The sequence below is a fragment of the Anolis sagrei genome, chromosome 4 (genome assembly GCF_037176765.1).
Source record: "Anolis sagrei isolate rAnoSag1 chromosome 4, rAnoSag1.mat, whole genome shotgun sequence".
Lineage (NCBI taxonomy): Eukaryota > Metazoa > Chordata > Lepidosauria > Squamata > Dactyloidae > Anolis > Anolis sagrei.
Window position 1 is genome coordinate 232,072,272 of NC_090024.1, and position 144,179 is coordinate 232,216,450.

General features: G+C 40.0%; 1 protein-coding gene across 2 annotated transcripts; it reads right to left on the bottom strand.

The window, feature by feature from the left end:
- Positions 1–5,597: 5,597 nt before the first annotated feature.
- On the bottom strand, positions 5,598–98,125 carry TAF4 (TATA-box binding protein associated factor 4). Of its 2 annotated transcripts, none has more exons than XM_060772001.2 (16): positions 97,716–98,125; positions 91,035–92,099; positions 41,588–41,754; positions 38,541–38,660; positions 36,507–36,626; positions 35,727–35,849; positions 34,888–34,977; positions 32,535–32,777; positions 31,279–31,426; positions 29,497–29,611; positions 27,685–27,854; positions 26,311–26,441; positions 23,064–23,189; positions 21,105–21,161; positions 20,860–20,979; positions 5,598–7,391 (listed from the first exon to the last, which is right to left on the bottom strand). In XM_060772001.2, the coding sequence occupies exons 1-16, from the start codon at positions 98,113–98,115 to the stop codon at positions 7,224–7,226; spliced, it is 3,363 nt and encodes a 1,120-aa protein (XP_060627984.2). In that variant the 5' UTR covers positions 98,116–98,125; the 3' UTR covers positions 5,598–7,223. The 2 variants fall into 2 exon arrangements, with proteins under 2 accessions (XP_060627984.2, XP_060627983.2); XM_060772000.2 differs by having other exon boundaries at positions 41,570–41,754.
- Between the last annotated feature and the right edge of the window lie 46,054 nt (positions 98,126–144,179).

Consider the following 144,179-nt stretch of genomic DNA (forward strand, 5'->3'; position numbering starts at 1 on the left):
TAACAAATGGGGAACCGAAAAAGAAAATTCATTCCCCAATTTGGATGATGAGTATTTCTGATATATGGGCTCAGAGCACCATCTGCTGTTCCAAAAATAAAATACTAGCAGCAGACCAAATCTCTTCTTGTGTGATAAAGAGGATGTTACACTCTGGGACCTTATTACACTAACCTAATATAGAACCATGCATGTATAAGTACACACTAGAATTAATGCAGTTTGACACCACTTTAATTGTCATGGCTCAATAGTATGGAATCCCAGGAACTGTTGTTTGATGAGGCACTCTAACAGAGAAGGCTAAAGGTCCTGGTAAAATTAAAACTCCCATGATTCCTTGACAATTAAAGTGGTGTCAAATGGCATGATTTTTACAATGTAGATGCATCCTTAGATCCCATTTTGACTGCCATTTCAACACCCCATGGAATCCTGCGGTTTGTAGTTTGCTTAGGCACTAGAGCTGTCTCTGGGTCTCTCCAATGAACAAGGACTGCTTCTTGTGAGCTACTAAGGCAGTGGTTCTCAACCTTCCCAATTCCGTGACCCCTTCATACAGTTCCTAATGCCGTGACCCCTTCATACAGTGACCCCAACTATAAAATTATTTTCATGGCTACTTCATAACTGTAATTTTGCTACTGTTATGAATCGTAATGCAAATATCTGGTATGCATGATGTATTTTTATTCACTGGACAAAATTTGGCACAAAACTTGTTACACCCAAATTTGAATACTGCTGGGGTTGGCGGGGGGGGGGGGGGAGTTGATTTTGTCATTTGGGAGTTTTAGTTGCTGGGATTTATAGTTCACCTAAAATCAAGGAGCATTCTGAACTCCACCAATGATGGAATTGAACCAAACTTGGCACACAGAACTCTCGTGACCAACAGAAAATACTGGAAATGTTTGGTTGGCACTGACCCTGAGTTTGGAGTTGTAGTTGCTGGGATTTATAGTTCACCTACAATCAAAGAGCATTCTGAACCCCACCAATGATAGAATTGGGCCAAACTTCCCACACAGAACCCCAATGACCACCAGAAAATACTGTTTACTGAATGTCTTTGGTGACCCCTCTGACCCCTCGGGGTCTCGACTTTGAGTATTGGATGCTGACTCTGGGAGATGATGATTTGAATCCTCACATTCATGACATTCAAATACATGACCTTCGGTCAGTCACACTCAGTCTCAGAGGAAGGCCATGACAAATTCTCTCTGAACAAAAAGCGTCACCACAGTTAAAATCATCTTGAAGCAACATAATAACGATCGCAACAACAAGGCTTTCTAGCAGAGCATTCTGAATATCTGCGATCTTGTGTGGTTTCCTGACTGTATGGCTGTGTTCCAGCAGCATTTTTGTCAGAAATATTTAAAACTAACTAGGTATTTTAAATTACAAAAATATGAGTCAAGCACTAAAAGGGTTAAAATGGGTGCAATGATTTAGCATAAGTTGCAGTTCAATATAAGCCTATAGCGTGTGCCTATAGCTTGGTCAGCCCCATTGTCAGAAGGCCTGGTGTGAGAAGCTTCGGTATGAGAAGTCCCAGGTCGAAGGCCTTGTGTGTGAAGCTCCAGCGTGAAGGCTGCTGTGTGTGAAACTACTGTGTGTGAAGCTCCTGTGCAAGTTCGGTGTGAGAGGATGCTCTGTGAGAGCAAAGCTGGAAGCTGTTTATCTGCAGGAGAAAGAAGCCCAGCCAGCAAAGAAACAAAGGAAGTATAAAGAACTTTGTGTTGTAGAAACCTTGTTTTTGTAAATAGTGCAATCGTATTATTTTGCTACATAGAAAAGCCTCCAAAGGAAGAGACAGAATCATAGAGATGGAAGAGACCTCATGGGCCATCTAGTCCAACCCCCTGCCAAGAAGGGGTTGTGTTTCTGTCCTATGATTGTTTTTTGGCTACTGGTGCTGGGTCAAGCTGTTGCTAATAAGTTACTCTGCTGTGCATTTGTTGGGGGGGGGGGTGGTCTTGCTTATAAGTCCACCCGCCCAACAATTTTTTCTGATGTTTCACCCGTATCTGTGGCTGACATCTTCAGAGGATCTGATGGTAGTAAAGCAATTGGATTATATATACCATAGTCTGTTGAATAAGTGTAAGGGTGCATTTGGCAAGTACATGTTGAGTGATCCACCCATTAGCACGTGAGTTGTACCTTCAACAGACTATGGTTCTTTTCTCCCACCCTAGACTTCCACAGGTATATATACTCCACTTGCTTTACTACCATCAATCTTCTGAAGTAGTCAGCCACAGATGCAGGCAAAACATCAGAAGAAACATGGCTAGAAGGCTAGAACATCGCCATACAGTCTGGAAACCTAACAACATCCCAGTGATTCTGGCTGTGAAAAACTTCGACGACACATTCTGAATATCCCTTCCTAAACTGCAAATCCTAAGGATTCCATAGAATGTTGTCATAGCAGTTACAGTATAATCATATTAATACAGGTTGAATATCCCTTCTCTAAAATACTTGCCGGGTGGAGGAGGAGTATTTGGCAGATCTATATGAGATCTTTTAGGATTCTGGAATATTTGCTTAAACATGAGATACCTTGGACATGGGACAGAAGTCTAAACACAAAATTGAAGTATGTTTTACATATACTTGACACACATAACATGAAGGTAATTGTATAGCCAATAATTTTGTGCATGAAACAAATATTATGTACATTAAATAATCTAGAAAGCAACAGTGTCACTATCTCAGCCACTGATGTGGACAATTTTGGAGTAATCGTCAGATTTTGGAATCCCGGATAGGGGATATTCAACCTCTAGAGTGAAAGAGAACTTGTTATAGCATTACGTTATGCAGATGCTAGATGATAGCTGTAGCTGCATTCATTTAATTGGGGGGGGGGGGGGATCATTTTTTAATATTTAACATGATAAACAGAAATAAAAATGATGTTTGCTTTCACTTACCTTCCTATTGTCTGCAAGTTCAGAAGTGATTGTTTGAGGCTCATCCTTTTATTAGACGATCTTGGCAAGTAAGTGAAGATGAAATCCTCATTCACACTAAATGTTTTATAATACTGTCATGCTACCTTAACTGTCATGTCCACATCTTACGCTACCCTGGCATTGTAATGCAAGAAGGACCTAGAGTTCTCTGGTAGGGGCTTCTAAATATCCCTCCCAGGGTTACATGGGATGTTGTGATGGCAATTAAAGTGGAGCAATAGTGCTATAATTGTGTAGTTATATGATAGTGCTATAACATTACGTAACAAAATTTGAAAACTTTCCTGTTCCTGGTTTAAAATTGCATTTCCTTTGTGTGGTACTGACTTTGAAAATACTTGTTAAAATCCAGAAACTTAAGTTTTTGTGGCTGCCACAAACTAGGTTGAATTGGTTGAGACTCTATGAGATACTCATTGAAAAATGTGTTGCAAGATATCCCACAAAAACAAAGCATTTGGAGTTTAATAAAAGTTTTCCATGTTTTTATGATAGAACCAATTAGGAAATGACATTTATAACCCAGGAACAAAAATCGTGTTACATAGTGTAATTGTTGGATCTCATCAGATGAAGTCATCAGTTTGCATCAGGTTACGGAGACATAGCCAGATACTTCTCCAAACACCAATCCACTCTCAACCAACCGCTGAATGGCTGGGGAGAAGGGTACTGAAGCAGTTAAATTGAAGGGATTGAGAGGCATGGTATAGTTCCAACATTTATGCTATATTATATTGTGGGTGGTGTTGCATCATGCAAAATATAAAATATAATTAAACTATCAATAAATATTTTTAAAATAATAGCACATATAAATGATGTAACACAATAAAAGCCTTGTCCTTGAGCAGTTAGCCCTCAAAGGATTCCTGAAACTGTATACACAATTATAGCACATGCTTATTAAAGGATAGCAAGGAGAGCACCAGTATAATATCTCTAAGAAGGGATCTCCAAGGCCTTCTCCTGTGTGCCCACCTAACTTACCTGTGAGAGGGTTGCAGATGATCTCAAAACACCAGTAGGATCAGAAATACAGTTTTTCAGATACTTAGAGCTTAAAGCAGTGGTTCTCATTGTGGGTCCCCAAATGTTTTGGCCTTCAACTCTCAGAAATCCTAACAGCTGGTAAACTGGCTGGGATTTCTGGGAGTTGTAGGCCAAAACACCTGGGGACCCACAGGTTGAGAACCACTGGCTTAGGACACTGTAGTTCATCACCAGCACTTTAAATTTGTGTCTGGGAACAGACTGGGAACCAGCTGAATTGATGCAACAAGGGAGCTGTATGCATTACAGGATCTTGGCTCGCATTTTAGCCTAAAGGCTTTATTGACAGCTGCTTTAAAAATGTGTTTCAGATTAGTTTGTAGGGAGAAATGTAAAAAGTTAGGCATCCACGAATATTGTCATGAAGAAGGTGTCATAGTAAATATTACCAGCCCTGGGTTGCTGTGAGTTTACCAGACTATATGGCCATGTTCCAGAAGCATTCTCTCCTGATGTTTCACCCACATCCTCAGAGGTTGAGAGATCTGAGTTGTTGTAGGTTTTTTGGGCTGTATGGCTATGTCCTAGAAGCAAAATATGGCCATACAGCCTGAAAAACTTACAACAACCCAGTGATTCCGGCCATGAAAGCCTTCGACAATATGTTGTGAGATCTGTTGAAAACTAGGCAAGTGGGGTTTATATAGCTGTGGAATGTCCAGGGTAGGAGAAAGAAATTTTGTCCTTTTGACATACTGATCAAGGTTGCTAATTGCAATATTCACTTGCCTCAAACAGACAAGAGTTCTTTCTCCCATATACCTCCAAAAAGTATTATATTTTTGGAGGTATTTTGGGGAACACACACCACATATTCAGTTGCCATCTGGCTGTTGGTTCCCAAGGAAGTCATTTCTGGATATGCAGTGCAGGCATTCAGCAGCAACTCGGTAAAATAGTAGCCCTCTTCTAGGCAGCTTCAGCCTCCTCTTGTTTCGCCGTCATTGCGTATGCCTAGTTTCCCACTTTCCAACAGACCTCACAACCTCTGAGGATGCCTGCCATAGATGTGAGTGAAATGTCAGGAGAGAATGCTTCTGGAACACTGCCATACAGCCCAGAAAATTCACAGCAACCCCAGTGATTTCAGCCATGAAAGCCTTCGACATTCTCAACCCTTCTTGTCAAGAAATGGATGGAAGCCTGCAATATACAGTTAATCAGAAAATTATTGAAATTTGGGTTGTATCATTGATATCTCAAAATTGTAATTGCCAAATTCTCATCACCAGTCTCACCACAAACAAACACACAGTTTTGTGCAGTACAGATGGCTGTTTTCCAACCATTTCCCCCCTCCCTCACATGTCCTTACTCTTTCTGAGATAAAGTAAGAAAAAGTTGCCCCTTAGGATCACATCTACTTATCTCCCAGCCTGCAAAAGCTAGATATCCTCTCAAGTTAACCTCCTCATGTTGTTGTTTCAACAGAATGAAGACAGCCTTCCATAGATGTTTGTTTTGGTTGCAGTGCAAGAGGAATTTGGAGAGTTAAATCAATCCCGAGATGGATAGATTATTTTTATAGGCCAAAAATACATACACAGATACAGATAAATTTGTTTTTAATAAAGGAGTTAATTTTCTTTCAATCCTATATAAAACAATAGCAATTAAAAACTTCATTTTTGAAAGTAAAATATTTACATATGAACAAGGAACTGTGCAAAATTTACATGAAAAAAAAATGGAAAACAGGGTTTCTTTTTTTTTTTCTTCCCTAAAAGACAAAATAAAAAGGTGTAACAGTTTGTTGGGTGTTGATAAAAATACTGATCAGCATTCAGTTTACACACAAAAAGAGTTAAGGTGCAATCCACCAGAAACGCTTCTTGCCCAAGGCTCCCTTGAAATCAATGCCAAGTCCAAGTACAGCTCCCTTCATCGCAATAGGATTTGCACAGGAAACGTTCAGGGTGGTTCATGCCCTTAAAGTCTAACATGAGAGAGTTCACACAAAGAAAGCCGACATATTTACAGTCATAAAAGTACTATCAATAGACAATTTAATACAATAACCTCTGAAAATATAAAGAACCAATTAGTATATTTGTAATAAAAAAATAGGTACAAAGAGGGGAATTTTGCTCTGGACGTCTTTAAAGTAAAGCCCATAGCTTGCATACAGTCTTTTAGCAAAATAATTATAGTTTACATAGCCATTTTTTTAATGTTATGTGCCAAAAATTATGTACAATTACTGACAAAATACACCAACCATTTTTTTCAACACTTGATTTCACACTGAGAAACTGTCTTTTTTGATGATTCCTCTTAACTTTGATTTTTAATTAATCTAAGCTTTCACTTTCGCTAAAAACACAGTGCAAGTAAAATATAATTATGCTGAAAAGATTTCTTTTTTTCTTTTTTCTTTTTTTCCGTTTTAAACTTTACAGCTTTACAAACTATAGCAAATAAAATGTATTTCTTTTTTTCCTTTTTCGTATTTTTTTTTACAGATGCTGATAAAACATTCAGAAGTGACCCTCCTTTGCGGGTCCCTTCAGAGTTGGGCGGGGTGCCTCTAATAAGCGGTAATAACAAGATTAAAAGAATTGAGGTTACGCTTAAAATTAAGTGTAATCTAGAATTTGAACAATTTGGGGCAGGAAAAGATAAATATTTCTTTAAAAAATCAGTTTGCTTTGCTAACCGACTCCTTTTAAAAGCTAAAATAAAATGAGGTCATCTGCTGTAGACATAGACTTATATTGATTTAGTTAAGGAAAACTGAACTAAAATGCACAATTCATGTTGAAATTGCTACAGGATCTGACACAGAGTAGCTGGTTATTTGCTAAACGGTTCCATCCAGTCTCTATAATATGGCTTGTTTGGCAAGAAGGCCACTCAATCAAAGAGATGAGTAAAACTTTAAATTGTCCTCCTATTGTCTCCTCAGGCCTTTGCAAGTCTCCTTACTGTCAAAGAAAGGGATCGCTGCTCTGACACCAAAAGAGTTTATAACAAATGGGAATAGAAAACATTCCCATTTAAAGAGGTGGTCGTCTCAGAGTGGTGTGGTGGTGGTTGCTCTTGATGGGGTGCGTGTTTCTGAAAACAATATTCCCATATGCTCGTTACAAAAAGGCGCAATCTGCAAATATATATTAAAAAAAAGTGTCCCCGGGTGTCTTCTTCCGCCAAAAAATACCTTGATCTTCTCCACTTTTACTTAAGGAATGCTTTGTATAGCAATAATGAATGGCTTGTCTCTCGCTCATTTTCTAAACAAAATATGAGGTCCCTGAGGTTCACCCGCGTTATCCTTTGCCGTGTAAACTGCCTCGTCGTTCCGACACCGGAGCTGCCTGGGACTGCTATGCTTGCACTGGATCCCTGTGGACAGAAACAGAAGAAGTTACACCTTCAGATACCCAGAGAGTCTCCTTCACAATGATAACATAGACTGTGTGTAATATGGAAGCTGGGACTATCTTCCAGCTAGCTGAATAAGGAACACAATACTTAACTTTCATGGGTTTTTTTTTCCAGCTATGCCCCCCGCCACCAGGAAGACACAGTTCCATCATGTCTCCTGGGTCATCAGCTGGGAGCCTCTCCCCACAGCACCAACTGCCCCTCTGGGACCAGAGTGAGCCAGGAAGACACAGTTCCACCATGTCTCCTGGGTCATCAACTGGGAGCCTCTCCCCACAACACCAACTGCCCCTCTGGGACCAGAGTGAAGAAAGTGAGCCAGGAAGACACAGTTCCACCATGTCTCCTGGGTCATCAGCTGGGAGCCTCTCCCCACAGCACCAACTGCCCCTCTGGGGCCAGAGTGAAGAAAGTGAGCCAGGAAGACACAGCTCCACCATGTCTCCTGGGTCATCAGTTGGGAGCCTTTCCCCCCAGTAGCAACTGTCACTCTGGAGCCAGAGTGAAGAAAGTGAACCAGGAAGACACAGTTCCACCATGTCTCCTGGGTCATCAGCTGGGAGCTTCTCTCCACAGCACCAACTGCCCCTCTGGGGCCAGAGTGAGCCAGGAAGACAGTTCCACCATGCCTCCTAGGGCATCAGCTGGGAGCCCCTCCCCACAACACAAAGTGCCCCTCTGGGGCCAGGGTGAAGATGTGGTCTCTGGACTTGATCCCACATGTAAGCTGCCCTGAATCCCTTCAGAGAAATAGTAGTACCTAAGCTCTTTTTAAAGTAGGTTTTTTTTTTTACTGTTTCAATGTATAACTTTCCATTGAGCTTCTTTTTAAAAATGATTTTATTAAGAAATTAGTCTAGATTTTTAGGACTGTTTCATTTTAACAAATACATCAATCCTTATATTCTATCATTTTTTTATTTTAGAAGACACTGCACCAAAATGTCACATGCATCTGTGGTAGGTCCAAATATCAACTATAAATGGGTGTCATGTTTCCATGATGTTTCCCTTGTGCTACTCCTCTCCTTGCGATTCAGTGATGACAGCTTCCTGCACCTGGTTCAAAAAAACAACCACTATCATGGCAGAGATAGCGCCATTGTATTTATTTACTAGCCCTAGAAAAGCTTCGGCTCCTCCCACTTAAAATCATTGAGAAGACAGTAATATCACACGTACTAATAAACTGCTTAGATTCAAAAACATCATAGGGATGCACAACGAAACAAAAATAAAATATATAACATATATGCTATGCCAAATACGATATAATGTTTTCTGATCCATGCAATAGATATTAGGTTAAACTATATAGGGGAAGCTGGATTAAACAGGTAAATATTTAATTTAAAATGGTTGTCGTATGATGAATTTCAAAGAGAGGGGCATTCCATTGTTCAGAATGACTGCAGAATAGACCTCAGCACATCATTAACAAGGGAGTGCTTATAGACCAATGGATTTATATGTGTGTTTGCATATATATACATGTGGTTTTGCACACGCGTTGTAATATAATTTTTTTGCTTTTAAAGTCTCTTCTGCTGTGTTTTTCAGTGTTTTTATGAGTGATGGTCACTCGTTGGCCTGATAGGTGTATTGTGTCCAAATTTGGTGTCAATTCCTCCAGTGGTTTTTTGAGTTATGATAATCCTACAAACAAACCAGCCCAGGTTGGAGTGGGTTTCCAACCAATTGTGTAGCCTGTTGTCGACCTTTGCAACCCGAAAGACAGTTGCATCTGTCAAGTAGGAAAATAAGGTACCACCTTAAAGTGTGGGGAGACTAATTTATGAGCCCATAAAAAAAGACTCCAGCAAAAGCATGCGGGGAATGCGGAAGTACTTCATCAGTGTCGCAGATGGACGATGAAAGCGACAGCTCCCCCGGCGGCCAGAAAAAGTTAAATAGCCTCTGTCTATGTCTGTATATGTTGTATGTCAAAACTGGCATTGAATGTTTGCCATATATGTGTACACTGTAATCCGCCCTGAGTCCCCTGCGGGGTGAGAAGGGCGGAATATAAAAGCTGTAAATAAATAAATAAATAAATAAACAAACAAACAGACATTACATTTTTATTTATATAGATGTTTTGTACTGCCAGGAGTCTACCTCTCCCAAATGCTTATTTGAGGTGTTCTTCGTCAATTGCAGTTTCTGGAGCTGCCATTTAAGGACAGTCCAACACTCAGCACTTTGGAATATTCTAGCTTTGAAGTTGCCAGTATCTGAACCACCACAGTTAAACGATCCCAGTCCCAAAAGGGATGCAATTGGCAATCAATCTAATCTGATAAAAGGCACACCAAACTATTGAAGATTGTGGGACTTCAAGAAACAAAAATGGATCCAGACGCACCCTAGGCTGGCTTGATTATTTATTAATATAAATTTGCAATCCTGCACCTTCCATTTCAAAGGGAACCTTGAAAGCAGCTTACAAAAGAATGAGTAACTTAAAGTAAGGAAACACGTAGTACAACCATATGTTTATCTTCTCAAAATTAAACTTCACTGAGTTCAAAGGGACTACTCCCTGGGGAGCGTGTACAGAACTGCAACACAGATTCAATCTATATATATAAATCTGTTAGGTTGGTTCAACCGGACAGCAAAACTCCACAACCCCCCAACGAAACTGTACCAAAATTGCCATGCCCATAACACAACCCACAAGGTACAAACATATCTACTCAAAATGAAAAACAACACAACAACACACTCACAAAACGGCAAAACAACAAAACTCAAAAAACCCCAACGAAACTTAACCAAAATTGCCATGCCCATAACACAACCCACAAGGTACAAACATATCTACTCAAAATGAAAAACAACACAACAACACACTCACAAAACGGCAAAACAACAAAACTCAAAAAAACCAACAAAACTTAACCAAAATTCCCATGCCCATAACACAACCCATAAGGTACAAACATATCTACTCAAAATGAAAAACAACACAACAACACACTCACAAAACGGCAAAACAACTGAGCATGCGCATTGGTGCCCAGCCGCAAGTTCCCTGGCGCGCGCACACAGTTCCCTCTGCGGAAGCCATGCCCACTCCAAGCACCGCCGCGCCGCTTCCCGCACACACACACCCCCTGCCGCACACACACACACAACCCCACGCTCCATCACTCCCCCCGCCGCACACACACACGCAACCCCACGCTCCATCACTCCCCCCACCGCCACACACACACGCGCAACCCCACTCCCCCCGCTGCCGCATGCGCACACGCAACCCCATGCTCCATCACTCCCCCCGCTGCCGCACACACACACACAACCTCACACTCCATCACTCGCCTGCCCCAATCTTACCTCCTTTTACTTCACGCCACCTCCAAACCCCACCCCGCCCCTTCCCGCCCTGTCAAAATCCAGGAAAGACAGGAAGGAAGGAAAGAAGGAAGAAAGAGAAAGGGAGATAAAGAAAAGGGGGAAGGAAGGAAAGTTAGAGAAAGAAGGAAGAAGAAAAGGAAAGAAAATGAAAGATGGAAGGAAAGAAAAGAGAGACAGCAGAAGAGAAAGAAAAGGGGGGAAGGAAGGAAAGCGGTAGAGAAGGAAGAAATGAGAGACAGAGGGAGGGAAAGAAAAAGGGGGAAGGAAGGAAGGAGAGAAGGAAAGAAAAAAGGGAATGAAGGAAGGAAAGAGGGAGTGAAGGAAGGGGGAAGATGTAGAGAAAGAGGGAGGGAAGGAAAGAAGGAAAGAGAGAAGGAAGAAAAGAGACCAGAAGAGAAAGAAAAAGGGGGAAGGAAGGAAGGAGAGAAGGAAAGAAAAAAGGGAATGAAGGAAGGAAAGAGGGAGTGAAGGAAGGGGGAAGATGTAGAGAAAGAGGGAGGGAAGGAAAGAAGGAAAAAGAGAAGGAAGAAAAGAGACCAGAAGAAAAAGAAAAAGGGGGAAGGAAGGAAAGAGATAGAGAAGGAAGAGGAGAAGGAAAGATGGGAGGGAAGGAAGGAAGGAGGGAAAGAAGGAGAGAAAGAGGGAAGGTTGGCCACAGCAACGCGTGGCGGGTAAAGGTTGTTATTTCTATGATTATTATGATGCTATTATTCCTATGAGACCCTTTTTGGGGGAATGTGAGAGGTGTCAGGTCCCAGAGGCAATGCATTGCATTATTGTTATTGTTATGATGGTGGTGAAATAAAAGGAAATAAAAAGTGAAAGAAGGAAGCAAACAGGGAGGGAAGAAAGGCAAAGGAAGGAAGGGGGAGGGAATGAAGGAAAGAGAGAAGGATGAAACCAAGTAGTGAAAGAAGGAAAGAAAGAAAGAGGTAGAGAAGGAAGAAAGGAGAGAAAGGGGGAGGAAAAGGGGAATAAGTAGGTACCTCTCTTTCATAATAGTCCAGATATCTACCTCAACTTTGATAAGTTTTACTATAGGCCACAGCAACGCGTGGCAGGGCACAGCTAGTAAAATATATTTAAATGAAGACTGCAGGTATCATGGGAAAGCTAATACAATTTAACAAAAAGCTGAGAAGGTGTTTTATGACTCGGAAGGAAAAAAGCCTACTGAAACAAAAAGGACTCCATGGGGTGCTGATTGATGCTGACTGCTTCATAAGGGTGCAAAGGGACCTCATAGCACCTTTGAGACTGAAAGAAAGAAGTTCTTAACATAAGCTTTCATAGACTTAAGTCAGATGCACCTGATGAAGCAAGCTTGAGTCTATAAAAACGAATGCTACACAACTTCTTTCTCTCAGTTAGTCTCAAAGGTGTTACGAGATCCCTTTGCATACTGATCCAGACTAACATCGATATGTCTTTGAATTCTGCTTCAAAAGAAGTTATAATGGTACACTTATGGGATCAGTACTATTTAAACAAGCTCCTTTCATCCCCAGGTATCAGCAGAACAGTAGTCTTCACATAGGTCTTCCATGGTGAACTGACCCATCTTGGTGCCCTTCACATGATGCCCAATTTGGAGAATTTGGAACTTATTTAATCTGGAGCGCACGTTTAACATGCACAGAGGATTTATGTTTGCAGCACTTTAAGATAAATGGTAATACATATCAATCGCCATGTCTATAGCAAAATGTAGCATTTTTGTATGGTTTCTGCAACTGCTGTATCATTTTATTATTCTTGGTAGTGAGAATAATTTATAATGTTTTCACAACAGTGGCTCTTCTATGAATGCACCTAAAGGGTTTCTAGAAAGACTGGAGCTATTTTAACCCATTGCAAAATGCTTACCTTCTTACCAAAAAGGATTTCTTAATTTGAGATTTAACAATAGAAAACCACAATCATAGAATCAAAGAATCAAAGAGTTGGAAGAGACCTCATGGGCCATCCAGTCCAACCCCATTCTGCCAAGAAGCAGGAATATTGCATTCAAATCACCCCTGACAGATGGCCATCCAGCCTCTGTTTAAAAGCTTCTAAAGAAGGAGTCTCCATCACACTCCGGGGCAGAGAGTTCCACTGCTGAACGGCTCTCACAGTCAAGAAGTTCTTCCTCATGTTCAGATGGAATCTCCTCTCTTGTAGTTTGAAGCATCCTAGTCTCCAGGGAAGCAGAAAACAAGCTTGCTCCCTCCTCCCTGTGGCTTCCTCTCACATACTTATACATGACTATCATATCTCCTCTCAGCCTTCTCTTCTTCAGGCTAAACATGCCCAGCTCCTTAAGCCGCTCCTCATAGGGCTTGTTCTCCAGACCCTTGATCATTTTAGTCGCCCTCCTCTGGACACATTCCAGCTTGTCAATATCTCTTTTGAATTGTGGTGCCCAGAATTGGACACAATATTCCAGGTGTGGTCTAACCAAAGCATGACTTCCCTGGACCTAGACACTATGCTCCTATTGATGCAGGCCAAAATCCCATTGGCTTTTTTTGCTGCCACATCACATTGTTGGCTCATGTTTAACTTGTTGTCTACGAGGACTCCAAGATCTTTTTCACATGTACTGCTCTCAAGCCAGGCATTGTCCCCCATTCTGTATCTTTGCATTTCGTTTTTCCTGCCAAAGTGGAGTATCTTGCATTTGTCACTGTTGAACTTCATTTTGTTAGTTTTGGCCCATCTCTCTAATCTGTCAAGATCGTTTTGAATCCTGCTCCTGTCCTCTGGAGTATTGGCTATCCCTCCCAATTTGGTGTCGTCTGCAAACTTGATGATCCTGCCTTCTAACCCTTCATCTAAGTCATTAAGTCAATTATTAAGTCAATTATTAAGTCAATATTAAGTCACATGGATCTTGAGATGTTGTTGAACTTGAATTCCCAGAAGCCCCACCAAGAATACCCAGACAGGGATTCTGGATATTCTGATCCATTAACATCTGAAAACTTAACTCAGTGATCCTTATTTGGGAACCATTCGGCTAAGAGAATGTAGTAACAATAAAAACCCAAGACTGGAAAATCTAAGAATAGCAGAGGAGAGCTAACTGGCTGCTGAGGGCATGGATTTTAAGGGAGGTGGGTGGGTTACTACACTTTTTCTTTTTCATCCCTGTTGTTGTTTTAGATTGTTTTCAATTTAGTTGTTTTAATACGATGGTCCATTTAATTGTTTTTTCTAAATATTACAACCTAATTTGTTTTTAATCCCACTGTGAGGTCCCTTGGATTCCCATAATGAAACAACAGCAAGATTAAAATAAAATAAGTGTCTTAATGAGTTAAGTCTTGGAAACTAAGAAACAAATTAAAAGACAACATTTGATTATCACTGGGTATTGATAAACCGAATGCTGCCAGTATTCCATTCCCACTGAGTCAACATTCACAGACTCCATGTCTTGAAAATATTCAAAAAACAAACCTTGATTTTCCCATTGTATTTAAGTGTCACAATTTTACTATATCACTATATATAATGTGACTTTAGCATTACATACAGTATATACAGCGACTCTTGAAACCAATCCCAGGAGATATGAAGGGTCCAGTATATATTAAAGTAACAACAATATTAAATTTGCTCCATAAGATTCCTGCTCATCTGAGGCTGGTATCTTTCTTTCCAAACTTTCTTTCCAAAAGAGTGGACTCTGCCAATTTTGCTTTATCTAGGCAGGTTGCATTGTCTCCCCTCTTTCAGTCTCTTGTACTGACAGTGTTGAGTGTCAGTGATACTCTGCTGGCTCACAACTGTCATTTTGTCTCTACCCCCTATTGCTTTTAAAGTATACAGTGATCAGATTTAATCTTCACTTCTCTTTGAGATGCAACAAGGTCTGAAAAGTAGCCTTTTTACTCTGTGAGACTTCGGATTCCACCTACTCCATTGTGTGCATTCACTGAAATGGGACGGTTTCAGATTACGCTATTATAGTGTGATGGTTCCACTTTAACAGGTATATCAGAGAGAAATTCTGGGATTTGTACAGTAGTTGGATTTATAAAGTTTCCTGGTTGAAAATTCTAAATACTCCTCTTAAAATTGCAAATCTCAGGATTCCTCAAGATGTGGCCATGACAGTTAAAAGCAAAATATAACACTATAGTTGTGCACTATGAAAGACCCGCTGACAAAAAGGATTCAGAACAATTACATGGTATAAAGCTAAATGTTTCCCCTTGACATTAAGTCTAGTCGTGTCCGACTCTGGGGGGTGGTGCTCAACTCCATTTCTAAGCCAAAGAGCCGGCGTTGTCCGTAGACACCTCCAAAGTCATGTGGCCAGCATGACTGCATGGCGCACCGTTACCTTCCTGCCGGAATGGTACCTATTAATCTACTCACATTTGCATGTTTTTGAAATGCTAAGTTGGCAGAAGTTGGGGCTAACAGCAGGAGCTCACCCTGCTCCCAGATACGAATTGCTGATGTTTTGGTCAGCAAGTACAGCACCTCAGCGGTTTAACCCACTGCTTCACTGGGGCTCCATATATATGGTATAGGACTTCCTATTTATTTAAATATGTATATCCTTACCTTTTCCTCAAATCAAGGGAAATTGCTCACAATATAAAATAAGTATGTGAGCAGAAACGTCACTATCACCGTCATGTTTAAAAATTAATGAACTACCATATAAAATGTTTAATGCATAGTTTTAAAACATTACAAAAAGAGTGAGTGCACGCACATGTACACCATCAAAGATCATTCTGGACAACTACATAGTTGCCAAATATTCATTCAAATAAAAAGGTCTTCAACTTTTGTCAGAAAAAGAACAGGGAGAGGCCTAACATTATATCATTTGCAAAAGCAAAAGGTTCCACACTAATCTCAAAACTCTTAAATTGGAATAGTTTTTCAAGCTAGGTATGGATCAGGACAACTACTCAAACATATGCAAAACATGCACAAACTTTCCTAGTTTGAGAGTTTTGCATTTTTTTGAAAATTAATGCTGTACGAGTGAGAGGTAATGCCACATGGACTGGCCAATTAAAAATAAAGAATAGCTAGTGGAAGCAGGATTTGTTTGTAGGTATTACGGTTTATCTGGCTAAAGTCAGCTATTAAAAGATCAATACGACAATGGCACCGCCACTGTAACAGATCCTACACCCAAGTAAAGTTGAGGTGGAAAGTTTTTTATTTTTTAATTAAACAACTGAAGTAACAAATGAACTTTGCTATGTTGATGATGAGTCAATTTAAAAATTACGTTGTTAAAAAAATAACAAAAAATATCACAATAATGGGAAATTATTGTGTCAATGCTGACAATGGCCTTTATTCTTTTGATGAAGCAATAATAAACTGCAACCAGCAGGTGGCACAAACAGACTGAATATAATACATCTCTGCTTTGAAAAAGCTCTTGACAAATCACTTTCTCTTGAAAGACTACTAATTGGTGTGCAAACTACAGCTACTTATTTAGACAAGTGAATATCACTCCATTGGTAGTATTTGTTCTAGCAAGGGTCACCCCTTCAAAAGGACAAAAAGGAAGTTTCAGGAAATAGCAGGGCAATCAGACTGACATCTAAAACATTGGGTTGTTGTAGGATTTTCTGGGCTATATGGCCATGTTCTGGAGGCAATTTTTCTCCTGACGTTTCGCCTGCATCTATGGCAAGCATCCTCAGAGGTAGTGCCTCACTACCTCTGAAGATGCTTGCCATAGATGCAGGCGAAACGTCAGGAGAAAAATTGCCTCCAGAACATGGCCATATAGCCCGGAAAAACCTACAACAACCCAGTGATTCCAGCCATGAAAGCCTTCGACAATACATCTAAAACATTATTTGGGAAGGAATCCCACTGGAGCATTGCAGCACACCCAAATACCTGGGAGTTACCCTGTACTGTGCTCTGACTTATAAGAAGCACTGATTGTCTATCAAGCAAAAAGTGGGTGCTAGAAATAATATCATATGAAAGCTGACTGGCACAACCTGGGGATCACAACCAGACACAGAGAAGACATCTGCCCTTGCGCTTTGCTACTCTGCTGCTGAATACGCATGCCCAGCATAGAACACATCTCACCAAACTAAAACAATGGATGTGGCTCTTAATGAGACATGCCACATTATCACGGGATGTCCACACACCACCCAATATCTGCCGGGAAGCAGCAGCCAACAATGAAATGACCAAGCCATGGACATCTTAAATCAAGAAATAGCTTTCTAAGATATGCAGAGATACTCGCAGGAACACATCACCAAGCAAGAGTCCAAAAGCGACAGGCTAAAACCCAGAACCTCAATCCATTGTTGTTTCCAAAGATTCCTCCCTGGGCACACAGATGACAGGGGTCCTCAAACTAATGGTACCATCCTGTACGGAAATGTCACTGAAACAAATGGTAAGTGGGAACGATAACCATTTGGTCAGCTGATTTTTGGAGCTTGACTGAAGGCCCTGGTGCTTTTCCATCAATGGGCCAAAAATATTAGTTGGGGGGTTTTTTTGGACCTTGGACAAAAAAGCTCATTTGGAAAGGTGCCCATTTTCAGGAGAGGTGCTCGAAAATGAAAACAGGGCCTTGCAAATGAAACAAACCGGAACAGATAGTGATTCTGTACAAATGCACAAAACTACATATACATACACAACTGAACACAAGGATGTGTACAAGGTACATGCTGAGCCAAATGGGTGGTGCTAGGCTGATAGATTGTTCAGATGTTAAGGGATTCAAAGCATTTTGAAAAATACTGAAATACACACAGAGAAAATGGAAGACTGGACAGGACTTGGAGCATCCCTCTCCAAGGGCTACCTACTCCATGTGAGCTGAAACACAAGGAAAAGCATTATGTTTAGTTGCCATTTATAATGTGGAAAGTGGGGAGAATATTGAGAGAGAAAGTGCTATAAGGAATTCTCAATCACTCATGTGGTCAACCGCAGCCTAGCATACAATCATCTATATAAATAAAAATGTAATGTTCGTTTGTGGGATTAACATAACTTAAAAACCATTGAACGAATTGATACCAAATTTGGACACAATACACCTATCAGGCCAACGTGTGACCATCACTCATAAAAACACTGAAAAACACAGCGGAAGGGACTTCAAAAACCAAAAAAGAAAAGACGCTACAGCGCATTTGTAAAACCACATATATACACATATACACATACATGCACACACAAAACACATCTACACAGATTGGGCCACAGCAACGCGTGGCAGAGGACAGCTAGTTTCCTAATAAAATACTGCAAAGTACATGGTGTTGCCATACATAGGCAGGTGACTTGAAAGTGCACGCATACGCTGTCTAGTCAGGAAGTCTTCTTATAATATAGTGAAGACCTTTCCTGGAAATGTTTGAGAAATCAAATTTGCCCAAGAATAACTACAAATTTATTTTCCAAGAGTAAAAGCCTGGTGCTTGGAGCTTCCTCTGATATATAACATTATGAAGTCGCACAAAGGGAATAAGTTCATTACCCCCCCCCCCCCCCCCGTCTTTTACTGTCAACATTCGCTGAGTAGCTAAACACATACTAAACCATTTAGCTCAAAGGTGACTTTTACATATTCTTAGAACCTCACGTTCCTCAGACATTAGCACACCAGTCTAAACAAACCTTTTTGGTAATAGGCTTTAACTGCAAAAATAAAATAGGCATGTACACACATGCACAAACACAGACAAGGAAAGCTCAGTTTAGAAATGTCAACTGGAACAGCAGTCGCACAGCTGTCGAGTCAATTAGATCCAAAGCAGCTGGCTCTTAATTAAGCAAACAAAAGCTTCAATTCAGGAAGCCTGCAGTTGATTTGGCTATCCAGTAACTGATTAAGCTAAGGTAACTAAATTAATCAGAGTTTGCTGGAGTACAAACAAGACTTTCTGAAGAAAATGAAGCAGATTCCATATATTAAAGGCAATTTTAAGCTGAAATGTGCCCAGAAGGGTACGTATGCATCCACAGAAACACACAACACATACACGTATGCTTCAATCCTGAAAGTTCACAAAGTGTTTTAAGTCAGGCTTGATTAAATATGTGGCAACATTCTTTTAAAAGGAAAGCTGCTTCAGTCATTAAGCAAGGAACAAGAGCTATGTGGGCTCACTTAATGGACCATGAACCACAGCTGGAAAATAACACTGATGATGTAGCCTTGTAGTAAGATGTTAAGAGCAGGGAGAATGACTGTTAAGGGAAGAAAGCTTTTCTAACACAGATGCTACTCAGTGGCAACATGGAGGGGCACAAACTTCCAAGATCATCCTGAAGCCCCTGTTTTTAGGACACATACATTGAATCACTGATCCTCTGCAGATTTCCTGGGAAAGGAAGTTGCTATTTCCCCTCCAACATGGAAGAGTACGCATTGCATTAAAAATCCAAAAAGAAAGGGAAAAAACTTATTACACACTATTTCTCTCTTCCTTAGAGAAAAGGCCTAACAGTTCAAAACCACATTATTTCATGTAGCAAACACACTTAATAGGGAGGATGCCTCAATGAAAACAGTAAGACTTACATATCACAGTGCTATACACACAAACTCTTTTTTTATCTCTGATCAAGTTTATGGTCAATAATATGTTATTGGATTTGACACTATTTGTTACTTTTGAAACAAACACTTGGGGTGCCAGTGTTTCTAAAAATATAACCATTAACTTTTAGAAGTAAATAAAAAAGTCTTAAGCCCCATCTCAATCTAATTTCGTAATCTTCATGAAGGCAAAGCCCACAGATTTCATATGAACCGTCTTTATATGTACACTTGATCCTAGCCCAAAGGCTGAGAAGCAAATAATTTGCAAGTAATTATTTTTTTTACCTGAAATAGCATTAAACCTACTTTGCATACATAAATTCAAACAATCAATATTGGATTTGTCAGACATATTAAAAATTAACTTTGTATTTTTAATTACAAAAATGTAAGTAAAGCACTGAAAGAGTTAAATAAATGAAATGACTTAGCAAAAGCTGTAGTTCAATATAAGCAGTTATGCCTGTAGCTTAGTAGGCCTCAGTGTTAGTTCGCCTCAGTGTGTGAGAGGCCTCAGTCTCAGAGAGCTCTACGTGTGAGGAAGGCCGCAGTGGGAGAAAGGCCTCAGTGTTAGTGGGCCTGGTGTGAGAAGCTTCAATGAGAGGAAGCCTCAGGTTGAAGGCTTCATGTGTGAAGATCCAATGTGAAGGCTGCTACAATGTGCGTAAACTACTGTGTGAAGCTCTTGTATACGTTGGTGTGAGAAGCTCTGTGAGATCGAAGCTAGAAGCTGTTTATCTGTTTATCTGCATGAGAAAGAAGTGCAGTGTTGAAGCAAAGAAGGAGATATATATTTGTGTTATGGAAATCTTGTTATTGTAAATAGTGCAACCACATTATTTTACTATTTTATGGAAGAGATAACATTGGTCTGTGTGTTTTCATTCTATCACTTTTGGCTACTGGTGCTGGGTCACGCCGCTGCTAATAAGTTACTCTGCTATACATTCATGAAGAGGGTCTTTTTTTAATAAGCCCACTCACCCAACAGGATTTACCAGTAATAATACATCTACCTAGCTTTTTTCATACTTCTGTTATGAATATTTGCATGTGCTACTGACGAGCATTTGCTGAGGCATTTTTAGATAAGACTGTCACTTTGGAAGTTTTACGCCGGCAACTAAGTAGCATTCAGCACATCTTACTAATAACCACTGATGCATAGACAATAACATTTATTTGTTGAATTTCTGCCTTTTACTAAGACCTCCAACTCATAATAATTTTATTTTTGAGTGTTCCTGAACTGCTATTCTTGTGGAGAAAGAACGAACAAAGAGCCATTTCTTCAGAATCTGAATATGTAGAAGCGGATGAACTCTGAGGGCCAAATATAGCAGTGGGTTCCAATACATTCAAAACTTCTTAACAAGTGAAACCTATTTGAAGCAAATGTGAAGTGGACCTCCAATTTTGATTCAGGGTGGGAAGAGTATGTCAGAGTGATGAGAAGTCTGGATTACAATGGTGCATATTCACACAAACAAAGAAATGTACCTCTGTCCCTGATCCAGCGCCAGGGGAATCCACTTTCCTCTTCTTTCTGGGCCCTATTGCAGCCAGTGCAGTTAAGTTGGCATCCCTCTGTCTCATTTGTGCTAATTCCTGCTGCTGCATCTGTGTTTTGCAAAAACAGAAAATGACAGTTCCCCTTTGAGTTTTACAATTTTCAGAATTCAGTTCAAATTATAATATTGTTCTGTAATGATAAATATAAGCTGAAAACAAGTGCTTTTAAGTACCTCCTTGGCCTTCTGTTTCAACCTTAGCTGCTCTGGATCTTCTTGTCTAGATCGAGACTGTGTTGGTAAAAATACATGAAGAAGTGGGGAGAAAATAAAGAAGATATGAGAGAACAATAAAGCAGAACTTTAAAAAATATGTTTTGCAATTTCTTATTTTAATAGTATTCAAAGCAATACAATACATTCTCTTATTATTATAAATTTATTATTATAAATACCTTAAGCAACCATGAGCTTCAAGAACAGACTGAGCAATTATATCAGCTGTATGTAAGGCAATCTGAAGTTGAAATACCCATGTATTTCTTATTACTAAGTCAGAGAAAGCAGCTTTTTGGACAGTTAAGTGTGGAGAAGATGCATTACATTACATGAGGATAAACTTCCTGAGAGTAAGAATTGTTTGAGAGTGGAATATGCTGCCTTGGTAAGGTCTCCTTCTCTGGAGGTTTTTAGACAGAGGTTGGATGGCCATTTGTTGAGAGTGCTCTGATTGGGATTTCCTCCATGGCAGGGGATTGGGCTGTTTGGCCCTTAAGGCCTTTTGCAACTTTCTGGTTCCATCTTTTTCATGGCAGAAGCGACTTGAGAAACTGCAAGTCACTTCTAGTATGAGAAAATTGGCCATCTGCAAGGACGTTACCCAGGGAATGCTTGATGCTTTACCATCCTGTGGGAGGCTTCTCTCATGTCCCTGCATGAGAAGTTAGAGCTCAACAGACAGGAGTTTACCCTGTTCCCTGGATTCAAACCGCCAACCTGTCAATTGACCAGTCACCACCGAGGGCTCCTGGTTCCATTATTCTACCCAAGTCAGTTCTCACTTATAACAATTCCAGAACAGAATTTTCTTGGCAAAATTTATTTGGAAGCCATTGCCTTCCTCTTCACCTGAAAGAGTGTGACTTGCCCATGGTCATGCTGTGGGCTAAGCAGGGATTGCAACCATGATCTTTTGGAGCCTATGTATTTAGTGGGTGATATGTTTTAATGAACTAGTGCCTGCCTTGTGAGGAAAGGCGGGTAACGAATACATTAATTGTTGTTGTTGTTGTTTTTATTATTATTTTACTGACACAAAACATAGTATGTCACAGCGAACGGGATATATATGCTGGATTTCATTATTGTTATTATTATTTCTTCCATTATTGTATATGTGCTTCATTCTATATCACATACTATCTCCAAACCTACTAGCTACATAAATACTTGTACACAGAAAGGTGAGAACACCATGATAATCCCAAAGAGAGTGCTATTGGAAGCATTTACAGTTCCATAATTTACAATTAAAGGTCTCAAGTCTGTCTATAAACAGATACTAGATAAATAGGAGGTTAAACAAAGAAAACAAAGATTGAAAAAGGACTAATTGGTTAGCAATTACAGGCTCCACTTTCATGTGGATGTTATGTTAAAAAATAGCAAAAGAATCCAAACAGAAAAAATTTCAATAGAAATTGATAGAGACTGAACTATGGAAATAGAATAAAAAATACCTTAAACTTAACTTTGCCTGAGAATAAAAAGATTCAGGAAGCATGAAGGTCATTATACAAAGTTACATTTATGGAGTAGTATCGGAAGAGCTCTCTTAGATATGGAAAACTTTTTCCATATGTGCCAGGTTTTTCCACCCCAACTTCCTATGCTGTTGAAACGCATCCCCAAAGGTTTTAGGAGTGGCTTCCAAGTTATAAAGAACAGTGTTTCACAATTGGGAGTGGGGACACTGAAGCTCCGTGTTTTTGGTACACCTACTCTTGCTGTTTAATGTCGCTGAATTGTGGCTAGCATCAAAAAGCTGCAAGATCACACTGCACTGGTGTCTAAGGTTAGGGTCAGAGCCTCCTGCCTCATTCCACAACCTCCAGAACAAAAGAACCATTATTCTTTCAACGTCAAATAGAGCACTTTGTTAATATATTAGGGCCAAAACCCCAAAGCACTTGCCTTTGCTGCACGCATTAAAATTTCCCTTTCTTGTTCATCTTTCCGCTGTTTTTCTATTTGATCAAGTTGTTCAAAGAACTTCAGCTGCGCCCGAACATCACTTGCTTGGTCGTATCTTTCATCATCCTAAAAAAATGTGATAAAATGCTTTCATTAGAAACCAGAAAGGAGAGGAATGAGAAACTTGCTCATTTGTACAATATGGCCTTAAAAAGAGAAAAATACGCTCAAAATGTTCACTTAGTCATCTTCAAACAGTAAATTAATCTTTTAACCCACATAGCCAACTAAATATTTTTATATATTCCACATCCTCTTCTATGATCCCATCAGAGTACATTTAAGAAATATTTTCTACCAGCTCCTTTTTTTACCCTAAAACATTTTTGAAGGCCATTATCTTTCACACATGGGATTCTGGCAAGTCATCTTAAGTCTATCCAACATTTATCTTTTTCCAGTATCTTACACCTAAACCTGGCACAAGTAGACAGGAATGCTGGTTTAGACTTTGTTCATCAAGTCCTCTCTTTTGTGCCTGACAGAGGCCAGAAATATATACTTAAGAATGTATATGACAGAAGCTATTAAAATAACAGTCTCCTAATTCCCGTCATTTCCAGGCTGGAACACTTTCAAGTTTTGGGATTCTCTAAATCTTGCCTAGACCACTCCAGTTTGTGGTTGTTCATATTCCAATCTAATTTCAGCGAGTCTTTTTCTCTGCTGAGGCTGCTGGCCAACAGTAAGTCCAATGAGAATGAATTAGACTCATAGAGCTGAACAGACAACAAAGAAACCCCTCTGCCATGCAGGAGTCCACAGGTAAGGCACTCTTGGGAGTTCCGCAGTCCAGTCTGAATGTATTTGGGAAGGGATTATTCTACTGTAGTCTGAGATGTTCCCTGAAATGTGAAGGGACCATGTTGAGACACGTTCACTCTGATGAGTATGACTTTTGCCCACAAAACATAATCCCATATCTGAGCAAAGGAGTATATTATACGGTGAGGTATCATGGGAAGCTGTAGGACTCTTCCATAGGCATCCAATAACCCATGGATGGAAAACTGTGTTTGAATGTGATTACATGCTTGGCTGAATATAGTGGGTGTTTAATGTCCGCTAGAGTTTGGTTCCAGGAACTCAAATCTGTGAATGCTCAGATCCCATTATATACAGTGGTGTAATGAAATGCTGTCCCTTATATAAAACAGCAAAATCAAGGTTTGTGTTTTGTATTTTTTAAAAATTCGAGTTGTGCATTGCTGAATTCCATGGATGAGGAATCTATTGATATAAAGAGTTGACTCTATAATGTATGTCTGCAGTAATGACTACAAAGCACTTATAGTATTGACTCTATGAGTCGTATTTCATGAGGAGCTCCTGGTGCCACAGTGGGTTAAACTGCTGAACTTGTTGACTGAAAGGTTGGTGGTTCGAATCCAAGAAGTGGAATGAGCTTCTGCCAACCTAGCAGTTTGAAAACATGCAAATGTAAGTAGATCAATAGGTACCGTTCATTGGTAAGGTAATAGAACCCATGCTGTCATGGCGGTCACATGACCTTGAAGGTGACTACGGAACACCTGCTCTTAGGCTTAGAAATGGAGATGAGCACCACCCCCCAGAGTCAGACATGACTAGACTTAATATCAAGGAGAAACCTTTACCTTTAATGACATTTCAAAAATTGTGCCATATGATCCCCCTGCAACTATAGTCCTCTGTGTGGATTTGAAGTTCGCTCAGTGAACTCACCTGCCAAATTCATCCATCAATGGGAATTTTATCATGAACCCATCATGGCTTTTGGTTGGTCAGTTAAGAGGGGATCTACATAGCAGATCATTGGTTTGACCCCGACATAACTGCAAACCATAGTTTCTCATTATGAGAATAAATGGGGCTGGATCTCCACTCCTCATTTTTCTACTTTTGCTCACATACAAAAGCAGAATATCAGAAACATGCAGTTTTGGCTGATGCATGAGAATACAATTTACTCTCATACGATGGTGTGAAATTATATTCTCCCTTAAAATATGTAGTAGAGGAAAATTCACACTGTAATCAGCCTATCCAATTCTTTTCTTCAATTCACATTTTCTTGATGCTCTGAATAAATATATCTGGCTTATTAGCATACCTGCCTGCAGGTGGTTTTATTCTGAAATGTGAAAAGCTGACAAAAAATGGGCCCCACAGAGACTAAACCTAGTCAGTATCTATTTGAATCTATTCTTATTATTTGCAAATGCATGACTTTTTTCTTAGATGTAATAAAGACATACTGCCTTCAGAAGACACTGAGAATTTAATTTGGTAGATTTCAAAAACCAATACAGGCAGCCCTGGGTTTTGCTCACTGAACTGCTCTGCACATTTCACATTTGAGAAGAAGTTGTGGGGTAATTACTAAGTAAAAATGCTCTTGGTCCCCAAGCTATTTTTTATAATAATTACTGTTTATTTTGTTTTTAGTTTCTATTGGGAATTATTTGTCATCCTGCCTCCATTGTTACAGCAAGGATTGTGCCTGCAAAGCACATATAATTACACAAGCCAACAAGTATTTTTCATCAGATATAATTTTAGGTCATTCCTATAGAGTTTTTTTTTTTTGCACTGAATTCAGATCTGTGTTTATTTTTTCTTTATTACATGTAGTTTTTGTGATGTGTCTAAGTAAGTAATTAATGAATTTACATACAGACAGCAATAGAATCTAATTGATATCAGTGCATAAATGCATTAATTATTCGATTAGCCTCATCGCAAAAACTACACATGATAGAGAAAAAATAAAAGTTCTGAATTCAGTGTGAAAAACTCCCTAAGTATGACCTAAAACCATATCTGATGAAAAACACTTGTTGGCTTGTGTTACACAAATATGATGTGAAATGTGCAGACTTTCCTGTAGTCCGTAATGTACCATTCACCATATTTTTAAAAGGTGACGTGATGGGGAAAAAATAAAGACATATTTAAAATCAGCATAAAAATTGATTTAAATGATGCTACTCTCATTTCTGATGATTACAAAAAGTTTGATTTTGTTGGCTTGCGTTATTTTAGACCAAGACACCTTTGCTCATCACAAGGTTCCCTTAATAGGAAGGTTGCAAAAAATTTTAACCGCTGCCCAAGAGGAAAATATCTGGGACTGCATTACACGCTTTAACTGAAGCACAAATGAAAACACACTACTGAACAATCTCACAGAAGACAAGACCGTTACCTTGTAAGAAAGATTCTTTTGCTGAGCCGTTTCTGATACCTTCTCAACTAGCGTTTGTAACCTTTGCTGCGTTGCATGCGATACATAACTAACTACATCAGGATGGATTTCCGTTATTCCGTGTTTTTTACCTATGTTTTCCAAGAGAAACAAATGGGTTTTTAAAACAAATACAAGCAACCTCTGCTAATTTAGCACTAAAGGAATCTATGTAATTACAAATAAAAACTATATCTGTTTTACTTAAGGGTGGTCAGTCATCAAAGCAATGAGCTCACTTGCAGAAGCTGGCCCTAGAAATACATTACAGCATTTGCAATTTCCAGGTCACTGCTTAGGCAATGTACATTTTACTTAAATACAGCTGAGCAGTTTCCAATATGCCATGGACCAACACATCCAATATTCAAGAGTCTGTACACCTAATGATGGATGTGGGCTACTTGGCAGTCATGCTATTTTAGCTCTTTTATATTGCTCTTTTTTCTGTGTGAAATGTTTTATCTTCAAATCTTTATAGCTTAGACAAAGATCATAACCAGTCATTCAAGACAGCAATAAAAGGATAAGACATACCATTCAGAATTTAAAAGAATATAACTTAATAAAGTTACCCATTGCTATGGCCAGTAGTGTTCACAATAAAAAAACTAGAGGAAAAAATGACTAAAATATTATTTTATTTATAATTGACAGTCTCTTGTCACATGACATCATTTGTCCTCAACAGTCAATCATACAAAACATTATAAATTGAAAAGGTATAAATCAAAAATGCTTTATGATCCCCATTGCCTCCCCCCCCCCCCCCAATAACCAAATGGGTTGTTATGATGAATCCCATAAATATGGCCTTGCTGAAGGATCAGGGGCTAGGCCAACAAGTACAAATCCATTCCAATCATTGCATGACAACTTGACCAAGTTTTGAAAGTGCAGTATTTGTCATTTGCTTATTAAAATCAATTGCTTTTGTCAGAGACGGACACCAAGGTAGACCACTGTAGTTATTTGTCACAGAAGCCAGATCAGCATTGGCATAACTGAAGCAGCCTCCCATGGTTTTACAGCTGTTCCACCCACTAAATTTTTAGGTGTTCTAGAATTTTTCAACTGTATATTTAAAAGTCAATTCTGTCAATGAGATAAAAGCATGTTAGGAAATACTACTATGTTGTACAAGTACACATATAACAGAGAGCAAAGACTGTCTGCTGCTACACATCAGGCAGAGAATCGCTGAGAACCCTAGATTTGCTAGAACATAATGTCTAGAGGACCCACAAAAGTAAACAATTTATATTGAGCTTAAATAACCTTCTGCAAGTACAGCGACTGCACTTATGTCAAAGGAAGATTAAAGCAATAACTCACCTATTTCTAATATCCTTCTTTGCAAAGGTGCTGGAAGAAGGAACGTTTCGTCTTTACACGACCGTGTTAATGTACCGACCAATTCAGAATTGGTGGCCAATATACGCGCACTCTCTTCTGATAGGTTAACGCCTGCCATCGATGCAACGTCATTAATATCATCGTCATCCCTTGAAAATAATAAAACATTAAAATCAATTTTATTGTGATTTGGACTAAAGAGAGGACAAAATTCACAAAACAGATATACAAAATCAAACTAAAACAGTTGCCTCTTTCTATTCAAACCGCTTTCAATGCACTGTTGATTGGATCATAGGATAATAAGCAAAAGGGTTAATAAAGTGAAAAAGCAAAAACCAAAAAGTTTAACAGTAAAGTAAGTGTAGTGAAAACCTGTTTAAATTCAAGATAATTGAACTTAATAGCAAAACATTAAGCCAAGCAGAAAAGCAGAGTCAAGCCAACTAAGTAACCAAGTGCTGTTGTTTCCAGTATGGAACTACACAAAAAATGGCTCAAGAGGTCTGCAGATCTTTCAGCGAAAGCTTACTGGATTTGAAATGAACAATTCGAGAGAAATTAATGAAGAGGTCAATCCAAAAGAGCATAAGGAGAGCAGCATTTGGTCCAGTCAGGAATCCTTTCAGTCAGCTATTCCAAGAAGAAGTGGGAGCAAGGAGGATTGTATTTTGCCTCCTGATTGGTGGGATTCAAGTTGGGTTTTGGGAAAGCTTTGGGAAATGTGTACCCCTCTCCTCCCCCCAAACAATGGACAGCAATACACATAATTTTACACCTCAAATTAGGACTGATAGGAATTGCAGCCCAATAAGAAAAACATGAGGAAGAGAAATACTCTCCATCCATGTTTAGAACATAGTATGCAGTGCTATAATCCAGGTTAGATAAGTGGACTAGAGTCTGGAACAATTACTATTTTAGACTACAACTCCTTGTGGTTAGGCTAGCAGCAGGGTTCTGGGAATTGTAATCCAAAATAGTATTTATTTCCATTTCTTCTCCAGATATGACTGTAAATGGGTGAAAAAATAAACATTTAGCAATTTTAACTGAAGTAAACTAAGTATATCATTTAAGGTTTTTAATTTTTAAAATCTTATTATTAATTAATACTTTTAGAATATTAAAAAATAATTGAATGAAAAGTGTATCTGGCTTACTGCCCTAGTTCATCATTTCTACTGTTTCTCTGTTCAGAAAATCATTCAGAAATGTTCAGGAACTAACATTATGGAGACCATGCCACCAAATATAATTAAGTTCAGAAGTCACTCTTGAGAGACAGACAGGTTCAAATGAGAGTTTTCAAAATATGGGAACCAGTAGGGGGAGCTCTGACCCAATAAAACTAAAATACAACAACAAACAGGCTTGCTTCCACACCTGTAATATATAACTAGTGGTATTGCACCTCCCAGACCACATGGAGGGATAATGAGTATGCTGCACTCCCTAGTTCCTGGGATGAATCCTGTAAGGAAATTATGCAAATCTATTTTGCTGTGAGAGTTGGGGGAGTGTTCTGCTGTTCTGAACAAATGAGGGGGGCACAATGTGACTATGGGGACGACAGGAATTGGTACTCATTCTCACTACTTTAGAAGCCCTAGCAGGCTAAGTAGTGGTAAAGAATAATTGGCATTAATTAGCATTCCCGTGTTGCTGAAATATAAAACCGGGGTGGGGGGGTGGGGGAGAGATCAACCATATCATATTGCAGAGACAGGTGTCATCTCTAGTATGTTCTGCCACCATGAGACAAACACACATGCACATAGGATTACTTACCTAAAAGAACCTCCCCCAGGTTCTTTGAGTTTATTTTTTTGAGCAGCAGCTGCTTGACTTGAAAGTGTAGAAAGAGCTTTGGTTCCAGGTAATACTGTCTGTTTTACCACAGGTACTGTTTTTAAAAAAGAAATAGAAAAGAAAAGGAATCAAGACAGATGCTCCACAAGCAACATTAGTCCACAACAAACTATAGGATAAACAAGGCAAAACAAAGGCAGTTAAAATAAATTTTCTGTCCAGGCTTAATTTACATGAAGCATAATTTAGAACAGAATTTAAAGGACAAGAATAGAGAATTTACACTGTTCTGCTTAAGGAATCATAGAGTTGGAAGAGACCTCATGGGTCATCCAGTCCAACCCCTTGCCAAGAAGCAGGAAAACTGCATTCAAAGCACCTCCGACAGGAGCTTCCATCACAATCCGAGGCAGGGAGTTCCACTGCTGAACAGCTCTCACAGTTAGGAAGTTCTTCCTCATGTTCAGGTGGAATCTCCTTTCCTGTAGTTTGAAGCCACTGTTCCACATCCCAAACTCCAGGGCAGTAGAAAACAAGCCTGCTCCCCCCGCACATATTTATACATGGCCCTCTTCATGTCTCCTCTCAGCCTTCTCTTCTGCAGGCTAAATATGCTCAGCTCTTTAAGCTGCTCCTCATAGGGCTTGTTCTCCAGACCCTTGATCATTTAGTTGCCCTCCTCTGGACACATTCCAGATTAGAGTCAAGATCTCCCTTCAATTGTGGTGCCCAGAATTGGACACAGTATTCCAGGTGGTCTGATCAAGGCAGAATAGAGGGGTAGCATGACTTCCCTGGATCTAGACATTATACTCCTATTTCTGCAGGACAAAATCCCATTGGCTTTTTTAGCTACCATATGACATTATTGGCTCATGTTTAACTTGTCCACAAGGACTCCAAGATCTTTTTCACACATATTACATGGAACAATTACTAGTGATCCGCTCCCTAGAAAAGCTTGCTCCAAAAGTTTCTGGTAAATACTGACTGCAGGTGTAGAGAATTATCTTTAATAATTCTCTATTAATAATACAGCTCAAAACATCACTTTTCCAACTGCTCATTTTGTTAGTTAGTTAGTTAGTTAGTTAGCTAATTAGTTAGAGTGTTAGCTGCCTTGAGTCCCCATGGGGATAAAGGTGGGGTATAAATAAAGATAACAACAACAACAATCCAGGAATACACCAACAAGTTGTTTTTTTCAAACATCTTCCAACTGCAGTTTTATAATAGGACAACAGATGGAGCTTTAGTATTTCTAAAAATCCATCATGCCATCCAGAGCTTGGATGTAATGCATTAAAAGTAACTGTACCGATTATCTTTGTTTTCATCAACAATAGCCTACACAGTTACTTTTAAAGGACTATACCAACAATGTCAGTAATGTAATTTCTAATCAACAAGCTGTTACGTGAAGATGTACTTAACTAGTTTTTAATTTTTTAAATGAATTTAAAAATATAATTTGACATTTCAAAGTAATGTCTTAGAGACACATTACATTATTTTTCACCAGACAATAATGGGTAAGAAAAACAAATTACTGACTTTAAAGCAGGCCTCTTCAATCTGCAGCCCTCTGGGTGTTTTGGACTTCAACTCCCAGAATGCCTGACCATTAGGCGGCAAGCTGGCTAGGACTTCTGGGAGTTAGAGGCAAAAACACCTGATAGGTTTCAGTTTGAAAAGGCCTGCTTTAAAGAAAAGCAACTTAGTGCATTAGCTCGGGTCATAACGTGATGACTTTCCTCTTACCTGTCTGAAGTGGATTCAGCTGAATTTGTTGAGGAGCAGTGAGCATAATACGGTTGTGTGGCGGCCTCAAGGCAACCATGGGAGTCTGTGTCAACGTCACCTGTGGAGGCCGAATCAATGTGCCTGGTTTTTGAGACTGCTGGATAACCTGTGAATATTTAGAGAGACAACTTTCAGGTTGGTAAACAAGGATAGGACAAAAGTTTTTTAAAAACACGTTTTGCTTCTGGAAGACATTAAACATGAAACAAGTGAACCATCGTTGGAGGCAACATATTTCTAATTAACAGGCAACAAAGAGTATGAAAACAAGGTGGGCCTACAAATTGTAAATGGAGTGTCCCTGTTCTTAGGAGACCAGTAAAGCCAGTGATGGTGGCAAGAATTTCTACTGAAAGAGTAACGCTGCTGTTTCAAGGCCTGACCATCCAACCCAGGTTCAATATATGAATTGAAACAGATTCACTTTTCAAATAACCAAAACAGGAATGTGACAGGTATTCACAGTAATCAAAACTGAATCAGATGTCAATTTTAAGACCCTTTAGCATCAAATTAAAGAGAACAGTAGTATTACAAATTTACATAAAGGTGGATATAGGGCACCTACAGACACCTTTCAATTAATTGAGTTCAGAATTGTTTTTAAGTGCAGGCCAAGGTCTTTATGCACTGCATCCAGTGTGCTGATCACCACTGGGACCACCTTTACTGGCTTGTGTCAGAGTCTTCACAATTCTATCTTTAAATCCTATTATTATTATTATTATTATTATTATTATTATTATTTTACTGACACAAAGACACAGTATGACACAGCAAACAAGATATATATGCTGGATTTCATATCACAAAATCACAAGTCGAACACCTCCCAAGCATTTAGGACTATGTGATGCATTTTCGAATGATGTGCACAGATCCAAATAAGGTGGCCTTTTGCAGTTGACAGATTGGGATTTTGTCAATGTGTATTGTTTTCAAATGCTGGCTGAGATCTTATTATTATTATTATTATTATTATTATTAATAATAATAATATTCTCAATAGATGACTCTCACATATTTATAAGGTCTAAAACGGATGTGTGGCTTACATACTATTGTAACATCTTATTTAGTTCACAACACCCATGAATCACTAGCAAGATTTTACATGCACTAACAAACACTGCTGGCTAGTTCTGAGAAGGAAAAGGATCCATTTTCTGGGAGACCATTTTCTGGTAGAATAAATTCATTTTTGGTTTACACACCACCTGCGTGGGCTGCCCTTGCTTGCCAACCCCAACTTGCGTCGGTTGCGTTAGACTGATGACCGGCTGTTGCAAGGTACTCGTTACGGTGGCGGTGGTCTTCCCGGCTGTCCGCTGAACCGAGCCGCTCAACATCACAGCCGTGAGAGCAGTCGTGGGCTGCGTCGTGGGCTGCTGATGCTGGCTTTGCTGAATAAACGCTGCTGAGTCTGGAGTCAGCTGTCTCAAGGCAGGCAAGCTCCGCTATAAGAACAGGAGAGAAACTAGTGTTATACTTCACTTCAGCAAATGCTAACATTCAAAACATTTGCTCAAACTACATATGCATCAAGTTTCAGTCATCTCAATAAGACTAGGCACATCCAAAAGGCACAGCTCTACACCCATGTGAATGGGAGCGCTGTGTAATAGGGGACATACGCAGTGTCAAGAATCCTTATGTCATCTCAAATCTATTTTTAAAAAATCCTATCGCAAGGAACAGGAAATCCCAGGATGTGTCTGCCACACTTTCTTCCACTGTTGAATAATTCACAAGTGACAGTGTTTCGCTCTCTAATCTGATGACAAATTTAACAGAAGTGAACCAATATCTCTGATTGTACTAACGTTGCTTTTTAACTTATTCAGTTAGCAATTCACAACAACAGAATGAGTGTAGGGTCACTGCTCAACAATGTTACATCTAAGCCAGGTGGACACTGAACCTGCATTTTCTTACAGTCTGATACACAGGAATACGTAAGTCAATGACATATTCCTGCATGATCTAGAATTCCTCCACAACGAGAAGTGGACCAGAGTAACACAATCAGCCTTCCCACCCAAACAAAATGATTTCTGCACTCATCACCCAATGATGAGAACCAAAAGAAACCCTTCATCACACACATGTGCATCCCAACAGCATGTCTATAATCAACATCACTAAGAGTAGAAAATCAAGTATAGTATATAAAGTTATATCAAGAGTTTTTCAAATATATCAAGGTATTATGGATACTATTTCAAGATCTATTTATTCACCCAAAAGTTTTACATTGACTGGATAGTCCTTTCCTATATGTACCTATAAAGTCTGATATAGTATCAGATTAGATTATTATATTTAATAAAAGGTCAGAATGAGCCCCCAGTGGTGCAGTGTGTTAAACCACTGAGTTGCTGAACTTGCCGACCAAAAGGTCGGCAGTTCGAATCCGGGGAGAGGGTGAGCTCCTGCTGTTAGCCCCAGCTTCTGCCAACCTAGCAGTTCAAAAACATACAAATGTGAATAAATAGGCACTGCTTTGGCAGGAAGATAACGGCAATCCATGCAGTCATGCTGGCCACATGACCTTGGAGTTGTCTACGAACAACACCGGCTCTTCAACTTAGAAATGGAGATGAGCACCATCCCCCAGAGTTGGATATAACTAGACTTAATGTCAGGGGAAAACTTTTACCTTTAAGAGGTCAGGATACTGGAACAGAAGACATTATCTGCTATGGCCTGACAAAAATGTTATCCCCATTGAGAAATAGTTCGCTTTCACAGAACCCATGTTTAAATTCTCTCCTTTTTAGAAGAATGCACATATAAAGGGGCATTGTGGCAATTCCCTGCTTTGTTGCATATCTCTCATTTACAGAATGCAACTACTATTCTTTTGTTCATCTGTCTAAACTATATTACATTATACTGCTAAAGTTTCAAAGTTACATAACTCTTAACATTTCCCAACTACGAAGAGTACTTGCGAATCTACTCCAAACTAAAGAAAAGCCTATGCCTGAAGGGAGAAAGTCTATACTCTGTAATCCTTGACTGCACAGATCTGACAGGAATGCTCAAGACACTGACTTCTGACAAAAAGTGCCTTATGAGTGTAAGCTTTGGCGTTTCATTGTGGATCCCACAGGACAGTCCAGAAAGACTGCAAAGTTTAACACATTAGCAACTAGAATCAAACAAAATCAGAAATGAATACATTTTGTGCCATAGTCCAATACAACAGAACCTTATCATAATTAAGTCCTAGGATTGGTTCCTAGAAAACCATCTGGAAGCCAGTCTTAGCCATCAAGCTTCTATTTGCTTCTGTGTTATATGATATAACACTTAGCATACATTACCATCATTCATAACACAGGTTCTACAATTTTAGTTGGTGAAAAAACATTTCCAAGCAGAAATTGTTAAAACTAACTCCAAGACTAAATACTCTACATACAAATCTTTACAAGAGTTACTATTGTTGTTTACGACCACAATCTGGCATTTAATGTATCTTTCTTGTAACGTCATTATTAAGAAGGACTAGTCCTACCACTCTGAGATATGACACAAGGAAGAAAGAACTGCTATTAATACCTTCAAGAAAGGCACAAGGTAAGGTTGAGGTGAAGAATTAAGTTCCCGGTATAACCTGCTGGTGAAATCTTCTGCTTCTATTTTTCCATCCTATAGGACAAATTTCACACTTAGACACAGATAATGAACACTGGCAATAAGATCTCAGATGTTAAAACCAAGAGTGGAGTACATGCAGCCCTCCACGCATTGCTGGACTGAAATTCCTAATTTAGTCAGCATAGATGACAGATAGTGAGAACTGTATCCACACAACATAGATCACCTCTTCCTTGCTGGAAAACATAAGTAGATCATTTAATGTGGAATTTTACTAAGTATATTAGAAGGCTAGTATTTAAGATATTATTTTAAAAAATTCAATAAATTAAAAATTAAACACTCGTATCTATCTGTTCTGCTCATAAGGTCCAGTTTCATAAACTATACTCCTTAGTAATCCCAGAACTGGTAAAGCATTTGTCTGTATCAAGAAGGTTGAGCTTTTTCCCTTTTTAGAAGTTTGGATTTCAAATTTGTTGACAAATGGTCCTCTAAAAAATAACAATTAAATATCAAAACACAAGCATCGCCCAATTAGCAAACAGGCACTCATAGAAAATAGGATTCAATTGCTAACTAACTTCAATGCAAGCTAGATACTGTTTCCTTGAGTTTGGATGTAAGTTGGATCCGTGGTTTGATCTAGAACAAAATTGAAGTTTTATTCAACTTTGCAAAGTTTAATTGAACTTCACATGCAAAGGAAGATTCAAGGAAAGGGATCACTACTGGTCATTCCAAATCACCTAAGCCATGATTTAAGTCACCACATGTACCAATCCAGTGTATTATCTTACCAGTAGGTTCTGAACTAGTTCTTTCACATTAGCTGCAGTCTCTGTAGACTGCTTTCCAGAAGAGGCCAGTTTTATTAACGTAGAGAGGAAATTCTTGCATTTCTTCACATTTTCCATGGTTTCCTGTTGGAGGGAAAGATGGAGAATCGAAGTAAAAAAAGAGAAAAGCGTAAATATACCTCCTGGGCGTTCTAGAGCCCAGGTCAAGTCTATCTTTTACCAACAATGAGAATCCAAAGTATTTTCACCCACTGCGTATAAACAGCAACCACCCCCTACCACAAATTATGGCTTTCAAAAACCTCAATATTCACTCTTTTAAAAACTGAAACCATTTCTGGTCCTTATTACTACAAAGAAAAATCCAAGATGAGCAACTTGAATAAACTTTCAGTTAGTTGTAGAGGGAGTAGCATTTCAGTGCTCTACAAAATTATTTACTCTCTCTTGCCAAGGCTAAGAGCAGAATGAACTATTAATACATGCACATGCATTTTTACAAATTTATCATTTATTCATATAGAAATTAAAATTGTTTGGATGAAGGCTTTTTTATTTTGGGATATCACTTGTGCATTGTAGTAATTTTCATCTTCATTTTGTGTTTTGTATCAACTCACTTAGTCAGTTCCTCGCTCATAAAGTTTATCATGGACCTTTTACTGTGTCAATGCAGTGATTAATACGCCGCAAATGTAACACAGAAAATAATGCATTTTTGTTTAGGAAACTAATAAGAGCTGGCTTTTGGCTTGCAGCAAACAGTTATTGGGATCTTACTGTGGCCACAGTTGAGGTTGCTGTGGCTCCTTGCACCGTCCTCTGAGGAGTTCCAGTCTGCACCGCAGTTGCTGTTCCTAATGTTGTCGTTTGTGCTGGACTACCCAAAACAATCTGAGGCTGCAAGGTAACACAGACATTAGCCAATTATACAAAGAGGTCATAAACAAAAAACAATTATACAAAGAGGTCACAGTGTCTACCACAACAGTCTTAAAACCTGCTTTCAGATAACAAACCCTGCTTAGCTATCCATCTGATTCAGTTTAAGAAGCGGCCGCCAGGTGGCACAAAGTGCTACCCGTTCAAATTGTCAACTCTGGAAGTTGATTAAAGGCATGTGTATTGCCTAAAAGGCAGAAGAGCACTGTGCAACTTGCTGTAGGGACAGTCACATGCACCTGTTTCATCTCTGCTTCTTAAGAATCACTCAAAATTCTTTCAAGGGGTGCTGTGTACACCAACAGAATAGGCAAGGGATATTAATTTAAGCCACAAACATTTCCTTACGTTGATTTGTCCTCAACTGCAATTAAACTATGTCTGCACACCTTCCACCTGTACACACCTTCCATTAGTGATTCAGAATAATTCTTGTGAATGTCTCATCACAACTGCTTTAGCCTTTTAGTTGTAAGTGGACCTAGGGCCCTTCCAGACAGGCCCCATATCCCAGGATCTGATTCCAGTTTTTCTGTTTATCCTAGATTATCTGCCAGTGTGGACTCACACAATCCAAAGAAAACCTGGGATCAGATCCTGGGTTATAGGGCCTGTCTGGAAGGACCCCTAGTGAGCAGGAATTTTCTGTGGTGTTCATACTCTTTAGTGTTTTCACCTTCACAAACGGTTCCTAAATGCATTATTTATTTCAGGACATTTTCATTGAGACTTCCCTTTTCACATGTAATGATTGGATGCTAACTCTTATATTACTGATGTAACATGAACTTCTCAGCCCTGATTAAACAGATCCACTGAATCAAAAGGAAGTTGGTATGTCACTACTGATGTCAGTTCCTTGATTCACAGGTTTATTCTAGATCCATAATAGTGAACCTATGACATGCGTGTCAGCACTGACACACATGGCTATTTTTGATTACACGCGGCCACATGCGGCCGCATACAGAGAAGTACACCTTATAAGAGCCAATCTAATTCCATCCTTAAATTTGTAAAAGGCTCTACAAATTTAACATCTGCACGTTTGAGCATTGTTCATTCCATAACTCAGCATGGAATATACATTTTTCTTATTTAAACTATAAATATTGCAAAATTGTGTTTATTTTTTCTCAAAGTTGACACCCCACCCAAGTTATGCTCAGGTTTTTGGCAAATATTGACACACCAAGCTCAAAAGGTTGCCCATCACTGTTCTAGATGGAACTAATAATCAAAATTAGGCCAGATGAGAGAAGGGCTACATTAAATATTATTCGGTGTTATATTCTGGTGATTTTCAAATTCCTGGCCTATAGGAAGTAATTTTTACACAGATTTGTCTGTCATACACCATGTTGATATACACAAAGCACAAGCACACCAGGTACAGTCTGGGATAGTAGTGGTTGGTGGACCAGTACCATCAGAGTGTTTCCAGGAAACTATGGTAATTCAATAATAATATAGTACATTAGTTTAAAAAAATCAGTTAGCCATATCTAATAGAAAGCCAGAGTGGCATAGAGGTTTGAGTGCTGGACTAGAAAACTAAGGTTCAAATTCCTGTTTGGCCATGGAAACCTACTGGGTGATACTGGGCAAGTCACACTTTCTCACAGGATGGCAAAGAGAAACCTCTTCTCAACAAATTCTGCCAAAACTACCTTGTGACAAGTTTGTCTTTGAATTGGCATGAGACTTGAAGGCACAGAAGAACAACGTATCTGATAATCTGAGAAGCCATGTACTAGGATGCAGTTTCAGTTTGAATCAGATTAAGTGGAAGGCATAACTCTGCTTCTTGAAGCACAGCTAATGGTTCACTTCAGGAGTAGAAGATATAAGGGCCTGCTTTGACCAATGTACCTGAACTACAGGCGGCCTCTGTAACGTTGTTGTGGGCTGTACAGTTGTCTGTGCCTGAGACACTTGCTTGATTATAGTGGTCGGGGCCACCTGCCGTGCGATTATAGGCGTTCCAGGAGCCTGCAAAAAGAATCCCAGGTACATTCAAAAAGGAGCAGCTACATATACATAAATCAATCCATTTGGAACACAACAGTCCAAGAAAGTCATTATATGTGAAGTAGGCAAAAACACCGTATCGTGAAACTCAGTTTAAATTTAATCTTGTGTGCTGTCTTCAGGTCTTCCCACGATGTGACCTGCACATTTAAATGGTTCACACTGCTTGACAGGTACATCTCACAGCATCAAATCTAGTCCTTATTATTCATGTATGTAAACCCATAAAATTATGCAAAACATTAAATATAAAAAAACCTGCAGATTAAAAATGTAAAGATTTTAAACAGAAATTGCAATAGTCAGGTGACCCCCGCTGTAGCTTTGAGGGCTGTAGATTAAAAAGCATTACTTCATCAAATAATACTATGATGTTTTAACTGAATAAAATCATTATAAACTATCATAACTGTTCACAGAATAATGCACATGTTCCTATCTTGGTGCCTTTATCTAAAACTATGAAATAAAAAAAACTACTTTTTATTGGAAATGTTCTGTCTTAACTCTAATATTTGAGATGAATTACTTTCAAATTCAATTTTAAAACCTCATAGTTACACCTATCAATTTAAGTCTGATTTTATATGAATGAGCTGCAAGGCATTTATAGTCCGAATCCCAAACAAAATTTCTCTCTAGATTTTCTGAAGAGGAACCATCATAATCCCCAGATTTATTTTTTGTCAGAAGCACACCTGGATATGTTACCATCCTGTGGGAGGCTTCTCTCATGTCCTCGCATGGGAAGCTAGAGCTGACAGAAGAGAGCTTACCCCGTCTTGCGGATTCCCCAGATAACATGGGGAAGTTTGGAGAAAGGTGCACTAAACACATTTCGATAGTTACATTGTACTAATAAATTGGTGGAAGGGGATCATTTATGATACTGGCTTGTACTATATGGGATGCTCTTGTATTAGAAATCTGACAGGCTCCAACTATTCTGAGTTTTCAAGACATGTTATAAAAATAAATCCTTCAACTTGACATCAATTTCTTCAATCTCATAAATAATATATGGTATAATAATTTTATGCTTTGTTGATATCTATCATTTCAAAATTCTTGGACCCAAACATTTTACAAAAATTGTAAATAAATACATAAAATATCCTGGAAATTTCCTAAGGATAGAAAAGTGGACTTTTAACAAATAGAAACAAGAAGAGACATACAGCTCCAAGAAGGAGTTAATGGGAAGGGCAGGGACCCTGAAACTGCATAATTACAATTTGTCTCCCAATATTTGGCATGGCACTCAGTGCAAAATTAGATTTTCCATGGAAACATGAGCTATCAACAAGGAGTTTCCAACTGTTTTTTTAAAATAATTTATTTGTAGTAAAAAACTACCATGGGAGGATATAATCAGAGGGACAACCAGACAGGCTCATTTATTTGTTTACGGAACTTATGACCTGCTCTTTCGTGGCTATTTGACATTCCCAAAAGATCTGAAAACAATACAAACACCAAAACTATAAAACATCTGAACAATAAACCAACAAGAGAACAGTGAAATGTTATGATCAATCTCCAACCAATTTCAAAAAAGGAGCAGCTTAAGGGAGAGGTAAACCCTGAAAAAGCGAGCAACATTAAACAGGTTTGGAAACAAGAATGATCTGGTCACAAAAGCGCCTCCTCCCCATATCATTTTTGTACTCATCCTAAACTGCTTTTCAAACCTACTTGTTGAAGGACTATTACTTCCTACACCCAAAGAAAAGCACCAGAGACACTGCTTGAGAGAAGGTCATCTACCAGCTCCTCCCTCCCTCAATTCTTCATTCACTGCTAAATACAAATAACAAATAAATGACACTGGTAAAATTTTGCATGTGTCACCCACATAATGGTCCAGTCTGGGCCAAAGTCAGTGTCCTGAAATTTCCTGTTCAGCTTATCCCCTTCTAAAATCACAATTGCTCATTAGAATCATATTAATTTCAGAGTTTTTACTTATAACTATCACATTTCTATCACAAACACTGGGGCTGAAACAGTGATGTCGGATCACTAAAGCATGGATCCAAATAAGTGTTGGCAGTGACCATTCTAATTTAAGAAGAAGAAAAAGCAGTATTTCTCATACCTATAGGTTTTAAATGTGAATTTGTGTTGGGATTATTTGCCATATACATATAGCTGTCTTAAGTGTATCCAACCCATAGCTCTCAATAGGAATTGTAGAAATTAGTGACTGAGATTACTCCCATCACAACTATCAACCTCTCCGCTTAGACCAGATTGGGAAACCTTCTTTTGCCTAAAGAACCACCATAGGCTGGTGGTTTCTCATCCCAAGCATAGACTCCAAAAATATGTCCCTTTTCCCAGTCTCCCTCTTTCATACTATGTCCTTTCTTTTCAATTCCTAACAGTATGGAAAACTAACAGTATTTCTTTTCAATTCCTAACAGTATGGAAAACTGAATGCTGTACCAAATTATGCAGATGTTATACAGGCAAATTAAGAAAATATTTGCAAACTTGAACATTTGAACCATTTATTTCAGCCAGGGATTTGATATTGTGTGTTTAGTTCCCTCTATCAATTTTTTAGAAATTGAGGTTTTATATGTACATCAAAGAGCTCTGATTTAGAGCCAGGCAATGAGACCCTTTGATAAGAAAGAAAAGTTTATCTCAATACACAAGGAAGATCTGGTAAAGTATAGCACAAGAATCTTGAAGGAACAGAGGGCAGCATCTTGATAACTCTGCTAACATATTATCAGAATAGGAAAATATTAGGTAGACACTCAGAATACAATGCAAGGCACATCATGATAGCTTGAGCCTCTGGATGAGGCTAACCCAGATACCCTCAAATATAAGAAAATTTAAGGTTGTCTTCTACTTACATTTCTCAGTGAACTGACCTGCACAGTCGAGAGCTGTACTGGAGAAGCACTGGTAGGTGTGGCAGGGCGAGGAGTCATGGTCGTTTGAGACTGGGACTGTGCATGTGCTTGGGCCTGCATCTGTGCCAAAGCATGTTGAGGGATCATCAATAACTGGCCATTCTCGCTACGCACCAGGACCATGCCTAAAATGGAAGAAAGAAAGCACCCATAAGAAATGAGATAGGAAACAGAAAGTTGTTCCAGGTATTGAAGTAATGAAGATGCAACTTTTTGCATAAAAAGCTGTAACAGACTCCTATAGCACCCTTGAAACTATGGTAACTCCAGCATAAACATTTGGGGGCTCTACAATGGACTAGAAACTTGTTTAGATATTTCTTTTTTTTTTCTCAACTAGACTCAATAATGTTGCATGGTTCCTTTTCTGTCTTTTATGCTGTCTTTGAATGCCACAATGCTGATAAAGTAACTGAATAATATTTCAACTGGGACCACACTGGGAGAGAGCATGGTTTGAAAGCAGAAAGGTCCAAATTCAAATCCCAGCACTACTACCGTAGTAGCGCCTGAGGCTTTGAACAGCTACTGTCAGCTGAAGTAGTGGTAAGTGGACTGGTTCATCATAAAACAGTTTCATATAAAATAGAGGGTTTGTTTAAAACAAGGGGGAAGAGTATTTCTAGTCCCTATAGTTGTTGTTGTTGTTGTTGTTACTATTATTACATTTGTGCCCTGCTTTATCTCTTTCAAAGAAGACTCAAAGTGGCGAAACCTAATTGTCCTCCCCCCCCCCCCCCCCGTCTCTACATTTTGAGAAGCAAGTAGTATTTAGATTATTAAATATAAAGCTGCCACATCTTGAAGACTCTGAATAGGTAAAAGAGGAATTCAAGCATATAAAACTCATTAACATTGAGTAAAGTGCAGTCAACATCAAGCATACAAAACTATATCAAAATCCACCCCAAAGACCACCTTAAACAATTTTGTTGGACAAATCTTGCAATAGCAAGAGAGATTTCTTCAGCAAGACAATTACCAACTTGTCAAGATGTCATTTTGTCGACTTGCTATTCCACACACCACTCTCATAAACCACTGGAAGCCCCTAAAAGCCTTTCTCATGAATGTCCCTCTCTCACTTTAAGTTAGATTATGGGAGAAGGACCTTCTCAACAAGCTTTGCCTATCCGCTTACACTGGAGGGCTTACACGAATGTCACTCAAAGCAGAAGAAGAGAGCAAAAATGACTACTGATATTGCAAATCAAAGTAAAGAACCAAAGCTGGGAAGTTTGTAAACTACTCACATTAAAAGGATCCACTTAGTTTGTTCTTCTCCACACTTTCCGAGGCACAGAAAGAAATCTGAAGGACCATGAATATTCCCTTAGCAGCCGTGTCATGCACAAACGTATTATGTGCTGCCAAAATCCTTTTTATAAAAGTTTAAGATCACAACCATATGACCAATTAGGACCAATAAATAGCTCAAATATCTCACAGGGAGTTTTGGGGGATTTCAGTTCAGATCTCCACTATCCAGTTTTAAGTCACCACATTGCCTGCTTTTGCAGAATTGCTTATCTTGAAAAATCACCCAGCTTTCTACATTAATTACTCCTGAATAAAATAAATTATTGGGGGGGGGGGGGGGGGTTACACACTCCATTGTGTGTACAGTTCACTCAAGCACACCTAAAAGCCACCAATCAATTAAATGCCTGTTTCATTAGAAATGGGAACACAAATTACCTAACTTCCAAATTAATTTTCCATAACAGATTTAGTCGCAAAAGTGGTTATAAAATTGTAACTGGCCTCCAATGCATCTGTAATAGACAGCGCAGAACAGAATTACATCCCCAAAGAAAAATAAAATGACGGCAAATAAGGCAGCTATTCCCTGTTCAGTCACACATATCTACTCTCTTAACCTGATATAATAGCTATGGCGGAATAGGACTAAAAAGAAATAACCAAACGTGCAAGTACTGGCCTCAAGTCTTATGAGCAAAACTAAAATACAGGAAACGTAGCACACTTAGTCAAGTATTATTCACCCACATACACTGTCAAGTACTGATTTGATTGTTCTTCCCCTGTTCACACTATCTCCACTAACCCATTCCTCACACACATACACATTCCCTGTCCTGAACTTAATGTCCTAAAGGAACCAGATCCATCTGAACTTCTGATAGGGTTAGTTCATGGATGGGAGACAACAAATGCCAGGTGCTATAAGCTGTATTTCAGAGGTCAAAACCACCTCTGAGTACTCTTTGCATAAGTAACAGGTGACACACAAACATTGTCCCTGTTTCAGGCTCTAAATCCTCGAAATAGGGGTTTGCATTTTAGAAACATTACTGCTTCTTCGTTTACCTATGACTTAGGTTGAGTGCTCCACAGAGACAAAGCTCCACAGTATCCTTGTGTGTATTTATACCTTCTGTCATTCACCACAAACCCTCTGAGCAGAGGACATAAAATAACCCCCTGATATTTCTGAGTCTCAAGTCATGCTTCCGTAGTCTGCAGCTAACAGTGATGCAATCCCCTCCCACTCGCTGTAAAAAGATCTACGGAGAAGCTCCAAAAACAATAACAAGGCTACATGTAAAGCATATCAAGTCACAATTTGCACATGTTTTTCAGGGATGTTATTATAATAAGAGTAGGGGTTGAGATTTTTAAATTTCATTTTTAGTGAAACACTTCTATCTTCTTATGAAGAAGAAGGTCAAGGAAATGAGGGAAAGGTCACACTAATTAGTTTACAAAACATATTTCCAAGTATTATATGACCCCTCCCCAGAACTAAAGCATCTTGTTCTAGGAGAACATCCTCATTAAAAGTGAAATTGCTATATTATTTATCATTCCTTTCTTCCATCCCTATATACATAAGTACACCCATTCTTTAAAAAACTGTATAATCATTTAATTTTTTTCTGGAATCATCTTTCGGCACACAATCCTGGACTGTTTCCATGAAATCAGCACACTGAGCCTGTTTTTTGTCATGATTGCTCTTATTGTTTTTGCAACAAATATGTAGCCCTTACTGATGTGTAAAGCCAGGTAAAAAACAGAAATTAGAAGGACAAATACACTGAATAATGGAGTTATTTCTCTTTCTAACAATCAAAGGAATTTGTTTCAAAAGTCTTTATAGTTAACTGTGATTTCCCATGATTCGCTAATTTCTCCCCATAACAAAGTACGCTTAAAATAAATAATTTGTATGAGATGCATCATCCAGGTTTTTGTTACACAAGATCCCTATTCTGTCCAAAACTGAACAGGCAAGAGGAAAACAAAAGTGCAGCACATCTTCTGGATTCTGATGGTTTATAGTATATGTTATGCACCATTTAAGTCTCAAGTTATCTCCATTCTCGGTTGGAATGGAAAGGTGACTTTACTCCCATATTCTGAAAGTAATTTAACCAATTGCTTGCCATCTATTCTTCAGAATTGGGACCCAAAATGGCTAACAATTTAAAAACAGATACAAGCTAGATATTAAAATAGATTTGAAATAATTCAATCATTAAAACAATTAAAATAGATTTATACAATAAATAAGAAGCTGTTTATAACAATTCTACTAAAATAAGACATCCTTTTCTGTTTTAAAAGCCTGTCTGAATGAAAAAGTTTTAGACTGCTGATGGAAGGACATGCAGAAAGCCATTCTGGCTTCTGTGAGAAAGGAGGTCCAGAGCCCAGGGGAAGCCACTGAAATGTCCCCATCAACAGTGATGGCATTGGAACTGAGAGAAGGACTCTTCCTAATGATCTAGAGCCCTAACAGGCTCATACCGGGGCGGGGGGGGGGGGGGGGGTGTTAGTCTGGGCCAGAGCCATATAGGACTGTATAGGTCATAACGAATACTTTGAACTGTTCCTAGAAACAAACTGGAAGCCAGTGAATTTGTTGCATCAAGGGAGTTGCGTGATCCCTGCAGCTAAAAATCTGGCTGTAGTTCTTTGCACCAGCTTAAGTTTCTGGATATTCTTCAAAGGCAGCCCCAAAGTAAATCACACTATAGTAATTCAAATGGGGTGTAACTAATGTATGCCTAGAATACAACACCTGTGTCCGTGTATCTGTTTAAATTAGGCTGATCATACAATCCAAATAGGTAGCAGAATAAATCATCTCAGTTAAGTCAATATCTGCAGCCACAGACATATGTTTATCAAGTTATTCAGCAGAAAAGCCATCAGCTTGTTCAGTGTCACATACTCTAGAAACATTAATTTTATTTGTTACTTGAGGCTATTCATAAACTCTCCCACTTCATCTGAATATTAACTGAGATGAAGTGAGAAAGTCTATGAACAGACTCAAGTGGATTTTATTAAATTAGGAATCACATGGGGAATGTCATAAGCAGGAAAATTCCACCTGGCATTTCCCACCCACCTACCCACCATGATGACAGGCAATGAATATAATCACACGATTGCCTTCCTAAAACATAATATTCAAGTTAAGTTATTAACAAAAGGTGCTTTAACTTTTATTAAATAAGCATAATATCCAAACACTACTATTTGAAGCTTCTAGTACTGCAATTTTGATTTTAAAAATGAGCATAGAGGGTCATATTGTTTTCCCTTCTAGCTTGAACATTTAGAACATGACAACACTGTAAACTTAAGAGTTATCTCTGTAACCATGAAGGCCCAACACTTAGAAAAAAACAAGAATTCCAGTTAGAAGAGGTTTTTAACAAGGTTATATTTCATACTGAAATAATATGAGGACTTTTTAAAAATATGAGGACTGAAGTATGGGTAATTCAGCATTTTTCTTCAGATTTAGAAGATTTAAAGACAATGAGTAAGAGCTGAGCTAACTAGTTAACAGCATGGTTTTCAAGGTCCATTTCAACACTATCTGAAGAAAAGTCATTTGAAATGTGGTGCTATAGGAGAGTTTTAAGTATAAAATGGTCTGCTAAAAAGACAAGTAAATGGGTATCTTGAGAGCAAATCAGACCTGAACTTTCCCTAGAAGCCAAGGTGACTAAATAGAGGCTACTACATTTGGAACATATGATGGGATGACATGACTCAATGGAAATGACTATGAGTAAAATAGAAGACAGAAAGTAAAGAAAAGACTGCACTTCAAGTGAATTGAGTCAATTAAGGAAACTACAGGTCTCAGTTTGCTAGACCTGAGCAGGGTTTTTGGAGGCCTTCCACTCATAAGATCATCAAAAGTCAAAACCAATTTGATGACAAATGGAGAGGAGGCAGATACATTTAAAGACAGTTGAGAAATATGTATAAAAATGCATTGTTAAGATAGGTAATGTTTTGAACCTTTACAAACAGTAAACCCAGCCTTTTTTCTAATTGTGTATCCAGTAATCATCTTCCTTGATTCTATCATTTGCTGATAGACCTGTGCATTGCATGTTTTTACCCTATTTCCCCTTCCACTCCCTCACCCCTATTGTGCTTCATTCAGTATTTATATTTATATTTTAAATGTACTAAACATACCAAGTTTGTATGAAACTGTAACTTTTATTTCCTGTGCTGGTGTATGACCAAAATAAATGATTTGATTGATTGATGGGAATATATGTCTATGACTACAGCTTTCTTTTAAGGCAATACCAATAACTGGTTTGCTTTTGCTTTTTCACTAAACACGATGTGAACATGCACAGAATACAGCTTTAGTCACAAGGATCATGAATTGGTCATAGGTATATACTTGAAACTTCAATGGTAAAGTGGTAATTCTGTGTGAAGCAAGATTAGAGAAGGAAATAAGGATAAGAGGACAAAACAGAGAAAAGGTTGGGGGAGCTGGGTATGTCCAACTTAATAAAGATAGGACTATGGGGTGGCATGGTCAAACTCTTTTAATATTTCAGTGGCTGCAACAAAAAGGAAAGTGCAAGCCTGTTCTCTGTTTCCTCAAAGAGTACAACTAGATCTAATGGTTTTAATTTACAGGAGGGCCATTTTCAATGGAACTTCAAAGGGAACTTCTTGACAGTGAGAGCAGTTTGGCAATGGAACCACTTGCCTAGAGAGATGATGAAGAACTCATTCTCTAGCTGTTTTCAAAAAGAGGCTGGAAAGCCACCTGATAGGAAGACCTTAACTGGAGATGCTGCACTGAGCAGGGAATAGGACTTGATGGGCTCCTTCTACTCTATGGTTCACACTGAAATAGCCAGGACTCAGAAGAGCTGAACTTCAACTGGATTACATGCTCGATTAATGCAAGAAATTAAGTGTTTCTATAAAAACCTAAGTGCCTCTCACTCGAGAAGTTGGTATTTTTATGCCAACATGTAAATACCATAGTCAAACAAAAACATTCTGCCCATTTCCCTGTCACATCCCTGCATTCATTAAGCCTAGAAAGAAACAGTGAATCAGCATAGATCTTCAACACACTTCAGGCTGAAAACAAACACCTGCTGCTCTTGAAAACATATATCAAGTGCCACTTTCAAAAATTGGCCACCAATGTTGGGGCTTCAAAGAGAAATTAGGCATATTTCAGAAAGGAAACTGACACAGCTAGGAGAAAATAGGTAGAAAGAACAGTAATACAGAGAAGATAAAAGAGGGCTGAATCTTTACAGTTGTGTATCTATGCTGAAAGGAAGTGCTTTTAACTTTTTTGTATCACTTATTCTATTCAAAATTCCCCTCAGAACTGATGTCTTTCAGAGTTTGGGGCATATCCCTGTGTGAATGCTAAATTAACTTAATATATTGCCTGTGTCAAGCAAAGCTCACCATCAACCTACACAAACAGATTTGTGTCCTAAAATATATCCCTTCCAACTCTTCAGTAATTATTGAACAAATAAACTTGTCCTCCTTTACTATCCTGTGTCATTCTGAAGCCTAAACTGAATCAGGTCAATTTGGACTAATTTTGTCAAATTAGAGCCAATTCAGCCAAATGCAGTTTTAGAGCAGCTGGAACCATCAGAATATCCAAGCATTAAAGAATAGCAGAACAAATCTAGTGAGTCACTAATCAAAGCACAGAACAAACATATAAGAAAAATATCAAGGTAGTATGATCCAGAAGGAAAGGAGGGGAGATCAGCTTATAAATATGATCTAAGCTCAGTATCTATTTCAATTTGTTTCCAGGACCACCCCCATGGACACCAAAATCCAGAGATGCTCAAGTTCCATTATATACAATGCAATAGGAAAGTTGTATTTTTTAGACAAAATAGCAAACAATTTTAATGTGATGGACAAAGCCTGAAGATCTATCAAGTGGCAGGAAGCTACATTAGCACATGCCTACAGATCAGCACAGTGTGAGACAAAATCAAAGTTTGATTTTTGGAGGGTTTTTTTCCAAATATTTTTAATATTTAATAAATGTTTAGTTTTTATATCTATTTTATATACCAATATACTCAGGAGTCATAGAAACATTTCTCAGGCTGAAAAGGGTCACAAATTGAAAAGTTTAGGAAGCCCTGTTTTAGAGGGCGAATGCGGCCTCCTGGGCTTCCAGAGTTGTCCACCCCTGCTGTAAAAAGACCAGCAGTCAGTGGTTTGGGGACCAGCTCCAGTTCACAGACCACCACTTGAGCAGAATAAATAATAATGGTGATGCTAATAATAATAATAATTGACTTAGAAGACACTGAACAGATTGCGATTGAGATGCAGAGTCAATCTTAAGAAATGGGGCCTCAAAGTGGAGTCCACGACATGCGAGTGTGGGGAAGAGAAAACCAAAGACCAACTTACTGCAATGCAGTCTGAGCCCCACCATATGAACAATGGAAGACCTTCTTACAGCGACATCAAAGGCACTCCAAGTGGCCAGCTTCTGGTCAAAGGAAATTTTGTATAATGCAAGTTTTTAACGCTGTTTATGGTTTTTTATACATTACACATTGTACATTGAAGGAAAGTTCTGAGAGTGCCTTGGACTGCGAGAAGATCCAACCAGTCCATACTTCAGGAAATAAAGCCCGACCGCTCTGGCGTGGGCTGGTCCATGAGGTCACGAAGAGTCACAAATGACTGAATGAATGAACAACAACAAATACATAACTATTTTCAATTCTCTTCTGACACGATAAATAAATAAATAATAATTACCAATGCATTTGATCATTTGTTTAATTCAATTCACATGGACAGAAGACAACAGAAGCAACTCCACAACAACAGTGGCACCCTTGAGATGGAAGGCAGGCAGTCTGAACCCTCATAGATAAGGTGGGGCATTGACTGGAACTAGATTCCAGGATTACTATCTGCCTTCACTACAGGTAGGAAATGAGTGAGCATAAGTGGTGAGAACATTACATCACTAGCAACCTGCCCTAAGACACACTCGTTTGTAATAGACTAAAAAAGAGAGAGAGAAGCCAGGCAACAGGAGTGAAACCCCTGGGACCGAAACAATTCTGCATTGACTGGTCCAAACATTTAAATTGTCTCTTCTCCTCTGCAAAAGGAAACTATGGAAGAAATGGGATCAGGAAAGTTTCTAATATCAGCTGAGATCATCAAATGTATCAACAGGGATTGAACTGCTGGTAAAGCACCCTCCCATCATCCTCTCATCATCCCCAACCCTTTTAAGATGTATCACTGAAAATCAACAGTTGGAGTGTTGGCAAAAAAAAAAACCCCAAAACAAAACAAAAATAGTCTCTCAAGCAAGCTGTCATTTCATTCTGTTATATCAACTCCTAAGTTAAACTTTAATAGACTTAGCTAATTGGTGCTCTATGCTTGTCATGCTGACTGAAAAAGCATCTGAAGACAAATGCTCTGCCTCTCTGTTTGCTAAGTCCCATTGCCTATGCTCTTCATTTATACAGTTCTATAATATTTGAATTTTGGGTCTTTTAAACAAATACTCTAGAAAGCAACCCCAATACTAAGGAGACAGTGCATGGACAAATTAGGATTTATTGCCAAGACTGAGGAGCAGCACATTTTACAGATGTTTAGCCCAAAGAGCCCTGAAGCTACCTGTCTGGTAGTTAGTGGGAGTAATCTATTATTTAGCATATAATATATCTCCAAATTCTATACAGATGTGTACAAAACCCCTTTAAACATGCCATTTTGCTTTCCTAATGCCAAAGAACGAACACTCTGGATTTGAGTTTCAGTTCAAATCCAGGGAGCTGGCTCTGAATCAGACTCTGTTACACCTCAAATGTAAATGGCAGAAACATTTCACAGTTAAATAATGTATTCCTCTAGTACAAGATATAAGCAAAATAATGTAGATGACTGCAACAGGGAGTTGCGGCACCGTAACAACAGACTGGTTCAATATTGGAAAAGGCGTACGGCAGGGTTGTATACCCTCGCCCAACCTATTCAACTTGTATGCAGAAGACATCATGCGATGTGCAGGGCTTGACAAATGCAAAGCTGAGGTAAAAGTTGCTGGAAGAAACATTAACAACCTTAGATATGCAGATGAAACCACTTTAATGGCCGAAAGCAAGGAGGAGCTGAGGAGCCTTCTAATCAAGGTGAAAGAAGAAAGCGCCAAAGCTGGGTTGCAGCTTAACATAAAAAAATCAAAATTATGGCAACAAGAATTGTTGACAACTGGGGAATAGAGGGAGAAAAATGGAGGCAGTGACAGACTTTGTATTTCTAGGTGCAAAGATTACTGCAGATGCAGACTGCAGCCAGGAAATCAGGAGACGCTTACTTCTTGGGAGGATAGCTATGTCCAAGCTCGACAAAATAGTGAAGAGTAGAGACATCACACTGGGCAACGAAGATCCGCATAATTAAAAGCAATGGTATTCCCCACAGTCACCTACGGATGTGAGAGCTGAGCAAAGGAAGATAGATGCTTTTGAACTGTGGTGTTGGAGGAAAGTTCTGAGCATGCCTTGGACCGCCAGAAGATCCAACCAGTCCATACTTCAGGAAATAAAGCCCGACTGCTCACTGGAGGGAAGGATAGTAGAAGCAAAGATGAAGTACTTTGGCCACATCATGAGAAGAAAGGAAAGCTTAGAGAAGATAATGATGCTGGGGAAAATGGAAGGAAAAAGAAGATGGGCCAACCAAGGGCAAGATGGATGGATGGCATCCTTGAAGTAACTGGATTGACCTTGAAAGAGCTGGGGGTGGTGACAACCAACAGGGAGCTCTGGCGTGGGCTGGTCCATGAGGTCACGAAGAGTCGGAAACGACTGAACAAATGAACAGCAGCAGCAGCAGCAGCAACAACATCAACAACAACAACTAAAAATCCTGAGTCTAACAAGCTTAATATCTCTGTTTTTAAAATGGAAGAAGTGAACTCAATAGGACTTATAGTTGGGAAAACGTACTTAAAATTAGAGATGGAGATGAGTTTGGTTTCACATTTTAATCAGAACAAACCCCTTTGATGCTTCTGAATGAATATGAGATGGAAATACAGCTATTCGTTGAAATCACACTTCTCTTAAAGATTCGATATGCGATTAAAATATATACTTAAATGCATGTAATAGCAAATAGTTTGTATAAAAATAGCAGGTGGAATTAAGTAAATTATATCAAAACCACCACATTGTTCAGCTTCATGGAACTACTGGCAGGTAGTCAAATTTGACAATACTATCTTATTGCAAGCCAAAATAAAACTATCTTCCTGGAATATTTCCCAAGGAATATATATCTGGACCCCCCTCAAATCCAATAAAATAGCATTAACAATAATTATTACAGCAGAAGCCACAGGCTTCAAACAGTACTATAGAAAATAGCATAGATCAATTGGCCTATAATCCTGCTACTGCATTACATGAAATTTAAAGGGTTTGAAACTGCCCATAAACTACAGATTGGTGGCAGCTGCCTTAAAAATAAGTTATGAACACATTCAAAGTTCCACCAAACACAATAAGCCTGTCAAGAAAGAGGTCTAGCTGTAGAAATCTTGCCAGTTTAGAAATACACTGTTGATAACAGTCTAGCAAATCTAACGATTGTACAGTATTCTACTACCAAAAAAACCCAAAAAACTGTAGCCATGTGTGGCCTCAGAGGATCAGGAGCAATTTACCCCACCTTTACTATAAAATAAAGAGGTCACCACTTTCATCAGTTTTTGTGAGGCAAAATGGTCTTGAGGGTGTATTTCCTTATGTTGAGTCAGAAAATAAGACAGCATTTTCTACAATTTCAAATAGAAGCCTGACAAGTTATTTTAAGTTAGGGGTTCCTGAACCATTTGGCATTTGCTTTCTGATGGTACACAAACTTTGTTTAAGTTGTTTAAAATAGTGTATGAAACTATGTGTGTAGTTTGATGCAATATCGGGCTATATATATAAGATGTACGTAAAACATAAATGAATTTCATTTAGACTTGGTTCCCATTTCCAGTATATATCCTATTATGTATGTATACACAAATACAGGTATTCCAAAATCCAAAACACTTCTGCTTCCAAGCATTTCGGAAAAGAGGACACTCAGAATAAGTATTAAAAGCTTTGATATTATTTTACTGAATAAATACATCATGAGTGCATATTACAGAAATACCTCATATGTGAATTTTAGTATTTCCCTTGAATTTGGTATTAAAATTGATTTTCATTCTGTCTCTATTTCAGTTTCTTAAACTGCCTCCGGACATATACATCCCAGACAGAAAACCAGAATACTTAGGTCAACTGTTATCCTGAAGAGATGAAGAACAGAATTATAGATCTTTCATCAGAGTGCTCTGTATCTAAGAGAAGTGCATCCCCAAAATCAACAGGCTGAGGAAATGAAAAGATACAACTAAACCAGTTAGAATGATCAATTTGTGCAGTAATACAAGGAGAATAATAAACAATCCACTTGCTGCTGAATATATCCTTTGAAGCTTTCATTTTTGTGTTCCAACATGCCTACGCACAAATGAGAGAGGGGGGGGGATATAAACCTCCTCTATCTCTATGTAGGAAGGACTCTGCTAATCAGTATGGGTACATCTACAATGCAGTTTTAGTTTGCTGAGGCACCAGCACCCCCAGACAGAGAAGGCTAAAAATCTTGTAAAACTACAACTCCCATGATTCCATAGCATTGAACCATAACAGCTAAAATGGTGTTACACTGCATTAATTCCACACTGCTATGGGCATGGTTAGATGCAGATTCTGACATCAATTAACCACTGGATGTTTTTACTCCCAAGCTCTGTCTCTAGAAAAAGCTGGTCTGAGTGCCATCATGATTTGATCTGCAAAATGTATGTATTGTCACATCCTACCTTTTTTTCAAGGAACTGACGCAACAGTGCTTTCTTTTCATTTTCACCACAACAATATGTTATTTGCTGTTATGTGCCTTCAAGGTATTTCCACCGTAGGGCGATTCTAAAGAAAAGTTTTCTAGACAAGTTTTGTTCAGAAGGAGTTGGTCTTTGGAGGCTAAGGATGTGTGACTTGCCCAGGGTCACCCAGCAGGTTTCCATGGCCAAGAAAAGATTCAAAATTGTGTCGCTAGAGTAATAGGTCCAACACTCACACCACTACATCATGCTGGGTGCTTGAATAAAACGTCTCTGCCAGCCAACGAAAAGGAAGCAGTGGAAGAGATGTGGGGGGGGGGGGGGGGAGAGAGAGAGAGATCTGGCCTCCATGGGAGAGGATTCCAGAGGGTGGAAAAGCCCCTGAAAAGGCTCTCTCTCGTGTCCTAATCCAACAGATCTGTGATGATAGCAGGAACAAGAGAAAGTCCACCTCAAGAATCATAAGGCTCACTCTCTACTCTCTCCACTGTGGCACAGTTTCTGACATTGTTGCTTCCCCATCTCCAAAGAATGGCCCTCAACTTATCCATGGATCATATCGAAATCCATAATTTTGGCCCCAAAACTTGCCCTCAATTTATACATGAGGTCGATCAACACATGCATATATATATATACAGCAGCCCATGTAACAGCCTGAACTAGTGGCCAATTATGTGGTTTCAGCAAAGGAGTTATAAACACCCTGTGACTGACCCCATTCTGGCCACAATATTTTGGACCAGCTGAAGTTTCTTAACATTTTTCAAAAGCAACCTCATGTAGAAGGTATTACAGTAATCCAAACAGGAATGAAATCAAGGGATCTCTTATCATAACCAGGTCTGACTTTGCAAGGAAGAAGCACAGCTGAACCTGTACTCCTCAATAATTATTTAAAATCCAACATACTTAACCAAGCAGTTTCCAGTATCGTCCATGCATGTCAGAAATATATTTGCTAAATTAAAAACAAGAGTACTAATGTACCCTTTTATAGTTCTTTTTGAAAGCCAGATTAAAGGAGAGTGATTTTAATTGGTTATCAAATTGATTCTTTTCATAACAATAAAAGAGCACAGCCTATTTCTTTTGGCAGTGGTACACTAATTTGTTATCACTCAATTTTTTAAAAAAAAGAGATATTCAAATTGGTCAAGAACAGCCTTAATTTAAGTTACAGATATAACTTTTTTATATACTTCAGAATATTTCTCATATAGTCCTTGCTGCAGGCCATTTGTGACATTGTCTCAAACACTGTCATCCATCCCCAAAATGCTACATTACAAAGAGCAACATATGAAGAGAAGTAAAGGTTTACGAGCATATTTTAAATTCTTCCAGCCCCAATGGTTTACAATTTGGGCATATATTGGGATCTCCAAGGAAAGATTATTGCCTCTTATAATACTATATATTATGGGTATGGGATTTGGGAATTTAGACTTTATGGGCTGGTTCCCACCAGTTTATCAAGACGATGGGAGATGTGAAAGACAGTTGTCCCATTTCTTTTTCAGAATGGGAATAATGGTGAATGTGGTGGTGTGGTGCTCTAACAAAAGTTACTTCCTGACATGCTAGCAAAAATACTTTCTTGGCATATTTTACTTATTTATTTATTTACTTTACTTTACTTCTATACTGCTGTTCTCAGCCCGAAGGCGGCTCACAGCGGTTCACAAGGCACAAAACACAGCAAAATTCAACAACAATATAAACAGTTAATGACCTAATCCAATACACAATTAATACATAATTACTATAGTAACCATTCCTAAACATCTCATCATTAAAAACATGATCCAGGTTCGTCGTCCACTGTTCCATTCCTATGTCGTTACCAGTCTTTGCACCAATCATTCGAACGCCTGCGCAAATAACCAGGTCTTTACTCTTTTACGGAAAACCATCAGAAATGGTGCCAATCTGATGTCCGTGGGAAGGGCGTTCCACAGCTGGGGAGCCACCACCGAGAAGGCCCTGTCTCTCGTCCCCGCCAGCTGTGCTTGTGAGGCTGGCGGGATCGAGAGCAGGGCCTCCCCGGAAGATCTCAAAGTCCTGGTGGGTTCATAGGCCGAGATGCGGTCAGATAGGCAGCTTGGGCTGGTAGAAGATGTGTACAAGACAGACATCTATCTTACACTAACTGGAATTCAACATATGGTTGTCTCACCCTGGTCATTCCATAGATATATAAACCCTTTTTCCTAGTTCCAACAGACCTCACTACCTCTGAGGATGCTTGCCATAGATGCAGGCGAAACGTCAGGAGAGAATGCCTCTAGACCATGGCCATACAGCCCGAAAAAACCTACAACAACCCAGTGATTTCGGCCATGAAAGCCTTCGACAATACATTCAACATATGGTTCATTAGCAATCAACATCAAAGACAAATGGAACAATTACAACACACACCACCACCACCACCCCTCACACACACACACACATATATATAGCCCAGGCATGGGCAAACTTCAGCCCTCCAGGTATTTTGGATTTCAACTCCCAAAATCCCAGCCAGTTTATCAGCTGTTAGGAGTTGTGGGTTGAAGTCCAAAATACCTGAAGGGCCGAAATTTGCCCACACCTGATATAGGCTATTAAAATATTTCTACTTTATGGAAGCTACACACTACAGATACTTGAAAAAAAATGTAATAATGTGGATTGATCCGAGTGTATGAAATTTCATCTTAACACCATAGTTTACAAATACTAACGTCCATATGAAGTCCTTGTTGCAACTGTTCTAAAGGTCTATACAACTCATCCAACAGCAAGCACAATTACCCAGTGAAAGTACTGAAGGACAACTGATGGAACAGGAACCTTGTTGGAGTACAAAAAGGGAAATGAAAAAGCAGGGCAACCAGGAGGGGAAAATGCAATATGCAAATGCTAGAAGAATAATGCTTCAGCCCACTTGCTACCATGAAAGCCTCAACAGCCTTGAGGAGAATAATAAGCAAACTAGAAGATAAATGCTGGAAGAGGCCAACAGTGACACAAGTACTCTGGTGAAAGAGATGAGGGAAGTAGTATTAACCTCAGTAGTTGACAATTGTGGTGTGCAGCACACACTGTAACCCAAATCTTTAGTAAAGTGAGTGAACCTATATTGTATCTGTAAAAGAGCCACACCACATGGTTTTCACACTCAAACACCATAACTAGTTCTGAAGAGAGAGAAAAGAGGACTGCTAGCCTTTAAAATACAATTTTGCCATATCTGACTTGCAAAATCCCTTCCTTGGCACCACAGTTTCCCCAGACACAATGTCTTCTCTATTAATAAATTTTGAGCTTTGATTATTTTGTCTCCACTAGGCAGATGTAGCACATTAATTTCCATAAAAATACTGAGAAAAGGAAACCAAGACCTGAAACGTTAATGATTTGGTATTGTACATGGTCCTATGCAGGTGAACAGTATGTCTTAGAACAATGAAAATATTCAATAATGCAATTTTTCCCCATCCACCCCCCCCCCAAAAAGAGAGTTTTCCCGCATGGGGGAGGGAATTTGTTTCCTGATGGGAAGGAAACGCTTGTTTCCTTACCCCTGGCCCCAGGCCATCACATCTTAACATGCTATGGACGATACTGGAAAACATTCAGATCTTAGGGATGAGGGGGAATTATTGCCATGTTCTGGCCACTCCTTGGTCAATTTAAACCCAAGGGTGCCTTCTGCTATCTTCCTGTTGTATACCACCATATATGCAAAGTAGTTCCTAAAGTCCATGAGTAAATGATAAATACATAATGACTGAGAATGTTGAAATTAGCAAATACTTGGAAGGAGTGGGGAGAATGCTGAAGAAGGCAGGCAGTGAACTAGAACTTAGTTTCTTTCTACTTTGCCTGATAGAACTTCATTTGCTAACAAAAAAACCTCAGATCCTTTCAAACCAAAAACCACAGTAATTCCCAATCTTGCCGAAATGCAGAAACTAAATAAATTCAGGGTTCTCCTACCCTTTTTATAGAATTTAAGACATTGGCCATATCACTCTGATGCTCACCATTTTCACCAGCTTTCCTTTATGCCCACCATATCCACGTTCTCTTGAAAAATTCTCTGCTCCCCCATCCTGTTTGGAAGTTTTGTGCACTTGATCTTAATGTCTCTGCGCTGTGACTCTTCCCCTCCATGGCCCTTTGCCCCTCCAATTGGCTATCCTGTCCCACTCTTAAAAATTATTTTCTACTCTATCCCCACTGAAGGCAACCAAAGCACTAGCCCCTAAATATGATCAGGCTTCTCGTTCGACAGTTTCTTCTTCTTGAGTTCAGCGTCATCCATTCTCACTTACTGCTCCATACTCCTAAAACTGCTTCCCTCAACATTGGTGGACTGCTCCTTTAGTAGTTGTTTTGAAATCCCAAATGAAAACTTTCTTTTTCAAAGCTTTTGGAGTTTTAATTTCATACTGTGGTTTTTTTCTCATTCTTTAATGGTATTGTTTTGATTCTGTCTTCCCAATCAGGCAGAGTTATTCTCTTTGCACTCTTTCTTCATTCATCAAGAAAATTAGCTTTGAGTGAACCAAATAATGATTTAATTTTTTCCTGTCTGCATGTAAACAAAAGAGGAATCATGCTTTATTTGGAACATGAAATACAGACTTAACATCCTGACATAACATAACCAATTCTGGTTTTCTCTCAGTGGCTTACTTCTTACTGATATGTACTCAGGCCTGTAAGCGGGGGGGGGGGGGGAGGTTAGGGGTTCAACCAACCCCCCCAAAAAAAATTCAGGTTAAAAAAACTGGTTTACTCATGAATTTTAACTGGTTAACCAAATCCCCATGCTAAGTCTATGAGACGGAAAAAATTAAGAGTCCCTCCAGAACTAACAAGCACTATCTCAAGCAAATATTGACAATTTATTCACACTGTCATTACTTGCAGCAATAGCTGATGTAGCGAAGAAACCGGGGGATGTGTTGAATGCTCTCATTAAGGAGGCCAGACTTGATGGAGGTGGTTGACAGGGGCAGAGCTTCAGGCTATTGAAGGCTGCTCTGCCCCTGTTGTGCTCTTTGCTTCAGCGTGAGCTAGGAGGCAGGTTTCAACCCCCCCCCTCAAAATTTTCAACCCCCCCCCCCAAATTTCAACCCTCCCCGAAAAATTTTTCTGGCTATGGCCCTGTATGTACTACAGTGTTCCCTCACTACTTTGTGGTTTGCTTTTAGTGGGCTTGCTGTTTTGCAGGTTTTTGAAAATATGAATAAAAATATTAAATATTTATGTCCAGTGGAGGCCAAGGACCCCAGAAGTGTGGTGGCCTGAGGCAAAGCGGGGAAGGCCTGCCTCCCTGGCCTGCTGCTGCCTGTGTGGCTCCGCAGGCTCTGCGGAGGCCAGGGAGGCAGGCGGGCACACTTGGGATGGGCCAGGAGGTGGGTAAGGAAGCGTGGGTAAGAAAAAAATATATAAAATATATAATATAATGTATGAATATTAAAATTAACATGGCATTCCTACTTCACAGATTTTCACTTATCGCGGGGGGTCCTGGAACGGGACCCCCGTGATAAGTGAGAGAACACTGATATGTCTGCTTTTTATTCCACAGACACCCCCACACAGAGGCACCAATAAAAAGCCAATGATCGGTTAATGTGGAAGCTTGTCCCAATGGACAAGACCATTCCATCATGTGAGACCCTTGTCCATGATCTAAGGTGTGTGTGACAAACACAAATGTATAATCTCAGAGTGACACTGGTTGTAATATTCATGTGAAATATTGAAATACACAAGGAAATGCAAAAGAACTTTTGGTCAGAGCAATTCTAGTTTGCAATAGTTATAAGAAGTTATAGTTATAATGTAGTTACAACTACATATGCAAAACAAATTGTATTTATTTTTCTGCAATAATCTCTCCCTCACTCTCGTTCTCACTCTCTCATCAAACAAATATAAAATTGCAAAATTACCATGAACAATATTTAGGGATAACTTAAAAGAGCCTTACAGGGGAAACTGGTTATGACTATGTTTATATTCGACAACCAAAGATTTTAGCATATTTTGGTAGTACAGGCAGTGCCCAAGTTACAAACATTCGACTTACAAACAACTCATAGTTAAGAATGAAGTGAGACAACAGGAAGTAAAAGAAGTCTACCCCTCAGAAGGGCAATACATGCCTGAAAGAATAGTCATGGGAAAAAGACATCTCCATTGAAGCTTTATTATCAATCATTGTTTCCACATTTAAAAACAATTATCACAGGGACAGAAAGTGAGGTGTAATCTTCTGAACAAGGGCAAAGACAGCAAAACAAATACCACAGGGTTATTAACCTTTCTCTGTGCTATCTAAAGCCCCCCCCCCCTATATATATCTCACTCGAGTTACACTTTTAAAATGTTCCAACTTACATACAAATTCAAGTTAAGTACAAACCTACAGAACCTATCTTGTTCGTAACTTAGGACTTGGTGTATTTGGCAATTGTATTATTCCACTACAATGAGAGTTTGACAACCCAAATGCTAAGCAACTAGACAGCTACTTGAGACACATCCACATTTTTTGTGCCCAATAGAATTCAGCTTTTTCTTCCTAGAACAGCTCTCCTGAATTTCAGATTGCATGCTGCTTTTGCAAGTACCCTCAGTTTGCAAATTATCCTGATATATAGCATAGGAAATTTGGAAGGGAGGGGGGGTCTGCTGTTCAACTGCAAAATTCCCACCTTAAAATGCTCAGAGCTGGTCACGTAATTGTTGGGATCCTGGCCAATATAATTACTTATATTACATTTCAAGCCAGAAAAGAATAATTACTGCCGTTACCTATAAAAATATAAACTCTTTCCCATTCTTCCACTTCTGTATGCATGTTCTTTCAATCCCAACAGGTTGTACATTACAATGTTCGTTTCCATGTTGGTGTGTTACATATAGTTATTTCCAGGCTACTCCCAGAGAGGAGTAAGATTAATGAGTGTGAAATTATTCTGTTTTGTAATTCACAGCTGGTTATGATGAACAAGAGGAGAAGAAAAGTTGGGTAACAAGGGATACAAATGTTAGTGCAGAAGAACAGCTAATTTCCTGTACTAGTAGAAGCAAATGTGTTAATCTATATACATGAATACAGTTATGTCTATACCATAGTCTTTAATATGGCTTGTAGCAGAAACTGCAAAATGCAATTGTTTCTATTTCTTCAGTGTAGATTAAAAATTATATAATTACAAGAAATAGTGCTGGTTTTTAACTTAAATGAGCATTTGGCAAATTCAATAGCAGGCAACAATTTCTATTACCAATATGGTCTATATACAGGGTATCCCAAAAGCTGCCATACGTATGGAAAATGGAAAATTGGTGATAATGTACCTTTATTAACAAAAAATGTATTACAAAATTTAATGAAAGATTCTCAACATAAAAATATAAAATATAATAGGACTTGGTTTTTAAAATTATGTATGGAGACTTTGGGGACACTTTATAGACCATGTTCAAGAACATTATTATATTGAACATCAATAATAAAATTACTTCCCTATCGATGGGCTTCTCAAGGGCATCTGGCCACTATAGAGATAGAGATGTAGGACAGACTGTACATTTAATCCAAGAGTGCTGTCCTGCCAAACTTGCAAAGATCTTGCAATGCTTAACTGAAAATAATTCCATGGACTTCAATAGAACCATACACTACAATCACAATCCAGTTAACTAAACACAGTAGATACAGATAAATGAAGAACTGTACACAAAAAGTATGTTGATAATTTGACAGACCATGAAATAGAAGTCCTCTGGGGGCTGGACACCTGGACGTTGACAGCTATTATTGTAAACATCCTACTGCACAAAGACTGCTCAAACTTTCGTACAGCGCCCCTTATTTCTCATGCCAGTAAGGTAATGCTCAAGATCCTGCAAGAAGACTCCAGCAATACATGGAGAGAGAGTTGCCAGACATACAAGCTGGGTTTAGAAAAGGCAGAGGAACGAGAGACCAAATTGCCAATATCCACTGGATAATGGAGAAAGGCAGGGAGTTTCGGAAAACCATCTATTTCTGTTTTATTGGCTATTCTAAAGCCTTTGACTGTGTGGATCATAATAAATTGTGGTATGGGCATACCAAATCACCTTGCCTCTCTCCTGAGGAATCTGTATAAGGACCAAGTAGCAACAGTAAGAACTGAGCATGGAACAACAGACTGGTTCAAGATTGGGAAAGGCGTACGGGAGGGTTGTATACTCTCACCCAACCTATTCAACTTATATGCAGAACACATCATGCGATGTGTGGGGCTTGACGAATTCAAGGCTGGGGTGAAAATTGCTGGAAGAAACATTAAAACATTAGATATGCAGATGATACCATTTTGATGGCCAAAAAGTGAGAAGGAGCTGAGGAGCCTTCTAACCAAGATGAAAGAAGAAAGGGCAAAAGCTGGGTTGCAGCTAAACATAAAAAAAAAAATCAAGATTATGGCAACAAGAATGATTGATAACTGGGAAATAGAGGGAGAAAACGTGGAGCCCATGACAGACTTTGTATTTCTAGGTGCAAAGATTACTGCAGACTGCAGCCAGGAAATCAGGAAACGCCTACTTCTTGGAAGAAGAGCAATGACCAATCTCGATAAAATAATGAAGAGTAGAGACATCACACTGGCAACGAAGATCCACATAGTTAAAGTAATGGTATTCCCCATAGTCACCTACGGATGTCAGAGCTGGACCATAGGGAAGGTTGAGCAAAGGAAGATAGATGCTTTTGAACTGTGGTGTTGGAGGAAAGTTCTGAGAGTGCCTTAGACCCCCAAAAGATCCAACCAGTCCATACTTCAGGAAATAAAGCCTGACTGCTCACTGGAGGGAAGGATAGTAGAGGCAAAGATGAAGTACTTTGGCCACATCATGAGAAGAAAGAAAAGCTTAGAGAAGACAATGATGCTGGGGAAAATGGAAAGAAAAAGAAGAGGGGCCAACCAAGGGCAAGATGGATTGATGGCATCCTTGAAGTGACTGGATTGACCTTGGTAAGGAGCTGGGGGTGGTGACGCCCGACAGGGAGCTCTGCATGGGCTGGTCCATGAGGTCACGAAGAGTTGGAAACAACTGAGAATGAACAACAAATACTCAGGTTGTGGAATTCCCTTCCATGTGAGGTCAGGTCTGTCCTCTGCTCTCTTTCAGCCAAGAGCCAAATACCATTTTTTGTTTTCACTGGCCTTTGAGTGCTAACTGGCCATTTAAGAAGGTCTATTAACTGGGGTGTGTTCTGCTTATTGTTATTATTGTGTTTTAACTGTTTTTAAATTGTTTTAAGTTAATGGCCTTAATATAATTGTTTAATTGTTTCTTAACTTTGTATTATGTCTGTGCTTTAACTCATATGGTAAGCTGCTTTAGGATTTATACTGAGAGAAAGGCAGGAAATTAAAATAAAACAGATTAATACACCAGTGGTATGCACATAAAATTCTATAGCTTTCACGGCACATTCTGTGAGCACATTCCAAGCCATTTCCATGCAAGATTTAAGGCTAAATGACAACTGTTTCCCCAAATCAAGGCTCCACTTTGTTCTACTGCAACTTTTCAAAAAGCGCTTCAATATATCATATACACTTGATACATTTTCTGAATAAGACCTATTCAGTTAAGTAACTCAGACTCCAAACTTTTCTGTTCCATTCTGTTCTATTAAGGTTCTCTCGTTTTTCCCCCTGTTCTGTTTCAACCTCAATGTGAAGCCCTCTTTTATGACAATATTTACTACAGTAGTTTTTAAAGTGGCAAGATAATGAATTACACATAAGACTTCTCTGCTCAGTCAGCTGTTTTCAGCTTTATTTCACCCTGCTCCGTTTAGCTTTGCAATGACATTTGTGTTGCATGGGTTTAAGGAGTGGAGATGGTGGAAAAATCATGCTAATTTTAGGGTCTTTGTTGCTGGAACCAGTTGTTTTTAATCATTCAAACAATGCCAAGAGAAAAGAAGAGATAAGGCCGGCCAAACTAGAAGGGGGAGAGTGTGTGTGTGTGCAAAAACTCTGTATCACATCCTTGAAAAAATGGGGAAGATGTGCTTTAGTTTCTGAAAAAATGCAATTAAAACAGCCTTGTTATAAACACTTATCCAGGCACTAAAAGTAATTAGGAATGTCACTCAGGTGAGCAAATGGGTCACAAGATTATATAACAGTGCTTGGGTCTTCTTCCATCAGTCGTAAAATGTACAGTGGGACTAACAGCAAGGACCTTGTAACCATCCCATCCACCACAAGAAGCACCTGAGTTGCGACCAACCCACTTTATTTTTATATTGGGTGCATAGATAGGAAGAGCACTTCATCCCATGTATCCACCACAAATACAGAACACATTGCAAAAGAGCAGAAGTGTTCCTTCCTTCCACTATCAACAAGTTGGGCTTTTATATAAAACATGCTATGATGTTCTGCGGTTTGCGTGCAGAAGGTCCAAGGATAGCTTGGAGAACTCCCCATAGTAGGGATGGGAAAGATCCCTGACTGAGCTCTTGGAAAGTTGCTGCCACTGAAAACAAACACCCTGAATCTAGATGGATCAACATTCTGATGTTGCATAAAAGAGCTTTGTATGTTCACATGACTCAGCTCCTGTGATCTGCTATGCACATGAATGGTTCTCTTATCATTCTATGCATCACATATCTTTGTCTTCAGAGCATTTCACCTTTGCACAAATGGATCCAATCACATTTCTCACTCACATAAACAGAGTCCCTGCTTATAAAATGTGAAAGGGTCCCACACTTATGGTCTGAAACTTTAGATAATTTTGTACACATGTCTACTTTGGGGTGAAATAAAGATATTACTCACCTCTCCCTGTGGCTCAAGGTTGTGTACAACAATGTCAAAACATGAAATAAAACTCTATTAAAACACATACAACATAACACGCAAAGTAAAATCCACTAATGAAATGCAGATAAAAATTCACAAGTAAAAGTTGACTGGGAAAGCCTTCCAGAAAAGATGGGTTTTCAGTTGCATCTGTAATTCTGACAGCTGCTTTAGCTGTTGAAACTCTTATAGCAGGTCATTCCACAGTCTTGGGGCAGGTGAGGAAAAGGTTTGGGTGGTGGTTGCCAGTCGGGTTCTGGCTGGCTGAAATAGCCATCCCACCTCCAAAGACTTACATGTCCAGGGCAGATTGTACAGGAGACGGTGGTTCTATAGGTAACTTGAACCCAAATCATGTAGGGTTTTAAAGATTAAAACCAATACTTTGTACTTTACCCAGAAACTGACAGTGGAGTGACTAGTATGGGTGTAATATGTCACTCCTGAATGTTCCTCTAATCAATCTGGCAGCAGTGGTTTGAACTAATTGGAGTTTCCGAACTTGGTACAAAAATAGCCCAAAGTAAAGTGCATTGCAGAAGACCAACCTTGAGGTTACCATTCCATGCATTATCGTCTTTAGGTTCTCCACCTCTAGGAATGAGTACAGCCGAAGGTGGTAATAAGTACTCCTGACCATCACATCTACCTGGGCTGGTATTTGGAGAGACAGATCCAGAAATGCTCCCAAGATGCAAACACAGTTGTTTGAGGGGGGGGGGTAACCCCATTTAGAACAGGTTGACACACCTTAATCCCCAGATAAGGACCACTGATGGTAAGCACCTCTGTTCTGTATGGATTCAGTTTCAATTTGCTTTTCCTCATCCAGCCCATTTCCTCCTCCAGGAATTTATTTTTGTCAAATGTTCCATACTGTCTATTTGAATTGTTCAGTTTATTGTTGTATTTTACAGCACTGAATGTTTGGCTTTTATGTTGTGAGCAGACTTGAGTCCCCACGGGGAAATAGGGCAGGATAGAAATAAAGTTTTACTTTACTTACTTACAGAGGAGACACGCTATCCTGAGGCTGCTTTTGAAGGCATGGAGAAATATATTTGGGTGTTATAAACATACTGATAACACCCCACCTCATGCCTCTGGATGATCTCTCCCAGTGGTTTTATGTAAATGTTAAAAAGAATGGGGATAGAATAGCACCTTGTGGGATGCCATGTAACCGCTCCTTTTTTAAGGAGCAGCTATCCCCAAGCACCACCATCTGGAACCTACTTGTGAGGTATGGACAACACAGTGCCTCCGATTTCTAGTCCCTCAAGGTGTTCCAGAAGGACACCATGGTCAATGGTATTGAAAGCCACTGAGAAGTCTAGAAGCACCAACAGGGACACACTCCCCTGTCAGTATTAAGATGGAGATCATCTACTAAAGTGACCGTAGCAGGTCCAACTCTGAATCCTGCTCTGATGCTGATTTGAAATGGGTCAAGGAAGTGTGTGCCATGTAAGACTTTCTGGAATTGGAGGACAACTGCTTTTTCAATCACCTGTAGATATTAAGGTCCAGGTCTGTAGTTATTAAGATTCGGGGAATCCAGAGAAGGCATTTTCAGCAGTGATCTAACTACTCCTTTTTTTAAACAAGATTGAAAATTCATTGCCCTGGACAATTAATTGATAATTTAAGATCGAACTGCATGTCCTCCCTGGATGACCAGTCAAGAGGGGCAGTGACCAAGAAAGCAGGTTGTCCTCCTTACTTGCCCTAGCCCTTATCTAACCAGTACTGAAATACTTACTGAGTTTTTTCTCCAAAAGCCACAAAAGGCCACATAATTGTCAGCAGTTCAGATTACAAAATGAGCTTCACGAACTACATATTAATATTGCATCTGTTCTTTGCTTTATGATCTGCACTTGGATTATCACACAGGCAAGTGATTTTTAATGTCTCATTCTAATCCTCAGTTCTTCTTACCCTCAACCTTTTAAACATAAAATTGCATCAATGGCCTCAAAATGACCACTTTTTAAAAATGTTTTTTCTCAACTACAACTCTAGATAAGTGGACAAATGTTTTACGTAGTTAGAAAAGGCTTGATGGAGAGAGGTCAGAGACACCTTTTTCACAAAATAATGGAGCTGCAGTAAGTATAAAATTAGAGTGCGAGCTAATTTGACTGCTTACAGTCAAGGAAGAAAAATCCCTCTGGGTTAAAGTGAGTTACATCTAGATCAGCATCTTGCTTCTCATGGTAGTCAGCAATGTTTTCAGGATATTTGCAGCCAAGCAGGGCATGAAGTGAAGAGAATTCCTTCTGCATGTCTCTGACAACTGGCTTTCACTGTCAGATGACCACAAAAAGCTTCCATTTAGCTGTCATTAGTTACCAGTAGTTCTGTCTTCCATGAACTGCTCTAACCCACATTTCTGCAACCAAGTATTTTCCAGATTACAACTCCTAACAGCCGAGCCAACATGGCTGCGTTGATTTGGTATTATGGAAGTTGTAATCAAACACACAGGAGGGCACCAGACTCTGGAAAGCTGGTCTCACACCTTTAACATCATCTAAGCTGGTGGCCATCACAATATCCTGAAGAATACGGCTGACGGAGAGAAGAGACAGGGACTTCTCGGCTACGGCCCCCTGCCTATGGAACACGCTTCCCACAGAGGTAAGATCGGCTTAATTCCTCCTGTCTTTTCGGAAGAAACTGAAGTCATGATTCTGGGACCAGGCTTTTGGACAGCAGGCATAAATAGCACTTTGGTTATGGAATTCGACTGGAATGATGATATAGCTGTTAATACTGTGTTTTTTTACAGTTTTTACTGTTTTATTGCTCTTAATGAATGCTCTATTTATTGTTTAATTGTTATTATACTGTTTTGTTATATGTAGCAGCATCGAACTGCTGCCAAATGTAAGCTGTCCTGAGTCCCCCTTCAGGGGTTGAGAAGGAATGGGGTAGAAATATCGGAAATAAATAAATAAATAAGTAAAATTCACATGCACCCAATTAAGTGCTTTATTTATTTATTCTGTCCTAAACGCTCTGGAGATTGCTTTCATTTCATAACACCACATATTACAAGAAGAAATTTCAGTACTTCTCCATATACTTCATAATGCTATAAATGACTATCTTGTTCCAACCTGGTTGCATTCTTTCAAAACTAAAAAATCCCTAATACAGTAAGACACCTCCCGCTCCCTCTCACCCATGAAAGATAAGTTCCTGGCTGAACCACAGTTACCTGAAATGCCCAAAAGCCATTGAAGTAGATAACTTTGGGTCTCAACCTACCATAGAGTTGTACTGGAGGCCCTAGAGATTTTTTTAAAGACCTCTAAAGACATTATGAAGAGCTATTAGATGTTGTCAAAACTTCAGATTACAGCACATAATGTACAGGGAAAATGAAGAATTACTAATGGGATTCTGCTCAAGTACCATTATTTGAACTAAAACAGATCCGACATCACAACCAAGGTATGATTTTGACCTTTTGTACTAATAGTCCAGACCATGTAATACTTACTCTTCTTTATTTAAAGTTTTCAGACCAGGCTTGCTCATTAGAATGAATGAGGAAACGTCTCTTGACAAGCCATACATCTCTTGCTTCATTCTTCCCTCAAATGCACAAGAGTGTGTTTTGACAATTTGTGTGGGTTCAATGTTGTAAATTAGTTTCATTTGCCAGACAAGCCTTTGATATACTGAATGTGTCCTTCTCTAATCAATTCTGACCTACATGTCACAGTTCAGCATACCACTATGTGTATCTGGCAATGGAACTGCTGCTTCTATAGCAACACAATATCTTGGATCAGCTCACAAAAACTGTGTTACTTTACCCAGTATGCTTTCACTGAGCAACAGCTGATCGTATCAGACAACAACTGCACTTACATACAACCCAATCCAAAGATGTACAGGAACACTTGTATATTCTGCCCCTTCCTCCTAATACAGTATAGTGCCAGGTCCAAAATCCTTCCCTACAAGGAAAGCACTCATGGTGCTGCTTACAGTGAACCTCCTTTGTCCTCACGACAGCCTCCTATATGTGTTGTGGGGTCTATATAAGAAAAAACCTTTTTGGAATTAGGGCTCAGGTTTCCATGGAGTCCATGCAAAAAAAAAAGTTGGACCTAATACCAAAAGAATGGCACGTACAGAAAAAGTTGGAAGCAAGTGAACGAGTTATCTGCTTTGTTAAAAATAGTAATCTTCCTTTAAAAAGCATATGGGTGGGCTGCTGTTGTATCCAGATGATTTTTAAAATATGAAATTTAAATTATGAATGTTAAATTATGTGCTGTCTGTTTTAATATGGACTGAGTGTATATGCTCTTTTTAAACTGATGTAGTATTTTAATATGCTGTTGTTCTCACCTTAATCCATAAGGAGAAGGGAGTAAGAAATCATTATTTTGTAGACAACAAATTACAAGGACTTGCTGCATTTATTCTGGCTTTGGCCTATAAATCCCTAAATGGTTCTGGCCCAGCTTACCTGTCCAAACATATCTCCCTCTATAGACCATCTCAGAGGTTAAGATTGTTTGGGGAGGCCCTGTTCTCAGTCACTCCTCTTTTGCAGGTGCAGAACGAGAGACAGAGCCTTCTCAGTGGTGGCCCAACTATGGAACTCCCTCCCCAACACAATTAGATCAGCACCCTCCCTCTTGGCCTTCAGAAAAAAAGTAAAAACAGAAAAAAAGTTTTAAAAAGTAAATAAAAGTAAAAAAACAGAAAAAGTTAAAACATGGCAGTAAGCAATACAAGGAATGAACAGGGATTAAATGCAATTGATATTTGATACTGCAATGGCCTTAGACTATGATTCTTAGATTATATGATTTTAATGTTTATATTATTGTTTTTAACCTCACGTTTTAATGTTTAAATCTTATTACGTTTTTGTAATTTAACTGATAGTTATATGTTATGGTTGTTTCATGTTACTTTTTTGTATGTATGTTAGGCACTGAATTTTGCCATGGATATGTTGGAAACCGCTTTGAGTTTTCTGTTCCCATCGTCGTCTCCAGGATGAGAAAAGGGGTATATAAATGAAGTAAATAAATAAATATTCAATTTTTCCCAAATGCAACAAAACACCGGATGGACTAAGAGCACTAATTTAACTAAATTCCGAAAGAGTCCCATATTCACAATGTCATTATGATAGACAGTCACCACATCCAGCAAGCTTAGGAGTACAGGACTTCCATGAGAGTGAAAAACTGCAAATAATGAAATTGCTAATTTTTTACCTGTGAGAACACCACTCTAGGAATTTCTAGCTTTTCCAACACCATTCTATGGCCAACTTGGAAGCAGATCACAGATTTGTATTCTCGCTAGAAATCCAGCAGCTTGGCTGAAAGGAGTTGATTACAGCAGAAGCTAGAGAGAATTTTTAATCAAAACTATGAATAATCAAATCCGAAGAAGTCATACCTGCAAATTTGGAAAAATGACTGTATGTCTTATCTATAATAGCATCACAAAGATCCTTCCATTTGATCCTAACACCACAACAATGAGCTAAGTTAAAAGAAAGAGCATTAGCTCAAGTTCTCACAGCAAACTTAATGGCTGAGCTCACTTTGGTTGGGGCTCCCCCTGGTTGCTATACATGCTGTACACTCAGCCAACAATACCATGTGCCTACAATTCCTTCCTTTGCGTTCTTCTGTCACTACACTATATATTTTACCAGCCAGAACCTGAATGGCAATAGTCATGCAGAGTACCTTTTCATTGGCTGTCCCTAAGACTATGGAATGAGTTGCCAGAAGAGATCTGACAACTAAACAATATGTCAAGATCTTACAGTGAACATAATAGCAGAGTTCACCTTGGTTGTGGCTAGCCCTGGTTGTTGAATGTGTTGAAACTTCATGTGTCTACAAATCCTTCTTTGGCTTTCTTTTGTCGCTATTTTAGTTGTTTTACAATTGTTTTAATTATCTCTTGTCTCTTTCTATTGTTACTTAAATCAAATTATTTGCAAACAGCAAGGGACACAAGGAGGAGTACACAAAAGCAGTATCCATTAATTAAGTTCGAACTCTCAAAATGCTGAATATTACAAGGACATAGGAAATGTTCTCTTAATATTAGGCCTTGCATCACATTCACAGATTTGTCAATGACTAAAACTTCAATAGTAGCTACTGTCTGTTCTGCTGAACTAAACAGCCACACTTCTTGGACAACAACACATGTATGTGGAGCCAAGAGGGCCAGACCATGTGCCAATGATGTAGTTAACACATTTTAAAAGTAATACTCAATTTAGCACAACTTCAACACTGGGAGCTGGAACCAGTACCAAAATGTAGAAGTGTTCAATGCTACTGTCCAGCTGAGTCTTCTTCCAGGATATTCCATTCCTCTCTTTTCTGTCTGAATTCCTGGTGCACTAAGGATTAGTGGTACTAACAATAAGTATTGTGTCTAGAGCACTGAAGACCATCTCATAAACTTTAGACCTGTTTCAGATATGAATCTCAGGTTCTCATAACTATCTACCATATACACTACACAAGTGTTGTAAAGAGACTTGATTCCATCACTAAGTATTTATACTGGACTTGTATTACATGCCATGCTTGCAAGCTAAGGTTGTGTTAGTAGAATCCAAATTTTGTACATGGAAAACATGTAACATTCTACTTGTATCTCAGGCACAACTAGACAAACTTCCAAAATGTCATTTAAAAAAGGCTTGTATTGAACTGGAACAGCATTTCTCAATCTGGGGGTCGGGACCCCTGGGGGTGTCAGAAGTACTTTCTGTTGCTCATGAGGGTTGCTCATGTGTGGGAAGTTTAGCCCAATTCTATCATTGGTGGGGTTCAGAATGCTCTTTGATTGTAGGTGAGCTGTAAATCCCAGCAACTACAACTCCCAAATGTCAAGGTCTATTTTCCCCAAGTTTGGTCCAGACTCATCATTGTTTGAGTCCACAGTGTTCTCTGGATGTAGGTTAACTACAACTCCAAAACTCAAACCCTTCTAATGTTTTCTGTTGGTCATGGGAGTTCTGTGTGCCAAGTTTCGTTCAATTCTATCATTGGCGGAGTTCAGAATGCTCTTTGATAGTAGGTGAACTATAAATCCCAGCAACCACAACTCCCAAATGACAAAACCAATCCCTCCTCAACCCCACCAGTATTCAAATTTGGGAAAAATTGGATGTTTGCGCCAAATTTAGTCCAGTGAATGAAAATACATCCTGCATATGAGAAATTTACATTATAATTCATAACAGTATCAAAATTACAGTTATGAAGTAGCAACAAAAATAATTTTATGATAGGGGATCACCACAACATGGGGGTTCATGGTGGCACAGTGGGTTAAACCCCTGTGCTGGCAGGACTGAAGACCGACAGGTCGCAGGTTCAAATCTGGGGAGAGCTCGGATGAGCTCCCTCTATCAGCTCCAGCTCCTCATGCGAGGACATGAGAGAAGCCTCCCACAAAGATGATAAAACATCAAAACATCCAGGCAACCCCTGGGCAACGTCCTTGTAGACAGCCAATTATCTCACACCAGAAGCGACTTGCAGTTTCTCAAGTCACTCCTGACACGACAAAAAAAAAACGCAAAAAACAAACCACAACATGAGAAGCTGTATTAAGGATTCATGGCATTAGGAAGGTTGAGAAACACTAAATTAGAGCAACCAATTCATCAAAAATAGATTATGTGGATAAAAAGAACCTTCATATGCTTGACCTGAAAGCCGGCTAACATGACATAAGAAATATGAATTAATCAACAAAAATACATTTTATGTAATATTTTCAAGATTTTGTCACTCCTTTCAGGTGATTGGAATTTAAAAGTTTGAAAGAAAAATCACATCACCTGTGTTTTCATTAAAATCATATGAGAATATGAAAGTATGCCCTGACCAAAAAAAACACCTGTAGGTTCATCTCTGATGCAAAGTGCACATTCCCTGAATACAAAGGTTTTAAGAAAAGAAGGACTTAAGAGTTAAGTCCAACATGAATCTTCTTCATAATCAGTTAACTGCTCCATCACACCTGTTCCTGCTTTAGGACATACTTGTGTATTCACTGACAATGCAAGCTGTTCACTCCACTTTTAACTATCAAGCTGAGACCACTATCTGCAGTACAGGCACAGATCCATAGGTGTATCTTCTTCACTTAGAAATATTCCATATTATTTATTTATCTATTTACTGTATTTATATCAACCCCGAAGGGGACTCAAGGCGGCTTTACACACAGGCAACTATTCAATGCCTTAAAACAATGTACAATTAAAATAAGCATTTTAACACATTAAAAATATAAAAACATTACATTCACTCTTAACCACGCTATCTGCAATCGTAATTCAGGCCATTCCAATGATCATTGTACTTAATTCCATATCCATCTATGGCACTACAATTGTTTTCCGAAGGCTTGTTCCCAAAGGTCAGAAGAGAGGTGACGGATCTAATATCCCTGGGGAAGGAATTCCACAGCTAAAGGGTCACCACTGAAAAGTCCCTGTCTCTCTCCCCGCCAGGAGGTGGGACCAAGAGCAGGGCCTCCCCAGATGATCTTAAATTCTTAAATTTAACTAGATTGAAATGCAGAGCATCTTAATTATGATTTCATGGATTCCACCACTTTTCTTTGCCATTTTATCCTTCCAACAATGTTTTATTACATCTTTTTTATTAACAACTTATTTATTAATTTATTGATCATATTTCTATCCTGCCCTACCTAACTCAACCCAAGGGGGACTCAGAGCGGCTTACACTTGGCATAATTCAAAGCCACATAGAAGAATAAACGTAACAGATTATAAATACTTTAAACATTCTTTAGGATTTCCAGAATGAAAAGCAGAACAAAAACCTTTGGAAATAAATACATGCTAAAGATTACCTCCTTGCTTGCTCTATTTCTTTCATTCACCTCAACAGAATCACAGAGTTAGAAGAGACCACACCGGCCATCCAGTTCAACCCCCTGACATACAAGGAAAACACAATCAATGCACCCCTGACAGAAGCCATTCAGCCTCTGTTTAAAAGCCTTCAAAGAAGGAGGTTCCACCACACCCAAAGGCAGAGAGTTCCACTGTTGAACAGCTCTTACGGTCAGGAAGTTCTTCCTAAAGCTCAGGTGGCATCTCCTTTCCTGTAATTTGAACCCATTGCTCCGAGTCCTAGTCTCCAGGGCAGCACATTCCACCTAAACATTAGGAAAAACCTCCTGACGGGAATATGTCACCTAACAAAATTATCCCGAATGATGAGTAACTTATTGAGACCAGGATCAGAGAGGCAAGGAAGTGAATCCTTGGTTGCCTGCTGTGATAAATTTACTAAGCATTTTGAGGAAAAGGTATTTTGCATTCAAAATTTAGTGCCATACTTATGCAGGCCCCAAATGGATCAGTCTTCCTAGGATCAATTCCAGCTGCTTAGGGTGGATGATGTCCACAAATTAGTTGAATCAGTTCAGGCCACCACATTTAAGCGTCACCCTTGACTATACTGGCTGTGGAAATCTAGCATAGTGGACTGATAAATGTGGTAAATGCCTCACCCCACCATGAAAAGGTGCTTGCTACCCTTAGAATGAAGATAGTAGTTCACTTACTTCTGAAAAAGACGTCACTTGACCCAAAAGTATGTGAAAGCTGTTTTATTGCTAATATCCGTTTAAGGGGGAAATTACTGAATCATGCTGTAGCTGGACAACTTATTTATTTATCATTATGTTTGATATGTCTATATATTTTATTCAATTTGTGCTTTATTTTATGTTCTGTTTTCAGGCACTTTGTGCCATGTGTAAGCCGCCCCAAGTCCCTTCAGGGAAATGGTGGTGAGATACAAGAATAAAGTTATTGTTGTTGTTGCTTACTTATATAGAACCATCAGTGTATATGGCATTTCACAAAAGACTCAGCCCTCCCAAAGGTGTGATGTAAAGCATACTATGTTGTTGTTGTTCATTCGTTCAGTCGTCTCTGACTCTTCGTGACCTCATAGACCAGCCCACGCCAGAGCTCCCTGTCGGCCGTCACCACCCCCAGCTCCTTCAAGGTCAGTCCAATCACTTCAAGGATGAGGACACGAAGAGTCGGAGACGACTGAACGAATGAACAACAACAACATAGTATGCTTTACATCACACCTTTGGGAGGGCTGAGTCTTTTGTGAAATGCCATATACACTGATGGTTCTATATAAGTAAGCAACAACAATAATAACTTTATTCTTGTATCTCACCACCATTTCCCTGAAGGGACTTGGGGCGGCTTACACATCCATCCATCTTGCCCTTGGTCAGCCCCTCTTTCTTTTACCTTCCACTTTCCCCAGCATAATTGTCTTCTCTAGGCTTTGCTGTCTCCTCATGATGTGGCCAAAGTACTTCAACTTTGTCTCTAGTATCCTTCCCTCCAATGAGCAGTCAGGCTTTATTTCCTGGAGGATGGACTGGTTGGATCTTCTCGCAGTCCAAGGCACTCTCCAAACTTTCCTCCAACACCACAGTTCAAAAGCATCTATCTTCCTTCGCTCAGCCTTCCCTAAGGTCCAGCTCTCACATCCGTAGGTTACTACAGGGAATACCATAGCTTTGACTATGCGGATCTTTGTTGCCAGTCTGATGTCTCTACTCTTTACTATTTTATCGAGATTGGACATTGCTCTCCTCCCAAGAAGTAAGCGTCTTTTGATTTCCTGGCCACAGTCTGCATCTGCAGTAATCTTTGCACCTAGAAATACAAAGTCTGTCACGGCCTCCACATTTTCTCCCTCTATTTTCCAGTTGTCAATCATTCTTGTTGCATACTATATACACTCATATATAAGTCAACCTCATGTATAAATTGAAGTCAGGTTTTGGGGTCAAAATTAAGAATTTTAATATGATCCATGGATAAGTCTAATGTCATTTCTCGGAGAAGGGAAAGAATCAGTGCCAATTTAGGGAGGCAGCAATCTCTGACCTACCCCACCATTTCTCCACCCAGGCATTCATAAAGGCCAAAAGCAGCAGCATGGCAGAGCGAATAGGTTTCAGTACTCCCTTTAGGTTTGCATGAAATGAACTAAGGTCTTTCCTTTTTATTACTTTATGCAGAGTGGGGAACTGTATTTTAATTTATAAGGGTTACAGTATAGCACTCACATTGACCAAATGATAAATCAGCTCAGGTTTTTCAGGTTGATTTTTTGACAAAAAATTCTAGACTGATACATGGACATACAGAGTATTCATATTGGAAGAAGTAATACAAATACACAAACTTCAACTGTTCTTAGGAAAAAAAAGATCATTTAGATCCATGTCAGGGTCCTTCCAGACAGGCCCTATATCCAATGATCTGATCCTAGGTTTTCTGCTTTAAACTGGATTATATGAATCCCCATTGTCAGATAATCTGGAATAAACAGAAAAAGGCCAGAATCAGATCCTGGGATATAGGGCCTATCTGGAAGGGCCCTCAGTTTGTCTTCAGGCCAGGGAATGGCACTGAAATGGTCTAAGTCACTCGGACTGATGACCTAGTCCAGGAGAAAATCAGGGTGCCACTCCATTGATCTCCCTGAGTTTCTCAGCAGCTTTCGATACTACTGTTCACACTGAACTGACTCTGTCAGATGGGTGTAGGAGGCACCTTCTTAAAGAGATATGTACCATTCCTATCTGTGTGGCCACTAACAGAGAATCATATTGTGTGTTCCACCCCATAGACACTAAGCTGAGGAATGCCTCTGGGTTCCCTTTTATATCCCATGCTCTTCAATAAGCTATGAGATATAAAATGAAATAATGCATTTAATATACAAATCAACTAGGCATATTTCAAGTGCGTTCAGGCAAATACTCAAAAAATCTTTTAAATTGAAGTATCAGTGATCTAAGCTTGGAAGGGAATTTTTACTCTCTCTCTCTTTTTTTTTTTTTTTTTTTTTGCAATGTGCTACAGAGATAAGAGGCATCAATCTGTTTAGATGCTAAAGCTTTTACTTAACAAGAGAATGGAAAATTTCACTGTTGTGTGCAAATCCTGCCAGACCTGAAACTGATATAGAGAGATCTTACTTAACCTAGAGCCATGGAACTCAAGCACTTGAGCAGTTTTAGCAAAGATAAATAAAAGTGAAAAGCTAGAAAATGGTAAGCATACCAGAAACAAAAGCACACATCCGTTTGCTTACAGTAACTAAGACAATATAAGCAATAATCAAGATATATAGCCCTATTTAGATGTTCAAGATACTAATTTATCTGAATATGAGCATGGGACCACGTTGCATTGCCCCACCTCAACATGGCATGCACATTGTGCAATTCCGTCCTCTGCATACATTTGCTCAGCACAACTATCTGCAAAGATGCTTCCACATGAGTTGGATCCTACAGTTTGATGAGCTAAATTTTCCAAGTTAATCAATCTTTTGCAGGTGGCAGATATGTAAAAGCGTCATTTTACCTCTATATTTATTGTGTTTAAAAAAAGATATACAATATTAATCTGATTTTTAAAAGGTGGGCCACCTACTTTCTTCATAGCAATCCTGGTTTACAAAGATCCTAATCAAAGTCAACCAACTTCAGGAGCACCTGTGTGTAGGCACAGGGAAGTTACAGTCCATTCCAGTACCATTCCCTATCAAGAAACCAGGCTGAAATGGGTCCTAGCAATCTGATTCTTCTTACTTCAATTAGAATTCAGATTTCTTACGCAGTCTGAAAAATACACTTTTTTATTCATCACTACATAATTCACCAGTTATGTTCTCACACAGTACTAAATGACAGTTTAGGATTATGAATGCAAGCTTAACCTCACTCCCATTCCATGCAGTCATTGGCAACTGAATGTTTTCCCTTTGATTTTAAACTAATTAGGGCTTTGTATGTCCTCCAAACACTAAATTATGCCTTTTATTAGATGAGGATGGGGTAACAAGCCAGATCAACACACTATGGTTTTGTTTCCACTAATCATAGCATAGGAAGCAACAACTGATTTTCTTTTTTAAAGCTTCTAGACACCTCCTTCTGGTGATCAGAAGAGGGAGCATGCAGGTTCTTGGGAAATGCCAGATTTGTTTTACCATCACATAGGAAACAGCACATATTATCACAAGAAATATCCATCTTGGAAGCTCAGCAGGGTCAGTGGTGCTTAGTACTTGGATGGCAGACTGCCAGTGAATATCAGGTGCTATGGGCTATAATTCAGCCAAATCATCTTGGAGTACCCCTTCTATGAAATTCATGGAATCACCATACGTTGACATGTAATTAGAAGGCACACGTGCATACTCACACATGTGAGTATGTACGTGTGTATGGAGGGCAATTAGTAGCAAATGTTCCCAATGGTGGGTGAAGGGCATTTCAGATAGAAAACGTGCCTAGTGTTATGCCACTCTCCATGCTGAAATAAAACTACTGAATTTCATTCCCTGCCTCAAACAGCTGTCCTTCCTTAATAATGCCACAGAGTGTGGGGTTTTTAGTCATGCAGCTAATGCCACATCTCACTTTCTGAGACTAGCTCACAAATTCTGCAAAATCAATATTTGAGAATCAATGACAATTACTATTGTAATACACTACAATGGTTGGGTTAAACTTTGCTATTGTGTGCCTTCAAGATGTTTCCAACTTATGTCGACACTACGTTGAACCTATCACAGGGTTTTCTTAGTAAGATTTCTTCAGAGTGGACTTGCCATTGCCTTCTCTGAAGCTGAGAGACTGTGATAGGTTTTGTGAAGTTGTGAAGAATTCAATACAAGTAACCAGAGTTCTGGTCCAATACACAAACCAGGACACCACCAGAATGTAAACATTCTTATTTTAAACGTCCTGTTAACATTTAGCAACTAACTTGTTTCAACTTTATGGGCTTTTATATATTACATTATTTTTCAAGAATGCTGGTGGTCTTCTTCCCCATCTAGATGTAACCTGGGTAAAGTCTGCAGCATCTATCAGGAGCATCTCGTGATTATTTAAGTAATGTCTTTGATACAAATAACTTGCACACAAAGCTTGTGCACAAAGCTTGTGGAGGTATTGCAGATTCCTCTATCCCATCAGGCAAAACCAAGAGTTTCTGCAGACAATGAAACTCTGCAAATCCTTTTACCATTAACTACTTTGAGTTAAGCACAAAGCATCAAATAGGCAAGGCAAATAGGCCTCATTTCTCTTAATTACCACAACTATGTTTACTGCGAGAACCAGCATGGTGTAGCAGTTTGACCATTGCACTATGGCTCTAGAGACCTGGGTCTAAATCCCTGCTCGGCCATAGAAACCCAGTGGGTGGCCTTGGGCAAGTGACACACTTTTAGCTTCAGATGAAAACAATGGCAAACTGCTTCTGAACAAAACTTGCCAACAAAACCCCATAATGGGATTGTTGTAACTCAGAAACAACTTAAAGATATATTACCACCACCACCACACCTTTTATTGTACTCTAGAACTCAAATATTGTACCTGCCACAACAAAGACACAATAAATCTGTCCGTATGTATTCATATTTCAGTTTGGACTGGAGGAAGATGAAATGTCATTCTAATCAGATATGTGGGGCCTTTGCTATAGTTGGAAGATTCTGCCCTGTGGTACTCTCTATCCCATGGAGGACATTACTGAAAACAAAGATTTTTCAGGCAAGATGTCTAGAAACTGAAATTCAATATCCAATATCAAATGTATATGTAAACTAAATTGTACGTTTATATTATAATTGTATCTGGCAATTTTTCAAATTGCAGCCCTTTAATTTTAAGATAAAATTCAGAATACTTGCTTGAAAAAGTTGCCCGCTACTGGTATAAAATTATGTCTAAAAGTCAGACAGTTTACATATTATAGCCCAAAGATGGGAACCTTGCCACAGGATGAATCACTAAGTAAAATTCACATTTCAGATTTTTTTTTCTCCCCTTGCTTCTCTTAGTATATTGCTATCAGTACAGATCACAGGTGGGGAAACAAATGTAATGAGTTTTGCTTTTGGGCATAGGCAGCAGATGGGAAACTTGCCAAAAGATACCAATCCCCATAGTGAAAGTGCTACTCAAGACTAGTCCTCTTGACACAATATACTCTTACAAGTAAATTCTATTCATTTGGGAAAGATTGTCATGCATCACAGATGTTTAGTAGAATCACTATTATAATAAACCAATGACATGCATCAGATTTCAGGGATAATATGCAAATTGATAAAACTGAGACTTAACACCACATATCTTAGAACGTTATTTTACATAACAACATGATTCGGTGCATTTTAGATTGCAGGGTGTATTAACCAAAGCAAATCACAGGACCTATACTACCTCATTCTACTTGTGTTTCAATAGTTCCAATTGCTGCCACTCTTTTTCTAGGCACAATTCAAAGGGTGGGTTATGACCTATAAAGTTCAATATGGTTCAAATTCAGGTGATCTATTAAACCATCTCTATTTATGAGAACTTTCCCAGACCGTGAGATCCTCAAAAGAAGCCTTTCTCTCAATCCCACCACCATTATAAGCACAACTGGTGAATATGCGAGATAGGGCCTTCTTGGTGGCTACCTCTAGTTTTTAAACCTTTCTTCCCAGAGTGGCCAGAATGCCCCCACTTCTTGCTATTTTTCCAATGGCTGGCAAAACTGTTTTATTCTCACAGATTTTAAAACAGGAAATGTTTAAAGAATGGCTAAGAGGTGCTGGATTGTTTTAACAGAACTGTTTTTAATAGTTTATCTTTTAATTGGCATTTTATTCTTTTAATTATAGAGAGTTATTATCAAAAATGTTCCTACTATAACCCATATTACGTCCCATATGATGCCCTACCATAGACTCTGTATTGACGTGATATGAATGTTGAAATGCAATAATTACAAGCAAATTAAGAAAGACAAACTTAACTTAATGTAAAGCATTTACTGTATTATAAAAACTGTACAGGCAGTCCCCAAGATGTGAACAAGACAGGTTCTGAAGTTTTGCTTTTAAGTTGAATTTCTTTGTAAGTTGGAGCAGGTACATTTTTAAGTGTAACTCCAGTCATGTATGTGTGTGTGTGTGTGTGTGCGTGCATGTATGTAGCTTAGGTGGAGATACTTTTTCCCATGATAACTCTTTCAGGCATGTTTTCCCTTCTGAGGGGTAGATTTCTCTCTCTTCCTGTTGTCTCAGCTTTGTTCTTAACTATGAGTCGTATGTAAGCCAGATGTTTGTAACTGGAGGATTGCCTGTATTATAAACATTGCATTTTAATTTCTATTTAAACTATTGTTTCTTTGAATTTTATTTATTTATTTATTTATTTATTTATTTATTTCTGATTGCTTAAGTTTGGAATGCTTGAGTTCCAGTTAACTGGGAGATTACTATATTTTATGTGTTTATGTGTTTTTAATTGTAAGGTTATTTTTCAAATTGTAACCTGCCTTAACTCCCAATTGTGGAAATAAATAAGTGTTGAATAGTTGTCTATGTGTAAAGCAGCCTTGAGTCCCCTTCGGGGTTGAGAAGGGTTGGGTATAAATATGGTAAATAAATAAATGCAGTAGTAGCAGCAGCAAGAATATTTTCTACACAGGAGTTAAAGTGATCATCATGCTAGCATTACCTATCTATGTTTACATTTTTATGATGCATAGTAATTTTGAAATTTGAAATTATTTCTAAAGTACTTTAAAGTACTTTTAACTTCTCTAAGGATCTCAAGGTAGTATATATGCTTATATTTTTACTGCTCTATTGAATCCTAAGAACCCCTGTGAATTAGAATTAGATCAAGGACTAATGTCACATACAGTCACAGCTGCCTAAGCGCTGAGAAGGGCGGTATACAAATATAGTAAATAAATCAATAAAATATGATAGTATGTCTCCTGGTACAATGAAAAGATGCACCTCTGTCTCTCCATCCTGGCCTAACTATCCTTAACAGGACTGAGGAATATCCTAATGCCTTGAATGTCATTTAACTAAGAAATAGACTTTTCACAACTGAGCAACGGGAGCTTCTACCAATCAAAATGAAGGACTTCTGTGCAACTGGAAAGCTCATTTTCCTTATCATCCAAGACAATAGATTCAATAGTTTACATCATAGGAATAATTTTGAAACCCAGTATCATACAATTTACCAATAGCATCACATCATGTAGGAAGACGCTTCCAGCTACACATTCCTGTTTGAATCTAACTTTTCACAAACCAATTACACTAATACGATAGAATTTAAGGAAATCAACCAGAGATTCCCCTACAAAAATGGCTTATGGTTAAATTATTTTACATAGCAGGAGACATTCATTTGGCTTCAGAGTATTTTTGCTTATCCCTTAGTGAACTAGAGCTATGGGCCCCTAGGTTCTCATTTACCTCAGTCATTGAAATAAGGTAGTATTGTAATCAAGAAAGAAACAAATGGTTGAGGGACATCTTTAAAGGTTCTCTTCAGCAGTCTTGTAAAGGCTGGGTTTCCCTTAAATAGGATTCTGAAATCTACAACTGTCCACTTGGCTGGATGATAGTGAAAACTTTGCTTCTGTTGGTTCAATGTGCACAACCTTTGTCCCTTGCACAATTTTTAAATGCATAAAATCACCTGGAAAGTGTGCTTATAAAGTGCATGTAAATCACAAATGAATGTTATGGTTAGATCTGGGTCCCACTTCCAAGACATGCCATTATATATATGCAAACACAATAAAAAAAACTCAGGCATTTTGGATACAGAATACTTTTTACCTGCAGCTCTCATAACTGTACATATATGTATTTATTTATCTATTATACAAGCAGCAATCTCAGTACTATGAATGCTTTTGCTTCCAGTAACTATGATAATGCGTTCTGAGTGTCCCTTATCCAGAATTACAGAATATGAATTATTCTAAAATTGTCCACATATAGCTTTGGGGTGAGCGAGAACTGTGATACCTTTCCTTTCCAATAGTTCAGCATACACAAAATCCCTCTAATGCACAAAATAATTAAAAATAACACATAAAACTTTGCTGGATTTAGATACATAAAGTACAGAATTACCTTGGAGTCATTGTTAGTACTCTGTAGAACTTCTTAGCACTTTCATAATATACTTCATGCTCTCCTTGCTTAAGAGAAGTGTTAAAAAGCTACTGACAACTAAGAAGGTACTTCATCTAAGTTCTCAGAGAAGATCTATGATATATGGGATGGAGGGAGATGATGAAAAAATGGGTGCTCGAGAATCCACTGAAAAGGAGTTGATACACCTCTTTTGAAATCCGGTCAATTTTAGGTGCCATATGATACAAACACTAATAATATTCAAATGAGATCTAATTTTACTTCTTCTTGTTGGAACAAAAATATAAAGTGCCTATTCAGTTATTTAGTCTTATCCTGCTATGTGATATATACGAAAATGTTTTTCAATCTACACATTTTATTTTACAAATGATTTGATGATTCAGGTGGGAAAGAGCTACTGGAATAAGGGTGGTGAGAGAAGAAGTGAAGTAGAGGAAACTGAAAGTACCCATTCAAACTGTATATGAGGTCACAGAATGTGTCTATATGTGCGCACCTGCTCCCTCCTGATTTATGGTGACTACATGAATTTCATAGGAATTTCTAAGGAAATAAATATTCAAGAGGAAGGCTACCGATGCAATCATTGTTTCGTGAAATATTTCTGTGCAATTGTAAACATCTAGGTAAAAACATGTGTTTGTACCTTACATAACTGACAAAATGTTTAATTTTGTTTTCTTCCCCAGCTACATTATATTTAAAACCATTCTTTATTTGCAATATTGAGGAACCATTAATATATCTTTTTAGAAGCCTTCACGGAGTTGATGAAATGTTTAAATTGCTAAGCACCATCACTTAATTGCTAGGAACCTAAGAGATCAGGTACCTAATCTGTCTTCCACAGTAAAAAAAAAACTTTTTAAAAAAACAAGTTTTTGCATTAAAAAGCAGTACACTTTTCATTGAGAGAAATAGCTAACATGCATTGAAAAATAAGATTCTACTTGTCATCCTCATTCTTACAGTGTCATATCTATGCATGCTTTTTACAGGAAAAAGAAAGGTTTCATAACAAGCAGTCCTCAAGTTACGAACAAGATAAATTATGTAAGTTTGTTCTTAAGTTGCATTTGTATGTAACTCAGAACATATACATTTTTAAGTGTAACTCCAGCCAAATATATATAAAGAGAGAGACTTTTGTATAGCATAGGGAAGGGTTAACGCCCCTGTAGAGTTAGTTTGGTTGCCTGTGTCCCTTTTCAAAAGATTTCACCTCACTTTCTGTCACTATGATCATTGGATTTTGAAAAAAACAGAAACAAGGATTGGTGAGAAAGCTTCAGAGGACCCCTCCCCCATGATATTAACTTTCAGGAGAGATTTTTCCCTTCCTAGGGGTAGATTTCTTTCACTTTGACTTGTCTCACACCATTCTTAACTATAAGTCAGTTGTAAGTTTGGTGTTTGTAACTTGGGGACTACTTGTCCTTTATAAATGATGTACTAACATTGAGGAAGGGAAGGGGGGAGGCAGGTCCAAGATTATAGGAAACAAACACGTGCAAAGTTACACAAATTTAAGTTTTATTTCAACTGGGAATATCTATGAACTAAATGTTGTCAAAGCCTCACACATTGGTGTCAGATGTTGACAAAAATGAAATGGATAGGGGAATAGTTGCACACTGAAAAATTCAAGGAGGAATTTTTGCACAGAAAGTAATTAGGGAGAAAGGATTATTCTTCTTTTAAAATACAAGAGATTTTGGCACTTGTAAGACTAGATTTAATAGTGATGCTAAGATTGTTTTTATAAATTGTAGGATTCTGACAGCTATTGCATCATTTGAAGTGGGCCTCCTAACCTAGATGAAATGTTAGCACTGTTAGAGGAATTCATGACCTAGACAAGAATCCCAACTATCTGTGAACACCAAGCACATAATTACGGAAGGTCTAGCTTAAACATGAGTGCAATCAAATGGTTAATGCTGTCTTACCTCTATAACAATATGTTGAATTAGGTCTATGGGGGGCAGAGTTGAAGAGGCAATGATGTGGTGACAAATAATAGAAGAGGAAACATTTAAGGGCCTACTTTTATACACAGCATTTATGTAAGGTACTCTAAGAGAACAAAGCTTTGATAAGGATGAACCAATAAGCAAAATAAGTCCAATTCAATGCTAACAACATTCTAGTAACTTCATTATCCCACATTAATTTTTAAAGTAATTTTATTTACTTTTTGGATATAAAATTGTGAAATTAATAATTAGCTAAGTCCTTAAATCTACTGATTTCTACAGAGGACGGAGATATGGGAAGATACTGAATCACAACGCTAGGAATCTGGAGAATTCCTGAAATTTGTAGACTTATTTATCTCTCTCTCAATTAACATCCTGATTCTTTTTACTAACAAATCTCAAAGACACATAGTCCAGTCCTCTACAAGACATAAAATTCCATTAATCACAATCTGTAGAAAACAATACCTTTCCAGCACATTGGACACATTAAGACATTGTGATAACCTTGTTTTATCATGCTTTAGCACAGACAACAAGCATGCCCAACCCCGCTTGCAGTATAGGGGGCTATGATAGACTTTAGGTTACAGGCTTGTTATCATGATATTTAAACCACGCAGCAGACAGTTCCCTGGCCTGTTTTTCCTTCAAGAAGAAAGAGAAAGGACCATAGAAAATATAAAGAAGCAAACTTTAGGGTGTGGGGGAAAAAAGAGTTGGTGCCACTGGGTTCAGACTTCATACTAAAGAAATTACAAACTACAAAATTACAAACTAAAGGTTCTGCGAGTGAATGCATTCAGGTAACGAGATCTTCATGATAGTTCAGGACCCTTCCACACAGCCATATAACCCAGAATATTAAGGCAGAATAATAACCCACAATATCTTCTTTGAACTGGAATAGCTGAGTCCACACTGACATATAAGCAGATAATGTGGGATTTTATTCATCTGTGTGGAAGGGGCCTCAGCCCAACAAGCTGGACTCCCACAGTGTTCCAGATTGTTGTGATATGTATATGTTATTGTTCATTTGTTCAGTCAACTCCGACTCTTCGTGACCTCATGGACCAGCCCACGCCAGAGCTCCCTGCCAGCCGTCACCACTCCCAGCTCCTTCAAGGAGCATGTATATATGGCCATTAATTTGCTTCATTCAGATTATAGTGTGCCTCACTGAGAAAAGAAGAGAACTTTATGCTAGATCCCAATGCACACAGTACAATAAATGCAACAAAGCATTCAAATACAAAGATTCAAAACACACACATGCATATACATGATTCATGTGCCACAACAAGCAAAATTTACTTCCACCCCCCCCCCCCCCGAGGGTATTATCTGCCACAATTACAAACTCACAGGGTTTTCCTAAACCAAGAATTGGTACTCTGCTGATTTTTAAAAAATTGAACTCCTATCCTTAATTGTACATACCCGTTTAAACATAATGAATAATTGATAATATCAACTACCATATATACTTCGGTATAAGTAGAGGGCAGATTTTGATGCCGAAATTGTGGATTTTTATATGACCTGTGAATAATTCAATGATTCTTCTACAGACAGGGAAAAGCATCAGTGTCGCCTGAGGAGGCTGCTCACCCATTGCTGCTACCACAATTTTCCAAACAGCCATTCAAAAAGACTAGAAGTGGTACCACAGTGGTTTGAATAAGAGGTCATTGCATCTATTAAGTTCTCCCAAAATGCACTAAGTTTTCACTTCTTGCAAATCTATTCAGAGAATGTGATAGTCAATTTTTATAAAGTACAGTACTCACACTGACCTGTGGATAAGTCGACCCAGGTTTTTCCGTCATTTCTTTAACTAAAATGTCCAGACTTATACATAACTACATAGCAAATGGTACTTTTTGTATCTACATAACCAACATCAGTTCTTCTACTTCCCTAAATTTCTATTTATTTTCAGGCCACATAATCAAGAACAAGAGTATTGCTGCAACTCCAACTTTAACAAAATTCATATTCTTCTGATGCACTCTTAAACACTTACACCATTGTGGATGCTACACTACCTTGCAATTCACACAATCTATCCAACTTGCAGCAGTAAAATCTGTTATCACCTACATTCATTCATGTAACTATCAACCAACACTGCTGCTCCTCTAAAGCAAAACAGTCACACACTTCCTCAATCTGAACTGCACACTTGTCTTTACCTTCAGCCAGACTTTCGAGTGTCTTTAGAGTGAACAGGTGCATCATGTTAAGGAATTATCAATCCGTTCATTAAACTAGGTCTCTTTGCATAGCAATATCTGTAAGATTTTAGGCATAGTAAACTTTCATGCTCTAGAAGGGATAGCTTCCAACACAGGGAGATGAAAAGAGGGACAGTAGTAAACTTGCAATAGTCTCTTTATACTACAACTTCCATTAAACACATACTCTCTTAATCATAATACCCATTTATTTTAGTAATTAAAGCACAACAGAATGCTCCTCGGTACCCCACAGGAAAAAAAGCCCTAATTTCCAATTCTGATATCACTATCTCAATTTTCAGACCTTCTACCTCATAACTGTTACTACTAAGGTTGAAATATGGGATCATCTTGTTTGAGAGGAGAGTCCGGGGAAGGAGGGGTGTTAATCAGTACCCTGGAAAGTATGAATTAGATCTAGTTTCTGGCAATGGTCATGTTCATTGTAAATTTTCTTGGATTTTTCTTATACTATGTATGAAGATTTTTTAAATCTTATAATGATATTATAAGCTATAGTTGTATGTCACCTTTACTATTTTTGTATTAGAGTGCTCATTAAGTATTGTAAATAATAAAGAAATAAAATAGTTTGCCTGCTTGTACACCCAAAATAGGCAAAGAGACAATTCCCCACACAACTGTAAAATCATACCACTTCAGGCCCAGAACAAAACATTGGTATTACACTGGCATATCACGTAGAATGATCCTGCTCACATTTACACAGAAATAAATCAAACTAAATATAATTGGACTTCCTTTTAAGTAAGAGTTAATAGGATCATAGCTTTAACTTTCTTGATACAAGATTGACAAGGAGGGAATACTTTTGGATTTCTCTGTAAGCATAAGTCTAAGGGCCTTTCCAGACAGGACTTGCATCCCAGGATCTGATCCCAGGTTTTCTTCTTTAAACTGTATTATATGAGTCCGCACTGCCAGATAATCTGGGATAAACAGAAAACCCAGGATCATATCCTGGGATATAGGGCCTGTCTGGAAGGGCCTTTAGGTCCCTTCCAATCAGCTAAATAAAATCCCACATTATCTGCTTTGAACTGGGATATATGGCAGTGTGGACTCAAATAACCCAGCTCAAAGCAGATATTGTTGGATTTTCTGCCTTGATATACTGGGTTATATGGCTGTGTGGAAGGGGCCCAAGTATTCTGGAACAAACAACTACTCTCGGTCTCTATAAAGGCATAAATATGATGCTAGTCCCTAGCAAACTGGGAGGAAATGCCACATCCCCCACCCCAAACATCAGATAGTTTTAGAAGCACTCTTCTAAAGAGCAAATTACATGTAAGACCATGTTTTGGGGTGTATTTGTGCCAAGAAGCTACTTTTTAAAACCTCAAAACGTATGTAAAGAAAATACATATATGGTAATAATATACAACTATGTTTTTCTTTCTCTTTTCATGAAAGGTTTTTATTCTGTAGAATATATCAGTGGCCTTACTTCACGTTTTGATAGGCAACAGGGTAACAGGAGATTTCCACATGAGCATTAACCAAGTTCTCAGCCACACTTTTACAATCCCCTTATTTTCAGATTTAAACAGTACAAGAAAAAATACTGCATTTCAAAATATCAGCCATGATATTTCTGTTCCCAATAACTATATAAACTATGACAATACTAATAATACTTTATTTATAACCCACTCTCCCCAAGGGTGAAATGGTTTTTGCTTTGGCATGCTTGACAGTATGTACATTGCTAGACCCAAAGAAGGTAGATTATTTCAGCCTTCTTTCAGCAGTGGACAACCTGATGCCCAAAGAGCCCAGAAAAAGGGTCATGAAGTCATCCCTAGAACTGGATATTCATAGCATCTGTCTTTTGAAGACAGAGGTGCCACCTAGCTATCACTGCTAACTCCTGCATTACTATACTTTGCATTAATTTGGCTTCTATTTTACAAAAGTCATCTTGTGGTCACAAAATCAGTACATTAACTACCCCTCTCTAATACACAGGCCTGATATTATTTGTCTTAAATGGAGTTAAGCAAGAAACAAGGTAAACATAAGGAATACATATGCATGGTCCAAAGTAATAAGGTATTCAAATGATTCTTCCTTCCTCTTATTATGCTCCACCTCACTCCAATTTATGTATATATTTTAGTAACTACTATATTCCAAAAAACAATTTATGATTGTGGGGGAGGGCTGCTTTTGGACAATCGGGGTGTATGCTCTCATTCCCTCTATTTTTAATATAAAAATACAATTAACAATAACAATTACATGGCGTGGAAAACTTTCTGATGCAGTCCAAGACTGCCATGAACCACAAGCATAATGAAGCTTGGATACTTTCAATCCAACAAAAATAACCAAAGTGTGCAAAATATCCAGCTAGCCTTCACAGAGGATCTGAAACACAGCCTTCAATGAACTGAGCAAGATCATCAGCAAAATCCTAGAGTATTAGAAAAGTATAGTGTCGCAATATAATAGGGCTTGCTGGCTTATTTATAAAATAAACATATCAATCTAAGCATTCTGCCAAGTATGTTTTAAGTGAAATATTGGTTTTGACACAAAGATCCACTGAAATGAAGCACGCAAAGTAGATGCACCCACTGATTTCATTAGGTAGCAATAAAACATTTAATTAGTTGTATTCTGTATAGTTATAATGCTACCTTGCTATAAGGGTTTGGGAGAAAAATGATATCTATCTACTATATGTGTCAGTTATGCTACACATCTTCATAGGTATGTAGAATCCAGGTAAAATTATCCAGAAAAAGGTTTCATAAGGTTTTCAAACTAAACACACACAGAAAGTCAATAGTGTTTAACCCATGAAGGAATGACAACTCTAAATGCAATAGGGCTGACCATGCAATGCTTACGTAGTAAGACCAGGAAGCTAGACACGCTATAGTTACTACTAATTAAAAGACGTCAATTAAAGACTGCAAAATTGAGGGTACTGAAACCTAGGATAACTTGCATGGCAAAAGCACAGGAAATGCACAATAAAATTAACCCAGTCCTATTACGTTTTGAACTATAGAAGCTCCTACTTAGTTCACATTCCAGAACCAAAACACTGTATTAGCTCATACATGTGCAGTAGTACTACACATAAAAGAATGAGGTGAGTTAAGGACAGAGTGAGACTGAAACGCAATTCAACACATGCTGGTTGTCAAATATCAAGGATATAACACAGTATCTCTGTAGCGCTTTAATCAAGTGGTGTTTTTAAAAAAAAAAAACAAAAAAACAGAATTTTCCCCAAATGATACTTGCTTTACGCTGCTTCTAAAGCAATAGTTTTAGAATGAAATAGAGCAGCAGTAGGAAAATGCTACGATATACCTTGGGACAATCTTCACCTATGACACTTTATTGTTCTACATCTTTGTTCAATTAGTATTCAAACATAAACCTATTTAGGAGTGTATCCTCTTGTACATCAGTATGCTTTGTTTCTGTAAACACTCCAGGGCTATTGCATGCAACTCTGGAAAAAACATAAATACAATTTACAGCTGTGTGGATCGTAAGCCCTTTGCTGGAATCTTAAGAATCCTAACTTGCAAGGCTTTAACCAAACTGTGTTTCTAGCCCTCATGTTTGCAGAAATAAATCTGAAAATGGTTTAAGGTGGAAAAGAAGCAATGCATCATAGCCCAGCTTTCTCTAAAAGTTTTGATTTCCGTATAACCACCTTCTCTTTTCCAACTCTAAAATGAAGAATACTATTAAAATAAATTTTAAATGAAACCAAGAATGGTTACCTGCCCAACATCGATTACAAACAACTGAAATATGGAAAGAACATATTTAACCCAATTTTCAAAGAAGCTGTCACATCACAAGCTTTCCAGCTTCAGATTACAGTAGATCTGCCTCTTTTTAAGCATCAGATTCCATAACTACCAAAAGAAGCAGAAATTCATTTTAGTCTTTCTCTTACCTGGTGGTAACTGAAAGTTCTGAATATTTGTTGGATTCTGAGGAGGCTGACGAGGTGCTAAAACAGTAGGAGTCAAAGTTGCTCTGATTCCACTTGTAGTTGCTGCTGGAGTCCTTGGCATACTCTGTGTGACTGTATTGGCAGCTCCCTTTGCCAGGCCAGTGGGAGTGCCTGGCGCAGGAGGTACTCCACCAGGATTAGGGGCCACATTGGGCAGGCCAGCTTGCATAGTTTGCCCAATAATCATATTACCCCCTGTAGTACTGGGCTGGCCACCAGCAGCCAGGGTCTGCTGTTGGGTTACTGTCTGCACAATAGTTTTAGGAGACTCCGACTTTATGACTTGTGTGGTGGGTGCAGTCGGTACGCCAGAACCAGGCTGACTGTTCACAAGAGAGGTCTGGAGGGAAACCCCAGAACCCACAGTGGCTGCAGCAACAGCTGCTGCAGGAAAACTTCCCACACTGATGGTTGAATTGATCACAGTATTGCTCCCATTCTGAGTGGCTGCAGCTACCGAAGGTCCTGCTGCATGAATGGGCGGCCTCACCAATGCTACCGTTGGCCCTCCAGGTCCAAGGCCCGGGGGCTGTTGTGAGGATATTACCGTGGGCGAGGGCGAAGAAGCTGAGGACACCCCAGTGCCAAGAAAAGAAGTCTGGATGACAGTATTTGAAGCAGATGGCAACAAGGCATTAACAGTACTGACTTTCCCCACATTTCCAGGTCCATTGTTAACAAGAGGGGTGACAGCTGGGACAATGGCAGGGTTCGCCGTTGCAGGGGTAGCCGTGAAAGAAGTGTGAGAATTCATCACCACATTACTCCCGTTCAAAGTTTGTACCGCTGTAGACCCAATTTTACCATTCCTGGTAGATAACGCTGTCGCCATGGTGCTGATGACTACTGACTTGCCCTGGCTGAGGGTCCCTGGGGTGACAGCAGCTTCAGATCCACCTTGAACATTTGTAGTGGTACTGACGCTGGTGGTGGTGGCTCCATCCAAAGTGGAACCCTGGGACCTGGCATTATGATTGATAACACTCCCTTGCGCTCCACCAGCTCCTGCAAATAAAACAGATGGGATTAACCAATAAAAGTTATCAAATGACAGTTAGAGCAAAGGAGTCTTGTGGCTAAACAAGACAAGGAGAAACTTACTCTCTTTTACACTAAACTGTTGGAATTTCCATGATGAAATAACACATAAAAAAGTAAAACCATTCAACCCCACAGAGAAATTAAGGAGGTCTTCCTAATGTTTTCCACAAATGGACAGCAATAAATGACATTAATTTCTCACCCCAAAAAATCTTCCCTGATTTTAAGGATCACAGGTATACAGTAAGAAATAAACTCCTACAAAGAGGTGTCTCTCTTTATCTCTCTGGATGCAATAGCACTATGTTTGATAACATCCTATTGTAAACCTAGACTTTCAACTATGGGGATGGACAGAAAGGTGGGGGGGATAGCAGACAGGTTGAGCAAACTCAGTATCAGAATGCCCTGAGGCCTCCAACCCCTCCACTTGATCCTCTTATCTGTTGTACCAAAATCTAGTAGCTATGTGTTTCCTGGCTAAATTGACATGAAAAAGTGAGGATGAACAGAACTGTCAAACTGAGGAGACCAAGGAGGAGGATTCAAGGCAGTTTTAGAGTTCATCCTCCCTCCTAAACACACACACATTAAACTCTGCTGCTCTTATTGCGGCTCCTAGAAAGGAAAACAAATACTAATAAAGGTTCTTCTTTTCCCCCTGAAAACCTACTGTTTCTAGCAAACACCTCCTCTGGATCTCCAGGCCCTGCATTTAGTAAACACAAATAGGAAGATTGTAATCAGAAAGACAATGTCACATAAATCAGGGACAGCAGAGAGTTTTTCCTCCAAGATCCCACTTCATTAACCTTGTGTCATGACAGGCAGTGGCATCCTAGTAACATTTCAGCAACATGAAACTGAAGAGGGGGAAATTATAGAAGGTGGAAGCAATCCCCAGACTATACTGGGAGGAAAGACAAGCACTGTTTCTCCCACAAACACTATAAAATGATCTTTTAAAATCAGGGCTGTTTGTTCTAAGGAGAAAACTATTCAAAGATGAGCTGTCATCTCTCCCAACCCTATGAACAGGAGGGGCTATGCTCCAATTTGCTACATATCAGAGTCTGGGCTACTGGAGAAAGTAGAAAAGCCAAACATTGGGGTGTATGACCTCTAAAAGAAGCCAAAGAGACCAGTATCCCCATAGAGACAGAGATGTCAGGGAACTAATAAGTTATTCTACCTGAGCTCGTCTTTTAAACTGTTTTTTAACAATAATTATTGAAAGTTATTGTCGCTATCTTTTTACTTATTGTACAATGTTGATTACTGTTATTGTTATCCTTGATTATTGTTTCCATTTGAATTTTTAAGTCCTTTGTTTACATGGGCATTGAATGTTTGCCTTTTATTATATTGGAAGCCTCTCTGAAGGGCCTATATCCCAGGATGTGGATCCCAGGTTTTCTGTTTATCTCAGATAATCTGGCAATGGGAACTCATATAGACCCAGTTTAAAGCAGAAAATCTGGGATCAGATCCTAGGATAATTGGGCCTGTTTGGAAGGGCCCTGAGTCCCCTCAGGGAGTTATTGCAGGATACAAAAAAGTATGATGATGATGATGATTATTATTATTATTATTATTATTATTGGATTGCTGTAAGTTTTATGAGCTGTGTGGCCATGTTCTAGAAGCATTCTCTTCTGACGTTTTGCCCAAATCTAAGGCATCCTCGGAGGTTGAGGAGTCTGTTGGAAACTAGGCAAGTAAGGTGGAATGTCCAGGGTGGGAGAAGCAACTCTTGTCTGCTTAAGGCAGGTGTAAATATTGAAATTGGCCACCTTGATTAGCATTGAATGGCCTTGCAGCTTCAAAGCATGGCTGGTTCCTGCCTGGGGGAATCTTTTGTTGGGAGGTGTTAGCTGGCCCTGATTGATTCTTATAATATAATATAATTATTCTTGTCTAGAATTCCCCTGCTTTTTTAGTGTTGCTCTTTATTTCCTGTCCTGATTTTAGCGGTTTTTAAAAAGTGGTATCCAAATTTTGTTCATTTTTATGTTTCCTTATTTCTGTTGAAACTGTCCACATGCCTATGAATTTCAATGGCTTCTCTGGTAGTCTGATATTGTAGTTGTTAGAGCAGTAGTTTCCAACCTATTAACAGTGAGGCCATGGTGCATATTTTAGTTCTTAAGGACCACAGGTTGGGAACCACTGTGTTAGAGTACAAAAATAAAGTACTATTATCTTATATTATTATTATTTAATGCATAACAAGATCACTATGCTGGCTGTTGTATTTGATCACACGTCGGACACTTCCCAAGTGTCTAGGACTGTGTGATGTATCGGTGAATAATGTGTGCAGATGCGAGTAGGGTGACCTTTTGCAGATGAGAGATGGTAATTTTGTCAGTGACAATTGTTAGTACCAATTGTTTTAAATGCTGGGCAAGGCCTTTAGGCACTTACCCAGTGTGCCGATCACAAGTGGGACCACATTTACTGGCTTGTGCAAGTAAATATATTATTGTTGTTGTTGTTTTGTTGTTCAAAGCAAGTTCCTGACCCTCAATTCCTCCCCATAACTTCCTCTTCTGGGGGAAGCCGGTGTTATAATGAATAGCCACCCCTATTCCTGACACTTCAGCAACAGAGAACGGAGAGAAGGATAATTCAGACTCTGAGGCTGTAGAGCAGGCATGGGCCAACTTTGGCCCATTAATATTATTGTTGTTATTGTTGTTGTAGTTTAAAGCAGGTTCCTGGCTCCCAATGCCAGCCCATCACTTCCTCTTCTGGGGGAAACTGTAATGAATAGCAACCCTTACTCTTGACATTGCAACAACAGAGAATGGAGACGAAGAATAATACAGTCTCTGAGGCTGTAGAGCAGGCATGGGCCAACTTTGGCCCAGTATTATTATTATTATTATTATTATTATTATTATTATAGTTTTAAGCAGGTTCCTGACCCTCAATCCCTCCCCATCACTTCCTCTTCTGGGGGAAATTGTAATGAATAACCACCCCTACTCCTGACACCTCAGCAACGGAGAATGGAGAGGATAATTCAGACTCTGAGGCTGAAGAGCAGGCATGGGCCAACTTTGGCCCAATATTATGATTATCATAATTTTAAGCAGGTCCCTGTCCCTCAATCCCTCCCCATCACTTCCTCTTCTGGGGGAAACTGTAATGAATAGCAACCCCTACTCCTGACACTTCAGGTCTTTTGGGGGAGATGGTGTTGTAATGAATATCAACCCCCTACTCCTGACACTTCAGCAAGAGAGAATGGAGAGAAGAATAATTCAGACACAGAGGCTGAAGAGAAGGCATGGACCAACTTTGGCCCACTATTACTATTACTATTACTATTATTATTACTATTACTATTATTATTATTATCATCATCATTCTTATTATTATCATAGTTTTAAGCAGGTCCTTGTCCCACAATCCCACCCCATCACTTCCTCTTCTGTAATGAAGGGGGGAAACTGTAATGAATAGCAACCTCTACTCCTGACACTTCAGCAAGAGAGAATGGAGAGAAGGATAATTCAGACTCAAAGGCTGAATAGCAGGCAAGGGCCAACTTTGGCCCACTATTATTATTATTATTATTATTATTATTATTATACTTTTAAGCAGGTTCCTGACCCTCAATCCCTCCCCATCTCTTCCTCTTCTGGGGGAAACTGTATGAATAGCAACCCCTACTCCTGACACTTCAGATCTTTTGGGGAAACTGGTGTTGTAATGAATAGCAACCCCTAATCCTGACACTTCAGCAAGAGAGAATGGAGAGAAAGATAATTCAGGCACAGAGGCTGAAGAGAAGGCATGGGCCAACTTTGGCCCAGTATTATTATAAATATTATACTTTTAAGCAGGTTCTGGGGGAAGCTGGTGTTGTAATGAATAGCCACCCCTACTCCTGACACTTCAGCAACAGAGAAAGGAGAGAAGGATAATTCAGTCTCTGAGGCTGTAGAGCAGGCATGGGCCAATTTGGCTCACTATTATTATTATGATTATCATTCTTATTATTATCATAGTTTTAAGCAGGTCCCTGTCCCTCAATCCCACCCCATCACTTCCTCTTCTGGGGGAAACTGGTGTTGTAATGAATAGCAACCCCTATTTATTCATTACATTACAACCTCCTGACACTTCAGCAACATAGAATGGAGAGAAGGATAATTCAGACTCTGAGGCTGTAAAGCAGGCATGGGCCAACTTTGGCCCATTATTATTATTATCCTAGTTTAAGCAACAGAGGAAGGATTATTCAGACTCTGAGGCTGTAGAGCAGGCATGGGCCAACTTTGGCCCAGTATTATTATTATTATTATACTTTTAAGCAGGTCCCTGTCCCTCAATCCCACCCCATCACTTCCTCTTCTGGGGGAAAGTGGCGTTGTAATGAATAGCCACCCCTACTCTTGACACGCAAGAGAGAATGGAGAGAAGGATAATTCAGACTTTGAGACTGAATAGAAGGCATGGGCCAACTTTGGCCCACTATGATTATGATTATGATTATACTTTTAAGCAGGTTCCTGACCCCTCAATCCCTCCCCATCACAACACCAGTTTCTGGGGGGAAACTGGTGTTGTAATGAATAGCAACCCCTACTCCTGACACTTCAGCAACATAGAATGGAGAGAAGGATAATTCAGATTCTGAGGCTGAAGAGCAGGCATGGGCCAACTTTGGCCCAGTATTATTATAAATATTATACTTGTAAGCAGGTTCTGGGGGACGCTGGTGTTGTAATGAATAGCCACCCCTACTCCTGACACTTCAGCAACAGAGAAAGGAGAGAAGGATAATTCAGACACTGAGGCTGTGGAGCAGACATGGGCCAACTTTGGCCCACTATTATTATGATTATGATTATTATTATTATGATTATTATTATACTTTTAAGCAGGTCCCTGTCCCTCAATCCCTCCCCATCACTTCCTCTTCTGGGTGAAACTCTAATGAATAGCAACCTCTACTCCTGACACTTCAGCAAGAGAGAATGGAGAGAAGGATAATTCAGACTCTGAGGCTGAAGAGAAGGCATTATTATTATGATTATGATTATCATAGTTTTAAGCAGGTCCCTGCCCCTCAATCCCTCCCTATTACTTCCTCTTCTGGGGGAAACTGTAATGAATAGCAACCCCTACTCCTGACACTTCAGGTCTTTTGGGGAAACTGGTGTTGTAATGAATATCAACCCATACTTCTGACACTTCAGTAACAGAGTATGGGAAGGAGGAAGAATAATTCAGACTCTGAGGCTGTAGAGCAGGCATGGGTCGACTTCAGCCCTCCAGGTGCTTTGGACTCCAACTCCCACCATCCCTAACACCCTCAGGCCCCTTCCTGGAAAGGAGGAGGCCTGGGGCTGTTAGGAATGGTGGGAGTTGGGAGTCCAAAGCACCTGGAGGGAGGGCCCAAGTTGGCCCATGCCTGAACATTGGCGGCCCATTGCGACCAAAACAACAAGGAGGAGAAGCTGGGTGGAAGGAAGCGAGGAAGGCAGGCAAGGGGGCAAGAGAGGAGGGCAAGAGGGGAGAAGGGGAGGCGAGGAGGCCCTCCTCCCTCTCCCTTCCCCAGGTTACCTGGCTTGGTGGTCTCTGGGCCACTGAGTCCCATCTTGGCGGCGTTACTGGTGACGGCAGTGGTTGTGGAGGAGGAGGAGGAAGAGGAAGAGGAGGAGGAGGTGGTGGTGCCGGGGCTCCCTGTTTGGCCACTGGCATTGCCTCCCCCTCCTCCTCCGCCGCCTCCTCCTCCGGGGCTGGGGCTGCCTCCTCCGCCGCCGCTCACGACATGGTTCCCCAGCAGCTGCCCGGTGGCGGCGTTGGCGGCGGCCCGGAGTCCCTCGGGAGGCCGGTGGTGGCCTCGGTGGTGCCCGGAGGCCGCCAGCTGGGACTCCAGCGAGCCCACTAGGTCGCTCACCACCTTCTCATCCACCTCCGCGTTCAGGAAAACCTCATCCAGCAGATCCGAGCCCGCCGCCATCTTTTTTCTTCCCTCCCTCCCTCCTCCCCCCTCCCTCTCGCGCGCGCTCACTCCTCCCTCCTCCCTCCTCCCCCCTCCCCTTCCCTTCCCTTCCTCACTCATTTTACACATACGCGGTTCCCGGCTCTCTCTCTCTCTCTCTCTCTGTCTCCCTCGGTGTGCCGCCACTGAGCATGCGCGCGGCGCGAGGAGAGGGATTCCGCCCGCTTCTGATTGGCCGCCGGCTGGGTATAAAAGCGGGCGCAAATGGCTCCCAGGGTTTAGTCAGGCGACGGGCCCGGCTGCGGCCTAGTCTTAAATAGGAAGAGAAATGAGGACTCAAAAGAGTGGTCGCCGCCGTCGCCGACTCAGAGACCCCGCAGTCTGACAGCCTCCTTCGCCGCCGCCGCAGTCGTTCTTTGTCTCTGACGAAACTCAAAATGGCTGCAGTCTCCGCCGCGGTGGCCTCTGCTGCTGTTGTTGTTGTTCCGCTCTCGCCGGGCTGGAGGAGCTTGGCGGCGGGGACTTGGAGCTACTCGACGCCGGCGCTTCACTGAGGGAACTAGGCCTCGCCGCCCGCTTTGGCTCTCTTCCTGCCCTTGAAGGACAGGAGGAGAGGCCCCGGCCTCTCCCACATGGTCTGCTTTGAACTGGGATCCCGAATGAAGCTGATCTGGGTTTATATGGCTGTGTGGAAGGAGACACTCCGGCCACTTCCACACAGCTGTACAAAGCCCACATTGGACTGGGTATGTGTCATTGTGGACTCAAATAACCCACTTCAAAGCAGATATGCTGGTATTCCTTGATCTTCTTGGGATATATGGCTGTGTGGAAGGAAACACTCCTGCCACTTCCACAAAATGTATTGTTGAAGGGTTGTTGTAGGTTTTTTTCGGGCTATATGGCCATCTTCTAGAGGCATTTTCTCCTGACGTTTCGCCTGCATCTATGGCAAGCAAGGTCAATTGGAACTAGGAAAGTGGGTTTATATATCTGTGGAATGACCAGGGTGGGACAAAGAACTCTTCTCTGTTGGAGCTAGGTGTGAATGTTTCAACTGACCACCTAGCTCCAACAGACAAGAGTTCTTTGTCCCACCCTGGTCATTCCACAGATATATAAACCCACTTTCCTAGTTCCAATAGACCTCACTACCTCTGAGGATGCTTGCCATAGATGCAGGGGAAACGTCAGGAGAAAATGCCTCTAGAACATGGCCATATAGCCCGAAAAAACCTACAACAACCCACTTCCACACAGCTGTACAAAGCCCACATTGGACTGGGTTATGTGGCAGTGTGGACTTAGATAACCCAGTTCAGAGCAGATATGCTGGTATTCCTTGATGTTCTTGGGATATATGGCTGCGTGGAAGGAGACACTCCGGCCACTTCCACACAATGTATTGTCGAAGGCTTTCATGGCCGGAATCACTGGGTTGTTGTAGGTTTTTTCGGGCATTTTCTCCTGACGTTTCACCTGCATCTATGGCAAGCATCCTCAGAGGTAGTGAGGTCTGTTGCAACTAGGGAAAAGGGGTTTATATATCTGTGGAAGGACCAGGGTGGGACAAAGAACTCTTGTCTGTTGGAGCTAGGTGGTCAGTTAATTTATTTATTTCGAGGTGTTTTATTTAATTTGTCCCACCTGCCCTGCCCAGCCAGACATCCCCCAAAGAGGGATTTGAACCGGTTCACAACATGTGTTAACATACAAAGAATATACAATAACAACACAATGCCACTTCATAACACGATTAAAATATCAGCACCATACACATTAAAACATTATCATCACAGTTAAAAGAGCCAAATCGTCCAACACCATCACAATCCCATTCATCATCCTCCTTTCATGTGGGCAAAGAAACATTCAGTTGAAACATTCACACCTAGCTCCAACAGACATGAGTTCTTTCTCCCACCCTGGTCATTCCACAGATACATAAACCCATTTTCCTACTTCTAACAGGCCATGAAAGCCTTCGACAATACTAAGAAACTTTCTGTGAATTGTGTGTCCCTATCTATCTATTAGAACAGCACAACAACAGAGAAGAAACAAACAAGGACATCTAATCACCTTTCAACAAAAGATTGCTCCAGACACTTCCAGGCAATCAATTGCTAATCAAGGTGGTCAGTTGAAACATTCACACCTAGCTCCAACACAAGAGTTCTTTGTCCCACCCTGGTCATTCCACAGATATATAAACCCACTTTCCTAGTTCCAATAGACCTCACTACCTCAGCGGATGCTTGCCATAGATGTAGGCAAAATGTCAGGAGAGAATGCCTCTAGAACATGGCCATATAGCCCGAAAAATACCTACAACAACCCACTTCCACACAGCTGTACAAAGCTTACATTGGACTGGGTTATGTGGCAGTGTGGACTCAGATAACCCAGTTCAAAGCAGATATTCTGGTATTTTCTTCCTTGATCTTCTTGGGATATATGGCTATGTGGAAGGAGAGACTCCGGCCACTTCCACACAGCTATATATAATCCACATTTAACTGGGTTATGTGGCAGTGTGGACTCAGATAACCCAGTTCAAAGCAGATATGCTGGTATTCCTTGATCTTCTTGGGATATATGGCTATGTGGAAGGAGAAACTCCGGCCCCTTCCACACAGCTATATACGAGGGGTATTTTTAAAGTAAGGTCCGTTTTGTTGTAGACACTAGTAGTTTGCGCGCATACCGCAACGAGCACGTGCGTCGTGTACCAGCATGCCTCGGGAACAACAGTGCTCAGTTTCCGCTCTGTAGCTCACCTGTACGGTTCTGTTCTGTGCTTTAAACATGTTTAAGACTATCAACTCACCATCCGCATGTGAGGTTTGCTCAGTGATACGGTTTTTGTCAGCAAGGAACCTGCCTGCTGCAGAAATTCATCGACAGATTTGTGAAGTGTACGGTGATACTGTTATGAGTGAAAGCAAAGTGCGTACGACAATTCAAAGATGGCCATGACAACGTCCATGATGAGGACCGCTCCGGTCGCCCTTCTTTGATTACAGACGATCAGTTGAAGCGAGGATTCGTGAAAACAGGCGCTTCACAATAACAGGTCTCTCAAACGAATATCCTGACGTGTCGAGATCAGTGCTTTACAACATTGTTTCTGAACACCTAAAGTTTAGGAAACCGTTCTCCCGTTGGGTCCCAAAACTCCTAACAGAGGACCACAAAAACCAAAGATTTGAGTGTGTGATCAAATCGTCTGTAATCAAAGAAGGGCGACCGGAGCGATCCTCATCATGGACGTTGTTACAGCCATCTTTGAACTGTCGTACCCACTTATGCACTTTGCTTTCTTGTAGGAGGGTTTTAAAAAGTGAGAGGGGCACAGTCCAACGCAATCCAGTGGTTAAAGTGCATTTGTAAGGACATTTTGCTGGGAGTTATACCTTTATTCCGGGAAGAGAGGAGGGAAAGAGCCAACCTATTCTCGCTAGAGAGAACATTCCACAGAGCATCCCTGTCCCTTGTCCCTGCCAAACACACTTGCAAAGAGGGTGGGACCGAGAGCAGGGCCTCCCCGGACAATCTTAAATCCCAAGGTGGGACGTCAAAGGAGATACGTTCGGACAGGTAAGCTGGGCCGGAAACGTACAAGGCTTTATAGGCCAAGACCAGCACTTTGAATTATGCTCAGAAATGGACCGGCAGCCAGTGGATCTGACCTAACCGGGGGGGGGGGGGGGGGTATGTTTCCTGTAGGTTGAACACTGAAAGCCCCACCCAGTTTTATACTAATTTATGCAATGCTTTTGATACGAAATAAATAAACCAAAAAGTAAGAAGTTAAATAAACATAGTATATCAGATTACACACATTTACCAACATAAAACACTTAGCAGCTACAGAGCATTAAAATATGGGGTGGTTTACTGCAACCAACAGGGCTGAGGTAGATTTCCAGTATCTAAGCAAGAGTATATAATTAAGATGTACTAATCCTCCTCCTCCCCATATGCTAAAGTGCATAAATAGGTTTTTATGAGTTTTTTAAAGGAGAAGAGAGAGGAGGCAATTTTTAGTTCTTTAGGGAGGGATTGGTTTATATGATATTTATTTATATCCCACTTTTTCTCTCCATATGGAGACTCAAAGCGGCTCACAACTAAAGCATTATTTATTTAAGGTATTTTTACCCCACCTTTCCCTGCAAGTGGACTCAATAATAATAATAATAATAACAATAATAATAATTTTATTTATAACCCACCCGATCTCCATGAGGGGACTCAGGGTGGTTTCCAGCAAATGATGGCAAACATTCAATACCATAAAAACAATACAAAATGAACAAATAGCCAAATGGATAAAACATCTATAACAAATTATAACAAATACAATGTTTAAATAATTAAATAAAACATATAAATGTATTAAACCTACAAAGTAACAAAACTAATTAGTTTTAAAGCAGTTAAAGAACATTGTATAATTTGTTAGTCGCCAACAAGCTAGAGTAAGGTGCTGTGTTCTAGTCAAGGTTGAAAACAGTAATAGTCTAACCCTCCTCTGGCTGCTTACAACATGTAAACATGCAATACAAAGTAAAAAAAAATAGTTAAAATCAATTACTCAATGAAACCAATCTCCCTCCCCCATATAAACCGCTTCGATCTTATTGTCCCCCTGCCCCACCAAATGTGTGATGGGAAGTTGTGGCCAATCATGAGAGAAATAAGGCTGAACACTGTTAAAGCCATCCACTGCATGACTATCAGCCTCCTCCCAGTAGCCTCAAATCAAGGAAAAGTTTCATGATATTCCCCCAGCAACAGCGAGAGCATCTCTCTGGGCAGCTAAACCAGGCAATCCCAACTGGCCTCCCAGGGGCAAACCAAGAATGGGCAACTTGGAAGTCCCTGGACAGACTCAGAAGTGGAGTTGGTAGATCAAAATACAATATGGCGAAATGGCACTACCTAAAAGAATCCTCCACCTTGTGTGATTGTGAAGCAGAGCAAACAGCTCAGCACCTGTATGCTTGCTCACCATGCTCTGCCTCATGCTCAGAGGAAGAACAGACAATGCAGTCACTGTTGCCCATTTTTGGTCTAAAATTATTTTGCCGCTTGTGTTCCCTCTATTATATCAGTTTTATACTTACTTATGCAATGCTTTTGACACGAAATAAATAAACCATATGTGGTTCTAACTAAAGACCTTTTTCAATAACAAGGTCTTTACCCTCGTCCAGAAACTCAACAGCGACAGGGCAGATCTTAATTCTTCTGGAAGGGAGTTCCAAAATGTGGGTGCCATCCCTGAGAAAGAACCTTCCCTGGTCCTTTTAACGCACATATTCATGGGGGCCCGTGTCAATATGAGGGTCACCCCACAGGTTCCAACGCTTAGCCTGATATGTATAGGGTGACACGGTGTTCCAGGAAGCCTGGACTGAAACCGTATAGAGCTGAGAACCAGTACTTTAGATTGGGCTCAGAAACATATAGGAAGCCAGTGGAGCTCTTTCAGTAACAGAGTGGTATGCTTCCTGAGATCTGACTGCTGATCTTTGAATGAACTGCAGTTTCTGAGAACTCTTCAAGGACAGACCTATGTAGAGTGTGTTGCAATAATCCAATGTGGATGTAACCATTGCACGTGCCACTGTGGCCAGGTCCGATCTCTCCAGGAACGGATACAGTTGGCGCACAAGCTTTGTGCAAAGGCCAGCCTAATCACTGCCACCACCTGGGCTTCCAGGTTTAAGGCAGAGTCCAGAATCGCCCCCAGACTGCAAACCTGAGACTTCAAGGGGAGTGTGACCCTGTCTAGCTTGGGTTGTAACCCTATTCCCAGATCCATCTTACACGAGACCAGCAGTACTTCTGTCTTATCTGCATAAAGCTTCAACTTGTTTACCCTCCTCCAGTCCATTACTGACCTCAGGCAATGGTTCAGGTGCAGAACTGCTTCCTTGGCAATACAACTTGGCAATACAACAGTTTGGAACATCATTAAAAGCATATAAAATCACAGCAGCCCCTGACAATCTCAAAACTTTCTTTAAAAGCATATTTGTATATGTATGAAATAAGTTAGGTGTGACGTTCTTTCAAAAAGTTACTTTAAAAAACTTCAGGTGACTTTTAGCTTACACAGTGTGTGTGTGTATGCATGCATGTATATGTGTGTGTACACACACACACACACACACACATATGGTGTATAGATATAGATTAAAACTGTCTTAATGCCTAAACGTATATTTTATTTACCTTCTACTGTTTGTTTTAATGCTGGTCATTGACCGAAATACAATATTCATTATTTCATACACATAGTAGATAGCGTCCCAAAAGTCTTCATACATAGGAAAAATTATCTTGTGTGTTATGTTTTAATATTGGGGGGTGTGTATGTATGTATAGTAATTAATATTTTGTAAACAAAGGTGCGTTCAACTACAATTTCCATTTTCCCTATGGTGTCTTTAGAGACACTCTGTGTGTGTGTGTGTGTATATATATATATACACACGTGCATATGCTCTCTATACACATATGCAGCATAGGTATAAATTTTACCATATTTCAGAAATTCTAAAATGCCATCGATTCTAAGACACACAGTAATTTCAATACCACCAACAGGAAAATCTCTCTCTCACACACACACACACACACACATATGCGCACCCATGACTCAAGATGCACCTCGTTTTTCAAGATGTTTGTGTGAGAAAGTGTGTCTTAAAATCAATAAATTACAATATGTATTTGTATATTTGTGTGTGTGTACACACACATACATATACAAACACACATTTATGTGCACACATACACAATACTAGAGATACAAGTTAAGTATCCTTTTATCTGAATTGACTGGAGCCAGATGTGTTTTGAATTTTGGATTTAAAAAAATGGAATCCCTGTATTTCCACATACATTGTGACCTATCATGAAGATATGATAAACTGTATGAGTCACATACACTTTAGGCGCATATTCTCAACATTTAAAATATTATTTTGTGTGTGGAGCAAAATGTGTGTACATTCAACCATCAGAAAGTTGTTTCTCAGCTCCTGATACAGACTGTTTTGGAGTATTTCAGAATTCTAGATAATAAGGGATGCTCAACCTGTAAATACAGGGTTCCCCTCCCCCCTCAAAATAAATATGGATTTACCTTTTAACAGCTAATCAATGTTATTATTTCAAAGTTTAAGTAAGCAACATTTATATGGAAGAATGAATGAAAGAATGATCACATCAGAGTTACAAATTTCATCTTTTACCATTTTGTGTAAGGTATTCAAATTGTCAAACCAGCACAGCAGTGTCAAAGCACAAAGTAGAAAAACTCACATGTAGTTTGACAGTACCTCGTGTTGCAATTTTCAATTCTGTTATGTACCTTTTTTTAAGGAAACCCCCAAAAATCCAGGGTGTATATATTTTTGGGACACTGTAGATAGGTACAATTTTTTTCTGTGTTAGCTAGCATGAATATTCCCATTTAGAGCCACATAGTCCTGCCTAGTTCACATTTAAATAAAACATAGATAAAATAAATAAAGATAAAAGTACTCTTTTTGAAAAGGGGGAGTTTATTTTAAAATGTTGAGAAGGGAATGTATGGCTTCCCGTACTCAATATAATAATAATAAAACTTTATTTATATAATGCCCCATCTCCACAAAGGAACTCAGGCTGTTTCCAACAAAAAATTGCAAACATTCAAGGCCAGAATACACTGACAAAGAAATAGTCAAGCACTCTGATGTCTACATAAGATCATTTCTTCCTAAATCTTGTTATTTTAGATTCTCTCACTGATCTATTTTTATACCTTTCTTATGTCAACCTGCCCTGAAATCACTTGTATATAGATTTCTTTTCAAATCGTTCCTGAAGATCTTTTATACTTGTATCACAAAAAGTTGCCCATCCTTCTTTAATAGAGTTACTAGCTGTCCCCTGCCACATGTTGCTCTGGCCAAGTCTGATGATATGGAAAATAAGGTAATGAGAAAGTGTTGGTTTCTAATATATGTAATTTCTTTATGCTTGTGGATAAACAGTATTTCTTGTTATTTCTTTGTCAATGTTGTCTGGTTTGCCTACTCTGGAATATGCAATGTATAATTGTCCTTCTTTAGGGTCCCATTCAAATCTATGATACTAGATCTGTCGTGTGTGTGTGTGTTTGTGTGTGTGTGAATCATATATATCTATATCTATGAGTGGATGGCTCTTTGTCAGGAGGGCTTTGATTATGTTTTCTTGTCCTGTGTGGGAAGTTTAGCCCAATTCTATCGTTGGTGGCGTTCAGAATGCTCTTTGATTGTAGGTGAACTATAAAACCCAGTAACTACAACTCCTAAATGTCAAGGTCTATTTTCCCCAAACTCCATCTGTGTTCATATTTGGGCATACAGAGTATTTGTGCCAATTTTGGTCCAGATCTTTCATTGTTTGAGTCCAATGCTCTCTGGATGTAGGAGAACTACAACTCTAAAACTCGAGGTCAATGCCCACCAAACACTTCTAGTGTTTTCTGTTGGTCATGAGAGTCCTGTGTTCCAAGTTTGGTTCGATTCCATCACTGGTGGAGTTCAAAATGTTCTTTGATTGCAGGTTATCTATAAATCCCAGCAACCACAACTCCCAAATGACAAAATCACTTTTTTTGAGTGATGATCATTCCTTGGGTTAATAGGTGTCTTGTGGCCAAATTTGGTGGCAATTAGTCCAGCGGTTTTTGAGTTATAATGTCACTCAAAACGAACAGAGCATAGATAGATAGATAGATAGATAGATAGATAGATAGATAGATAGATAGATAGATAGATTAATTACTAGTGGTTTATTTGTGTTCCGCTGCAATTTAAGGGGCTCCTCTGTACCAGAGATCATAGAGCAACAGATGGTAGATGTTTCAAAATCTCATTTATATTTCTCCCCTGCTCCTTTTCTAATGAATCTGAAACATGGCCACTTTCAGGCTGTGGTCGTCACCATCTCCCTTGCAGAGATGCCTGATGTTGCTGTTGCCCTTTATTAATTATTTCTGTGTTTAGCCCACCTCATCCTGAGGATTCAGGATGGGTGGCACTACTTTCTTCTATAATTTATACTTCTGATGAGACTTTGAAACCTGCCAAAAGAAGGAAAGAAATAAGGGAGAGAAATCCATTTAAAATCAGCTTCATTTTAACTTATGAAGTATCAGGGTCTTGAACTACTGAGATTAGTCCCAGTTCTAAGAGAGAGGGAAGTAGGGATTATATACTGTGTTCCGATTTTAAGAAGTAGTTATAAGACTAAGATGTCCTGTTGCCATCGGTGTCAATGCACAGCAGGGATTTCAAGTGCTCTCAGAGCAGCTGGAGGGGGTCTGTGCTTCTTGCAACAGGTAACTTGGTTTAGTCCCCAATTAAGGATTGCCTGAGGAAAGTGGGGAGCGTATAAGGAAGCTGCTAACTGATTTATTGTCTCTTTTCTTGCAGGTAATTTTTATATTTTGATATAGGAAAGAAATCCCTAGGCTGACATTTCCTCTCTATAAAAGCCACGTGAATGTGTTATATTCTAAAGCCTTTGGAGAGAGAGAAGGGGTTTAGGAGAAATGACTATGCAGCAGCAAAAAGTAAAAAGAGGATGCGTAAACTGTCGTAACAAAGCAATAGTAACCTGTCATGTCCGAACAAGGATTCCAGCCCTTGGTTTGAAAAGCAAAGATATTTAAAAACCATGTTTTATACATAGTCCTCTATAGAATGTTTGGTTTTGAGCACCATTACAAGAAGTGGCGGGGGGGGGGGGGGAAGCCAATGGGATTTTGTCCTTCATCAATAGGAGTCTAGTGTCTAGATCCAAGGAAGTCACGCAACTCCGCTATTCCGCCTTGGTCAGACCATACCTGGAATCACACTGAGTCCAATTCTGGGCACCACAATTGAAGGGAGATGTGGACAAGCTGAAATGTGCCCAGAGGAGGGCAACTCAAATGATCAAGGGTTTGGAGAACAAGCTTTATGAGGAGCGGTTTAAAGAGCTGGGAATGTTTAACCTACAGAAGAGAAGGCTGAGAGAGGAGACATGATAGCCATATATAAATATGTGAGGAAAAATCATAGGGAGGAGGGAGTAAGCTTGTTTTCTGCTGCCCTGGAGACCAGGACGCGGAACAATGGCTTCAAACTTCAAGAAAGCAGATTCCATCTGAACATTAGGAAGAACTTCCTGACTGTGAGAGCTGTTCAGCAGTGGAACTCTCAGCCCTGGAGTGTGGTGGAGGCTCCTTCTTTGGTTTTTAAACAGAGGCTGGATGGCCATCTGTTGGGGGTGCTTTGGATGCGATTTTCCAGCTTCTTGACAGGGGGTTGGACTGGATGGCCCACAAGGTTTCTTCCAGTTCTATGATTCTAAGTGCTGTCCATGTAATATTTATCCTTAGACGCCAAAGCAAAAATAAAACATTTTGAACATCCAGGTTTTTTGTATATATATACTTGGATATCATCAGGTTCATTATATGAATACTTTCTGTCATGCTACGCTATTATTCTTTTTAATCTGGCCTCTTCACACTTTGTCCTACCTTGCCCTATCCTCATTGCAATTTACACAACTAGACAATTTGATTAGTAATTGCTGCCCTCACAACATGTAGTAGAGCTCTTGCTTCAGTACTATTGAATAAAATGAAAGGAACAAAGTTTACCTGTGGCAGAAGCATAATAACTGTGATAAGAGATTATGTGCTGTTTACCAAAGTCCAGGTTGACAATGCACAACTGCTCCAAATTGTTACTCTTTTGTGCCTGTTACGTTGTCGTTCTTCAGCTTCCTTATTTATTCTGCCTTTTACCTTTGTCCTTTCTTCCTCTTGCAGCAAAATTACTAGTGGGTGTCATTACCTCCAAGCAAAAGCCATGCTACCTCTATAATCGGGAGAACAAGTAGTTAGCACTGAAATCTCAAACATTTCCCCAAGGCAAGAGAAATGTAGTGTTTACATGATGTAAACTACTTCACAAACAGGTGAAGTAATTTACATCCAAAGAAGGTCCACTAATTTCAAAAGCAACTAATTTCTGCTATGTATGTTTATAATCGTTGCACAAGAGTAAAATCCACTTTCAATGCACCTTAATTCAGCGGTGGGTACAAGGTACAGTAAGATCTGTAGGTAGGCCACTAGTCGGTTGGGTAAACCACTCAGCATTTGCTAGTTGTTCAGGTTTTTGCAAAGAGTGCTCGACTAGGTGGACCGTGGCCTGATCAAGCAAGGCGATGCCTGGGTGTGCACACTTCCTTTGTAAATTTAAAACGCATGAGTAAACCATGTGTATTCTAGTTCCTTAAAGAGAAATCACACCAATGCATGATCAAAGTCAGTTGCTTTAATGTGCAAGTTTAATGTCCTGCTCAAGGTGTGGGGAGAGGTGGGTAAGAAAATTATTATTGTCATTATTATTATTATTATTATTATTATTATTATCTGAATTTCAGTTTTAAGGACTGCTTTACTCACATAAGATATTTTACCCAAAAATGAATACAGTAAACGTTTTGGTCAGCAAATATTTAAATATGTGTTAAATATCCTTAAATATCCCTAAGACGTTTACTTCTTGGGAAGAGAGCAATGACCAATCTTGATAAAATAGTGAAGAATAGAGACATCACACTGGCAACAAAGATCCACATAGCTAAAGCAATGGTATACTCCATAGTCACTTATGGATGTGAGAGCTGGCCCATAAGGAAGACTGGGCGAAGGAAGATAGATACTTTTGAACTGTGGTGCTGGAGGAAAATTCTGAGAGTGCCTTGGACTGCAAGAAGATCCAACCAGTCCATACTTCAGGAAATAATGCCGATTGCTCACTGGAGGGAAGGATAGTAGAGGCAAAGATAAAGTACTTTGGTCACATCATGAGAAGACAGAAAAGCTTAGAGAAGACAATGATGCTGGGGAAAATGGAAGGAAAAGAAAGAGGGGCCGACCAAGGGCAAGATGGATGGGTGGGATCCTTGAAGTGACTGGCTTAACCTTGAGGAAGGTGGGGGTGGCCACAGCTGACAGGGAGCTCTGGCGTGGGTTGGTCCATGAGGTCACGAAGAGTCAGAAGTGACTGAAAAAAATAAAAAACAACCCTTAAGGCATCGGATCCTGTCTAAACTGAGACACTAAGCAGGGTCAGCCCTGGTTAGCAGTTGGATGGAAGGCCACCAACAAATACCATATGCTTCAGGCTATATTTCAGAGGAAAGAACTAACCAAACCATTCTGAGTATTCCTTGGCTTAAAAACACTATGACATTTATGGGGTCACCATAAATTAATGGGCAATTTGAAGGTACATATATAAATTATTAATTGAGATATCTATAGATTTGCTGCAGCATAGTTAAATATTCTTTTAAACAGCTGAAAGTAAAGTCCTTGTCTAGGTAAGCTTCCTTTACATTGTAATAAGTGATTGCTGGCCACAGATTCAGTGCCTAGATTCATTGCTTCTTTTCCATATTGGTGATCTAGAGCTATAAAATAAAAATGTTGCATTTTCCATATGTTATAATTTTAAAGTGCCCAGAATGGCATGTTTCCCAAACTCTGACTTTTTGGTCAGTATTGGGCAACATAGTTTTTGAAATGTCATTCAATCTTACCGCATTCTCATTCCCTCAAAGTAACATTTGTTCATTCTGGAATATAGGAATGAATCCAGCTGTTGCTCACTGTCACTCACTGTCACTCCACATTCCTGGAGCAACAATATTAGAAGAGGATAGCCCAGGACTTAGCTCTGCTTCATAGGAAGGGCCTAGCACCAGGCCCAATATCCACAGCATACTTCAGCCTCATAGCTTTTTATACCCTGTGCAATTGTGGATATCATACACAATAGGAAAAAAATATTAAATAGGTAACTCATGGTTAAAGAAGGCTATATGAGAATTGGATACATACCTATCCCATCCCATCCCACCGTCTTTTCTCTTTCCGTATCAAATATTATAATGCACATTTGACTATCACATCGCTGACTGATTACTCCTTCCAATCCATCCAATGTTCCCCTACGTTACTATCATACCCTCCTTGGGGTGGGAGGTGGGGCAGATATTGCACAGCTACGCGACTCCATTTGTTTGTGCCAACAAAGAAACCCAAAAATATTTTTTCCATCCTCCAGACGTGCACAGATCCAAAATTTTAAATAAATAAAGGGAAATAATGAAGGGAAAGCAGAAAACATGAATGGCTTGATCACAGATATTCTTCAAGTGCCACTGGAAGTGAACAAGGCTGGCCATTTCAGAACAGGAGAATCAAACAGCATGAAAATTCTGCCCCTAAAACAAGCCCCCAAAGACCTCTCTGGCACAGAGGACGACCTGCAGATAGGTGTGCCATCACAAACAAATATGAGCCTCTGATGTGCTGGAAAAATTGAAGATGAATGAATGAAGTTTTTTTACCCGTTTTACAAAAGGAACTCATCGCAGATCCTTTGTCTACGATTGCCTGTGGGTGACCTACGTAGCAGACCTTGTGTCAAGTGATAGGACCCGTAGAAACCACTAGACAAAGGGCATCAGAGGTGGGATCTAAGACTGTGTGATAAGGTCTTGTCGTGATTTGGTAGGAGCAGTCTAAATTAACCCTCTAACTTCCCACTGTTCAGGTGCTTTTAAAATATCTTGTTCCTTCCACTTTGTCTTCATCTTACTTCAGTACTGAGTTCGAGGTACAAAATTAGTTTGCACCGAGTTAACCCAATCTTGCTTTTCCCAGTAGGCTCAGTCAAAGCAATTAGTTATAGCTGAATACCCTGCTTAGCTAGTTCTTCATTAAGAATCCTTGCCATTTTGACTCCATTCTAATGTTGCTGGGCTGCGCATCCTGGTTTTTCATCCATGTTGGGAATATTTGTCTTCATGTAATCTGAGTATGTAGATTATTGATGCTTTCTTACATAGCAAACTCCTAAATTATAGACAGAGTGGGCTTATCTTCCCAGGTATATACTCAAGAGAAGTTTTATAGAGAAGAATTGTTTAGAAAAGGAATTTCCTCGCTTGAGATGGTAATTTTTAACTGATATTTTAAAATACCTATGATATTGAATTCTGTTTTAATGTTTGTATATTTTTAGATTTTAAATGGTATTAAAATGCTTTTAATGTAAGCCACTTTGTGTCTCCTTGTGGAGAAAGAAAAGTAGGGTATAAATAAACTTATTATTATTATTATTAATAATAATAATAATAATAATAATAAATGTTTATTTATACCATGCATTTTCTCTCCACAAGGAGACTCAAAGTGGCTTAAATAATAATAATAATAATTATTATTATTATTATTATTATTATTCTGACACAAATGAGATATGTATGCTGGATGTCGTATCACAAAATCACAAGTCAAAAATTGTTATTCGCCCTCAGGGGTGAAAAGGGTGGGGTACAAGTGTATGAAATACAAGTGTATGAAATAATCATAATAACTTCCCAAGCACTTAAGACTGTGTGATGTATTTTTGAATGATGTGCACAGATCCAAATAAGGTAGCCTTTTGCAGTTGACAGATTATTATTATTATTATTATTATTATTTGAAAAACAACAAGATGAGTCCACAGCAGACAAGATCACTCTGCTGGCTATTGTATTGGATCACACATCGGACACTTCCCAAGTATCTAGGACTGTGTGATGTATCGGTGAATAATGCATGCAAATCCCTTTTGCAGCTGGCAGATGGTAATTTTGTCCACACCTATTGTGTTTAGTGCAGGCAAAGGTGTTTAGGCACTGCACCCAGTGTGCCAATCACCACTGGGACCACCTTGACCGGCTTGTGCCAGAGTCTTTGCAATCGATCTTTAAATCCTCATATCGTGTCAGCTTTTCCAGCTGTTTCTCTTCAGTCCTGCTTTTGCCTGGGGTTGCAACATCAACTATCCATACTTTGTTTTTTAACACGATTGTGAGGTCAGGAGTATTGTGCTCCAAAGCTCTATCAGTCTGAATTCAGAAGTCCAAGAGTAGCTTGACGTATTCATTTTCTGTAACTTTTTCCTGCTTGTGATCCCACCAGTTCTTTGTTGCAGGCAGATGGTATTTGTGGCACAAGTTCCAATGAATCATCTGAACAACTGTGTTATGCCTCTGCTTGTAGTCTGTCTGTGCGATCTTCTTGCAGCAGCTGAGGATGTGATCTATTGTTTTATCTGCTTCCTTGCAGAGTTTACACTTGGGATCTGTCATCGACTTTTCAATTCTGGCTTTGATGGCATTGGTTCTAATGGCTTGTTCCTGGTGTTATACCTCTGATTGTAGTCTGTTGTTATTATTATTATTATTATTATTATTATTATTCTACAATCTTTTTCTGAAGATCAGCTTTAAAGAGCAAGGCATTTTAAAAAACAAACAAAATGAAAATAAGATATTCCCAAATTTTGAGTTGTCCAGACTCCTGAAATGGATCACATGACAAGATTCTTCAATGAGAGAAAAATAATAATAGAACATTCCATTATAGTAAAAAAAAATTTCCAGCAGAAAAAAAGATTTTCCTCATGCTCTTGGCTGTATACTTTATTTGTAAATTAGGGAACCATTAGCAAAGGATTCTTTATTCCCCCAATCTGTTTTTCTGGTCTTCAAAAATGGAGAACTTCAAAAGGCCAGTTTATATGCTGGCTACAGTCCAATATAGAGTTAAGCTTGCGTAATCCTATCAAAATGAATGAAGTCAAGCTTGTCTTGAATTGTGGCCATTTGGTCCTGTTGGGAGGCGTTTTTGGTGGGAAAACTTTCTTCTGTTGTAAGAGCAAATTCTGTAAGCAATATAATGCAGATTAAGCATCTGTTATCTGGAATTTTGAAATCCAAAATACTCAAGATTCAAAACTGATTTTATGGTAACTGAAATAGTGATACTTTTGTTTCTGTTGGTTCAATGAACATAATCTTTGTCCCATGGTCAAAATTACTAAAAGTACAGTATACAATTATCTATGTAGGCTATGTGTAGACAATAAATATGGAAAAAAATACATGAATGTGGTGTTTAGATTTGGATTCCAACTCAGATATACCTCATTATGTACATATATTCAAATACAGGTATTTCAAAATCTGAAAGACTTGTTGTCCAGTGCATTTTGGATAAAGGAGACTCAATCTGCATATGGTTTTGGAGCCCACAGATTGCAATTGGAGAACTTTTGCTGCTTGTTAGGCACATCTTCCTCCTGATTCAGAACTGCTAGAAACAGGTGAAGCCATGCATGAAGAAAATGACTAAAATTGTATTTTTAGTAAACATTAGAATCATAGAACAGTTGGAAGAGACCACATGGGCCATCTAGTCCAACCTCCTTCCATGCAGGAAAAGCACAATCAAAGTTCCCCTGACAGATGGCCATCCAGACTCTGTTTAAAAGCCTCTGAGGAAGGAGCTTCCCCCACACTCCGAGGCAGAGAGTTCCACTATTGAACAGCTCTTACAGTTAAGAAGTTCTTCCTATTGTTCAGGTGGAATCTCCTTTCCTGTAATTTTAACCCATTGCTCCCAGTCCCAGTTTCAAGGGTAGCAGAAAATAAGCCTGCTCCCTCTTCCTTATGATACCCTTTCACATATTTATACATGGCTATCATGTCTCCTTTCAACCTTCTCTTCTGCAGGCTAAACAGACCCAGCTCTTTAAGATGCTCCTCATAGGGATTCATGTTCTCCAGACCTTTGATCATTTTATCACCCTTCTCTGGACACCTTGCAGCCTGTCAATATCTCTCTTAAATTGTGGTGCCCAGAATTGGACAAAGTTTTCCAGGTGCGGTACGACCAAAGCAGAATAGAGAGGCACCAAGATGTCCCTCAATCTCAATGTTATATTCCTTTTGATGCAGCCCAAAACCCTATTGGCATTTTAAGCTGCTGCATCACACTGTTGGCTCATGTTCAACTTGTTGTCCACGAAGACTCCAAGATCTTTCTCACATGGACTGTTGTCAATCCAGGCACCACCCATCTTCTCTCATTCAAGAGTTTTGGAGCCACTTAACTGGGAATATCTTCTCTCTGTTTTAGCTTCAATATTTCCATGGCACGTCTGCTTTACATTTTGATTATTATTTGGTTTAGATTTCTATTGTGTTTATTGGACAAGGTCTATATTTTAAATGTTTTTACTTGTGGTTTTTCAGCCAGAAGTTCTAGCTTTTATGTGTTACCTAAAGTTTTGTAAATTTGGGGCAAAGAACCAAGCTCTTTCAACATTTCCCATGAGCGCAATAATTGCTAAATAATCTTTACAGGGACCTGAATTCATAGGTGGGAGGGCCTATTTTGCATGCACAAGTTCACCATCAAATTAGTTCTCAAGAGGCAGGACAACAGATGGCCTCCATTTGAGCCTCTGGAGTGCCATAACTATTTAGGCAGCATTGGGCTACATTGGGTAATGGTTATGCTTGTATTAGTAACAGTTTCATTATGCATACTATTTCATATATTTCATTTTCTTAGGGGGTTGAATTCCTAATTTTAATTTATGTACAAATTCTATTCTTTAAATCCTGATTTTTTTTGCATAAAATTAATATATGTTTCATGACATATCTTTATGGATACTTTCGGGTTAAATAGGAGTTTCTGCATGAATTTTCCTCATTTTGTGACAACTGGTGGCGGCAATACAAAATGATGCTAACAGAATGGTAGTACTGCTACCATGAAAGTGTTTATGTTTTCAGGCTCATCACTACATTTCAAAGTATAAGCAATCTAAAAGGAAAGACGACTTAAGCTATTGGAGGGCAGAAACATACTCGTGTTCTGAAAATTGACAGACTTGTCATGGCATAGGATTTTGTGGAATATACATAGAGCCCACATCTGGAGCCTACAATAAATCTGTTAGGCCAAAATCCAATTGCTATTCCTGAGTAGCTCCATTAAATCAGCATTTCTCAACCTGGGGGTTGGGACCTCTGGGGGGTCGTGAGGGGGGTTTCAGAGGGGTCACCAAAGACCATCAGAAAACATATTTCTGATGGTTTTAGCAACCCCTTTGGCAGAGAAAGCTGACGATCATTCCACCTATCCTTCTCTTCCTTTTTGGAAACAGATGGCAAATCCCCCCCCCCCCCAAAGCCCTCCACCTGTTGTGATTGGCCAGCCGCTCAGCTGGCCTCTCACCCAAGGGGAAGGCTGTTTTTGAGGCTAAGGGGAGGGGGGAACAGGTGTGCTCAGCACATGGTAGTGTGGTGTGCATATGCAGGCGAGGGAGAGCATGCGAGGCTGGAGGGAGGCTCATGCCAGCAAATTTCTTCGAGTCAGGTGGAAAAGAGCCCATGTAATGGGGGGACTAGGATTGGCCCAGCAGCATCAGGAGGAGCAGAAGCAGTTTAGAGAATTTGTAATGCTATTTAATAGGAATAAATGTCACTTTCCTTTTGTTTTTTATTAATGCCCCATTAGAAAATGCATAAGTATGTGGGTCAACTCCCAAAATCATGAGTCAATACTCTTGAATTCCCACCAGTATTCACAGTTGGTGTTGTTGGGTCTGTGTGCCAAGTTTGGTCCAGATCTGTCGTCAGCTGGGTTCAGTGCTCTTTGGATGTGGGTGAACTACAACTCCCATATGCCAAGGGGAATCACCCCCAAACCCCTCCTGTATTCACAGTTAGCCACATTGGGTCTGTGTGCCATCATTGGTGGGGGTCACAGGGTTTTCGGGATGCAGGGAGAACTACAATTGCCATCCTGCTGGAGGAGTGCCCCCCCCCAAAAAAAACCCCCACGAATATTCAAAGTTGGTCATATTGGGTATGACCAACTTTGCTAAATTTGGTCAAGAACCATCAGTTGGGTACACATTGCTTTGTCGATGTTGGTGAACTATAACTCCTAAACTCAAGGACACTGCCCACCAAACCCTTCCAGTATTTTCTGTTGGTCACGGGAGAACTGTGTGCCAAGTTTGGTTCAATTCCATAGTTGGTGGGGTTCAGAATGCTCTTTGATTGTAGGTGAACTATAAATTCCAGCAGCTACAACTCCCAAATGACAAAATCAATTTTTTTGAATGAAGGACATACATTGGGTTGTTAGGTGTCTTGCAACCAATTCGTCCAGTGGTTTTTGAGTTCTGTCAATCCCACACACAAACATTACATTTTTATTTATATAGATTTGCATGCTTTGTTTTGTATGCAAGAAAATACTGCACTCATCTGTCTGCTTAGATAAATGTCAATGTACTACATACATATGTTTGTTTGTTTGTTTTAGTTGGTTAATTTGTACCACAAATGCTAGACGAGCCCCCAGTTAAACTCTTGTGCCGGCAGGACTGAAGACAGACAGGTCAGAGGATCGAATCCAGGGAGAGTGTGGATGAGCTCCCTCTGTCAGCTCCAGCTCCCCATGTGGGGACATGAGAGAAGCTTCCCACAAGGATGGTAAAACATCAAAACATTCGGGCGTCCCCTAGGCAACGTCCTTGCAGACGGCCAATTATCTCACATCAGAAGCAACTTGCAGTTTCTCAAGTCGCTCCTGACATGGAAAAAAAACCCTACAAATGCTCATATATGGCTTGATGGATCTGGAGCAAACTTGACACACATTGCCTTCATTATCCAACTTACAATAATTGAGGGGTTTGAACAAAAAAACTCCACCCCTTTTGGGCCCAGAGTGGGGAGGAATGAAGTGGATTGCCTGTGGATAGATGAAGTGCCTCTCTATCATATGTTCCACGATGCCAGGGCTCTGCCTTATTCAGGTAGAGATGAACCAAACAAACTCCCATTTTGTGTTAAGCAATTTAATTAAACAGCATGTACTTTCTGGCTGTTTAAATAGTCCAAAACATAAACATAAAAATAGCACTCAGCCACAGAATATAAAACAGCAAACACTTTTGCAGGTTCAAGATAACACCATAGTCAACGGTCCAGTTCAATGGTCAAACACCGAGAGTTCAATGAACAAAGTCCAGGGATCAAGAGTCTATTCCATAGTCAAAAGCCAGTCCAGAGATTCAAGGTTCCAGCGTTCCAAGAGTACAGGAAACAGATCAGTATACCGAAAATCTACAAACCTGGGGGGAAACCAGCAGCATCTACCACCAAAATAAGACAAATGCTTTTCTGCCAAAGATCAGTCCCAAGGCTAGCTCCTTATATCCAGAAACACCCAGCTGAAAACCTATTTCTTGCATACCTCCACCTTTAATTGCTTTCACCCATAAACTCTTACTTACAGATTACTCAACCCTGTTTAGAATTAAGACTTACATTAATCCCTGCTAGTCCTACCACCACCAACCACGATCAATTGAAGAACATGATACATGACAATATGACTGGGAAAGAAAGGGATCGACACAGATTGGCTTTTGCTATCTGACATCTGTATGAGGGAACGGAAAGGAGGAAGGAAGGAAGGAAGGAAAGAAGGAAAGAAGGAAGGAGAGAGGAGGGAGGGAGGGAGGGAGGGAGGGAGGGAGGGAGGGAGAGAAAGGAAAATGGAAAAGATATAAAGAGACGGAAGGAAAGAAAAGGAAAGACAAAGGAAGAGAATGAAAATAAAGAAAAGCAGGAAAAGCAAGGGAAGAAAGGAAGAAAAGAGAGAGGAACAAGCTGTTTGAGGGAGTGGGAGGAAGAAACTGAAAACCAGGGTAAGCCTGGCATATATACTAGTTGAAATATTAAGCTATCGCTAATGCCCGACAACGGTGCAAAGCATAGAAACTTCATGGTAATCATCAGTATTCCCTTGGTTTCTGAAACTGGGCATATTTTCAAACATTTATCCGACATTATTAAATGCCCTTTGACATATTACTTGTAGTAAACTCCTGATTTGCCACCTTTTGACAGGGAGCCACAGGCAATCCTAGCTCTCTCTTGAAAGTTCTGCTAGAGAAGCTAATTCTTGACATATGCCGCGGACCTGTAGCAAATTACAATCCTTTTGGAATGAACTCACAGATAAAATTAATCTACAGTGCCAAATGTCAATTTAAGCTCAGAACACTTGCGATGGCCTACATAACAATATACTGGATAATGAGATAATGTTTCACTGGTGACCAAAAGCTTTGTGTTGCAAAACGGAAAGAATTCACCACATCCAAATAGTAGAGAGAGGAACCTGGAAACATAATGTACAGAGAAGGAAGAATTGTTAAAAAATCAATAATATTTGAAACAATAACAAGCTTTTATTTATTGTTCACATACTAGATAGAAAAAAAACCATGGTGGCACAATGGGTTAAACCCTTGTGCTGGCAGGACTGCTGACTGAAAGGTCGGGGGTTCAAATCCAGGGAGTGGGGTGAGCTCCCATCTGTCAGCTCCAGCTTCTCATGCAGGGACATGAGAGAAGCCTCCCACAGGATGGTAAAACATCCAGGCACCCCCTGGGCAACATCTTTGCAGATGGCCAATTCTCTCATACCAGAAGCAACTTGCAGTTTTTCAAGTCGCTCCTGACAAGAAAAAAAATTCTAGAGAAATAATCATCCAGGATGAAACTTACAATTAAGACAGTGTCATTGCAACGAGAAAAGGAAAAATAAAAAATGTATCAGAAGTAACCGGGCTGAGAAACATTTTTTTTCTAAGGATGGCAGTTTCCATGGTTTCATTTCTGCAGTTTCAGTTCCCCACAGTAAACTATTGTTAAAAAAATAAGATGAAAAATTTGATAAGTAAACAATAAGTTTTAAATTGCACAACACATTCACATTATGTTTCTTTTATAATTCATCTTTTGTATTACTAGTTATGGTTAATCTGTTACTGTGTCTAATTTATAAATTAAACTTTATCACAGGAATCTATTTACAATAAATATATATTCAGTGGTATAAATAGAGCTTGGGATTATAAAGTGAGGGTCTTGGAACAGATATCCTGTGATCAAGCAGGGGATTACTGTAACAATAAAAGAAATAATGTTTAAAGATAGTGCTTACAGTAGAAATTAATGAAGACTAGAAATATAAACAGAATGGCATCTTTACAGGTGGTGCAATGGGTTAAACCCTTGTGCTGCTGAACTGCTGACCTGAAAGTCAGCAGTTCAAATCTGTGTGATGGGGTGAGCTCCCATCTGTAAGTTCCAGCTACTGCCAACCTAGCAGTTTGAAAACATTCAAATGTGAGTAGATAAATAGGTACCGCTTTGGCGGGAAAAGACAGAGACACTCCAAACAATTTTACTGGCCACACAACCAGGAGGTGACAATGCAGGCTTCTCAGCTTAAAAATGAAGAAAAAAGCACCTCCCCAGAGCCAGAGAGGAGTACTGCCTCCAGAAGTCGGAAATGAAAGGAGAAGCCTCTACCTTTATTTGTCTGTCTCATTGTATATGATTGTAAAGGCATTGAATGTTTGCCTATGTATGTAATGCTGTAATCAGCTCTGAGTCTCCTAGGGGAGAAGGACGGAATATAAATAAAGAGTATTATTATTATTTTATTATTATACAGAAAGTATCCTTGAAGTGACTGGCTTGACGCTGAAGGAGCTGGGGGTGGTGACGGCCGACAGGGAGCTCTGGTGTGGGCTGATCCATGAGGTCATGAAGAGTCGGAAGCGACTGAACAAATAAACAACAACAACAACCAGGAAATGCTATTTTGTACACACAACAACCATGTGTGAATTTTGTGCACAATAAATCCTGAACTGTAAAGACTCTTATCAGTCAGGATCTTTCCTGTCAGGGTTCAGCAGAACTCAAGAAACATGTTTTTTATAATATTTTTGAAAATTCTTTCCATTCCTACTATATGAAGAATTTACCAACAGCATCTTCCTATTTGTGGTGCTCCATAATGCAGAACTTAGATTAGCTGATGGAGAAATGTCTGCTATTGAGATTTGTTGAAATATTTTCAAATTAGTCTCTAAACCTTGCGTCCAGTAATAAGCACTCTTCATATTTGTCCTTTGCTCTTCCCTCACAGCTATTTGCATGTCTTCTGATCTGTGGGTTTCACCTTTCAGAATGTCTATTGTTTCATTTTGGATTTTCATAATAGGCTTTTAAAAAAGACTTTCAGAAATGACTTACACTTTCTGTGCAGTACTACCAAGAGTTAGCTAAAATGTCATTGTCTATAGGAGATGCTCCACAACCATCAACTTCCACTACTGAAGCTATCAAGTACAGTGGTTCTCAACCTGGGGTCCCCAGATGTTTTTGGTCTTCAACTCCCAGAAGTCCTAACAGCTGGTAAACTGAGATTTCTGGGAGTTGTAGGCCAAAAACTTCTGGGGACCCCAGGTTGAGAACCACTGATCTAGTAGCTTCAAGAGTTTTTCCATTCAAACTGCTCTTTTCTATTGCTTCCTGAAGAAGATAGATGCTTTGCAGTCTGATGGCTCCAACTTGACCATCGAATGACCTACTAGAGGATTATACTCTGAGTTGAGCCTCCTGAGAGAATTGCACTTATTCTTCCTGACACACTCAAACCCAGTCATTGCATTAAGATGCATATCCAAAAGAAGGATGATTCTTGGGTTTCTGAAATAAACCACTTATGTGCTTAATTCTTCTCCTTCTTGACTAATTAAGGCTGAAGGGAGGTTTGGCCGCATGAGTGAGAAGAGCAGCCTATACCTTCTCATAAGAAATTGTCCTATTTTAAGATAACTGTCATAAACCCTTCATTGTGAAACCTGGAATATTTTGGTAATTTCCAACGTCTCAACTTGTATTGCTAAAGGCTTTCATGGCTGGAATCACTGGGTTGTTGTAGATTTTTCGGGCTGTGTGCCATGTTCTAGAAAAGCATTCTCTCCTGACGTTTTGCCTACATCTATGGCAGGCATCCTCAGAGGTTGTGAGGACTTCACAACTTCTGAGGATGCCTGCCATAGATGCAGGTGAAATGTCAGGAGAGAATGCTTCTAGAACATGGCCATATAGCCCGAAAAACCTACAACAACCCAGTCTCAACTTGATTTCAAAGGGGCCTCAATTCCAGAGAATCCTGAATTAAAAAGATAAATCTGCTTGCACACCTGACTTCATAACGGAAACATCTTTGGTCATTTCAGTGAACAATAGATGCTTTGAATGAGACTGGGAGGATAAATTCTTATTAGTTCTGATGGTCCTCTCATTGGGTTTCATTACCATTAACTATATCTTGCTAAACTCTTTGTCAGCTTTGGCCCTAGGGCCGCTATTATGACATCGTTCCAGTTCTCCAATTAGGAACTGAACCGTGGTCTCCAGAGCAGTAGTCCAATGTCCAAACCACTGCACCATGCTGGTTCCCTGTCTCTATTGCATCAGTGTTATTATCATTATTGGTTGTACGTTTTAGATCGTATTTTTTCTGAGGTGAATCTACTGCATTTTCACATAATTAGAAGAGACCATGTGGTTCATAATGCCCTACCTATCTATTATTTTATTTATTTATTTATTTATTTACTGCACTTGTAGACCGCCGTTCTCAGCCCTAGGGCGACTCACGGCGGTGTACAACATATAAAACAGGTACAATTTGCAACATAAGCAATATCACAAACAACAATAAACAACATCACTATCAATAATACAATTACACTAAATCATTCGCGACGTCTCATCATTGAATCACAATCCAAATCTCGTTATCCATGTTCCGTTCCAATCGTCATTGCCAATTGTTGCAGCATTTACTCAAACGCCTTCTCAAACAACCACGTCTTTAGTCTCTTGCAGAATGTCATAAGGGAGGGCGCCAGTCTGATGTCCACAGGGAGGGTGTTCCACAGCCGGGGGGCCACAGATCTACAGATGTCACATGCAACTTATAGAACGATTCCATCAGTGTTGCCTCCGAAAAATCGTGCAAATCTCTTGGGAAGACAAGTGGACAAACGTCAGCGTGCTGGAAGAAGCAAAGACCACCAGCATTGAAGCGATGGTCCTCTGCCATCAACTCCGCTAGACCTGCCACATTGTCCGGATGCCTGACCACTGTCTCCCAAAGCAGTTCATCTACTCCGAACTCAAGAACGGAAACTGGAATGTTGGTGGGCAGGAAAAGAGATTTAAAGATGGGCTCAAATCCAACCTTAAAAACTGGCATAGACACTAAGAACTGGGAAGTCCTGGCCCTTGAGTGCTCCAGCTGGAGGCCAGCTGTGACCAGCAGTGCTGTAGAATTTGAAGAGGCTTGAATGGAGGGTGAAAGAGAGAAATGTGCCAAGAGGAAGACGCGTCAAACCAACCCTGACCGGGACCGCCTTCCACCTGGAAACCAATGCCCTCACTGTGGGAGAAGATGCAGATCAAGCCTACGTACCCACCACCAGGACACTGATCTTGGAAGACAATCCTACTTGGACAATGAGGGATCACCTAGGTAAGTAATGCCCTACCTTTAATATACAACCACAGTGGTTCTCAACCTGTGGGTCCCCAGATGTTTTGGCCTTCAACCCCCAGAAATCCTAACAGCTGGTACACTGGCTGGGATTTCTGGGAGTTGTAGGCCAAAACAGCTGGGGACCCACAGGTTGAGAACCACTGATAAAGCATCTGACCTCTGCTCAGACACCTCCAAAAGTGGAGAGACCACCACCCTTTCGTTTGGAAGAGGAAGACTGCTGAGATCATGCTGTCACATCTCTCTCATACTGTACCTGGATTAGTGTGCTGGATTGATGTCAACTCTGCTTTCAATTGTGTCTCTATATCGTTTTATTGATATGTCTGTGCCTGCCTTGGGACTGCGAGACGAAAAAGAGGCTATAAATTCAAACAATTCATCTGTGAGCAAATAAAATAAATTATTGTGTGCTGCTCTGATGGTGCACGGGCATTGAAAGGTGCATGTATAATAAACACAAAATGCATTTGTACTATTCTTGAGCTATGACTCAGTTATTCCCAAAACAATTTGGTTAGCAGGCCAACTGTAACTTCCTGCCAAGTGATAAGGAACGTTTTAAGAAGCCTTTGTACTGGATCAGAAATCTTCATAAGCAGGAATAATAAAAATATAATATATTACACTCCTTTAGCGTAATGAGAGCCTTGGGAAAATAATAATTTTGGGGCTACAGCTGCCAGTATCCCCTAGCCAGATATCCAGGTTGGCTGAGGGATTCTGCCACTTCCAGACAAAAAGTAAAAATCCCGGAGCTCAGAACTAGGCCAACTTGGGAGAAAAGATGTCCATATTGTCATGTTGCATATAAAACAAGGATCACAACATGTACAAGCATGTTTTAATGTATGCATTTAAACTTAGTTAGTATAAAGGATTTTAATGTGTTTAAATCTTATTTCTGACTTTTAGTATATGTACTTGAATATGATAAAATCTATACATTTTAGCTGGGTTATGCCCTGTCTCAATTTTTGAGGACAGGCAAGTTTTTTATGTATCTTGTCAGGAGCAAACCAAACAGTTATATTGAATTTTTTAACAAACAAACAAAACACAAAGTTTGCAAGCTTGGTAGTTGATTAAATGTCCTTTGACCAGTAGCTGGCCACTTGGGGTGCCTCTGGTGTTACTATAAGAAGGTCCTCTATTGTACATGTAGCAGGGCTCAGGTTGCATTGCAGCAGATGGTCTGTGGTTTGCTCTTCTCCACACGCATGTCATGGATTCCACTTTGTAGCCCCATTTCTTAAGGTTGGCTCTGCATCTCGTGGTGCCAGAGCGCAGTCTGTTCAGCACCTTCCAAGTTGCCCAGTCTTCTGTATGCCCAGGGGGGAGTCTCTCATTTGATATCAGCCATTGATTGAGGTTCTGGGTTTGAGCCTGCCACTTTTGGACTCTCACTTGCTGAGGTGTTCCAGCGAGTGTCTCTGTAGATCTTAGAAAACTATTTCTTGATTTAAGTCGTTGAAGTGCTGGCTGATACCCAAACAAGGGATGAGCTGGAGATGTCACTGCCTTGGTCCTTTTACTATTGGCTGCTACTTCCCAGCGGATGTCAGGTGGTGCAATACCGGCTAAACAGGCAAGTAAATACAACTCCTTACTTCATGTTACAAATGTATATGCTATGGACTGATAGGGTGTGCATGTTAACTATTATGATAAAGTAGCAAGGACATTACAGAAAACAAAGTTTTATTATAGGAACTCCATTAGAAGCAGGAAAACTCTCTAAGAATTCTAAGCTAGGTGAAGCCGGGACAGGATAGAGCATGGCTAAGCTGTTTTCACTTTTATGGGGGTGGGATAATGAAGAGCAGGCAGAGAGAAGAGGCAGAAGGATCAGCCCACATCAGAGGTTAGGATCTGTGGATAAGGTTAAGGATAGTAAAGGTAACCGTTTTTTGTCCTGTAGCTTTGGGACACTCTGAATTTTTCCGTTTTCCCTATTAATGGAAAAGTGCACTGATTTTCTACAAAAGTTGCACAGCTTGCCCAGAAAACTGCACACTGAAAAAACCTGCAGCTTTTGGCACAAAAAGGAAATTGCATAATATTCAAATTAGCATACAGCCTCACTCAGCCTGCATTTCTTTTCCTCTCACATAAATATGGTTTGTGCAACATTTAAATCAGCAGAAGCAGGTGGGTTAAAAACTATGAGTATAGATTTTTACACCAAAGCTGTGAATTTTATTAAATCCTGCACAGTTAAAAAAACTGCAGAGCTTCTGTTGTGCTAACAACAACAACAACAACAACAACAACAACAACAACAACAACAACAACAAATTGTGGGAACTTTTGACATGGCAATTTTCTTCCTGGGCAAATTTCTAATCAGATCAGGAACCTCAATGTGACCTCATTTGGAATACTGGTGAAAGTCTACTCCATTCCTAGATATATTTTTTGTGTGTCTCAAGCGACTTGAGAAACTGCAAGTCACTTTTGGTGTGAGAGAATTGGCCGTCTGCAAGGACGTTTCCCAGACGATGCCCAGATGTTATGATGTTTTACCATCCTGTGGGAGGCTTCTCTCATGTCCCCGCATGAGAAGCTAGAGCTGACAGATGGGAGCTTACCTCACTCCCCGGATTCAAACCGCCAACCTGTCGGTCAACCAGTCCTACTAACACAAGGGTTTAACCCATTGCACCATTCCTAGATAAGACCTGAGGAGACTGAGGTCACTGAAGAACTATTGATCCCTATCACTGTTGTTCTTTCAATACACACTGTTGCACTGAAAATATAGACAATATTATGTATATGCTTATACACATAAATCTTTAAGCAGTCATACATCTGGAGCTGGAAAATTGGATTGAATCAGTCATACCAATTAATCATAAACAAGTGGATATTATGTCAATCAGAAGCAGTAAGACCCAGCTCTCACACCACTGCCTTACCCTCAACAGCCCTGCTGAGGCCTTGCACACTTAGGGCTGTGGCTTCTTTGATTGAGTCCATCCATCTGGAACGTAGTTTTCTTCTTTTCCTACTGCCTTCTACCTTGCCAAGCAGTACTACCTTTGGGAGTGTATTGTATTGTAGTGAGTGATGTCTTCTCATGATACACCTAAAGTATGATATACCCATGTTATAGGGATTGTATACTTAATTCCCAGATATAAGAATCAATCACAGCATATTTGACATATCAGGATTGTGCTAGCCTACCTTTCATCCAACACATTACCAATTCTAGATACATATCCTGCAACGGCAAAACTTAACTTGATTCCAGGTAGAACAGAATATTATTGGGATACTTGTGTGAGTATGAGCCTTCAAAATAACAATCGACTTAAGGTGACCCCATTAATTTCATGAGGTTGCTTTGGACCACGAGAAGATCCAACCAGTCCATACTTCAGGAAATAGGGCCTGACTGCTCATTGGAGGTACTTCGGTCACATAATGAGAAGCCAGGAAAGCCTAGAGAAGACAGTGATGATGGGGAAAATAAAAGGAAAAAGGAAGAGGGGCCGACCAAGGGCAAGATGGATGAATGGCATCCTTGAAGTGACTGGCGTGACCTAGAAGGGGCAGTGGGTGGTGACTGTCGACAGGGAGCTCTGGCGTGGGCTGTTCCATGAGGTCACGAAGAGTCGGAAGTGACTGAATGAATAAAAAACAACTCCTCTTAAGGTGCCAACCAAATAGGCATCACAGAATGTCCCTCCTAGGGTCGGATGGGCAGCTACTCAGTGGTGGTCGTAGTGGAATATATCGGTGTGGCAATAAAAATATTATTTCGATAGGGAAGCTCTGGTTCCCATTGCCACTGTTAAAAGCCTTGGAGTTGTGTTGGACTCATCGCTGACGATGGAGGCCCAGATCACTGCCATAAGTAAGCAGGCCTTTTTTCATCTTCGTCAGGCAAGGAAATTGGCATCCTACCTTTCGGTAGAAGCATTGGCAACAGTAATCCATGCAACAGTCACCACGAGGTTGGACTATTGCAATGCCTTATATGCTGGCCTTCCAAAGTCAACGACCCAGAAGATTCGGATGGTCCAAAATGTGGCAGCCAGGCTGCTAGCGGGATCATCTATAAGATCCCATATTACACCGATTCTGCAACAACTGCATTGGCTAACAATAGAACATCGGATCTCTTACAAGATACTGATCCTGACATTTAGAGCTCAAAATGGCCAAGGACCTTTATATCTTAGGGACCGCCTCATTCCTTTTCCCCATCAGTGGTCACCTCGATCCACCCAGGAAAATCTCCTCTACATACCGGGCCCTAGGGAGGCACATTTGGAAGCTACAAGGGAAGCTTTTTCGATCAATGCTCCAATTTTGTGGAACTCATTGCCTCCATATATTAGAGCAATGTCGGAGTTGCGACCTTTTGCAAAGGCACTTAAGACTTGGCTGTTTGGCTGTGCATTTAAGTAACCGGATCAAATTTTGCCATAGTCACTGCTGAATGTTTTTATGTTGAATGTTTTATGTTGAATGTTTTTATGTTGAATGTTTTTATATTGAATGTTTTATATTGTGTATAAACTGTTTTAAATTGTAAGTCGCTCGGAGCACCTTGGTGGAGAGCGACTAAGAAATAAAGTGATGATGATGATGATTTAAAAAAAAAACAATGATTGTCTAACAGGGTTTTCTTTGATCGTGTTTTCCTAGATTGTTTTGATTTGAGGTCTTTTAAAATATAGTATTAGTGTCTTGAGGATGAACTATGCAGAAGGTTAAAAAAAGCTGCTTTGCATCCTTTATCAGAAAGCAAAGAACTCCATTCCCTATCCCACACTACCTAGAACATAATTTGGCAATGGTTTACCTGTCTTCCTTACGCAGTGATTCAGGACCTCCTTTGCCTGTAAATTTGTGAGAGCTTATTATCCCATTGATCTGATATGATGAGCACAGGGAGGTATTTGGATCTAACACAAAGCTACAATCTGAGATTTGAGATGCACAATCTTTACACTAATAAAAATAGTGGGTTCCGTTACTGTGTGAGAGAACTCACTGTTCTGGAGTATGAGCACACAATGTACACTTTCAACACATGTAGATGAAACCATGATATAGGTTGGCTTGCCATGGAAGCTGTTCTTGAAATACACTGTCTCACTGGGAAGCCTTATACAATAATTATCGTACCTAAAATGCCTGTCATTATCCACTGCCCTTTTACAACTGTAATTATAATTACACCTCACTGCCACTCATCTTTTTTTTTTAAAAAAAAAAAACAGTTAATGCCCCGCATATACACATGTACTTCAGCCCATTTATGCCCACACATCATGCACACTTCTTTGTTTTCAATCTCAGCTGCCAAGTTAATATTTTTTTAAACTCCCTAGTTTTGTAGCAGCAAAAGGAAAAATCAGTTCATTGTAGTACTATAGAAATAGCTTTACTTTGGTGTCAGTTTCTCCCTTTTGTCCTTTGTTTTCCTGGAAGAGATCTTTGCTCAGCTCCCATTCCCACTTACTTTCTCCTTGAGGATGTCCTGGTTTAGCTGTTTATTGCTTTCCTTCTAAAATATGACTGAACATGTCTCTTGCTTTCTCCCTTCTTTACTTCTCACTCACTACATTTAACATGATGTGCCTGTGCCCCAGAGAGGATATGTGTGGGGCTGAACCCTAAAGAATTAACCTCAGCAGACTGAAAGCCAAAACCAAGATCACAACAACATCTGTTATAGAACTCCAATATGCCAATGATAACGTAGTCTGTGCACATTCAGAGTGTACATCATCTATCGGACAGATGGCAAGCTATTTAACCTCAGCAGACTAAAAGCCAAAACCAATGTTACAACAACATTGTTATAGAACTCCAGTATGCTGATGACAACGTCGTCTGTGTGCATTCAGAAGAAGACCTACACGTCACTCTAAACACCTTTGCAGAAGCATACGAGAAGTTCAGCCTCTCATTGAACATCAAGAAAACCAAAGTGCTCTTCCAGCAGTCACCAACCATTCCCTTTGCAATGCCATAAATTCAGCTTAATGGTGTAACATTAGAAAATGTTGACCATTTTCTCTACCTTGACAGCCACCTCTCCACCAAAGTCAACACTGACACTGAAATACAACATCGTCTGAGCTCTGCGAGTGCAGCATTTTTCTGGATGAAGCAGAGAATGTTTGAGGACTGGGACATCCGTAGCGATACCAAGGTGCTTGTTTATAAAGCTATTTTCCTCCCAACTGTCTTATATGCCTGCGAAACATGGACTATCTACAGACATCACATGCAACTCCTTGAACGATTCCATCAGCATTGCCTCCAGAAAATCCTTCAAATCTCTTGGGAAGACAGGCAGACAAATTTCAGTGTGCTGGAAGAAGCAAAGACCACCAGCATGGAAGCGATGTTTCTACATCACCAACTCCACTGGACTTGCCATGCTGTCCGAATGCCGGATCACTGTCTCCCAAAGCAGTTACTCTACTCCAAACTCAAGAACGGGAAACGTAATGTTGGTGGACAGGAAAAGAGATTTAAAGATGGGCTTAAAGCTAATCTTAAAAACTGTGGCATAGACACAGCAGAGCACTTGATGAACCAACCTGGACACAGCCTATTATTTGAGAACACAGAAATGCTGGACCATTCTAACAACCACCATGTCAGACTACACAGAGAAGCCATTGATATCCACAAACACGTGGACAATTTCAACAGAAAGGAGGAAACCATGAAAATGACCAAAATCTGGCTACCAGTATGAAAAAACTCTAAAATCAGGACAGTAAATAAAGAGCAAACACTCAAAAAATGAGACTCCCAGACAGGAAACAATCAGAACCAGCTAACACCTCCCAACAAAGGATTCCCCCAAGCAGGAAGCAGCCAGGCCTTGAAGCTGCAAGGCCATTCAATGCTAATGAAGCCTGCCAGTTGCAACAGTCACACTTGCCTCAAGCAGACAAGAGTTCTTTCTCCCACCCTGGACATTCCACAGACAGCAGGGCTTTCTCAGTGGTGGCCCCTCACCTTTGGAACTCACTCCCCGGGGACATCAGAGCATCACCATCCCTCCTCTCCTTCAGGAGGAGGGTGAAAACTTGGTTATGGGACCAGGCCTTTGGGCAACCAGGCAATTAAAGATCAGCAGGATGGACGAAATGGTATTAAAAGCGGATCTATGAGACAGCAAACACTGACAATGTAAGGGAGGAATTTAGGTTTGTATTGTTTTTATTGATTTTATTGACCTTTACTGGAATAATGCATGAAGCTGTTAGTAACTGTGAATTTTACTGTAAGTTGTGATGATTGTTGTGATGCTGGCATCTAATCGTGCCTTACTGTGTAAGCCGCCCTGGGTCCCCTTCGGGGTGAGAAGGGAGGGGTAAAAGAACCCCAAATAAATAAATAATAAATAAATATAAACCCTACTTGCCTCGTTTCCAACAGACCTCACAACCTGGCATAGATGTGAGCAAAATGTCAGGAGAGAATGCTGCTGGAACATGGCCACACAGCTTGGAAAACTCACAGCAACCCAGTGATTCCAGCCATGAAAGCCTTCAACAACACAGTGTGAGTTTTGTACTCCAGAATCATAGTCAGCAGTCAAACCACTACACTACACTGGCTCTTCTCATATGTAATACATGCATTATCCAAAAGCATAAATGAACCAGGTAATAACATTAATAAAAACTCATATGCCATAGATAGAAACTGTTTAAAAAAAAAGATTCTTACACTTTGTGTTCAGAAACATACCAAGGAAAGTGACACGTGAATCTTTATTTTTTGGGATGGGACCAGCTTCTAAAGAAGCTTCTGCTTAGTCCAATACCATTTTCCAGTCCTCAGGTGCTGACTATCCAAAGAAGAATGCAGTGCACAGGCAGACTGCTCCAGAAGCAGATGCTCCATCTGTTTTGTAGGGTTTCAGAAGCGACACCAGCATTTTAAACTATGCGTAGTTCTTTTAACGCAAGTGGCAGGCTTCCAACACCCAATCGCTGTCAGTACCCCAAAACAGCTGTGTTCTGTACTAACAGCCTTCTCCAAAGATAGATAAGGTGTATTTTGCTAGTCTCACTTGTTGTTCAGATGCTGATGACCATAGTCAGGATGTTAATGCAAAATATTTTGAAGTGAGTAACCTAACAAATATGCAACTGCCTCCATTAAATACTTAGTTGTTACGCAGCTGCACCTGCACTTCATCTCATGTCTGTCTGCAAAATGGGAACAAACATACTAAATTGACTCTGGGTTGCTGTATGGATTGAGGAGCTAACACAAGATGTATACTCGCGCATGCTCTAAAATGCTAAATAGTAATAATTATATTATGTAATTGCAGCAACAACAGAGTTAAAAAGGACCTCAGAGTGCTTTTTCTCTGCAAAAACAGTTTTTAATGTGGATTTTAAAATATGTGCAAAATATGTTCTTCTCCCCCTTAGCACAGTTACTTTCTTTTTAAAAAGTCAGTTAATGCTTCTGTCTTATACATCTCTAATCACAAATACGTATCACTGAGGCCAATAAGTTTTACTCCTGTGTACTTACTTACTTAAGTGATCCCTCGTAGCTCGAGGATGATGGTCCTCCAAGTGTAGTGTCTTGGCAGTGCGTCTGCAGGTGGCTGTGGAGCCCTATTCTTGATCTGCATGTTCTGCTGCAGTGAGGACATTAGCTTCCAGATGGAAGGCAGTCTTGGTCAGGGTTGACTTAACACGCCTTCCTCTTGGCCCGTTTCTCCCTTGTGCTCTCGATTCGTGTCTCTTTGAATTCCATAGCACTGCTGGTCACAGCTGACCTCTAGTTAAAGCACTCAAGGGCCAGGGCTTCCCAGTTCTCAGTGTCTATGCCACAGTTTTTAGGTTGGCTTTAAGCCCATCTTTAAATTTCTTTTCCTGTCCACCAATATTACACTTCTCATTCTTGAGTTGGGAGTATACTAACTGCTTTGGGAGACAGTGATCAGGCATTTGGACAACGTGACTAGTCCAGTGGAGTTGATGGCGGAGGAGCATCACTTCAATGCTGGTGGTCTTTGCTTCTTCCAGAATGCTGACATTTATCTGCCTGTCTTCCCAAGAGATTTTCAGGATTTTTCAGAGGCAGCGCTGATGGAATTGTTCCAGGAGTTAATGTGACATCTGTAGACAGTCCACGTTTTGCAGGCGTATAGCAGAGTTGGGAAGACAATGTGATTGTGGCGCAGCAGGCTGAGTGTCTGCTGCATTAAGATCACTCTGACCAAAAGGTCATGAGTTCGAAGCCAGCCCGGATTGGAGTGGGTTTCCAACCAATTGTGTAGCCTGTTGTCGACCTTTGCAACCGAAACACAGTTGCATCTGTCAAGTGGGAAAATAAGGTACCACCTTAAAGTGTGGGGAGGCTAAATTAACTAATTTATAAGGCCATAAAAAAGACTCCAGCAAAAACATGCAGGGAATGCGGAAATACTTCATCAGCGTCGCAGATGGACGATGAAAGCGACAGCTCCCCTGGCAGCCAGAAAAAGTTAAATAGCCTCTGTCTATGTCTGTATATGTTGTATGTCAAATTGGCATTGAATGTTTGCCATATATGTGTACACTGTAATCCGCCCTGAGTCCCCTGCGGAGTGAGAACGGCGGAAGATAAAAGCTGTAAATAAATAAATAAATTTATAAACAAGCACCTTGGTATCCCTACAGATGTCCTGATCCTCAAACACTCTCTGCTTCATTCAGAAGAATACTGCACTCGCAGAGCTCAGATGGTGTTGTATTTCAGTATCATTGTTGACTTTTGTGGAGAGGTGGCTGCCAAGGTAGCGGAAATGGTCAAGATTTTCTAATGTTACACCATTAAGCTGTATTTCTGGCATTGCAGAGGGAATGGTTGGTGACTGCTGGAAGTGCACTTTGGTTTTCTTGATGTTCAATGAGAGGCAGGGTTTCTCATATGGTTCTGCAAAGGTGTTTTACACTCCTGCGTAAAGGCTATAAGATGAAGTAGAAAGAGAAAGTGTCTCTAAAAGGAGACATTCACTTGCCTCAGTTTCATGTACCAACACACTTTAACCTGATGCTTTCCATTAAGAGAAAACGTGGTCACAAAAGGCAGATAAGGTTGGCAGTCTGAGGAAGCAAACTGTGCGACTTCTTCTTAAACCACATGTTTGGGTTGTTCAGGGTTGAAAGCTGTCACATTAATCCTTCTGTAGCAATGCTGCTTAGCCTGGCTATACATAATGGGCGTGCACACAGTTTAAAGACCAATAGGTCAGTCTGCAATTTTAAATCTATTAAAGACCTAAAAATGTCAATCACATTTGTGAATTACTTACTGGGTCAACATCCTGAAAGGCAGGATGAGGATTATTTCTCATAAGGCACTTGGGCAGATTAGGAAATGTATGCTTTCCGTTACAGCTATTAGGAGGACTAGAGATATACAGGCTGAGTCTCCTTTATATGAACTGCTCAGGACCAGAACTATTTGGGTTTTTTAAAAATTTGGAGCATCTGTATTTGCACATACGTACACAATGAGATATATTTGAAATCTAAACATGAAAAAAATGTGTTTCGTGTACACAAAGCTTGAGGGTAATTATATAATATTTTAAATAACTTTGTGCATGAAACAAATGTTGTGTACATTGAAACAGCCAAAAACAAAGATGACCAAATACAGAGTTGGAAAATTCTGGATAAAGGATGTCAAATTGTACTTCAAAATTTTTTTAGCAAAAACTCAAACCCCAAAACCTGGGTCACTTTATCCATGGGTCAATGCAAGTCATAGAATGATAGAGTTAGAAGAGACCTTGTGGGCCATCCAGTCCAAAGCAGGAAATTTGCATTCAAAGCACTCCCGGTAGATGACCTCTGTTTAAAAGCCTCCAAAGGAGGAACCACCAAAACACTCTGGGGCAGAGAGTTCCACTGCTAAACCGCTCTCACAGTTAGGATGTTCTTCCTAATGTTCAGGTGGAATATCCTTTCTTGTAGTTTGAAGCAATTGTTCCTCATCCTAGTCTCCAGGGCAGCAGAAAACAAGCTTTCTCCCTCTTTCCTATGACTTCCCCTCACATCTTGATCCATGGTTATCATGTCTCCTCTCAGCCTTCTCTTCTGCAGGCTAAACATGCCCAGCTCTTTGAGTTGCTCCTCATAGGGCTTGTTCTCCAGACCCTTGATCATTTTAGTAGCCTCCTCTGGACACATTCCAGCATAGAGTCAACATCTCCCCTCAACTGCAGTGCTCAGAATTTGACATAGCATTCCAGGTGTGGTCTGACCAAGGCAAAATAGAGGAGTTGCATGACTTCCCTGGATCATGGGAGTTTTGTGTGCCAAGTTTGGTCCAGGTCCATCATTAGTGGAGCTCCTAGTTTCTCTGGTTGTGGGTGAACTACAACTCCCAGAAAGGAAGATCAGATCCCCCTAAACCCCTCTAGTAATCAAATTTCAATGTATCAGGTATGTATGCCAAGTTTGGTCCTGATCCATTGGTGTTTGGGTTCACAGTGCTCTCTAGATGTAGGTGAACTACAACTCCCCCAAATCAAGGTGAACTTCCCCCAAAGACCCCCAGTATTTTTTGCTGGTTATAGGGGCTCTGTGTGCCAAGTTTGGTCCGATTCCATCTTTGATGCAGTTCAGAGTGCTCACTGAGTGCAGGTGAACTATAAATCCAAGTACCTACAACTCCAAAATGCCCAGGCCAATTTCCCTCAAAACCCGCCAGTATACAAATTTGGGTATATTGGGTATGAATGCCAAGTTTGATCGAGATCCATCATTGTTTGGGTTCACAGTGCGCTCTGGATGTAGGTGAACAACAACTCCCTATAAATCCCTCCCAAGACCTCCAGTATGTTTTGTTGGTCTGGAGGGTTCTGTGTGCCAAGTTAGTTTCAGGTCCACCGTTGGTGGAGTTCAGAGTGCTCTTAAATTGCAGGTGAACTATAAACCCCAGTACATACCTACAACACCTATAAATCATGGTGAATTCTCCCCAAACCTCTCTAGTATGTTCAGTTGCTGATCAATTCATCTGTTTGCTGTGTGCCATAGAAAAGAGTGGGAAAGGATTAAGGGAGAGGCAGTGGGCAGGGTCATGCAAATTCCACACCAATTGAGAGAGTAAGAAACACTGGTATGTCTGTGGTGGAGGAAATACATAAAATCTAGGTTGCAATTGTCCCCAAATGAAAGCCTTCACTTGGACGGTGGACAGTATGGTGTTTCTGGAAGACATTGGCAGGGCTCTTGTACATGTTCATGGCACTCGCTATAACCAGCAATGTCATTGGAGGGAGGGTTATTGGTGTCTCTTGAGTGGTAGGAGCTATAGCTGTTTGTTGAGGCAGGAGCTTGTTGTCTGTGTAAGTGGACACCTCAGCCACCCACACACATACATATTTTGACTTTTATTATGTGTATAGATAACAAAGTAGCCTTCCCCATTTGCAGGTTTAATGCTTGCAGATTTGATTAATATGCCCTCTCTCTAGAAATCTCTAGGTCCTCCAGCACAGCTCTATGGATAATGTTGGCTAGAAGTTGCCCTGAAGGTCCTGAAGATTCTCAGAGAATTGTTCCATCAGGTGAAAAATATAGGTTGGCGCAGTGGGTTAAAGCACTGAGCTGCTGAGCTTGTTGATCGAAAGGTCGCAGGTTCGATTCCGGGGAGCGGCGTGAGCTTCCGCTGTCAGCCCTAGCTTCTGCCAACCTAGCAGTTCGAAAACATGCAAATGTGAGTAGATCAATAGGTACCGCCCCGGCGGGAAGGTAACGGCGCTCCTTGCAGTCATGCCGGCCACATGGCCTTGGAGGTGTCTACAGACAAAGCTGGCTCTTCGGCTTAGAAATGGAGATGAGCACCACACCCCAGAGTCAGACATGACTGGACTTAATGTCAGGGGACTACCTTACCTTATTATTATTATTATTAATGGTTTTTCCATTTCCACAGGGGGCCTGTACCTCCAACTCACATGAAAGGCCTACTATAGAAGAAGATCAAGTCACATAGCAAGTAGCATAATGGGTTGTCAAACACTGTAAAGAGTAATAGGAACACATTTCTTTGAACAAGTGGCTTTGAAACCTCTGCTCCTCATCTATCACTACAAAGTACATTGATAAAGATCAAATGAAAATCTAAAGGCTTCCACTTGTGTCTGCCCACATAAATGAGGAATAGAAAATAATATTGCTGGGTTTGACATTCTCAGTGAAAGTATCTATTTTGCTCTTCCCAAGACTCCCTATAAAACTGTGTGTATATTGTTTCCAGATTCTATAAGTCTGTAAGACTTATAGCGCATTCAAGAAAAATAAAATACCAATAAAATCATGGGTACACTTTAAGTATGTGTAAAGCTAAAAAAAAATGTAGAGAATTGAAAAATAAGCAGACTTTTACCAATGACAAATTGTGCACTAAATCCGTACAAAGGCATCAACAGTTTGGAAAAAAATGTAGCACAAATAGCTAAGAATTATTATGCAAGAAGAAAAAGTGTTTTATATGATGAGAAAAGAATGTAGGTCTAATTTGGAGAAACATGACACAAGTTGTGGCTAAAAGAAATTAACGGTTATAGATCAACCAGAGGCTGATGGTTTAACTCATGGTTTAGAGAGGATTGTGGGCTTTCCTATGGCATAAAGTGACACAAAGTGACACAAAGTGATGTGTCCTCAGGTCTGGGAAATGATGGTTCTCTCTGAGAAAATTGGCTTGGAAAGTGCAGGGCCTCAAGGCCAGTCAGAGGAGCCAGAAGTAGCAACAGCAGATAAGGAATTGAGTGAAAAGCTGAGTGATAAAGAGGGTTCCCAGGAGAAACCACTGTAGCTACGAAGATCAACAAAAGTATTTGTTTACAAATCCGAACTGAAAATAGATTTGGTCTGATTGAGAGATTACATGGGAAAGTTGCGGGAAAAAATCACGGGAGACGTAATGCTTTCATGGGTATCCATTAAACAACAAGTTGTTTACCTTAAGGGCAGTTCAGGCAATGCTGCGTTAAGAGTGAGTTCTCTTGTTCCTGGTTCAAGTCAAGCCTTGGTTTTGGATTTTAAAATCCTTGACATTTTCTATGTTCCTGTTCATCCATCCATTGATGACAGCCATGTATAAATATGTGAGAGGAAGCCACAGGGAGGAGGGAGCAAGCTTGTTTTCTGATTCCCTGGAGACTAGGACGCAGAACAATGGCTTCAAACTACAAGAAAGGAGATCCCATCTGAACATGAGGAAGAACTTCCTGACTGTGAGAGCTGTTCAGCAGTGGAACTCTCTGTCCCGGAGTGTGGTGGAGGCTCCTTCTTTGGAGGCTTTTAAACAGAGGCTGGATAGCCATCTGTCAGGGGTGATTTGAATGCAATATTCCTGCTTCTTGGCAGAATGGGGTTGGACTGGATGGCTCATGAGGTCTCTTCCAACTCTTTGATTCTATGATTCTATGATTCTAAAGGGGAAAAAAGATTGAGATTTAAAGATTGATATTTAAATTTCCCTGATTTAGTTGTTTGATCATTAGACTGCAGTTCTGGAGACCAGGGTTTGGATCCCTGCTTGGCCATTAAAAAACCCTTGAGCAAGTCACACTCTCTCAGCCTCAAAGGAAGGCAATGGAAAATTGCTTCTGAACAAATCTAGGCATCACAACCTTGTGATAGGTTTATCTTAGGGTTGCCATAGATCAGAAACAACTTGAAGACACACAACAAACCAAACAGACCTGACAACCTCTGAGGATGTCTACCATAGATGCAAGCAAAACATCAGGACAGAATGCTTCTGGAACATTATTATTATTATTATTATTTCGGGCATTTATAGCCCATCTTTCTCAACTCCAAAAAGGGACATAGGACAGCTTACAGCAGGCAACATGGCCATACAGCCCGAGAAACTTACAGCCCAGTGATTCCAGCCACAAAAGCCTTCGAAAACTAACCAAACAATTGTCCAAGATGGTTTATGATAATTGTAATTAAGAATCAGTTTAGAAATCTATCTTTAAAAGAGATCAGAAGAAGTGGCAGTTATTTTTTTCCTGAAATCAGAAAGATGCAAATAACTGAGAAGTGCAGTAGCTATCTCAAGAAATACACATTGCACACACACAGCGTTCAACTTCTGAAGTCTCTTTCACACAACATAATTATAGCACTGTGATACCACTTTAACTGCCACACATACATCCTATGCATTGTGGATACTTCTATTTTAATTAAATATTTTAAATGCTCTCCCAGAGAGCACTAGTGCCTCACCAAATAACAAATGACTACTCTGTAGGAAACAGCTGTGGAAGTTAAATTACTATAACGATGTAAAAGATCAAAGTACTGTATTGTGTAACATGATACGGACCTGAAATACTCTGGAAAACTTTTTTAAAATCTTGTTTTCATCCTTTTAGTACAAACTATGCACATAAGTAATGTCACACAATAGCAAACAGGACAAAGCAATTTGTGTATTCATTCATATCTCATCTCTTATGTATGTATGTATGTATGTATGTATACAGAATACATCACTAGTTCCACAAGACACATACAGAAGATAACACAAATAGTAAACCATGCACATAGTACCCTCCTTACTAATACTGGTATCCAAAACTTCACTCAGATTCTGAACTTAATTTCCAAGTATCACAACATCTCCACCAGCTAACTCTGTTGCAGGAAACATTAGTAACCTGATTCAAGCTGGGTTGCTGAGAGTTTTCTGGGCTGTATGGCTATGTTCCAGAAGCATTATCTCCTGATGTTTCACCTACATCTATGGCAAGCATCCGCAGAGGTTGTGAGGTCTGTTGGTCACTAGGCAAGTGGGGTTTATATATCTGTGGAAAGTCCAGGGTGGGAGAAAGAACTCTTGTTTGTTTGAGGCAAGTGTGAATGTTGCAATTAGCCACCTTGATTAGCATTTAATGGCCTTGGAGTTTTGAAGCCTGGCTGGTTGCTACCTGGGGGAATCCTATATTGGGAGGTGTTAGCTGGCCCTGCTTGATTCTTGTCTGGAAGTCCCCTACACTAGTTTTTCTAATTTGTATAGGTTGCCAAATGTGAAGTCAACATCTAGGCAAAGCCCATGGGTTCCCTTACGTTTATGCCATCTTCAAGGTCTGGCTGCTTGTTGCTTGGGGAACCCTTTGATTCAAGCTGTACAGAGGTTCCTAATTGCTACTCACTTCTCAGATGGCCAACCATGGTAACTACGACCTCTTTTACGTCAAAGTGGGAAGAAGAGATTAGATTATTAGGTAATCTGCCTTTCCAGCCTCCATTTTCAGAGCAAGAATAAACAAGCGCATGGGCAGCCTCATTGTTCTTTCTCTTCCCCACATGCCATTCAGTTTTCTATGGCTTCCAACATTTCTTATCCCAGCCAGTGAGAAGAATGGCAGTTCGCTACTACCCATTTTCACAAGATGCATCAAACCTGGTCCTGTTTTGCTAGTTGTAAACTGAGTCTCCCAGATGATTTACAGCTGCAGGTAGAAGCTTCCTATTTGTTATCCATCAGGTAAATTGAGGATTAATTCTCTCTCCAAAGGCCTGCTACCACGATCTTGAATTCCAATGTCCAAGTTGGCTACTTGTATTACTTACAATATAGAGCAGGCATGGGGAAACTTTGGCCCTCCAGGTGTTTTGGACTCCAATTCCCACAATTCCTAACAGCCTCAGGCCCTTTCCTTTTCCCCCTCAGCAGCTTAAGCGGCTGAGGGGGAAAAGGAAGGGGCCTGAGGCTGTTAGGAATTGTGGGAGTTGGAGTCCAAAACACCTGGAGAGCCAAAGGTTGCCCATGCCTGATAATAGAGTCACATCTTGGGCTTAAATCAAAAGATTATGGTACCTTTTTTACCATGACTAGTATGCACTATGACTAGTATCCATCTATCTAGTAGTAAGTTCTACATATATCTAAGGGATTGTTTACACTACATTTTCCGCAATATGCACTGACTGTGAAATGACCCATTAATGCCACAAACTTTGTGGTGAGATTGCAGTAAGTGGCCACATATTTCCCTCTGGCGCACCTTGATGTTAAGTGATGGTTCACATTTCCAATAGTTAGCATTAATTTTGGCCACACAGCTGTAGCCACTTTGCTTCTCCAACCCCACATGCATGCATGCGAATGTACATATTTTCTGTTAATTCCAGTACAATAATACTCATATCAACATGCAAGTATGTCCATACATATGTACCTTCTTGTAAAAAATCAGCCTAGGAAAGAACCACTTTCTGGTGAGAATGATCATCTCCTACTAAACAGCTTTGTCCACTACTAACTCCTCCAGAGAGAAGCATTGCTGCTTGGAGAGCCAGCTACACACCAAAAAAATCTGGATTATCTCTCAAACTGCAGGGTGAAAGGTAAGTTTTTTTGAACCTCACAAAAGCCCGAAGAACCACTTGCAAGCAAATTGTCAAGAATGTTGTGTGTCAGGATTGCAGCATCAAAGAGAAGTGTTTTTACTCTACAGTGCAGGCATGCCCTGAACGGGTTGCTGTGAGTTTTCTGGGCTGTATGGCCATGTTCCAGAAGCATTCTCTCCTGATGTTTTGCTCACACCTATGGCAGGCACCCTCAGAGTTTGTGAGGTCTGTTGGAAAAAAGATAAGTAAGGTTTATATATCTGTGGAAGGTCCAGAGAGGGAGAAAGAACTTTTGTCTGCTTGAGGCAGGTGTGAATTTTGCAGCTGGCCACCTTGATTAGCATTGAATACTTACTTTACTTACTTAGGTGATCCCTCATTGGCCGAGTAGGATAGTCTTCCAGGATCAGAATTCTTGTGAGTCTATAGGTGACTGTGGAGCCCTATTCTTGAACTGCATCTTCTTCCGCAGTGAGGGAATTGGTTTCCAGGTGGAAGGCGGTCCCGGTCAGGGTTGGCTTGACGCGCCTTCCTCTTGGCACGTTTTTCTCTTTCGCCCTCCATTCATGCTTCTTCAAATTCTGCAGCACTGCTGGTCACAGCTGACCTCCAGCTGGAGCACTCAAGGGCCAGGGCTTCCCAGTTCTCAGTGTCTATAGCACAGTTTTTAAGGTTGGCTTTGTGCCAATCCCTATATCTTTTTTCCTATCCTCCAACATTCCGTTTTCCATTCTTGAGTTCAGAGTAGAGCAACTGCTTTGGGAGACGGTGGTTGGGCATCTGGACAACGTGGCCGGTCCAGGGGAGTTGATAGCAGAGGACCATCGCTTCAATGCTGGTGGTCTTTGTTTCTTCCAGCATTTGTCCACTTGTCTTCCCAAGAGATTTGCAGGATTTTCTGGAGGCAGCGCTGATGGAATCATTCCAAGAGTTGCATGTGATGTCTGTAGACAATCCATGTTTCGCAGGCATAGAGCAGGGTTGGGAGGACAATCTATATATATAAATTTGTTAGGGGCATCCAACGAGGAAACAAAACTCAAAAACCCCCCAACGAAACTTAACCAAAATTCCCATGCCCATAACACAACCCACAAGGTACAAACATATCTACTCAAAATGAAAAACAACACAACAACACACTCACAAAACGGCAAAACAACAAAACTCAAAAATCCCCCAACGAAACTTAACCAAACTTCTCATGCGCATAACACAACCCACAAGGTACAAACATATCTACTCAAAATGAAAAACAACACAACACACTCACAAAATGGCAAAACAACAAAACTCAAAAATCCCCCAACGAAACTTAACCAAAATCCCCATGCCCATAACACAACCCACAAGGTACAAACATATCTACTCAAAATGAAAAACAACACAACAACACACTCACAAAACGGCAAAACAACAAAACTCAAAAATCCCCCAACGAAACTTAACCAAAATTCCCATGCCCATAACACAACCCACAAGGTACAAACATATCTACTCAAAATGAAAAACAACACAACAACACACTCACAAAACGGCAAAACAACAAAACTCAAAAATCCCCCAACGAAACTTAACCAAACTTCTCATGCGCATAACACAACCCACAAGGTACAAACATATCTACTCAAAATGAAAAACAACACAACACACTCACAAAACGGCAAAACAACAAAACTTAAAAATCCCCCAACGAAACTTAACCAAAATCCCCATGCCCATAACACAACCCACAAGGTACAAACATATCTACTCAAAATGAAAAACAACTCACTCCAAGCCCCGTCGCGCCGCTTCCCGCACACACACACCCCCTGCCGCACACACACACACACAACCCCACACTCCATCACTCCCCCCGCCGCCGCACGCACACACGCAACCCCACTCCCCCCGCCGCCGCACACACACACGCAACCCTACGCTCCATCACTCCCCCCGCCGCCGCACGCACACACGCAACCCCACTCCCCCCGCCGCCGCACACACACACGCAACCCCACGCTCCATCACTCCCCCCGCCGCCGCACACACACACGCAACCCCATGCTCCATCACTCCCCCCGCCGCTGCACACACACACGCAACCCCACGCTCCATCACTCCCCCACCCCAATCTTACCTCCTTTTACTTCACGCCACCTCCAAACCCCACCCCGCCCCTTCCCGCCCTGTCAAAATCTAGGAAAGACAGGAAGGAAGGAAAGAAGGAAGAAAGAGAAAGGGAGGTAAAGAAAACGGGGGAAGGAAGGAAAGTTAGAGAAAGAAGGAAGAAGAAAAGGAAAGAAAAGGAAAGATGGAAGGAAAGAAAAGAGAGACAGCAGAAAAGAAAGAAAAAGGGGGAAGGAAGGAAAGAGATAGAGAAAGAAGAGGAGAAGGAAAGATGGGAGGGAAGGAAGGAAGGAAGGAGGGAAAGAAGGAGAGAAAGAGGGAAGATTGGCCACAGCAACACGTGGCGGGTAAAGGTTGTTATTTCTATGATTATTATGATGCTATTATTCCTATGAGACCCTTTTAGGGGGAATGGGAGAGGTGTCAGGTCCCAGAGGCAATGCATTGCATTATTGTTATTGTTATGATGGTGGTAAAATAAAAGGAAACAAAAAGTGAAAGAAGGAAGCAAACAGGGAGGGAAGAAAGGCAAAGGAAGAAAGGGGGAGGGAATGAAGGAAAGAGAGAAGGATGAAACCAAGTAGTGAAAGAAAGAAAGAGGTAGAGAAGGAAGAAAGGAGAGAAAGGGGGAGGAAAAGGGGGAAGGAATAGGTAGGGACCTCTCTTTCATAATAGTCCAGATATCTACCTCAACTTTGATAAGTTTTACTATAGGCCACAGCAACGCGTGGCAGGGCACAGCTAGTAGCTTTATAAACAAGCACCTTGGTATCCCTACGGATGTCCCGGTCCTCAAACACTCTCTGCCTCATTTGGAAAAATGCTGCACTCACAGAGCTCAGGCAATGTTGTATTTCGGTGTCGATGTTGACGTTGGTAGAGAGGTGGCTGCCAAGGTAGCGGAAATGGTCAACATTTTCTAATGTTACACCATTTAGCTGTATCTCTGGCACTGGAGAGGGGTTGGTTGGTGACTGCTGGAACAGCACTTTGGTTTTCTCGATGTTCAATGACAGGCCGAGCTTCTCGTATGCTTCTGCAAAGGAGTTTAGAGTGGATTGAAGCATTGAATAATCTTGCAGCTTCAAAGCTTGGTTGGTTGCTGCCTGGGGGAATCCTTTGTTGGCCCTGATTGATTCTTGTCTGGAATCACCTTGCTT

Coding starts and splice junctions, on each gene's coding strand:
- TAF4 (XM_060772000.2), bottom strand. CDS start 98,115: ATGGCGGCGGGCTCGGATCTGCTGGATGAGGTTTTCCTGAACGCGGAG. Junction 41,755..91,034: donor GAACTTTCAGTTACCACCAG/GTAAGAGAAAGA, acceptor CTTCCATTTTAG/GCATGGTCCTGGTGCGTAGC. Junction 7,392..20,859: donor GCGCTGGATCAGGGACAGAG/GTACATTTCTTT, acceptor TTCTGTCCACAG/GGATCCAGTGCAAGCATAGC.